The sequence below is a fragment of the Lepisma saccharinum genome, chromosome 1, assembly GCF_977018435.1.
Source record: "Lepisma saccharinum chromosome 1, izLepSacc3.1, whole genome shotgun sequence".
Taxonomy (NCBI): domain Eukaryota; kingdom Metazoa; phylum Arthropoda; class Insecta; order Zygentoma; family Lepismatidae; genus Lepisma; species Lepisma saccharinum.
This window is the reverse complement of record NC_139229.1, coordinates 169,367,952-169,512,130: the sequence shown is the minus strand read 5'-3', so window position 1 is coordinate 169,512,130 and position 144,179 is coordinate 169,367,952. Positions and strand designations below refer to the sequence as shown.

The following is a 144,179-nucleotide window of genomic DNA, read 5'->3' as shown; positions in this document are numbered from 1 at the left end:
CCACAAGGCTTTTTGAAAATTTTCAATTGATGGTTTATTTATTTGAGACATATATTTGAGAACAGATAAACACAAATGTCCGCAATTAACATCTTTGAAATTTTGAACACGGGCATTATTGTAATAAAGATTAGCTGATTTTAAATATTTTATTAAATTTTCAGGTGGAACACCTCCAAATGAATCAAACACAAATGCCTCATTGTTTAAATATTTAAGATAACAAATCCAGTGAGTGCCCTGATTTTTGTACTTATCCAAATTAACAATGCCACACTCTTTGTTGAGTGGTTGTTCCGGTAAAGAATCAGACATGTACACACCCCTAAAATGTTTGATGCCCAGTGGCTTGATTAAAGCTTCAATATCTTGGTTTGTAAGCGGCTCTTGTTTTTTTAAACTTATTCATGGCTCTCTTAACACCTTTGCCTTTTTTCTCCATGGCCAGGTTATGGCGCCTCTGCTCATCTAATTCTGCCCTATTTTTCTTGGCATCTATTACTGTTTTTGCTATGGCAGCTGATCCCCCAGCCAAGCTCCCAACAGCCCCAAGTGCTGCTAAGATGGCCGGGATAGTAAATATGAATCCCCCCACATGTGATTTTTTTCTAGATTGTTGTATTTTTTTTAATTGGGGGGTACTAAGCAACAATTTCATACCATGTCCCTTTGCAATACAAGATTTTTTTTTCTTCCGCTGCTTTTTGGTTAAAAGACTGTCAATAGTTTTAAGAGATTTGAGACCTGCATAAGGTATTTGATACATAACACCCTTGGCCTTCATTGTAGGTTTATTATATACATATTCACAACCCCCACCCCAGTTTTTGTTTGGTGCTCATAGCTATGGTGGTTCCCAATGCTGCTATTTTTTCACTTAAAGAAGCATCTTTGCTTACAAATCTACCAAATGCAGCCTCTTCTAATTTTTTGTCTGCAACATGTCTCTTGTCAAGATCAGAATGTGTGTTGTATGCTATGTCATGGTCTCTACAAGCAGCATCTAGAGGATTAACACCAGGATCACCTCTGTTTAATCTATGGTCCAGTTTTGTGCCTGGACCACAATACTGATAGCCTGGAATGTGTAGTTCAAATGGCAGCTTGTTTATAATATCATTAACCAACCCCCGACCCTCAGAAATATTCCAAAATTTGGGGGGTAGAGTATTAATAATTTTTATAAGATATCCAATCCCCTTAGTGTCATTCACTATAAAATTAGACAATTTTGTGCTTATCATGTCCATAATTCCAACCTTTTCATTGTAAAAATTGTGGTTGCCAGCATTTTCCTCCCCAGCTATCACCAATAACCTATCTACAAGTTTCCTGACATCATCAACCCACACAAATTCTTTAGGCAGGGTGTTGTATTGTTTGATTCCACTGCCAGTCTTGATCTGTGACCATATGGGCTTGATTAAATTATTGTATTTTGCTCCACTGCTCGACTTAACCCTTTTTTGTGTGGGATCATTGTTCTGGTATAGAGCATCTGATTTTATTAATATTTCTTTGTAATGTTCATAATCTTGATCTGTATAGCTGCCAGGCCTTTTCCGAGTCATCAGTTCCCACAATCCAGGTGTTCCGGGGTACTTAACAAAAGCACCTTTTTCTCCGAGACGAGATTCTGAATATACAATTATATCATATCCCATAAATGTTACTCTGAAATTGCCAATTCTATGTATGATGCTGCCATCAAGCTCTGTGTCAGCATATAAGCCAAAGACCTCATCTTTGTTGTCTTTAGGTGTGGTTAAATATTTTTGAGCAAGAAGACCCAATTCAATAGGATCCTGAGTAGCTTCAATTCTTCTAGGAGCAATAGGACTAGGTGTATGAATACTGGAAAGTGGGGTGAATGGATAATCTAATATGTTTCTTGCAGCTACAGGCACAAGCTCTGTGATCAAATTTTGATTTTGCTCTGTAACAGTTTTGATATTCTTACCTAATTCACTAATAGCATCAATGATAGGCTGTTCTGTTTGTTTGTGTTGTTCATAAATTCCTCGGTTCTGTGATTTCCATCCCTTAAATCTTTTTACAAGATAATCTCTTAACTTAAGATCATCAATGATTGGCCTTTTCATGTTTATTTATTTATATTTCAATGTCTAGAAAATTGTTGATTTTATTTCTGTATTTGCCACTATTGGGTGTTCTTGTCATATCAATAGTGACAAACCCATAACTGTCCTGGTTCCAGCACCTGCTGCAAAATTTAGAAAAATCATTGTAGCTCAAGTCCCCACCTACATATTCATCATGTATGTGTTTGAGGTTGGTATGATCTTGATGAAACACACATATAAAATTGCTGTTGTCTCGGATCAGTTGCTTCGGTATTTTAGAAAAAGTCTGTGCCAGGTAGAAGCAATCAATGTTTTTGTGTCGGCCCTGTGTAAAGAAATTTCTAACCTTGTTTTGATTATCCAGTATAATGTCATCAAACACAACAACAGAATTATCGAGACATTCATGAAGTGGCTTAACATCTGGTTCAAAAGTGGCAATATCCAATCCATCATATAGCTTCATCAGCTGCTGATATTTTAATTGTTCCAAGCTCTTAGAGAAAACATACAAGTGCCTGTTTTTCCAGTCTAACCAGTTGGGTGCCAATAAAAAATTATCAACCATTAGTGTAGTTTTACCACAAGCAGATGGCCCAACAATAAGACATCTAATATTTTCAGGCAGCAAGTTGCCATTTCTCTTATTCTGTTGTTCAGGTTCTGGCAGCCTCTTTATAACATCCCAGGTGTTCATATTATCACTTTGTCTGCATCGATCCAGCTGTGTTCTGGGAGTCCTAGCCATTTGACAAGTAACTTGTTGCCTTTTCTGCGGATAATTTTTTCTATGAGATATGTGTCAGGCTGTTTAGTTTTGCTGAGCTCTTGTTCATAGAATCTGCCTTTGAGAATTTCTCCTCGATGATCTTTTATTATATATGTCTTAAGGGTCCCGGGTTTAACTTGAACCACTGTAAATAATTCAGTGCTCCAGTTTCTTGTAAAGCCTCTTTTGAATAAGTGCTTATATTTGCTGATTCTTACTTGATCACCCACCCTGTATTTGGCCTTTCTTGTTGTTGGCTGGTATCTAGGATAATAAACAGTCCTGATCAATTTTTGCTCATCAGATGAAGTTACTTCAGAGGGTTTCATGTTGATTGTGGAATGGACCGAGTTGTTATATTTATGTAGAAGTTCTGGAAGAATATTAATCCATTTATAATTACCTTGGAGGGTAAATTGTTTATACATAAGATTTTTTAGGGTTTTGTTGAATCTCTCTACAATTGAGGCTTTGAGATCACTGTAACTCGAGTAATGTTTTATTGACTGGCTTTTAATAAATTGTTGAAACACTGAATTATAAAATTCTTTGCCATTATCTGTTTGCAAATAGCGCGGGGATCTTCCACTCTGATTGATGATTGTCCTGATGGCTTCTGTAACACATGCCCCAGTCTTGGATTTGAGTGGCACAGCCCAGGCAAATTTTGAAAATGTGTCTATTACAGTGAGTAGATACTTGTAGCCCTTGTTGATTTTGTCTAAGTTTTTCAACTGTCCACTTGACATTTCAATCAAGTCGCTCTGCCATAAATCATCTATGCCCTTTGTGACTACTGGCAGTCTCTTAAAATTATGCCTGGCTTGTCTGTGTAATTCATCAACAATAATTTCTCTAGACATAATATGAAAACAAGAATATTGCAACTATGGGGTGTTCAGCAGCTGATACTGCAGGATTTTCTAAATATAATTTGTCCCCTATTTGTATTTTAAATTCCAGAGAGCCATCATCTTCAACATATGCTGTTTCTAATGTATTGGGATCTGTAAAATCCTCTAACTCTACACTGGTGATTTTTGGTTTGTTGTCAGCATTTGTTATTGATAAGGTAGGGTAGTGGTGTGCCTGTGGTTGAAGCCAATATTTGATCTTGATTGGTCTCAGTGTGCCCCCAACAAAAAACTGGTAATAAAATTGTGCAGGGGACAGCATATATATCTTGCCACCTGGTGTAAATGGTGAATCATATTCTTTGTTGGGGACACTGTACAATTCAAGAATTACTGTATGTTTAGGATTTTCAATTATGCCTGTTATTTCTTTTTCTGCTGTAAGCAATCTGCTTGTTACAGATTCAAGGTGCTCATTGATGGTTCTAACAACATCATCATGGCCTGGCTTGATTTTTATGTCCACAATAAGTTTCTTGTATTGTTGCACAATCTCTTGAAGCTGGGTGGCAAAAACAGACAGAGCATTTGCTTGATTGGATTCCATGGTCCCTAGCTGTTGCTTGATATTAGCTACAATTTGTTGCAAATTTTCAACAACTGCCAATTTTGAATTTTGAGCAGTAAGATCATGGACCTGTCTTCTGATATCCTCAAACAGGGCATGCAGTTCATTAATATGTTGATTGGTTGGTAGAGTGGCCACTGTCTGAGTGAGATGTTTGATCTCTGCCTGGATATTCTTGATATCTTCTGATTTCAATATGCGATTCACTGCCCTCTTAATATTTTTAAGTTCCTGTGATGTGGGAAGATTTGATACTGTATTTTGCAAAGATTCAAGTGCCAATTTTACATTGTTTAATTCAGAAGCATCAGCCACATTTTGCATAGCATTTTGGAGCAGGGCTATATCTGCCTGAGAGGGTGTGGATTGTTGTAAAATTTCAAGTTTTGTTTGGATATCATCGATCAAGTGATGAAAATGAGATAGCTCAGATTCAGTGTTGAGGTTTTCAAGCTTTGTGATTTGGTGCTGGACACTGACAAGTGTATCTACAATCCCAGGCAATCGGGATTCTAGTACATTTGCCAAATCATTTTGCACTGCTGCTATTGTACCTTCAAGATGGGTTATGGTACTTTGAATTTTTCCAAAATCTTCATATGTTTCAAGTTGCAGCTTAATATTTGCTACACTCCGAGTTATTGCATTCAAAGCATCAGAAGATGGCAAGTTGTTCATAAAATTTTCAAGTGTCTCAATTTTTTCTTTAACCTCGGCTATGGCATTGTGCAAGGGGTCCAGATTAGGTATCTGGAGTGACTGAATCTGTTCATTTAGAGTGGAAATCACTAGATCAAAATCTTCTTGTGATTTTATGCTTTTGACAATTGTTTGGAGCTGTGTCTGGACATTATTTATCTGCTCTTCCAATTGTTGTTTCAATTGCTCGGAGTTGGTAGCCTGGGTCTTAAATTTGGCTTGAAGAGCTGCAACAGCTTCTTCCAAACTTTGAAAATTATCTAATGTTGCCAGATCAGTATATTTCTGAAGCAATAATTTGAGTTCAGAATCAATTTTAAGAAGAGGGTCCATGCATTGTGATTGTAAATTTGTAATTTCTAATTGAAGACTGGCATTCAGTGTGGTTTGTAAAGCTTGTAAATCACTTCTTAATTTCTTGACTCTGACATCAAGCATCAGAATCTCATCACTGTGATCTTCATGTCTTGTACGGCCAAATATATCATTAGGCATTTTTGTTTTAGTGGTTATTTATTATTGAATATCTGATTCTTAATTCTATAAAAAAAGGTATAAGCTTGTCATAAGATCCAGGGACCTCAATATATAAGCAGTCACCAGCAGAAACAGTATATACAGTGCCAGAAATCATGTTTGAGTGCTTAATTCTATAAATATTTCTCCCTATTGAAATTTTAACATCACCCTCAGGGGTTGTAATAAATTGCAATTGCCCACCTACAGGTAATTGGTAATGATTTAAATTATTGTTAAATATGTACAATATTTTGCCTGTTTCATCATCAACATCTGTAAGTATGCTGTTCAGATGAATAATTAACAAGCCACTCAGTTTAGACAGCATATCAGAAGAGGGTTGTGGTGTTGGCAGCTCCATAATAGCCTGTTTTTTGAACCCAAATAAGTTCATAGGCATGTTTATTTATTTCAAATCATGCTCTGTAATTGGGCATTGATTACCACTTTTCAAATCACAATGCCCCCATGGTAGAGTATGTATGCCACATGATAAAATACATCTCTTATCATCATGTGGGTCCAGGGCCACTTTTCTTACAATATTTGAAGTCAATAAGTGATCCACACTCTGAATTCTGGATTCTGATGTTTTAATTAAATTCTGGGATTTGAGGCAATTTTTATAATCTTCAAATACAAACTCTTTTTCCACAGTCACTCTGCCAATACCCTTGGCCTTTTTGGCAACAGCGCCACTACATGTTTTAAAACTATACACCTTGGCACTTAACCCAGCAAATTCCACAATAACATTACCAAGTGTCTCATCTTTTAACTTGCCAGGCACCTTTTTGTTGTGGTGTTTAATTATTGTATGTTCACTGGTATCAAAGTATTGAAACAATTCAGGCTGTGACATATCTTGATAAACATCTTCTGTTTTAATATCAAGAATAAAACTATCCGTGTCCATGTACATCAATTTTATATTATCACCATAAAAAGGTTTCAACACATCATAATACAATGTTAACATATGTAATTTGGCCAATTCCAATATCACAGCCCCTACATAAATAGGTTTATCAAATTTGATCTTTGTTTTCTTCATGTTGAAAAGTGCCATGTGCTCATCATAAATTCTTCTATAATTGAAATTAGGCTTTGCAACCAATTTTTTGCTCAGGCTGGGGTCAGTAATTATTTTAACATCGGTATGTTTTCTGACATTTTCAATAGTTTTGCCATACACTGAATTCACCATCAATTTAAACAAGCCCTTATCAAATTGGCTCTTTGCAGATGTTCGAAGCTCTGTATTTGTATCAATGTATGGTTTCAACCATTCTGAGTGCCTGAACCTCAAAACTTTTCCAATTTTGGTCACTTGAACACCATGTTTCATCAGGAACTGGAGGTTTTTGTAATATATGACATAGCCTTGTTTCGGCTCCAGAGTCATCATGAGCTTCTTCTGTTTAGAGCCAGATGAGCACTGAACCTCGGGAATTGGGGGCAGATCAGAAAATTTATTGTGCAAGTCATCAGGAATTGTCAGATCAGCCTCTAAGAATAGGCCATAGTCACTGTCATCAAAATCTTTAAGATCTTCAATATTGAAATTTTCAACCCACTCAAGCCCTGCATATGGCAGTTTATCCATCATGGCATAACCATAGAGGCTGTTTGCATCTACATACAGTATATAATTTGATGGCAATGCTGGATCATAATCAGGCATATATTTGTTATTTGCTCTGGCATATCTCTGGGAACATTGCACCATCCCCCTCTTATACATTTCTCCATAAACAGATAATTATCTTGATCGTGGATCAGATCCAAATGCATGTTAGTGTTCAAAAACGTTGCAGACCATGCTAGGCTCGGGGCACTGAAAAAATATATTGGATCCAGTCTATAATTTTGCATGGAAGATTTTCTGAATGCCTGCAATATATTAGCTAAGAGGATGACATCAAGTTTCAAATATGCCATGTGATAATCACGAAATGTCTTGCATTTTAAATTGTTCCACATCAATTGGGCATGGTGATAATCTTCATCAGTGATTCCAGATCCTCTGATTTTGCTGTAAAACTCTTCTTGTGGTGGCAGGGAACACTCATCAAATTTAGAAAAATCTGTAACATAGTCATATGGATATACACCCTTCCGCCTAATTAATTTCAGGTCCTGATTTGGAAACAAGGCACTTGTGATTTTGAATTGATCATCAGATAATTGATTTGCCAGTGTAGCCAGGCTAGCAGATAAAATTCTGTAAGAATCAAGAAATCTTATGTGAATAGGAACACCATTAACTTTAATTATTTTGCTAATAGATATATATTTCTCATCATTTTCAGCTAAAATATTTAAATTCTGCTTGTCAAACCCCTCGTACCTGATCAGATGATGAAAATCATAATTGGATGCTCCATGGCAAAATATGGGGACAAATTTTGGTCTCTTGATCTTAATATTGCAGCTATTACACAGGGCCATTAAGAATTTACCATCTGTATGAGAATGGTGTTTCACCTTGATATTTGCATCTGAAAATTCAGAATCACATACCGGGCATTTTTCTGCATTGTTGAAATCTTCAATCTGTTTCTCTGTTAAAGGCAACATGGGTTTTGATTTTAATAAGATATTAGATGCTATGTCACGGCACTCATTTTCTATTCTATGTGCAAATATTTTGATGGCATCTGGTCCCATGTATAAGTGTGGCTCACTAGCTACACCATCCCGTATAACTATATAACAAAAACTGGAAGGTTCATGTAGCTGGTATGGTGTAATTGAAGATTCTTCAGGATCTGGATTGCAGAATGCAAGAGGTTTGAGATTTGATTCAAAATCACAGACAATATATGCTGGGTGTTCCAACAAGGCTTCAAACTTTTTGAATTTGCAATTTTCACTTGGATTGGGCATCACCATATGAACAGGTTTATGGTTGCCACAGTATTTCAGATGCTCAATTAACTTGTTTTTGGCAATTTCTGCATTCACTTTACAAACCCCTTTTATTATTTTTTTACCATCAAATACACATAAACATCTTCTGCACAACTTGAATATTGTATTGAATTTGTCTAGTTGTGTTCTCACTAAAGCTTCAAGACTGTGTATCAGAGTGTAATGATATGTGCCATCCCCTTCAATTAAGAGCAAATCAATCGGAACAGCAGATTCATCATCAATTGTACTGATTCTGAGAGGTGCTATCAAGCAATTGCCAGTGGAACAAATAAATACATTAATAGATAATTGTCTGCCATTGATGTGCCTGGCCTTTTTTTCAAATTTATCAATATTCTGAACAGACATTGGATATTCTAAACCCTCCATTGCTTCATCAAAATCATTTTCATGTTGTTTGTAATAATTTATTCTCTGAGGATTTCTTGAAACTGGAAACAAAGCAGCTAATATACACCACAAAAAGCATTTCTGGTCGGTATTTTCAATATTGACCACGGCTCTTTTGTTTTTAATATTGGCAGGTAATGGCAAATATGTAGATCCTTGTAATGGGCTGAATTCAGAAATATTAACATATAACTTGTGTGATGAACCGCATAGGCTCCATCCTGACTCTTTTGCTGCAAATTCAGAGTGTTTAATATTCAATTGATCCATCAACCTGCTTATTATTTTGTCTGAATTTGAATTTGAATATACAGGTACAGTTTCTGTTATGTGGGGCTGTGTAAATTTTGTGCCATTTGGTTTCTTATATTGTGCAAACAATTTGAGGGACAGCTTATAAGAGCCATTTTGTGCATTTAGAATTGCCTGCAGATCAGGATTTACACTGTTCAAAAAAGTCTTAATTCCACATCTTGGCTCTGATACAAACCGATAATCTCTTAATTGGGCATTAAAACTGCTATGGATGGGTGCATAGCGTGGCTGCTTTGCAGGTCCAGCATTAACAGGTGCTTCATGCTTTCTTTTCAGACCAGATGTAGATGGTAATGTTGATGACTGTGCAGAGCAAGTATCTTTATGTGTATATGTGAAGTATTGCATGCTATATTTTTTATGGCATTTGGGGCATATTTTTGTGGGAGTTCTGCATTTGTCCGGGTTACAAATCTTTTGATGCTTGGCCCAATTAGGGCTGGATATATTCTTATTGCATTGATTACAATATTTTTGACTTGGCATTTTTGTTGTTGTTTATTATATACAATTTCTTGGGGTTCAAATCAAAACTCTATGCTGGATAAAAAATATCAGTTGGGTTCAGCACTGTGCTTTGTGTGTGTGTGTATGTGTGTATGTGTGTATACACTTAATATTTTTGGCTTTGGTATTTATATACAATTTCTTGGGGTTCAAATCAAAACTCTATGCTGGATAAAAAATATCAGTTGGGTTCAGTACAGACAAAAAAAACTGCATAGCTCTATGTCAATTAGTTCTTGAGATTTTGTATTTAGGAACCACTTTGGCGGGAATAAAACTGCCCGGGCGGGGAATATTAATCCCACAGCTCCGCGGGGCGAGAATCTGAGAAACTGCCCCGAATATTGATCCCACAACTCCGCGGCACGGCCAGTTCCTCTGCCCGGGCGGGGAATATTGATCCCACAACTCCACGGCGCGGGAATCTGAGAAACTGCCCCGAGTATTGATCCGTGCAGAGGAATTGGCCGTGCCGCAGCTCCTCGGTGCGAGAATCTGAGAAACTGCCCGAGTATTGATCCGTGCAGAGGAACTGGCCGTGCTGCAGGCTTTTTTTCAGCGGCCTTCAGAGGCACTGACCTAGCACAAATACCTGCACAGACATGCATGTCCCAGAAGGCACTGACCTAATGCCATGTATATTGATTTTATATAACAACTTAGACAGATATAGGCCTGACTCTAAATATGAATAGATTACAACAAACAAGCTGGATGTAACAAATATCAGATTTTGTATAAAAAAATGCAAAATATCCCAGTTTCAATTCAATCCATTTATCTGAATCGAAGAAATCAACAATTCACATATCCCCATATCATTGTATGCTTGCCCTATTAGTACCTCTTTTGCTGTTGTGCTCAATTAATTTTCACTAATTGGCAATTTTCTTGAAGAGGTCTAATAGAACAAGATACGGCGGTATGAGAAATATGTGAATTGAAGATATTTTAGCAATATACGACGTCTTAAGAAAGGCATATTCGGCTCCAAAGTACTTTGTCTAATGCTTACTACCATTCCCTATTACTGGCAAAAAGAGTTAAAAATATTGACATATTGAAAAAAATTGACTTGTTCCCAAGTGTTCACCGAGTTCAGACATTTGCACATAGATGGCCCTGTTGTTGTTGCTTATCAAATATATATATTTTTTTGGAATATCTCTAAAACAGGCAAATTTTGTTTACTGTTTTCTACAATTGGCAATACTGACGTGTATTACACACCAGATGAATTCAAAGCACAGAGACCCATGTTTGTCATCAACACTTCAATAAGGAAACAAGTTGTGGTGAATGACAGGACAAACATTAAAATTATCTGTGAATTCCATGAGGCATTACCTGATGACACCATATGTAGTGTTATTCTCATAGGTGAAAAATCATATGTTTATGATGTAAGAAATGAGAGAGTCACAGAGCAATTCTAGAGGGTCTCTGCATATTGCATTTTTTTTAATAAACAAATTGAAGCTGGTATCCAATTGAACTTAAACCAGAAGTAAATATGTATGGGTGTGTGTGTAGGTGGCTCTTATAAGCAGCTTGGCCTAGTTTTAAGTATGGCTAAAAAAATATCAAGAGGGGCATATTTTTGACAAGTTTATGGACAACAATCTCACAGAAGTGCCTTTTGTAAGTATAGACAAATCAATCTGAGGAGGTTCATACTTTCCGAGAAATTCCTGAGGGCATTTTTACAAAAATCTTTGATTAGACGGGGTTCCACACTTGAGCAAAAAGCTCATATGGGCATGTTGAGCTTGTTTTAAGTGTAGCCAAATCTGCTTGAGAGGGGTTCATACTTTCTTGAGTTTATCCTATATACTTTCCCACTACTAATATAACTGTTCCAAATTCCATGTAGATAAACTTTAAAGCATTACTTTGAGTTTCAAGATTTGTAAAACGTGTCAATAATGTCGACGTTCAGGGATTAAGACAAACATGGTGTTCCGGCACTGGGGAGCGCTGGAATCTGCAGAACAGCTGGCCGTTGTCCGCTTCACACTTCTCTTGTCTCAAATTACAACGCACGCCAGTGTTGACAACTACCAAATAATTTACACTATATTTATCGTAAGTTTTCATACAAACAATAAACTGATGTTTTTTCGATAAAACGTATGTAAAACAAAAAAAAGCAATGAAACTCTATCCCGAGACCTGCAAATAACAAAAACGTTAAGTCATAAATGCTATCCAACTCGAAATATTATTTTTATTAATATAATACATTATTAAAAAGAAGAACCAGCGCATGTTCTTCCTATTGTAATGACCTATTATTCGAAAGCTTAATTAATTTTAAGCTTCAAGTCAGTTCTTTTACTCCCCCGTGAACATTAATTTTTACAACGAGGTTGGCATCACTTTTCTGTTAGCTCCTGAGCTTTTCGGAATATTTTCCATTTGTGTGGGAAGAACGAGTGGTTGAAGTGAGTGTTCTCTTTTGTTTGGTGTGTTGTGAAGTTACGAAAACAAACATGGATATTTCAAATTTCGTACGGGAAGCTGTAAGTAATAGCAAGTATTTTATTATCAATAACGTGACAAGAATTTTGAACTTAGCAGTATGGCCGTTGAGAGAGGAGTTCATGGATATATTATTATTATTTAAAATGTCCTTTCTTTCCTAGAAAAACTGGGGCAATGGGCTGTATAATTTATATACCCCCCCCCAATTTTTCGGAGTACTGCATTGCTTTCCTTCCTCTTAAGACCACGCTTCGCTACTGCTTATTAGTATTACCATAACAGGTCAAAGCTCAGGATAAAATAAGTTTTCCGACACACTGTGTGAGGTTACTTTTATAATCACAACGGTTTCATTCCCGTTAACAAGTATAATACGTACAGAGCATTCCGTGCTATTCGCTACGAGACTCGGCGACAAGCGGCTCGGCGCTGACCGTCGGGCCGCTTGCCGCCGAGTCTCGTAGTGAATGGCACGGATTGTTCTGTAGTATGATGCATATTATTTACCTAGGTTAAAATAAATGGAATCTTGTCCACTAATATTTCCTGCTACGTTTCTACACACCACAGGGTAACGAGGTTGCAGCAACTTGTGTTGTTCCGGCCAAAAGTTCCGGCTACCATCAACCACTTAGAAATTTAAGTCAACTTATCGCATTCTAATCTCGCCCAGGCCCTCGCGATATGTTGCTACGCCACTGCTATTATTTTACTCTTGATATGCAAAATCACAGATGGCAGTTCTTATTATAAACAGTTCAGAGGCAGTTCTTTCTGTCAGCTTCTTGTTAATGTGGGTAAAAATGCGTACAAAATTACAATGAAACTTGAGCGATTGGCAAAGTGCCTTGGAAATAAATACACAGGATTATCTTTTTAAAGTGTTGTTCCAATGTAGTAGATTTAGATAGAACATGATATATCAACAGATGTAAAAGTGGAATGGATATTAGTATTTCCTTGTCTCTGATTTTGAATTTTCTCCTTTTTGTTTCGGAGTTTGACCTAGTAGGTGCTTATAAATTTGCACGAAACGATGGTTATGAGGTTATTTTTAATGCGAGTGTGAATTTAAATCCATAAAACAATAATCTGAACGCTTCTACCTGAATTGCCTCATCTTTATTTCTTACTTAACTCTACGGTTGTATACAGCCAAATGCAAAGATAAGATTTGACAATGTCCCCTACTTGTCCCGTTATTGACGTTCTTATTTCAATTCATGAGCTTCTCAATCGATGAAAATGGAGATGAACAATTCGCCTACTATTACTTTTACTGCTGGGTGTACGTACAACACATATATACCATAATGAATTTTACGGTCGTTAACACATTATTATCTCAATTTTATGAACTGCTTAGCTCAAAAGGTACAAAGTTCATATGCTGAGTAAAGTTGTCAATGTGCGTCGTCGTTGTCATACCAGAATGCAAGATTTCTCCAACACTTTTTCATATATGTCAGAAAGACAGCGCTTGCTTGTTCATAATGATAACATCAATATTGATGGCACAATTGCCGCTTGCCACCCAGGCCAGAACCTCTTTTTGTGGGCCTCATTTTCAATTTCGGCTCCTGCATTGCATGACAATGTATGCACAGCACCACCTATCGACAAGCTTTTAAACTTGATTTACAGCCGATTGCTTTTTTACTTGTTTTTCCGTCTTGTTATGCAGCGGTTAGGATGGGAATCGAGGGAGGGGGAGGCTTGCTGTTATCAATTTGAAGGTACGCAGTGTCCCAGTGGAAAGGGGGCGGAGGGGAGGTGGTAGTGTGAGGCATAAACGCAAGGCGAGAGCAAAACCATCACTCACGGCATAACGAAGACCACACACGGAGACTATTGCGGACATGTGACGTCACGCTTGTATGCTGATGACACGGTACTTTGCTTTCAGCGTTAACCGTGCATGTTCGTTCTTTTTGTTTCCTCTCTTTCTTTTTTTATTATTATTTTAAATATTTGCAAGCATTAATTTCAGCGCTGCTGAATACTTTTGTCCCTTGATATGAAAACATATTTAATTATAGCCTGAGACAGAATTGTCGGCGTGTCAGTAGTTTAACAGAGGCTCGGTGCACCTGTTCAGAAGGTTCTGAGCAGAGGTGGTCACCCTCCGAAGGCCGACCCTCATGAGGGCAAACTTCACCCTCACCCTCACCCTCCGAAGATTAAAATCTTCTGACTTTCGATAAAAACTGAGGCTGTAAAGGAGCACCCAGCACAAATAAGGACAAAGCACAGGACAACACAAACAAAATTATACTGGCCATGGGGCCAGTCGCCAGAGCCTCGTTAGTCTGCAGTCCAGGGTGTACTACGTGGAAGTGAGGTTGACTATTGGGTGCACTACGTGAAAGGAGCACCCCTTACACCCCAGGATGAGCATCTGTTGGGGTATTTGATCACAGGCCCGCAGGATGCGGTAGCGAAGGTCAAAGGTGGTGTGCGTTGGCAAACTTTCTCGGAGATACCTCGATCCAATATGGCAGCCATGTTCCAGAAGCACCCTCACACATAGCCCCCTTACCCCGATGCACCCAGGTGAGGTTGGATCTGCCATTACCGCATCCGTTTCAGAGAAAGAAGGGTCCTGGGACTTTTGAATCACCCTGTATAATTTCATTTCAGTCATAGTCTGTTACAAAAATAATTATTGTAAGCGGTTGCGGGAATAGGTATAACCTCAAATTCAAGGATATATATATATATATATATATATATATATATATATATATATATATATATATATGTATATATATATATATATATATGTATGTATGTATAACCCTGAGAACGGTCTCTCGTTCCGGGTGTGTGATTCTAAAGTTATTATTTATAAATGATTGTCTTGTCAACTCCCACCCTGTGTCTAGCTGAGTTTCTAACCTTCCTCTTTTACCCCAAGATTATGTTTTCAGTGTTAATAAGATATTCGAGTCGCTAGGGAGGTTTTATTGAAACCCCTGGCTGTCTGAGTCCATGCGCGGCTATAGGCGTACTTAGTTTTTACTGAAAATCCGATATGCCGCTCGATGCCCAATTAACGAAGAGAATCTTTTTATAATTTTATAGAATTTTAATTTTATTTTTTGTAGTTTTATAGAATCTCAATGTTGAAAGAAAATATCTAATCGTAAAAATTGAAGATTTGGCGTTTTAGACCATAAATTTGGCATATTTTAAAAACACGGTCTCTGAGCCCGTGCGTGGCCATCGACGTAACTTTTCTCGCGCAACGCACGAAGGGTTGATAGCAAAACTATTAGGGTTGTACGCCTAGTTCCCAAGCTTCCCTTGAAAAAAATACCCCCCCCCCCCGTCCTACTGGGAAAAAAATCGGCCATTCTCATTGGAACATCTCTTGAGTCCTGACGATTCGATAGGTGGCTCTGATCAACGTCTCCCACGCACTATATTAGATAGGAAGTTGGGTATCCCAGTTATTCTTGTCGTGTCGTGCAAATATGATATTATGTATTGTGTTCTATTTTAAAATGTTCGCTGAGAATATGCTTAACCCTGGAATGACTACTGCAGATTGAACTATGTCCTACTCCCGCGACAATTCTATAGATCTGCAAAAGCTTATACCGTATTGTTTGATTAGCTTTTGAAAACACACGGACCATCCTGTGGTTGATCAAGCTAAGATTCTCGATATCAGAGTTATTTGTGACAGATCTTTCAAATAATAATGACAAGTATTTGGTTAAAAACCCATAGGAAATAATATGTGACCATGTGGCACGAATGGGAGAGGAAAGAATAATTTACAGGATTCATGTTGGGAAACCTGATGGTAAGAGACCAGTCGGCCAAGACGAAGATGAAGGAACAACGTTGAGATGGTAAAAAAAAAAAGAAAAGTGTTCCCCTGTGCTTAGCACCACGCCATGAAGGCGTATAGGGGTGTGGGGGTAACGCCCCACACTTTCTTGATCCGGTCGTGAGTGGGGGTGATGTGATCAGCACCACGCCCCTGACCGCCTTTACCCCCCAGGTTTCCCCAGGTACCCATGTTATTCGACGCTGGGTGGGCGCCGTTAGAAAAGTTCCCGGATTTGAACCGGCCGGGGATCGAACCCGGGACCTTTAGCGTGGTAGTCAGACGCGTTACCGACTGAGCCACCGCGCGGCCAACGTTGAGATGGACCTAAAGGAAATCGGTAAGGATGGAAAAGATTGGATTGATCTTACCCAGGATAGGGACAGATGGAAGGCTTGTGTTGCTGCAGCCATAAATCTTCGGGTTTAAGAAAGCTAGAGAGTTAGTTAAATAATATGTACTTATTTGTCTAACAAGTGTTCGAAATACGAATTCGAACACTGAGTACTTCAGTGTATAGGATCTGACAGATTCCATCAGCCGTCTGTACGAGAAAAAAATGTTGAAACAAGAAGTTTGAAGAATAACAACACGCGGAAAACTATATTGCGGTGAAATTGCTAATTCCGATATGCTGTATTTGAACTCCGCTCAGAACGTTACGTTTTTTTGATCGCATGTTCTCCTTTTATCTGCGAGCCACAAAATGCAGATAGGCAAGGGACAAATACTTGGCAGCGGGAACAGCGAAAGGAAAACAATGATAAGGGCAATAGTGACACATCTTCCGTAATTGATGGTCGTAAATTATTCATGGCAAACACAGGGATCGTGACGCGGAGAGCGGCCAACTTCATAAATGGTTTTCGGTAATCAGCCCGAAGATAGAATTAGCGGTCGGGCATTATAAATGGTTCGCTGTCACAAGGCCGCTACTTCGGGGTGGACGCTCTCATGCAAATGCTAGGACCCGAGTCCCCTGGTCGATTTCGGAGTAAGCGAAGGACAGGGGGAGCAACCCCTTCTCTCCTCTCCATTCCGCTGGTTGCGCCTTTACATTGCCCGTTCTCTGTACGTTTCATTTAGGTGACGTAATTGAGCAAATACTAACTTATTGTTCTCGGGTCTTCCAGCAAGAATCAACCAATGGAGGGAGCTTTTCCTTTTCACGAAAGCTAGTACTTTTCATGATTTTGACACCTGAAGCTCACGATATTATCATTCATTGCTATATTTAGAGGGGAGATCATAGGGTTCAAACCTCTCCAGAAACTTCTGGTATGTTGCACGTTCAGAAACCAAAATCGGCAACTCATTTTTAAATACTATTCAAAGATTTACAAAAATACAAGAGGGAGACAATGCTAACTGAATCCTTCTTTGAGTCAGTCGAGTTAGAATGACAAATGTGTGAAATTCCTTAAGCGAAATATATTTTATTCTTGGTATCACAACCAACTTGCAACCGCTCCAATCTTTCTGGCCATCAGCTTTCCGGTGTTGTTTAAAATAGAATAGAATAGAATTTATTTTCAAGTATGAGCCTTTACAGCTGTGCATACCATACAAGGATGAAAAATAGTAATGCATTTTCACTATCCTCTGAGTCTGCTTTCTCTTCGCACTGTTGGGAGTTCACAAACACAGTCTTTCATTTCCCTTACTTTTACTACACTGCGCTATTTAACTACAGTATTTCACTATTACCTAAGTGATTCCTGAATTTTTCTTAGATTTATTTATATATTTAGTAACCCCCTTTCACTCTCTTTCACTCTCTTTCACTCTCCCCACTGAGCTTGTTTGCTCTCTTTGCCCAGACATAGTGTAGGAAAGTTCCTCATTTGCGCCTCTCCCTGTCTTGGTCTCTCCCTCCTAATAACGGTTGTCATTATCTTCTCAATGTTAGATCTATTTATTTCCCTGATATATTTTTGGCTTGCCTCAACTGTTTCTTTACATTGGAGGAGAATGTGAAATTTGGTCTCGTCTTCACCGCATTCTGCGATCCCGTCCTTCCGTTTGAGTTTAAATTGTGTCCATCACCCCAGTCTGAACCAGGCCAATCCTGACCTTTCTTTTGCCCTACACAAATCCAAGTAGTTCCTCCTTCCCCATTCTCGATCCGTATCCACTATTTTTTGCTGAATTCCCTTTCCAACCTTTAAATTCTTTGTGTTGTTGGATAAGGTGTTTTAACCTTTAACCCGCTCTTGACAAAAGTTCAAACCTTGGATCTCTGGCTTCATTACTCACCCCCTCCCTTTACACACGCGCACACACACACGCAGCAGTCAGTGTATACTTCGGCCATGCTATCTCCCGACCCCATTCACAGCGCAGAACGGTCATTTCCACAAAATCTTGCTTTCCTGCTGATCGCTTCGGGGGTGGAGGGATTCTAAGGTTGCTGCTTGTTGATCAAATAGATGGGCAGCGGTAGGCCAAATTGGCTATTTGACCGCAAGTTTGTTTGTAGGTAAGCGCGGCAACAGATACGTAGAGTTGACTTGTATCCGATCTCATGAATCACATTCTTGCATAGTGCATAAGGATTAATTGTAGGTAAACCTTCACCGAAAGTTTTTTTTTTCTCTCTACAGCCATGCACTGAAATAATATAGACACACACAACTTTTAGCGTATCAATTGATAAATACGTATAAAGATAAGTTTGCATAACGAGCAAGAGTTCAAAGAAACAGCGAGGATGTGTTTTGGGTTGCGGTACACATCCTCTGCTGTTTTTTTTTTTTTTGTATTCTAGCTCGTGATGCAAACTTATCTTTTATTATGCGGCATCTTTATTTTTGCCCTTTAATGTGTTGCTGGAGAAAAAAAATACATTATCAATGAAAATCTACTTTGAGGGTTTTGTGTATAATATATATGTTCTCTTGATAAACTTTACCGCAGAAGTAACAAAGCGACGTTTAGTCAAAATACAGACATAGGCTCATTCATATTCCATCATTGGTTGACGAAATGACCTCACTTTGTAGTTAGGTGGGATAAAAACAATAAGTATAAACTTACTTGTACTTGTTCATTAAACTGAAATCACATACTGTAATACAACCAAATAACAATATAGGCCTAACCTGTATTAATATAATTTTTGCCATCATTTTCCGAGTTGTTGTGCACCATTATTACTCAACTGATGTTCAAACCATTCACTTGGAGCGTTACTAGCTTTGGTAATAACTTTTGGAACTAAAGTTGCATATCCTAATCTTGTGAAGAGAATCTACGTAAAACATGTAACAAGAATGTGCTATTTATTTGTGCTTGAATAGAAACTGCAGTGTCATTCCATAGGCGTTGTAAAACTCGCGCGAAACAAAATCGTAAATCCATCTTCGTTGATCTCACGTTTCACAACTCTCCACTAGGTGGCAACACTAAACGCCCAATATACCCCGACGTCGAAAGTATCCAGTCTTGTTAAGGGCTGCCATGCTCATTTCAAACATTCGGAATTAGTCACGGGGAATTTAACGAGGAAACCACAGATCGGCGCAAAGTCCGTGGGAAAACGGCAGGTAACTCGAAAAGGTAAGAAACTTTAGACCTTTCGAGAAAGCGTTCACTTTTTGTTGCGCTAGAAAGCAAACAATGGGCCTTGTGTGGTTACTTTTGGCTTTCTCTGTTTGAGTTTGTAAATCCTGTCCACGTCAAAACACACTGATCCCGATTTAACTCGTTTCACGGCACAGTTGTTGTCAAATTGAACCGAAAAGTTGGGAAGCTTTTAAATGTGTCGCAGGCCACGAATAATTTATGGAGCTTCTTAGAGTTTGCCTCCAGCAGACTATGTTAACGAGGTTAGTCAGGATTTATGACGCAAACCAAGGGGGTAGATTAGCAGGGAGGGACGTTCCGCAAGGTGCAACAAACGCCCCGTGTGACATCTACAGGAACTCTCGTCAATATTGACAAGACAACCGTATCGTATCCATTTACTGCTACGAAGCAAACCTTGCAATTAGACTCAGCTGTTCGATATAAATCTGGCTCGTGTGTTTGTCTGTCTGTCTGTCAATGGTATTAGATGGGAATGTTGTTGTCTATATGTAGATAGAATGAACATTTGGAGGATTCTTCGCCGCTGGAAGGGAAGACATTAAAATAAACCACTTCGTTTGATATGTAAAAAAAAAATAATAATAACATTGGTGGACACAAGCCAATCAACTGAAGTAAATATAATTTTGGTATCCAGCACTCCCAAATCTGTAAAATAAAGTATATATATTTTTAAGAAACATTTCATTCTTAGGCAGTGTAATTTGTTAAAATTTTAGGAGTGTACAATCTCGGCGAACCCATGCCTGCTATGCAAATGTCATATATTTCACGAAAATGTCTTTTTGATCTGTATGTCCTTGCTGGAGAAGAGAAGGAATAGATTACATATTACTTTTGAGTAATAAAATCTCTGGCTGTTACTAATAAAACCACAGAAGAATGCCATGATGATTCTTGTGATTGCTTATATTTCAGCTATCAGAGGCGAATATTCAAGGCTATCTAGTCTACATGCGAAGCCCAGGCTCAGAAGAGAATAAAAAAAATCGGTCGGAGAATGTGCATAAAATTGTTCATTTCAATAAGAAGATGGTGGCATTTTAGGAGTTGGCACACTTATTTCTTGCAAGTTGTTACACTAATTTGTTAGGAGTTGGTAATGTTGCCTGCTTTCTACGAAATCCGCAGGGGGCTGTGCAAGGTGAGCTTGGCAGTCTTCCTTCTATGATGCCGTTAGTGTTGCGAACTCACTCTTACCAGCGTGACATCTTCCCAACAAGGGGGAATTTTTGGAGCAAAACTATTAAAGGGAAGGGAAAAAGCGTTGCTGATATGACAGAGAAATTTCCCTCTGGGCCAAGAACATCACTTTCCAGTTAACAATTGCAGACGGTACGACAAGAAGTCGTTGACCTCTGAAACAACCAGAGCACATGACGAGAAGTTCTGGAGATTTGTTAGTTGACTGGAAATGGTTTGTGACTGCATCTAAAAATAACCAAGTAGGGTAGTTCGAGTGGAAATCGCACCGAGAATGTTGAAGAAAGTTCGTTTCCTTAGTGCGCGGGTTTTTTAAAGGCGGATCGTGTGTGTATTGTGGTGAGTTAATACGTGAATTATGGATATTTTTGTGAATGGCATATGTGCAGTGTTGTGAACTAAAACGAGTGACATAATTAACGATCTATTGAGGTAGGCCTCAGCCATTATTTTTTGTAAATAAGCATGAAATACTTTCCTTGATTTTTCTCTTAATGATACAATGTGCATTTTCATAATTATTTGTGAGGTGTTTATTTATAATCACAATGCCACATCACTTCAAAATACCAAAAAGGAACAAAAAGAGCCCCCCGCAAATATTTTTCCATTCGAGCCTAGGTTTTGAACCCAGTATACGCTACTGTCAGCTATATATATATTGATGTAAGTTATTCCCAGATAATATTATGTACTTGACTATCATAAGTACTGTGGCATGATTGGAAAGAATGTACTAATGTATCATAATGATATGTAATCTATGGTACGTTATATAAAGATGTAACTTTTATAGTGTAGATAAATATAACATTTCCATGTGTTCGAACTAGATAATTACTATTGATTAACATTTACAAGCTAAACAAATAATATTTTACTGCTGTAAGCACAAATGATATTCAACAACAATGAAAAATACGATCATAATTGCAGAACTTGTGATACTTGTCATTTCGCATTCTTTTCACATCTTTTATGACTTGACACTTGTGCATACATTACGGAAAAAATTCCAACCTGGGATTACCAATTCCTATGGAATATGAACCTGGTTCTCCCGTAAGGCAGTCAGAGACTCTACCGAATGGACTAACACAGTAAATATGAATGACTATAAAAATGAGTATTCGATTAAAAAAGAAATAAGTTTCTGAAGAGGACATCCCAGACATAAACACACAAACACACACACCAACACAAGCGAAGTTACAATAATGTCATGGAACAAGTGAGAAAACACATACAAGAAAGTAAACCATGCTTTCCTTGAGACTGGGACACAGTACACACGGTTTCATATCGCATTGCTCTAACCTCTGCACCACTAACACCATGCTATGGGGGTTATTCCTGAGTAAACAAAAAAATGATCGATCAGACAATTCGATTATTGATGGCGGTGAAAGAACTTCCGGTTTGGCGAATTTTCCAATGTAAACAAGTGGAATACAGATCGTCACCGTGCTTATTTTCTTATAAAAGATCGGAAACAAAATGGATCACTTGAAAGTTTTGAGTGATGTAGAGAAACAAAGGTACCTAGAAAAGATTGGCAATTTTCCGGATCCTTTGGATGAAGATATAAGGGACAATATTAATATTTTCCAAGGCAATGTTGATCTTCTACCAACAGTTTCGTTTTTGTAAAGACTTCTCCAGGTTGAAATTATGCTTACATTAATCATAAACATTGAAATACTTCGATCACAACGGTAAAATAAATAATAATAATAATTACTACGGTTAAAATTATTGTTTTACAGTAATAATATATACCTAATTAAATAAATTTTAATCGAATTTTTATTATTAGTGTTGTTGTTTATTATTATTATGCTATTCGAACCAGAAGGCGAGTGAATATCCAGCACAGGTATTTTCCATTAATACTTTTACATTTCATAGTTACTATACTGAAATGCGCAGTTATTGTATTTTGTTATTAACTTTTGCAAGTGTCGTTTAAGAAAGGACTTTAGAAGTTAGAAAAAAATACTCACAAAGTTTATATTGTGTGACCTCATCTAAAGTTATAATTTCTCGAATTCTGAAAACTGTGGAACCATTCATTCTTTGAATTAAATGGTAGAATTTGACATGTCCTATACTACAGATGTACCTACTTGTACAACATTGTAGTCCTTGGATGCAAATAAATCATATCATATATGAAAAAAATATCATGGTTCCTGTATTTTTCACTCATTTTTTCGATCTAATGCATATTTTACATTGATTACTCTGTTCGAATACTAACCAAGTGAACTTTATTTCTGTTATTAGCAATAAAAATAACAAACTTCCTGCTTTTTTGCAACTTGAAATGAAGGATGCCAATTTCCAGAAGGGGGAGGTGGGGTTATTGATTGACCTACCGATGCCCATGGAGAGAGAGCTTATCAACAACCAAAAGGCAAATGCGTTATAATATGATTATAAATAGTTCCAACTTTTAAATTTAATCAACAAATGTGCGTTAGACAATTATAATTTTCGAGACACGTAAAATCTTTTCATTTGATCTGATGAAGTGCCGACTGCAGAGCCTACTCCCTCGTACTTGTCCAATCTTTTCACTTTACTGCCTAATCCACTGATTTTTTCGTCTCGGGTCTGTCTGAAAACGATGCACAGATACCTGAGAACAATTGTTTATTCCCTATCTCATGTTGAAACCAAAAGCCACACAAATATTATCGCCTTTTCCGAAGACACTGCCTTTACACCTTTGAATTCAATGTTATTCTTTTCAAAACCGGAAGTGCAGTCCGCGCCAGTGCTAAGGAAGCACAGAAATGTAAACATCCGGCGAATAGCGCCCATAAGACTGAAAAATGATTTATAGTAATCTCTGATTTAGCCTTCGATTCAGTCCTTACCATATTGTTATTAGACAACAAAATCAAACTAATGAAACTACTTAAAAGTTCCTCGTAAGTATTTCAGCTATGTGAATGGATAACGTATGTCAGATAACAGCTTCAGTCGAAGTTCTGTCTCGCCATGACGTGATGAACCTTCTCCATCCCCCCGTTCCTTAGTGCATTGTTAATCTCGGAGTCATCGACACCACCCAAGTGGACGGGGAAAGGCATTCAGAAAATTCTGCCTTTTGTGTCCCCCCGCCCCTCTCCACCGCTTTGCCATGGTAGAAATAAGCCCTATCTCATCATTTACACTAATGCCCGGGTCTTCTCCATCTCCCACCAGACGTACACCGTCCCCCCTCCCCCTGGCACCTTCATTCTAACGACAAAACTCGACGCCAAACATCATCCATTTTCCTATCTTCATCTCCGTACGCTAGAGACACCTGGCTGCCGATTTGGGAAAATGATTTAAGGACTGCCAATTGTGGCCTGTTATCTGTTTAAGAGCTTCCACGGACACCATCTTTGTTCCGCCTGGGTCCGCATCGTTTTATAGGGTCTTCCTTGCTTGTATCCCCCCCTCCATCTCCCCCCGGAAACATTTTACTCCCCAGCGACCAGCTGTCAAGCTGTTATGCACATTATTTCCTGCGACCTCCCTTGTAGGTCTCGGTGCTAGTTGTCGCCGTAAATGAAGAGGAAACGCCACCATTCGCCCTTATTTGTTTGATGACGTAACAATAGTGCGGTCGTTATTTATATGCCAGGATCTCCTATACAGGACAGTGCTTTGTTGATGGTCATTCAATCCTTAGCGCTATGACGAAAAGATCCTCGGAACATTGTGTGCGTGTGTGTGTGTGTGTGTGTGTGTGTATTCTGCTTATCATTAAAATAAAACCCTTAGCGTGAACTTCTGTAATACGAATACTCCCCTAGATGTCTCTACTGGTGTGGCATCTGAATTCAGATGTTTGGAAAATATATTACATTTTGCTCTGCACGATTGTGAGTGACTGCTTTCATTACCACGATCAGGTCAAACTGTAATCCGATTTATTTGCTTGTATACAGCAGGATTGAAAAACTTTTGTTTTTTCGACGTGAAGCTATGTATATATATAATTATTGCAGTGATTCGTACCTATAATTTTTAAAGGAGTTACATCTTTGAGTAAGAGGCAGAAAATATAGATTAATAATTTAATATATACTACGATTAGTGCTCGGAAGTTGATTAAAATTGACCTGTACAACTGACCTTAAAATCATAAGTTAATTTGTATATTGAAATGTAAGCTTGCCTTTTTCATAAATACAGGAGTTCTTGTCCAAGTACTTCAATAATTCAACCCTACCAGATGGTTTTTGTATTGTTCTTATTTAGCGTCGCTTTTCTGTCGCTTTTTCTTAATCGCGACGATGAATATGAGTGATGATTACATGAAATTGATGAATGGGCAATCACAAATAACACTCATGGCAGAACTCGAACCCGGAAACGTCCGTGGAGAAGATTGGTGGTTTAGACTATTGAAGCAAAGCAGAAAAGAAGAACTCAAATGTTATTGTACTTTTAAGTTGCAGCTTCTTGTAACATTCACTTTTCGATTCCTTCGATATATGCTAGCCGTACACTTTTTCTGGTTTCGAAAATATTACTTCAGGCACTGATGCTGCTTTTGTGGGGTGGGGGGGGGGGGAGACCATACCCTAATTTATAACATATGTGTAAATCACGACAGACATGTTTGTTTCCGAGTCATGATTTCCGGCTGAAAAGACCAGAAGCACCAACAAGACATCAAATCCTCGATTTCGCCAGCTCTAGCGCGAACAAAATCGGGAGTCACTAAGCCTTGCACACCGAGACACCTCAATGTGTCAGAAGTCACTGTGTCAACTCCTGTCATGGATTCCAATAGGAAACCGTGTTTTGTCGCCGGGGGACCCAGCGAATGGTCCTCGGATGAAGAAAACCTTTCGGTTTCTCAATGATGATTCAACCCCAACACAGGAGACCAAAAAAAAAAAAAAGAGAGATAAAGGAAGTTTTCATTCGAGAGCACAAGGGCTCCGACCTGGTCCCTTTGAAGCTCCTGAGGGCCGTGTGAATAGGATGATGCGGTCAAGAAAGGGAATGGTCCACCTGGCCCAAGCTATCTCCCAGCGATCATCTCCGTTGCTTTTCACTGTTGGAAGAAAGGGCGAGCAGTGTGTGGAAAGACCTCACACATGGATGGTTGGGTAGAGGACTCGGGATTCTTCTGAATCTGCTCGTGTGGTGAAGGTAACGATTAAATTGTCAACGGTGCTACTCGAAGACAGTAGGTACTGATCATGTGTCACGCAGATTAAGCCTTTGAAGTTGATGAAAAGTCGTCTTTTCTTTTTTTGTGTGTGATCTTGTCAACCTCCGTGGCGGAGTGGTTAGCACAATGAGCTACGACGCTAGAGGTTCTGGGTTCGAATCCAGGAGGTTTTTTTCTCAATTTCATCATGTCATCACTCATCTTCATCTTCGCGTTTAGCCGAAAGTGGCCGAAAAGCGAAGAAAACAAACAAAATCAATCAATCACTCATTGTAGACAATGCTAAACGATTACTACTTTACATTTTTTTTTCAGGATTAGTAATTTTGAGTTCTTTATTTCATTTCTATCATTTGTTAAGATATATTAACTGCATTTTCTTCCTTTGGGGCTGTATTTTCTGGGTGTCGCGAAAGTTCCGCTCGGTGAAATATCCGCTCACACTTCCAAGAACCATTAATGACCCTCCCCCACCCTAAAAAAATCACATATTTATGTATTATTATTATTTAATATTTGATTCCCATCACACTTTTTCGAGGCGGTGGACTGGCTAAATAATTTTAAAATATTTCAACTATTTATCTGTTTATAAAAACTTCGTCATTATTTTCTTGCTAGAAAGCTTTGTCATATCATCGATTTATCGAGTTTACTGCAGCTTTTGTATCGCTCTGAGACACGATCTAATGTTGCCTGTTTCTTAGCATTTCTTTACTGTGTTCTCGATTCTTGCATTCAGCTTTTGGTATGCAGTTTTCCTTCTCTTTCCCTCAAAATTTAACTGTGATCTCATGTACACGAAGCCTGAATTTTCCGCTGCTTTCTTCAAGCAAAGAACCACGTCTCTGATCCTCGGATTTGGTCGTCCATGTAGGCTGTTTAGGCGATTATGACATCCTTCAACAGCATTCGTAGTTCGGTGCCGTCTCTTGTAGCACGTTCAAACTTCGACAGGAATTTCTTCATTTTCCAGTCACATGAATGTTCAGTGACACTTAACACTTCACTGTCCCTACTTTTCATTATCCTGTGACACTTCTACGATTGCTCCCGGAGACATCGCCAAGTGGTAAGGACGTTTGCTGTACTGCCGGTACGTGCAGCCTTCATAGTGCGCGCGAGACTTGCCCATAGTAGTTGTAAGAATCTCCGCAGTGCACCACACAAAAGTCACACCTGAAATGAAATTAAATAAATAGTTGTTGGCGAAGGTGTGCATTGCTCTCAGCGGTGAGTCATACGCAGGTGCGCTTCTTTCCTCTAGAAAGCTGAACGCAAATTTCGTAACATTCCATTTAATCGCATTTTTCATACAATCTGTATTATCATCTTATTTGCTCCTCCCAAAAATTCTACAATGGAAAATCCATGTAAGCTTTGGCTCAAGTGCAGAGAGACAAGAAGAGAAACGAATAGATTTAATATTGCAGGCAGTTGCAAATCAAAATAGACAATTACACTTCATTGTTTTGCCTTCTTAGTTCCACTAAATTAATCCACCTAATATCTGGTTACGTGAAATTATTCGAGTACGGTCAGAAGTACGTATACAATGATTCCTTTCCAATTTAGGAAAAAAATCGAAGTTACGTTTTAATATGTAAAATACATTTACAGTTTTGTTTTAAAAAAGGGCTCATTTTCTTATAATTTAAAGATCATTTTTGAGAACTTTTAGGTCATAGACTCTTGTCCTCTATTAAAAGAAAACACTTCTTGTTGGGTTAGATCAATACCCAGCTTCTGTGTAAATTGTCAGAGTATTCAAACTGGGGGTATTGAGAGACAATGTCCAGCTTTTCGTTGTAGATATTTAGAAGTAAATTATCGCAGTTATTTCAAGCGGGAGTGGACTGGATATTCGAACTACGTAGTACACAATATCCAGCTTTTTCATATGGATATTGAGTTGTTAATTGTAGGGGGTTTCGAAGGGGCGGGGGTTGAGCATTAAAGTTAGTGTGGGGGCAGCTTTAGGATATCGATATTTTTCCGTCAGTGTTTTCGTGCTAACCCAGTGAAAGTAAGTTCTGGTAATTTTTAAAATTAGTCTTACTGAAATGAAAATATGAGGAAATGCGGCAATCTACTAATAATTCACCAAAATCAATGTAAATTATCGGGGTTAACTGTGTAGGGAATCACTCTTGTCCTCGGCGGGTAAATTTAGGAACGAATCATCCCCCTCCCCTCCCCTTCTTCTTGTTGCTCCACCAGATTCTTTTTCCATTTTATCTTTGTGTTCTTATTGAATTTTTACTTTGAAAATTGCGTTAACCCTTGAAAAATTCGTAATACTTTGATAACTGACGTTCCGTGAATTTGTGTTTTGGTTCGGAATATCTCCTTATCTCCATCAATAAGAAATCTCAACCAGGAAACAGTAAATGTTATGACTATTTGGAAGAGGGAAGGGAAATAGCTATATTGACACTTGTAAAATTTGCTTGAACTATTAGGTTGAACGATTTTAGGGAAAATTGCTTCCACCATGTTTAGTCCTAAGTTCTGTACGAGTGTGTAAGTATTTACACAATCAACAGTGACTTTCAACTAGATTTTGTTGTGGCCATTACCATTCCCGAATAACTCCGAGTTTTCCTCACCCACGAGGGCTAAATTTGTGTTAATAAGTTAGTGTACCGTGCAAATTGTCCATCACCATGTTCATGTACTTTATTTGACCCAATAAGAGCTTCAAGAATTAAAAGAAAACTGAAAACAAGCTGTTTACAACTTATGCATCAGTATACATAAAAATCAATCGCTTAAAAACACATAGGATGTAAGAGAAAAATTAATGAAAATAGTCATGGACAATTTGAACGGTAATGCTCATGGATCCCACTGTACAGGACATACATGTTTCAGGGCCTGGCCTACTGCCCCTTCACAGAATCCGTTTATTGATTGATTGATTGAGTTGGTGTTTTAAGTCCACTTTATGTACAGTAAGGCTAATCGGGACGACCTACAGTTTAAAGTGAGATCCAAACTACTTTGTACCTCCACCTGGTATCAAACCCGGGACTCCTTCATTACAATGCGACGACGCTACTACTGCGCCATCGGGGAGGCCCAGAATCCGTATATTAACTGATGACTTTTTACTGAAGTGTTGCATACTGTTGGTACGCTTGTGAGCCTGATACATTGAAGTGTTGATTTATTAATTGAGTTTTTTTTTTTCCAATGCGAGTTTTAAGGCTAGAACACAGTGCTGTATAATACGTAATAAAAATCAACCATTCTGGTGACAACGAACCTCCTCTTAACGAAGAGAAGCAGTTTCGTTTCTGAATATTTGTGATTTTATTGTAGTGATCATGTATGCGAGATATGTGGATAAGCCTAAGAAGGAATCGAAGTGTACCGAAACTGATTATACAAATAGTTCTCAGTGGGTAGAGCGAGTGACAAAGAAAGTGAACTAAGTTCATCTCTTGATGAACAACATAAACCATCTTCTTTACCAGGTATACCGTAGTTTCCCTGACGAACAGTTAAAATGGTGTTGCTTTCGTTTCATGAGTTCCTGAAAGAAGATTGATTGATTGATTGATTTAGTTTATTTTACTTAGCGTTTTGTGCCCCTTGGCTAATTGCGAAGATGGGGATGAGTGATGAAACTATGAAATTGATGAATGAACATTCACAAACAACCACCAAACCCGAGCGGGATTCGAACCCGGGACCCTTGCCGTCGCAGCGCGATGTGCTAACCACTCGGCCACAGGGTTCGGCTCCTGAACGAAGATTATAAATTGTTGCACGTAGTTGGTATCAATGGGATTACATATTTTTTCTATTATCTGCTGAATGTAATTTTTTGTGTCCGGAGAACGTTTAGCCACAAATATTCACTTGGTATTTGTAGATAGAGGGTTCAAGAAAGTAGGCCGCAGGGGAACTTAAAGCTCATGAAAAATAAAAATATTTAGCTCATCTTTACTCAGATGAAGTCACTAGTAGACGCGCAATTGACAACCAACTAAGCAGTTCAGCAGAATGTTCTATCGTCATTATTAGTTCAATCAAGTATCATGCGAAGCAAGACCTGACTTGCAGGGGACATTTGAATACTGAGGAAAGTTTCATAGAACTGTTAAAGAGATGGAAGTCAAAACGTGCCCCGTTAAAAAAAATGGCTTTATCAGTATATGGGTGCCCAACTAATTGAATGTAACCACTCGGTTTCTTCTTCCTATTTTCAATCTCATCATCTTTGCAATTATTTCATAACAGTTCATCATTTTGTCCAAATTAATATTTCTTATTTGATTTATTATAGAATACTAGTTAATTTTACAGATCATCATGTAACAAGTTTCATAATATTAATGAATATATATCTTGCACAATCTTACGAAACTCAGTTGTATATGTTTATTTACAAAATAATATTTCACTTTGAACTTCTCTATCGTGCTTCATGTATTAGTTCTTGAACTTACTTCATCTGCATCCGTAATCGTAATTCATACACTTCTCACGATTAATATATAAAATTGGAAGAGCGACGTTAAACTTTAAAATATTTAAAAATTCAGTAATAGTAATAGCTTCTTATTATTAATCATATAATAATATACATATTATTACATGGTTATTACACTGATAAAGTAATAACAATAATAATTTAGGTTATTTTGTTTTCCATATTGCTTACGTGAGTAGGCTTTATCCCTTTTCCAGAAATCCATAGAAATCTTTGCCTATGATTGTCCCCCCCAATCATAATTTGAAGCTAGCGACGCCTGTAATGGGCATTGGCTAAGGAGAAATGGTCACTGGCAACAAACTGACATCTTTGTAAACATGTGTATATTTGTCGAGGAAAGATCTAGACATGTAATGTTACATGTAAGCCTCGAAAATAAATTTTAAAAATTGACTAGTTGAAATTGATTTCCGTATATATTCTACTTATAATTTGACTTTTCCTGAAACTATTTTAAACTTGTCGCTGGAATATGATTTGTGTAGGAACATAATAATTGGTTCATGTTCACACGGGATTCGCGCTAGTGTTGATGTTGACCTCGGGTGATACCTCCCAGAATATGGCGTTTCCCTGGGAAATAGAGCCGTCGTCTGCTGAAGGGATCTTCGCTGTGTGTCAACCAAGATATCTTTGACAGCGCCAATTGTGCGCATGATGGATGACTTCCACCCTGTCCTTCCTTCTATCCCCCACCCCCTTTTTAACCTCACAACAAAAACACACATTTACCGAGTCTCTCATAACGCATGGACCGAGCATCCAGTGGCAGCACATGCCGTCAATCCGTTTGACGTGTCTATTATGTTCGTGTGTGGCCTCCCGTTCCAGCACGGGAGGAATAGGTCTTCAACTATGCGCCGCTGGACTCCAAAACTCTCCGGAACTGCTGCTGGAATTCCACGTCGGTGTTGTTGGCTTTCCCAGACGGTTTCATCTTGGGGGAACCTCGTGTCATATCCGAGAGCTTGTTCTGGTTAAATCTGTTCCTCTGGTATTGCACAACAAGTCTGCATTGCACCTGAAACGTGCAATAAACAGTGATAATTATATAGGTATATTTGAATATGTGCATAACTCATAACTGTCGCATACATTATATACCTCGTATTTGTAACATTATCAGTAACAATACACGTGGTTGATTTATTAAGCGTGCTAGGTTCAGCCTACGGCTACAATACCACCTAACCCTTGCTAATAATATACTGCATACAGTGTAACGTAGTACTGAATTTTAATTTATAATGAGAAAAGCAAAGTAGCAAAATATATTCTGTAAATCCCCGTTGAACCAAATATGCAAAAGGAAAACAGATGTTATACACATGTAAAATATCTATTGTATGACAAGGTAACAGTATCACATTACTTTTTTTGAAAGAACAGCCATGCCCAAGACGGGATTCGAACCCGGGACCACTGGCCTCGTAGCACCATTGCATATAATACATATACCTATACCACAGTATTCTGTATCAGGAAAACAAAGTATAGGTACTAGACATACAAATTCTAGTTTGATATTTCAACATTTACTCCACGCGTTGAATGATCTGTTTGGACACTTCGGAAAACATCTAAGTTCGGTGTCCTTTTGGACATAATATTGCAGTACACACTGTAGATTTCGTATATCGTGCTGAGGTGGTTTCTTCATAATGTTCGTTTATGTTTTTTTGTAATACCTAATTTATACAATATACTTTTTTGGTCGTGTCTTGAAGACAGGAACACACATTTGTATATCCTTGGTTTGTTTTATACCTGGATACTATCGTTCCTTGTTTTGTGTAGAAAGCAGAGCTGTTTCCTCTCTCTTCTCTTATTGGGAATACGCAAGTTCCTGGGGTCATCAGACGTCGTATTTTTTCCGGACATGTCCTACATTTTAGTGTTACGTCTTGTGTCCCAGAGGAATTTGAAAAACAAAGTCGTAAATGTCCTTCATTTTGAGCATCACATAAATTGCATTACAAAAATGCGACCTTCAGTTGAAGAGACACTTAGAAAAAATTACGCATCATAGTTGTATACTTGGAAACACATATAGTAGTATTATTTATTATAAGTTTGGAAATTTTGTACTCGGAGAACATTAAAAAATATATTATGTTTGTTGTGAAAATGTGTCCATTTCACAATTAGTTGGTAACATTTCTTAGTTGCATACATTATTTTCTTTGAATTATTGTATTCTATTTTTTTCCGGGGCGGGTGATCAAAGGTGAACCTTGTCCCTACATAAAGCAGCTCTGGGGCTCACCCAGCCTAAAAATCAATGGGTACCTGGGGGCAACCCTTGGAGGTCTGAGCGTGGTGCTGATCACATCAACTCCAAAATGACCGAGATGGAGAATGTGTGTGGCCTACCCCCCACTTTCCTTAATGTGGGGGTAGGGGAACTTTCAATTTACGTTACTTTTGACTGAAAGTTGTACGTTATGGAACAGTATACGTATACTATTTCTTTATTCCGATCTGGTAACCCCATGTGTACAGGCCCGTAGCCAGGCAGGGCCGCCAGCCTCCCTGGCACTGCCGCTAGCCCCCTTGACATTAGAAAAAACTATATTATATTCTAATTTCTTTGAGGTGAAGAGTGAAAATGTAGACAGCATATATTATTTTGTTCGCAAGTTCGCGAGGGATAAATTCACAGAAAATGAACAGCGGCTATTATATTTTTTCATCTTGTTTGTGAGTAGAAGTCTAAGTACCGGCAAGTGTTTAGAAGATTCCCTAGACTTTAGAAAGTTCTTTCATAGGGGAGCTTCTTAATCTGTAACTTCCCTGCCCCTCCTGACAAATATCTGGGACTTTAACGTCATCATCCACATTCCTTCCACAGCTGCGTCAAATGCCAACAGATCCATAGTTTTGGGAGCGAAGAGGAGTTTTATTGCTTCGGCCGTGTACGGTAGGCACTATGATTGAAGTGAATATTGTACATTTTACTTGTATGATATAAATACCTGTATCATCATCATCAAAAATAGTATAGAGTGTGTATTAAGGCATGGTGTCAGTAGTAGTCAATTAACACTTCAATAGATGTTTTAGAAGATATAGAAAAACTGTAGTATTTGCATGATATTTCTAAATTTTATAACAACATAATTCCCCCCTCCAAATTACCTTAATTTAATACTGTTAAACTTTTGAAAACTGGACTTGGTTTTACAAAGCCCCCCCTGATAACCCGTGAGCCCCCCCCCTGGAGATATTGCGGATATAATCTAGTTTCTTTCTTCCCTCAAAAGTTTACAGGAAGTTGTTCACTTGAAGAGGGGCGGGTTTGGCCCGGTATTCATTAAAAAAGAAAAAAAGAAACGTTGGAAACACGAAAAGACGGCAAAATAAAATACAGGAATATCTACAAAAACAAGACTTAGTCCCTTCCCGCCACGGCTCAACTTCATGTACTAGGTCTGGGAACTGGCCACGCGAACCGCCAGGAAAAAATCGTAAACGTGATTCATCATTTAGAGTCCTTCTCAAGAATTGTGGAAGACAGCCGTCGACCGCTTGGCGTAATGCACTGTTCCCTCGTTATTTACGACCACATTAACAAAACCAGATCCTCAACAATAGGGAGACACTGAAAACGAAGAAACCGAACAAACGAAACACTAAAGAAAAAAAAGACGAAACGAAAAGAGAATCCGTTACAGTTCTTCGTCCCATGTAATGGTATGTTTGCATACGCCGCTTAAGCATTTCGTCAGATTTGCAACCCGAGCCTCGCAATTAAATCCGACTACCGTGCAATTAATGCCTGGGTGGCCCCGACAAGTTCAGGACCTCAGCTGCTGCCCTCTAGCGCTCGGACCGTTTGGCTAAATATGCAGGAAGAATAGCGTTAAGAATGCAGTCGGCCTCGTTGCTACGCGTAAGTTATGTGCATTTGTGTATCACAGGCATCCATAGAGCCAGACCAGATATGGGGAGGTGGGGGTGGTTGTTGCTGCACGCAGCTAAGGATAAATTTGATGTAAATGCGTAATCTCTGAATGAATAGGAAGCCTTGATTGCAACCACATATTTACCAGAAGCATCGGTCTAGGGCTTGAAAGTTGATCTAAAAACATTTTTAAAAATTACCAATAAAATGACCTTAAAATTATTAAAGAATGACCTAGAATGGTAAAAAATGAACTAAAAATAACTTACAGCAGAGTAGTTGAATAATTACACAAGACCAGTTGTTTGGTGTTTTAAACTACTAAAGCAAAGGGAGAGAAACAATTAAGTGCTAGTGCATGATTTTCCTTATTTTCACTTCAAGATTTTTCTGTGTAAGTCACTTTGAAAATGAAAATAGAAATGAAAATAAAAATAATGTTTGAAATTAGCATTGTTTTAAAGGCTCAGAAAATAAGATGAAAAGTCATCAACTTCCGTGGCCTATGACTTCCTGACTTGAACGATGAACGATTTTATTTTCCGTTCCTTGACTGAATGTCTGTGATTTCTAAATGTGTGCAACGATCAGCGAGATATATCAAAACAGTGTCATTCTCAGTCCAATACGATCACTATGTGAATAAAACTGGTTATTCTTTTATTGTTCCTCAACAGTAACTGTGTGTCTGCGTTTTCGGATCTATCGTAAATTCTTGGATGTGTACCAACTTAAGCAGGAATTTGACATGTTTATCTGCACTTCATTTATTAAAATATTAAACATATTGTTCGCTAATGTCCTTCTTTTCTTAAACCTTTCAGCTTTGTTAACGTATCTCACTCCAGTGTAGAGGATAATATAATTTTGAAATTGATTTACTTATTATGCAGATATGAAAATCTATTTATTTTCATGCGAGATTTAATGTTCAGGAATAAAACACATTGATTGAATAATTTGTAGGGTTTTCAACACTTTTCTAATTTTACGTCACTCTTTGTTTGAATTGTTTTTTGAGTCAATTTTATGCTAAGTAACAAAAATACAATACCAATGCATTCTTCTAATACGGGGATATGAGCGTTAAACACAGAAAAAATACTTTGACTGAAACATGCGAGGGTTAATCAAAAAGTATCCGCACTCTTGCTCTATTTTCTGTAGGTTGGCCGTACTGCTTTCTGCGCAACAACAACAAAAGAAACTGAGTGAGTAAGGTCAAACATGTGCTAAAGCAGCGACAAATGTACAGTCTATTGACATGCATGCGCAGAAAGCAGTACGGTCAACTTAAAGAAAAATTACAGCAACAGTGCGGGTAATTATTGACTGGCCCTCGTATATTATGCAGATAAACTCCTTATCAAGAACAAGTTTCAACGCACCTAAGAACTAAAACCACTAAACGATAAAAACTAGATACGTAAGCACAAGGACAAGAAAACAAACAAGCCCACTTAGAATTATACTATATTCCTTTTCCGGAATGTCTGGAGTAAGAGAACGTGAACGCATTCTGGGCGCACGTTACGGGTGTGTGCTTCGTCCAATGAACGCGCAGAGGGGAGGGGTCGCGCGAGAAGGGGCGACTCGGCTGGTCCAGTAGTGCTGTAGTAAACATTACAGCTCGCAAGCCTACTAGGGGAATTCTGCATTTTGCATCCTTCCCTACACTGTAAAAAAAAATACACTTTCTGCACACTTTTGGAACACTTCCTAGAAACTACTTTTGATCACTTCTTGTACACATTAAATGTGCACAAGAAGTGTACAGGAAGTGCTTCAAAAGTGTATAGGAAGTGTACAAAAAGTGCAGCAAAAGAAGTGTACAGGAAGTGTGCAAGAAGTGCTTCCAATATATAGGTGTCCCAAAAGTGTGTAAGAAGTGTGCTGCAGAAACTACTTTTGATCACTTCTGGTACACTTTACACATTTGGAACACTTGTGAAAATACTTGAGCGACACTTTCAGAACGCATTGAAAACACTTCTTGCACACATGAGATATATCGCAATTCAGTACTCATACTTAGTTTCTAGAATAAAAATACAGTTGACTCACTTTGAACTTGACAATTGAAGGAGGAAAAAGCAACAATTTTCAACTGTGAACCTTAAATTTTGTGTGAGGCGTGTTTTTTTGTTTTTTTTGCGACTTTTTTTTTTTTTTTTTTTTTTTGCTAGTGTTAACCCGTTGAGAGCTTTTCACGACACACGTACCTTCTACTTATATAGTCCAGAATCAAAAAGGTTGCTCATGGGAGATTCAGTTTTATTCACTGCAGTACAATTTCTTCTTTAATTTGTATCTTAGATGTTCACATATTTTTCGAAGAGTGTTAAAGCACAATTTTTCACTATGATTACAATCAAACGTATCATTATTTGTTGTACAAAAACTTATGTTTCTTGTACACATTTTGACAGATCCATCTAGCGGCCGGTGTAGGAAACTCAGTATAAAGTAAGAATATTCTGAGCTTTTTTCAGAATATTAGGTTACACAACAACATAAAGACTCGCTTCGAGTAATTATCTATATACATGAGTTTCAATTTTCGATAAAGTATTTTCATACTACACTCGACGAAACTGGACAATCGTTATTTCAAATTCAGAAGCACGCTCACGCACATATAGTAAATTTAACCAAACGTTTTGTTTCTCTTTACTTACATATGTATAATTTTGTTTACGAGTACCAAATTTCGTCTGACCAAATTTTTTGGTATTCTTAAACAAAATTATTTAGTAATTACAAGCAACATTTGGTTATCGGAAACAAAAAGCATAACCAAACAGCTCAACCAAACTTCTTTGGTAATTCCAAACAAACCAGTTTTTTCTGTGTAAGGCGAAGTAAATGGAGTTACATAATAATGATGATGACAAGTTTCCAGCAACAAGCAGCCCCCCGAAGTTAACGATCTGTTTTGGTGTGCTTTAAAGATGAATAGTTCGATTTAAGAAAATCTATTAATTTCCTCGGAACATTCAACTTGCTCCTTCTTCAATTTTAATGAGATTTATCCAATTATCAAATTGGTACATTAAACAAAAAGTATTGATAGTTTCATGATGCAATGCAATTTCCATGTGTTCCAGGAAAAAAATAGTTATGTTTTGTTATTGTTTAATGTTGCTTGCTTTCAAGTGTGTTACTGCTTTATATAATGAAATTGATTTACGTTCATAAGATATTCATTTGTCAAAAAAGTATAAAATAACAATCGATATGACCAACAACACAAAATGAAATCATGTGCTACAAAAGTGTACAAGAAGTGTACAGACTTACTTTAAACAAAAGTGTTCAGAAAGCGTTGAAGAAGTGCACACAACTTTGAATGTGGCCCCAAAGTGTGCAACAAGTGTACAAAATTTCGTCATTTCGGGTCGCACACATCTAGAACACTTTAAGTACACTTTTGCAACACCTTCAGTACACATCTTGTGCATATTATATGCAAGAAAGTGTACCAAAAGTGTACAAGAAGTGTATTTTTTTTACAGTGCTAGTCTGGCCCCTCCCACAAGCTTTTGCTTCTGCGCGTCGCTACTCCAGACATTCCGGAAAAGGAATATAGCCGTGGTTCTGGCGCCGGAGCCTCGTTTCCCTGCAAAAATTCAGATTGGTTGACATTTTGCGTGCGTGCCAAAAAGGCCTACTACACTTGTCAACCCTTCACTAAGATATGAGAAACAGAAAATAGCGCAACTCCTTTCCTACTCCGAAGGCCATTGCAAGCTCTCACACATGATCAATCCCAGACCCCTGATGCAAGCGTCCGTTGCCATGTCCCGACTCCCTGGAGACGCAGGGAAAGTTCACACTGATCTCCGTGCAGCAATAAAGCGAGAAATAATTAACTGGGGAGAGCAATTAAGGCGGTCGTTAGCAAATTGGAGCTTGCGGTAGCTGGTTGGTCGGATGAGGGGAGAGGGGGGAATAAAAGACGATGCGTAATCTCCTTCTTAGTGGACCAGGCGCCATGAAAAGTGCTTGATTAGTCTCGGGGGTGCCATGGGAAGCTTCTGGAAAGCCTGGAATGACTGAACCCACAGTCTTAAAGCAGGCGTGCTATGTTCGATTTCGCGGTATTTCGATTTTCATGATTACCATAACGTTTAATAAGGTCTAAGTTACCCAATGATATTAATTTATGCACTAATTTGCTTCAATTAATGACAATTTCTGGAGGCAATTTCAATTCAAATAAAAAAATCACGTGACTTTTATCCGAGACGAAGCATCATAATTGGCCTCATATTTCTCTGAATGTTAGTGGGAATGCTTCAACATTAGCAGGCCATGTTAATTGGACATTACCCATTGTCTGGTGCTTTAAACTGTGCTTATTCTAACACTACGTTTTGAGAGAGAACCTCTTCTCTGGTTTTCAGGTGAAATTTCTTTTACCGGTGGTGGGAATCGAACCTACGACAGACCTGTGATTAGAATAAGTAGTTTAAAGGCGCTACACAGTGGATAATCTCCAATTAACATTGTATGTCAATACATTGCAACTATAAATTTGAGTGGATGCAGCCATTTTTTAAAAAAAGTCATCAATCCATCTCTGTTTCTATAGATTTGTGTGTGTGTGTGCAGATGTGTTCAGATATTTTATTTTGTTTACATATGAACGTGTCTTGTTTCTTTTTTTGTATGTAATAATGCTTGGTTTTAAAGTATACCGTAATGTAGGACCTATAGGCCCTATATAAAGGAGCTTTCAGATCGAATCGACACGAGACACATGTCGCTTGGGAACGAGCCAATCAACTTCAACTCCCATTTGTGCGGCCTATCCCGCTCCTGATGGAAAAGTTGCTGTTGATGGCTCGTTCCCAAGCGACATGTGTCTCGTGTCACTTCGGTCTGAAATCTGCCTAAAGCACACCATTCACAACAGACCGAGACGACATGATGCACGGTATTGAGCAAAATGTCCTCCCCAGTCCGAGCGATACGTGCAGCTTGTCGTATCGCTTTGGTTCAGAAAGTTGCATTTACTTCTGAAGATTGGTTTCCAAGAAACAAGTGTCGCTTGGCTCTTCGGTATGAAACTTTTCGTATAGTTATTGAAAATATATTGTAGTTCTTCAGGAAAATTAAAAGCTAAGCATATGCTGTTCGTCAAGGTGGGATAAAAAAAAGTGTAACCGTTGAACTTTTTTGTTTGGAAATGTGTCTCTTATTTTCGTTATTGATGTAGCTTCGAGATTTTCACGAGTTTACACGGAATAACAGTTCTGGTGTGTGTGTGTGTATGTTTTTCAATGAAATGATAATTCATAACAAAAGTAATGCATATGTACATAATTATCTTGCACAACAAACTTTGGCACCGATCCGCTAGAGGCGCGCTTAAGCGGCTCTCGCAGATTGCATCACTGCTGCAATCGTTCCCAAGCTTATCTTTTACAAGGCACGAGAGGTCGCGTATAGCAGGAAGTGAAGCGATGAGACTTGAGAATGTCAAAGCAGTCCAAGAAGAAGATGTAGCCCCTTGCACAGCAAAATCCACACGTGAAATGACCCCCGCGTGCGAAGGATGTCGAGGTGCGGCCTTGAAAGAATAAGTTGGCGTTGCAGGAAGTCTTCTCGCAGTGCTTTCTGAAGGTGAAGAGTCGCTGTAAGAACACGTTGTCTCGGGCTTTAGCTTGCTCAATTAATTGGTTGAAGACAAAGTGGGTCTTTCCGGAAGCTCAAGTTACACCACTTGGGCGGCAGCGCTTCCGCAGTTATCGCAACAAGGAGGAAGAGGTTGCTTGTGATGTTATGAAAGTTGACGGGACTCTCGTACACAGGAAGGTCCATTTGTTGAACACAGAATATCACCTTATTAGTAAGTTCCTACAACACAAATATTGCACATGGAGTTTACTTTAAGTAACGGTGCTTATTTAACAACTATTTCGGCTGTGCTTTAGACGTTCTACGGGATAAAATTGCACAGGATGAAGAGGGAAAGAGTTGTAAAACCTTTAGGAGAAAAAGCTCCAAAGAAGTTACACACGTTTCTTCTTTTAAGTCCACTTCAGCAGACATAGGCAGAGTTGGACTCGACATGCAGTTTTAAAGTTATGTTGGAACCGAATTCAAAACATCATAATTACAAAATCAGTACGACATCGGAGAAATTCTTTTAAAAAGCTTTTAAGATATTTCCTGCTGTTATAGCCTCGTTAACCAAAGGTTTTCGATTCCACTTGTAAATTGGACAAACAAAGAAACCGAAGTGAGTTCATAATGCAAAATATACACAGTTGTACTCACAGGTTTTACGTAATTTTAAAATGTATTTTTTTTTTAAATTTGGCGGGTTTTTTTTCTTAAAAGAAAACAGGAAAAGCTTCAAACCAAGTTACAAAGCGTGGAAAGGAGTATCGGAATTATGCACCTTCACTTATATTTTCGTCTTGCTGAACCCGTACCACTACTTTCTTTACAGAATCCAAAACACAGAAAATAGTAATTTGTCTGAATAGTGAATTAACAAATTTGGTAATTTTGACATAATTATTTGTTAACTCTCAAATTGGCCAAATTTTGTCAGAATTACTAAAAACATTGATGCAGGCGATCGAACATTTGTTGAAGTAAGTCTTGGAGCTTTCCTGGCGACGAATGATGAATAAATTCTTTCGGGCTATCGATCAGGTGAATTCTGAAGAAGTTTTCAAGATTTCGAGAGCTATCAAAACTCTCATCTTCAGAATTTCAGGGCTAAACGTCGCTTTGTTCCTTATTTAAACAACGGTTGGCCACTTGAACGTATTTTTTGGTTAGCCTATTGCAAACGGTTCTTTCTTCGTAATTTCTCCTTCCGATGCCCGTAAGAAATTTGCGTAAAACGTCTCAACCACAATTCTTTTGCGTTTTGCTGCGAGATCAGAATAAGCCACTGACCGTGTGGCCTCCATCTTCTCGGAGGATTTTGTCCTTTGCGGTTAACCAAGTGGTGGAAAAAAGAGCAAAGAAGAACATCTCGTGTCGACCTTATTCAGCACGGCGTGTGTGTGCAGCGAGAGGGTGCAAAGCCTGAGGTAGGTCAGTTGAGAAGAGAGACGTCAATAACAAAGAATCATGTAACATACAAGTGTGTGGTTAGGTGGTGAGATCTATCCACTCACAGGTAAACTACTTCTCCAGTCGAGACTTTCAGTGGGTGGATAATGTGAAAGCAAATATGTCCATCAGATACATTATGTGTATACTTTAAAATGCATTTCTTGGTCGAAACTTCTGATACGATGGATTTCAATGCATGCTTATTTGATAGAAAATGCCCAGTTTTGAGTGTTTGTAGCGTCGAAATGAGGCCTCGGAGAGCAAAACTTACTGATACTAAGATATGGTATCAACGGGTACCGGGTTCGATACCAGCTGGAAGCACATAGTAGTTCGGATGTCGCTTTAAACTGTAGGTCCAATCCCGATTAGCCTATTTGTGTACAAAGTGGAACAAACTTACCAAGAAAAGTTGCTCCTCTTTATATCCTCTGTGTGTGCGTGTTACTATGTTTGTTTTCTGGGAGTGACAGCGTGTTTAGTCACGGACACTACTGGTTGTAACATTCCCACTGACTCGCAATGGGATCCATACAACCCAGAAGTGTCCATGACTGTACAGTCACTGGCAATAAAAATGGGACATGTAGATCCTGCCCTGCAAGGCGTTATGTGTGTTGCCTAACTTTACAGCGCTAAGCAGATTTTAATAGTAGATTCCCAATGGCAATGTCCACCACCGCCTTAGAGTTACGCAACACACATACCGCATTGCAGAGAAGCGTGAATTTCAGGATCTATGTGTTCCATCTTTATTGCCGGAGACTGTACCTTGTCTCTCCCTAAATTTGTTCTTGCAAGCCAGGGGCATGTTCATGGTTTTTTCTTGTGGGTGGTGAATTTTTGAATTTGAATTAAAAATTTTGGGTGCGTCAGCGCGTAGGCTATTTTATACCCGTCACTTTATACGGGGTCCAGCCCCTTACCAGAACTAAAGTAACATAACTGTAATGTCGTGTCGTAACTAAAATATTAAAATATTCTGACCGGTTAAAAGCTGAGGCTGTTGAGAGGCATTTTTGCGGAGTCAGTGAAATATCCAAATGCCGGGAAAATATAGGCCGGTATCGGTAAATAAATTACAACCGATTCTTTCCGATAACGATACCACTGATATCGGCTGATACCGATACATCGGTAACGACTTCCACACTCAGAGAACTAAATGCTTCATATCGATTGATGCACCAGAATGCATCGATTGATGCACTGAAGTGTGTTTTATGGCTTCTTCAAAGAATCAGCTTCACATTTGATGCATTTGGGTGCATTTTTGTATGTCGTGAAAGAAACACCAAAGTGCATCATTTGATTCAAGTGACGATTTAGTTCAGTCGAGATGCACTTCAACGCATCAAAGATGCATTTAGTTTTCTGTATGCACCTGACCCCCCCCCCCTTGGGCACGCCACTGTTCGAGGCCGTAGAGAATCGCAGACAGGAACCGAACAAGTGTAGTCCTTGGGCATCGGCAACATCCACACGCGCTTCTCTCCTCACGCACATTCATGCGTCGCAACCAAACGTCGTCCTCTACCCGCAAGCAGCAATGGGATCCTTCCACGCTTCCGCGCGTGCTTTTGTCCCGAGCAGCAAGCGACAGACAACGAACGCTCTCGAGGAATCTCCAATTACCAGGAAAAGGTTTCTTTTGGGCGTAGCCGCGAGACTCATCCGTCGCGAGCGCCTCCACCCTCGGAGAGAGGATTTACGCGGCGGGGGGACGGCACCCCTGCCCCACGAATGTCAATCACGCGTCGCACTTTGGGGCGTCCGTCCACCGGACACCTCCGTCATTGAGCAAAATTGACACTCAGAATGGGTCGCGATTGGATTTTCTGGCGTTATGTTCCACGTTCTCACGTTCCCAAAAAGTCAACCGTGGCCTGCTGGGCGAGCGGTATTCCTGGAATCCGCTCCAATGGCCTTTGTTATCCCATTACCCTTTGCGCTGGCACCAGGAATGCTGCAGGATTCACCTGCGATCCTCTGTGTCAGTGTTTGGGTTTAACAGCTTAAAACAATTACAAGTTAATTACCACTGTATTCTTACACAGTAGCCAACAGGGACAAACCAAGAAAGTACTGGCGACAAAACATTTGTTTAATTAGATTACAACAGAACCATTGTTTTAATAGTCGTAACCATTTGTTTGGAAATTTCAAATAATTCATTGAAAATTAGCAGATGTAGTAAATGCTACTATGTACTTTTGCTTGTGGTCAACAAACAAATGTTTTTGGTTCACTCAGAATCTCGGTTTTTGGTTAATTCAGAAGCTCGACCAAGCGTTTTTGGTTCATTCTAAAGCTCAACCAATGTTTTTGTTTAAATCAAAGAAACATTTTTTTCCGTGTAAGTTTTGAATTTTATTTCCAAACGTTATGGTTAGTTGGTTGATTTAGTGTTTTAAGTCCACATTATGCACAGTAAGACTGGACCTACAGTTTTAAAGTGGGATCCGAACCACTATGTGCCTCCATCGGGTATCGAACCTTGGACCCCTTGATTACAAGGTGACGAAACTACCAATGCGCCAGCGGGGAGACCTACAACCGTTATGATCAAAAGGTAAAAACGGATGAGAGCATCAGCGGCCAAAGGGAAGATTTGGCCACATGACGACCCCTCGAAATAAGGCAAGCTTCCTTTTTTTAATCTTTCCCTTTTCTGTTTTTCTTTTCCTGTATCTTCGTTCCAGCTTTCTGCATTTCGCCTCAGACTTAGGCTTATAAAGAAGTGGTGACTCGAGAGGGCCAATGCACTCGTGAGAGGGAAAGTGATTGCAGGTATCAGCTGTTTGCAGCAGCGCGCACTGCTTTGCTTCCCCTTCTCTTCCGTTATGCGCGGCCTTGCTCCACAGATTCCAAGGACAGAGTATAGTATCTATTTTTGCATCTTGCTCCCTCTTTTCTTCATCATATTCTCTGTTTTTGCTATTCTTATCTGTTTTAGTTATCTCCCTCTCACTCACATACTACACACACACACACACACACACACGGTCCTTTCTATCTCTTTCTCTCTGTTTATCTTGTTTCTTTATTTCTCTTCCTTTCTCTCTTTCTTCTCCCCCCTCTCTGTGTTGTGTTTATTTTCTTCTCCTCTGTTTTCTATTACTCTTTCTCTCTCTCGGTATAACTCCCTTATTTGTCTTCCATTGCCTTTTCACTCTTTCGCTTCACCGAACCCAAGACGTGTCAATTGACACATATATGTGGACTCCAATAAGACATTAACGTGCATAAACTGCAAATGATGTACTTTTTGGTGTGTCTAAATACACACAGAAATGCATAAAAGGGCACTTTCATCAGCTGGTGTTCCGTGTGATGCACTAAAAATGCATCAATTGGGAAGATCAGACAAGATTATTTCAAAGATAACAAAATTTTACTTACAATGCATCATTTGAAACAGTTAAATGTTTAATTTTGCTATCTTTGAAATAATCTTGTCTGATCTTCCCAAATGATGCATTTTTAGTGCATCACACGGAACCCCAGCTGATCATTTGCAGTTTATGAACGTTAATGTGTTATTGGAGTCAACATATATGTGTCAATTGACACGTCCCTGCTACGTCGTAGAAACGCTATCGAAGTATTCAAAAGGTCTTGGGTTTGGTCGCTGCTGGAGGCACCATGCATAGTGATTCGGGCCACATTTTAAACTATAGGTTCAGTCCAAGTCCAGATTAGCCTACGTGAGGATAAAATGGACTAAAACTCTCACATTGCTTTATTTCACATAAGACACAATTCATCCCGATTAGAAATTTTTGTTCTGGCGCCCTTGGAAAGCATCCAACTATTGACACGCACCGATCTGCATAAAGGGTTCTGTGAATGTTAATACTTTACATCATTCCCCTTAATCGGAATTCTCTGCGTTTATGGTCGAGTAGCTGCAAATTCCTTTATCTTACCTTTTATGCGTGCAGGAAAGCTGTATGATTGATTTTAATATTTATCTGCTGGTATTGAGTTCTGAAGTATACATAGTTACTTCTCACACATACCCTAATACAGCAGTATCTAATATACTCGTATCACAATTAATATTTTAATTTTCCACTTTTTAAAGAAATTTCAACACATTTATACTCAATAATGGAACGAATGGTAATAGCCTTAAGCACAGTAAATAATATTACAGTCCTAATATTGTTAATTTCACAATAACTAATTACTGGATTAACATCAACTTACATTTTTTTGTTTGTGCCAGCTAACTGATCAAAACAGAAGACTCAACTTAACATAATTTTATTGGACTTACAGCCTTACATGTGCCTGTTTACGTCCAGTATACATTTTAATACATAAGATACATTTTAACATAAATTTTATGCACAAAGTTCAAATACGATCTTAAATACCTTTTTATATAGCCTACACATTCAATCATTCATTAACAAAAATAAATTACAATTTTATATCAGCTTGTCTAAAAACAGCAAGTATAATATATGCAATTCTAATATCTGGTGCATATAACATTGATGTCAAATTAATGGGAAAAGGAACATTAATTTTTGATAATGTTTTGTATAAAGTCTTTCGTTTCTCTGAGTGGTTATGTTGAGCATCACCCCTTCAATTACCACAGTCACAATTTGGAGATTTTAAAATTTGTATTTTAAATAAATGATATGTTCTCGTATGACCACTTCTGAGTCTATTATACAATTGCATTTCTTGATCCTTTCAATTATAAAATCCAAGGTTTTTTCCTAGTGTGATCAACGTAAGGTCGATAGCTTTCACCAACACTTTCTAGTGAATTATTACACCATCATTTCCATTCTTCAAAAATTTTCTTCTAACCCTTGGCAAAAAATCTGTGCAATATCAAAATTTTTTTTTTAGATTACAATATACAGGTTAGTCGTTAACCAGCTGTTCGACGTCATAATATTGAAGTCTCTGGCAGTGTGCAAACATCATTCTCTGATCTTGTCTTTCCGAAAAAAACACCAAGTATCCAGCAATACTACTCCGGACAGGGTATACGGATACAAAAGCTCCTCTTCGGCCGCAAGTGTTTCGTTTGAGTGTCATGTCAAGGATCCCCCCTCCCCCTTCGTGTGGTCAGCGCACGCACGAACAGCCCCTTCACACATCCTCGCACGTGCTGTGGTGTACTTACACGGATCCTTCCTTCCTCCTCTTTACCCACTCTCTTATTAACGACATCCTTATTAAGGTACGTAGCTCTTAATTGCGGGCGTCTCAGAAGGTTGGCTCTTCATTCGTTTCTAGTCAACGTCATTGCTGCCTTTTATCGTATGTGACTGCCTACTTGTTTCCTCACTATACTAACCGACATGATTTCTAAACACCAGTCTCGTTTTTGTCTCAAGCATAGAAACATATTGGCGACACTTTGGTAGCTACGATATGTCCGCAGACGCGAACTTAGTAGGCAGGGAATTGGTTCTCCGCTCCAGTGATAAAACCTTGTAAGCAGCTAAAACCCTACAAAGCTCTCGTATCTAATTTATCACGTGACAATGGCGAAAAGACAACGCCATAGTAATGAAGGGTTTGTTAGAAGAATGTTCTCACGGTTGAAATTTTTTGAATATAACTAATGAATTACTTCTTGCGACAAATAGAAAAGGCTCAGAAAAATCTTAATGAATTGAAAATAAAGGGCGAAAATTTTAAAATTGGCTTCGTAACCATAGACCCTTATACTTGTTTAGAAGAGTCACATAGACAATAAAATTTGTTTCCAATAACTGAAAAAAAAAAGTTTCAGTAATCATTGCGTAAAAAGGCGACAAACAAATTATTGGTAACTTTTGTTTCGAGTTGCCAAATAATTGAGTCAAAATTACCAAATTTTGCTTAGGCTACCAAATTTTTATTTTACGCTTACCAAGAAACTCAACCATATTTTGTTAATTCAAATGGATCAGTTTTATCTTAGATCAGGACTGGCGCTCATTCATTGTCTATTTCAGTTTGAAATTACGGTAAGCAACACACATAACATGTTTATAAATAATCGAGAACTTCTCCCCCTCCCTCTTGCATGCCTAAAAAAGTTGCCAGTCTCGAACGAGACGGGACTCCAGAAAAGTATGCTTCAGTCTCATCTCGATTTTGAAATGGAAGTTTCGACCTTGTCTCAAATTTTGAGACAACAAAGTTTAGTAAAGTTTTAAATGTATGCTCAAATTAGGCTAATCGTGATTGGACCTACAGTATTAAGTGGGTTGGGTTTTAAGCCTACTTTTATGATCAGATCGGGAGTGGACATACAGTTTAAAGTGGGAACCAAACTCAATGGTTTGATTAGTATACCCATGCAGTACATAGCAGAAATCTGCATAGTTCCAAGTTGTTTTTACCAAACTGGCTCATCAATAGACCTCGGATTTTATGTTTTTAACCTATTTTTTCCTTTACAGGTATGTAAGAAATAATAAGTTATGTCAGCATTTTAAAAAACGCAACAACTGATGAAGTTTTATAGTGCCTAAAAAAACTATTTTGCTTGTTAGAACCTATTTTAGGTTTATGCGCCTAAATCAAGCCTTTTTTTAGGTTTTTATATATTTTTTTAAGGTTTTAAAGGATTTTTATGTCACACACAGGCATTGGCTTTATTTGATTACGAAAAAATTCAATGACGAACGTGTTTGAAACGTACTCTCTGTTGATTTCCCTTCCTCCAAGTCCATGGCGATTTTTCAAAGCTCTAAACAAAGCAAAACGTCTGGTGTTACCTGTACGATCCAAAGTCGTCTGATCTTTGTGGTCTTGCTCACTTTCGCGTCACTTCGGTGCTTTGTGGCATTCACGCCTTGCAAACTAACATTTCAGAATTGAAGTTGACACCCATGACTAGGTTTTTCTTGAAATATTATTTTCAGCATATAAAATGATCCTTACAGACAAAATTGCTGAGTTTGACTGTGGATAACATGGAAAAAAAATTGCCTAACCATACGGCGAAGAGTGGATTTTAATAGCAAATTTCCGATTGTAAGTTCTGTCATCGCCGTAGGGTTAGGCAACACCCATAACGTTATGCAAGATAGTGCATATTTCAGGGTATAGGTGTCCCATTTTCCTTGCCGGTGACTACATAATCAGAATTTTTCAGGAATTTTGAACTATTTTAAGTTTTTTGAAGATTTTTCGAGCCTAACTAAAGATTTTTAGGACCTATTTTAGGATTTTTAGAACCTATTTTAAGGTTTTTACAACCTATTTTAGGATTTTTAGAGCCTATTTTAGGAAACTAAAAGCACACTTTTTAGAACCTAAAAATTCGAGGTCTACTCATCAAACACAACTGTATACTTCCCACTGCCACTTTCTCTCTCTTTCTCTCCACTCTTTCTATTTCTCTCTCTCTCTCTCTCTTTACTTCATTCTCTCACTTCCTCTCTCCCATATTCTCCTTCCTTTTCTCTTTCAAGAGGAGTAACTTGCCGTTTTCGTAGACGAACGCTGGAACAGTGATCATGAGGTCATCCAGTTAAGATGTTACGAAATGAAGTGTTGCCACTAGACACAAAAAAAGGCACGTATATACACTCCCATTTGACCTCCCGCACAGCTTATCGACAGTGACGTAGACCTTCAAGTCGAGCGATGAGTAATTGATGTTCTTTTTTCTTCTTTCGGGACCAGAATCTCCTACCAGAACCTTTCGTTGCATCTCGCCGATTCTTCACCTCCAGGGGCCGCGAACTGTTTAACGGATCTTCCGTATATATTACCTATTTTTTCTCATTTTAAAGCACTTGCTTTCCTTCCATCGCGACGATGATGATTGGATGAAGTTGATGAAGGGTCACCCAATGCCGTGGCTTGAATGGGGAACATTCGCTATCGAGCACCGAGACTGCGTGAAACGGTTCCCCCTTGTTTCAGGTACCTTAGCACAAATCTGACATTTTTGTGTGACGTCACACTCACAAAACGAGGCAAGTGCAAAAATATTAATACAGTAGATTAAACACGACCCATTCAAAACATAGCTACAGTAGAGAAACACCACGAAACGTATACTTTTTGTCGGACGCTGACTCAAAAATACTATCAGATTACATGTGCCTCCGCGATGGCAAAGTGGTAGCGTCGTCGCCTTGTACTCAAGGGGTCCCGGGTTCGGATCTTACTTTAAACTGTAGGTCCAGTCCAGATTAGTCTTTCTGTGCGTAAAGTGGACTTAAACACTTAAAACACCAACTCAATCAATCAATCCTTGCCGTGTGAATTATAAACAAACTTTAACACATGTGATTTGTATTAAAAGCCTTATTTACGTCCGTTGTTATCACACTACACTGTCGCCGGCATACTCCAGCCACTAGTTCGAGATATAAACAACTGGTCAATCTCTCCTGGAATTATCCATCCTATATGTTGCGTGCGTGTGTGTGTGTGTGTGTGTACAAATATCGTATATATTGCTTTGCTATTTAATTATTACTAATTTATCAGAGCTTGCGTAGCTCAGTGGTTACCGCTGCCTTTGGTCCCAACGTTTCCAGGTTGTGAGCTCTAAATTATTGGTGTCCACTGACAATTGGAAAGTCACTTGAAAAAGAAGTAGTGGATTCCGATCCTCAAACTTAGAAAACTAGAAATTTATCATACTTTATTATTAGTATTATTATTTTTGGGAGCTTATCCTTCAAACCCCCTCGACTGCCCTTTTGTTTGCGTGTCTTGACATCTTTAAGAAATTCCAGTGGGGAAAATTCATGTATTATAGGGATGATATTATTCCGCACATTGAAATGCATACATTCGATGAAATATATTGAAACTGGACTTGATAGAGATAAGATCCGATCAACGTTCAATACTATAAGAGTGTAGAGCAACCTATTGGTGAAGGTTTCAAAAATAATGCGACCATATATAACACCGAGGTTCGAACGATTTATGGTTCGTATCGCACTGATCGATTGAATATTTATTAGAAATGGTGAGGGAATTAGGGGGGATGAAGATTTTCAATTTTTTTTCTGCATTCTACATGCATCTCTCGACCTCGAATAGAAATGGTGTTGAGACGAGACGCGTGATAGATCTGTCTCATTGTACACTCAGAGAACTAAATGCATCATATCGATTGATGTACCAGAATGCATCTATTGATCACTAAAGTGTGTTTTATGGCTTCTTCAAAGAATCAGATTTACATTTGATGCATTTGGGTGCACTTTTGTATGTCGTGAAAGAAACACCAAAGTGCATCAGTTGATGCGTTTTGATGCACCAGAATGCATCGTTTTTGATGATGCACTTAAACGTTTCGTCTGTAGCTCAGATCATTTAAGTGCATCCTCCAGAAAGATGCAGGAAGGTGCATCAAGGAACATCAACTGATGCATTGAAATGCATCTCGACTGAAAAAAATCCTCACTTGAATCAAATGATGCACTTTGGTGTTTCTTTCATGACATACAAAAATGCACCCAAATGCATCAAATGTGAATCTGATTCTTTGAAGAAGCCATAAAACACACTTTAGTGCATCAATCGATGCATTCTGGTACATCAATCGATATGATGTATTTAGTTTTCTGTGTGATGGTCAAAATATAATAGCTATGATTTAACCTATCTATAAATAATAAGGTAGATATCTCGTTGGTAGGCGTATGTCTAAATAAATCGCATCGTATAGTAATTTTCGTTTAGGTAACTTTTAAAAACAAAAATCACACATTATACAAAGTTTACAAAGGTCTCGAACAAGATCAAGAATCCCTGAAAACTTATTGATTAATGATTGATTTTGTTTATTTTATTATGCTTCGATTTTTCTGCCACTTTGGGCTAACCACGAAGGTGAGGATGGGTGATGATGTAATGAAATTCATGAAGGGACACAAAGAACACCCATGTCCAGGCCAGGATGCGAACCCGGGTCCTTGGCGTCGTAGCGCTCTGTGTTAATAACATCTCTACGGAGGTTGGTAGTCCCGGAAAGTACCGTAGTTTATGTGTCTTATCTTGTACTGTTTTTTTTTTCATTTCTTGACCCTAACTTACTTGTAGCTACCGTCTACAAGAAACTATCTTACCTAAGGGAAAGGGGAGGGGACTCAGAGGCCCACACATTTATTACCACTAAAATTGAGCCATTCTGTTATTGAATCAATGCTTTCTGTGTTGTTTATATACGTGAAGTTATATAATAATTACATAAAATACCATCATTACCAACCAATTGTACATTCTTACAGGCATGAGTCTGAGTGTCATGTCGGATCACACATCTCAAGAGGAAGGTGGATCTGACAGGCCCACCACGTGAATTTTTACCTGCTATTTTGTACGTTTACCTTATTGATTTTATGAACATCCTAAGTACGTTTTGTGATTTTATGAACAAAAGTAATACAAAAACATTGGGAACACCCTTGATAACAATGTAATGTATTTTCAATTTTTTATAAAAATATTCACACTCGAAAAATCGAGAAGCAAGAGGTGGTTAGCCCCCCAACCCCCTTCGGGTAAGGTGGACTTGAAAGGCCGCCTCGATTTTCGAGACGAGACCGAGACTTACCTCGTCTCGGTTCCACCCATAATATCGAATGTCGTTTCAAAATCGATACGATCTCATTTATTTAATATCTGCCTTTCAGGAATCGAATCCTGACTACAAGACGAAAATTTAACAAGAGCTTCTGTCGTTCGTTGTGCACAGGCCATTTTTACATACACATTTACCCTTCTTTTATGTGTGTGTGGATACGTTGCATACCTTGCCTCTGCACTGCATTCCCCAGCGGCTAAAAGCCTATTTCATTTTACAAGCCACTTCTACGTTGATGAAGTTCAAGAATTATCAACAGCTTAATCTGCGGTCCCGCCCCACGCATTCGTCAAACGTCCCCGCTGAACCAATAGAACGTCAGCAGACACCGCCCAGAGACGGGTACCCTTTCCAGTAAACTCGAAGCCGATTGGCCGGAGCGCGCTGAGCCTCCCGTGGGCGTGGCGCGTGCTAAGTAAGCTGTGACGTTTGAGAAGACAGGCAACAGTGTCTGGTGGGGGAAGAAACCGGCCTGCAACGTGCTCCAAGTTTTCTTCGGACGGGACGACGTTGTTGCACAGGAAAAGCGAAAAACCGCTCGGGCCGGAAAGCGAGGCAAGGGTGGGTTGTTCTTTCTCTCTCTCACCCCTTGTCGTGAGTTTTGGAAGTTGAGAAGTGGTTGATCCGAGAGTCGAAAAGTCGCATTGAGACGTAAGGGGGAGAAAACGTCAACCGGAACGAGCCAGAACGAACTTTTGAATCTTTTCATTAGACGGGTGACAGCTCTAGCCACGATAAACATCGACACGCGCGGTGGCTTGGTTTGTACACAGTTCAACAAGCCGATCGTCATATGTTTTGACGGACGTTACGTAGCTTCCCCCGACGAGCAAGTTTTCATTATCGGCTGTTGCAGAAGCTATGTCTGCGATCTAGGCACGTTTTAGATCGCGGTGGGCTATGAGATAGAGTTGCGAAGTTTTCGCGGCACGAAAACGGAAGCAGCGAAGCAAGGGTGGACCAGGAAGAGGTTTTCAGCAGGTTTTGACCTCTGCTTCGGATGACCTTGAGCGTTTTGGTGATCGACATGAGGAAGACGTAAGCGAACACCCTTGCCGGTAGGAGACAGGAAGGGTGGTGCACCGTGCAAAGACTTGTAAAAGTAAAAAGGACTTTTCTATGTGTATTGAGGACATGGCGCTCGAGACAGACAGGTCGAGCCCAGACAACGCGTCGAGCCCCGGACCGAGCCCAAGCCCGGCGACATCGTCGTCGTCGTTCTCGCCGTCGCCATGCTCGTCGTCGTCGGGCAGCCACTGCACCTCTCCGTTCCCGAGGCCTCTCCCGTCTCCCCACCAGGGGGCGCTGCTGTCCTACAACTTCCCGCCGCGACCCGACCAGCCCGGCCCCGCGCTCCCGTTCAGCGTGGACAACATCCTGAGGCCGGAGTTCGGGCGGCGAGCCATCGAGGAGAAGCAGAGGTTCGAACCGAGGACCAGGCACCATGACGGGCACCACCACCACCATAGGCGGCGGGAAGCGGAGGCCGACGGGGAGCCCGCTGCCACGAGGACGGCGGAAGAGCACCACCACCACCACAAGGCACCCGCGGAGACGACGAAACCGGCCGTGCCGCGCGAGAAGGTTGAACCGGCGATTCCCAAGGGTCCTTTGCTGTGGCCGGCGTGGGTCTACTGCACGAGGTACTCCGATCGACCGTCTTCAGGTAAGAGACGCGACTTTCATTTTACTTGCATGCTTATATTATTTTTTCTTAAAAAAATACCTAACGTTTCGTAGCTGGATGCCAGCAATTAATTTAGTTTGGTATGATACTAAAATTAAGCTACCGATTTGCCTCAGCAATTATTTACGTGAGCAAACATGTAAAGATGAAGAAAACATTATCATATTCGACTCGCGGGATTCTGAGTTCGATCCCTGGGCTTGGTATGGGTCTGTGATTTATCCACACCCCACAACACTTCCCTAAATTCCCCAACGGAACTCCCTCTGAATTTTTTCACAGACTAACAATTTATGCTCATTTTGGCTCTAAACTTTACCTTACAACACCCTAAATACAAACTTACAACCCCCCTCCCGGTTGAAAATTCTGGATAAACCCGTGGTTTTCGTGTTGGGTTGGTGATCGCTTTTTATACCAACAAAAAATATAGATTCCAGACAAACAATTCCCTTCCTTGTTTCTGCTTTTGTCCACACCTAGAACTATAAAATTATAACATCCTCTATTGCACTATGTAATCAGAAAATTTAGTAATAGTATACAATTTGTTGGTAAGAGCAATTACTACGCTCCCTGACCCCCCCTTTTTTTTGTCACTACACAGGCTGTTCTGTATCTTCTTGCAGAATGCTTACCCATTTGTTATCTTACGCCCGTAAGTTCCTTTGTGAGTCCTTTCATCAGTTGTCATCTAATTGTCATTTATCCTCATCGTCGCGGTTAGCCTAAAGGGACAGAAAAAGCGACGCAAAGTAAGAAAAAACACAAAGACATCAACAAAGCATTTGACATGTCGGGCGGAATTAAACCATTACTTAAAGAGGTTAACTCCTTACAATGAACTGAATCCAGGCGTAAATAAATCGTGAGGCCTGGATAGAAGCTGAGGTTGTGAAGGAACGTTCGCCGTAAGAAACAATAGAAACCACAGGACGCCAAAGACGATTATCGTGGCGCCAGAGACTTCTTAGCCTGCAACTATGAAGTATCCAGAAGGAATCATGGGTGGCTATTTTATTGCAGGAGACAAACATAGTTTACATTTTCCACACGACGACTGCTCTTTAAAAGAAAATATTGCATTACTAGTTCTTTTACATTCGAGACGATGCGGATGAATGATGTATTAATTGAGGAAATAATGATGAAAGAACAAACATAATGATCAGTGGCGTATGCTGAGTCTAAGACCTGGACTCACTGTAACACCTGGTCCTAGGCTATGGAGGAGGGGACAAGACTAGGCTAATTCTTGACGTCTTCAAGGAAGCCACGTTGCCATCCCAACGGTAGTCAGGTTGCCAACTCCTAAGAATTCATGTTGCCAACTTCAGAACCGCCATTATCTTCTTATTGAAATCAGGTTTATTCACAGTTTCTAATTATTTTTCTTGAGCATTTTACTTTCTAGGCTTGAGGCTTTGCTCCTGACTCTGATTTACCATTGATTTATCACTAAAGGTAAAATAGGTGTGGTAAATTATTTATCTTCTAACATTTCATAGCTGGATTCCAGCGTGTGGGAAATATTGCCACCAGTTCACCACATCCATGTTTATAACGGAGAGATTCGAACCCAGTACACCAGATTACGAAGCTTTCTGAGCTCAGGTTTGATTCACTGTATTTTTTATATCGTTAAGACCATTTTGCACGCAGATAAACTAATGGAGATTGAACACTGTGGGATCTTAAACACTGGAGTGTTTATCTACCATGAACTGAACCGGGACTCCTTGTATCTGAAATGACTGCCAGTGTCATAAGCACTGTTTACAATCTTACGAATTAAAAGTACATGTTTATACAATAAACTTGAATTTGGTGTAGGTCAACCGTTATTAGGCTACTCGCTTGGATTTTAGAAAAATCGTTTTCGATACATCTAATGTTTGATTCCTCTTCCGGAATATGATAAACCTCTCTAATCAAATTTTGAAAACATGCTGAATATATCGTTTGTTATTTTGTAAAATTTCGTCATAGGTTGGACATCTGACAACCCCACCCCCTCTTCCCATGCTCTTTAATTCACACCTTTCCCATTAAAGAACCAGCAACGATGTGTATGTATCATTAGTGGTTACTTCATATGGTGGTATTTGCTCGGAGAATGAGGGTGAATTCCCCTATACTGGGTACTTGCATCCCCTTTTCTGGTTGCAAATATTATCCAGGGAGAATATCTTTTCGGGGTAAGTTTGGGTAGGTTAGGTTAGATTACAAGCATTCCTCGCACGTGAATATGTTAGAGGGGAATCGTGAGTTGGTCATGCTTCTATTTGATATGTTGTCACCTCGAGTGAGAAATGCAAACAAGGTAAAATAATACTAAAAAAATATTAATCATAAGACCTAGTTTTGTTGTTGTATTTTGTCATACGTAATACAAAGTCCATTAAAAATGCATTAGGGTTCTCAGATTTGTACAAGTGCGGAATATGGGAGAGTTGTCGATATCTGAAAGAAAACTCATTCCTAAAAAGAAAAAATGCCACTACGTAGAGCCTTGCCTCTCTCTCACACAAGTGTGTGTATAAAGTTTATTTTACTGTGATTTACCCACACACACCAACACCCCCCAAATTTTCCCATTTTTTCCCTCACGAATGTCCAATTTATGATCATCTTGTCTCTGAATTTACTCTTACAGGGCCCTAAATTAAAACTTACACTCTCCCCTCAGGTACAGGTGTAGTATGTTTCCACATTTAATCATGGCACCATGTCTCCACATTTTTTCTCGATACATCATTGTGAACCACGTTGGGTTAGGTTAGGTTACGTTAGGTAAAGAAAACATACACACCTTTTTTGTCTGCTTTCTTTACCTAACCCAACCTAACCTAACCTAACATGGTTAACAAGAAAGCAAAGTGAAGAAAAGATACACAAATAAAGAACTTGAAACATACATACATATCACACCTATATTCTTCCAATATGGAGACATACTACACCTATACTCTCCCCTCAATATGGAGAATTCTGACTAGACTAGCAGAGAACACTCTAATTATTGCAATTCTCTTTTCACTTTCTCTATACGTCGTCTTGATTTTTACCGATTCCTAGAACAGTAGAAATTCCTTGTTGACTTGTTATGAAATGATTTTCATTTTAGGCTGTATTTAGTTATCGTGGTCTTGCCCATCACAAATCATTTTAATTAGCACCATTTGCAGTCATGAATGATGAAATTCACATTTTTTCAACAATCGAAACATTTTTGTGATGCTGTTGGTAACTATCGATTTCGTTTACTTTCGGCAAATGCTTAGTTTCTCGGTATTTTTCTCCAAATACGCTTAAGAAAAGTCCGATAATTAAAATACGGTGAATGGAATATGCCTAAGAGGGCAGATATATGAATATATAGACCGCCTATGCCTCCATAACTTTTAATTTTAGTGATGATATTTTTTCCCATTTTCAAACACCGTTCGCTGTTTTGCTTTAACAGACGGATATGTCAGCTTTCCCCCCACTGAGATTATTCTTAAAATATATTTTTTGCATTATTGCTTTTAAATTCTGGTTCTGTAAAATATCTAGTAAGTCTTTCTAGGACAAAAGAATAGCTAATGCAGAAACAATTCGTGGAAAATAATAAAAAGTTGAAAGACTGCGAACGACCAGGTACAACAGAAAGGAAACGAACTATTCCTGAGTTTTTCTTCATCATTTTAATGTTTAGTTGTAGTTATTGTTAATACTGGTAATTAAACAATAATAATGTACCTGACTGACACGCGGGAGAACCGTGTTCGATTCCAGGCGGGAATTTTTTCCAGTGATGTTTCTTCGTGGAGAGGCTCTGTGGTTCACCCAGTCTCTAAGAAATGGATTCGGGTGGGGATGGGGGAGGGTAAAGGCGGGCAGAGCGTGGTGCTGATCACATAACCTCCACTCGCGTACGTCTTGGGACTTTACCTCCGCATCCCACCCACTCATATTCTTTCACGGCATGTTGTAATGTTCAGGGGCAGCTTTGTCTTTCACCTCCTTCAGAAAAGAGCGAATTTATTCGCAATTTTCTGTTTCACTGTTCGCGCCTGTATCCAGCAACGGACGCATCTGATTTGCAAACTGCGTCTCAATATCTACAGAACTAAAAACAATTATTATTAAAACCTAATGGAACGTGTTCCCACACTAAACAACACGTCGTAGCCATAAATAATAGCCATACAACATTTTTTTTTGGTATGTCTGAATCAGTTTTTACTTCTGCGAAATTTTCATTTCTAATAAATACTCAAATTCAGAACGAGATAAGCTTCCAGAAGAGTTAAGTGCATTTGTAAAAGACTGCGCACTGGCGTCGCCACCCGGGCCAGGACGGCTCTGGCCCACCGTGCCTACCAACCCACCAAATATGGTTTTCTGAACGGTGTTTACATCTCCGAATTGAATTTGAAAGGTCGTCATTAATTTGAGTACGATATTATAACTGCGCTCTAGAACGGAAGAAGTCGAATTCTTCTGGAATAATACAAAAAGAATTGCGCGAAGATTAACTAAATGCACGAAGGAAGGATGCAGTGTATACAGGAGATATTTTCGCATTTTTAGAATCACACGCAGAGGGATAGAGATAGAAAGAACGAGAAGGAAATAAAGAGAAAGTGGTAGAAAGAGAGAGAGAGAAAGAGAGGTAGCAGAAGAGAAAAAGGAGAAACAGAGACAACAGACAGAATGAAAGAAAGATGCAAAGAAAAAGAGGAACACATAGTAAGAATGGAACAGAGTTCGAAGCAAAGAGAGAACCAGAAGAAGAAAGAAAGAGGAAGATAGACAAAATAAGGAAGAGTGAGAGACGATGAAGAGAAGATGCAAAAAAAAGAAAGAGAGAAGATAGCTTTATTTTACTTCGCTTTTTGTGCCACTTTTGGCTAATTTGCGAATATATGGGATGAAATTGATGAATAGACACTCAAATCCGGGAACTTTTCTAACGTTGGAAGCGGCCCCGGCGCCCACCCAGTGTCGAATAACATGGGTACCTGGGGGAAACCCTGGGGGGTAAAGGCGGTCAGGGGCGTGATGCTGATCACATCATCCCCACTCACGACCGGATCAAGAAAGTGTGGGGCGTTACCCCCACACCCCTTCATGGCGTTGTGCTAAGCACAGTGGAGCACTTTACCTTTTTTATGCGAGAGTTCAATTTTACCCCCCCCAATACAATTTTACGTGATTTATATGACACTAACTTTCTAAGGCGAAACGGAACATCCCATTTCGCCTTACACACAAACCCAACCTAACCTAACCTAACCTAAAATTTGTTCTTACAAATGTCAGTATAAATAGTACCAAAATTATTAATACAGTTAATATAAATCCGTTTACATAATAATAAAAGTATATATTTCAATGTAGCATGGTGTTTTATTACATTAATAATAATGACCCTTCACGTCCATAATATTCTCTGGTGAGAAACTTTTTGTGTGTAAGGCGAAAGAGGATAAGGCAAAATGGGATGTCCCGTTTCGCCTTAGAAAGTTCGTGTCACATAAATCATTTGAAATTGTATTGGGGTAGGTGAAAACGTAATAAGGCGAAACGGGAGGACACGGAGAGTTCCAACAACAAAAACTTTATGACTAAAATTTTCCCCTAACTTTTAAAGATTTTTCTTCAACCATGTTTGTAAAAGTTAATAACAAAATACAATAACAATGCCTTTCAGTACACTAACGGCATGAGACAGTGCTCGAAGTGGAGATTCTTAACTGAGGGGGGCGGGGTGCTTCGTCTAGTTTGGGGGTACTTGAGAGCATTCTTGGCGTTCCCAAACCACTTCGAGCATTGACATGAAATGTAAAAATATAATGAAAAACAGATGTGCTTGATATTTATTTACACATCTGGTAGATCGAATAGAAGAGCCTTCTCAGGGATATAATAATAAATTTGGAATAAAATTTGTTTATTTTTATTAGTTTATAATACTTATTACAGTGTAATAATAACATTCATCACCATGATAATAATTATCATTTAAAAATGGCCTGACCTCCCTCTTACAAAAATTTCTGGCGACGTCGATGCTCAGTAACGCTCTCTAGCGGGCATTCTTCGAAACGACCGAGACAGTCCGCAATTCTGTGGATATTGCTGCACCAACTGAAACATTAAGCCCTGCTCTTCCGTGCAGGCCATTGTTGGTATACTGCATGGTCGATTGTTATGACAGTTCCACAATGTCAATTCTAATGACAGGATTCTCGACCCGTTGCCCCAAAAGATAGTCCAAAGAGAAACAGTTCTTGCCTCGTAAACGACCTCGTTAGGAATCTTAAATTGACAGCTGCCCGTCAACGACGTCTTCGAGTGGAAATAGACGGTTTCACAATCGCTTTCGCACGCACCGAGCAAACGCATCGCCGTACGCAGTAATGAAGATTGCGTCCTCCTATGCGCTCTTACGGAAAACCACGGTCATTTTGAACGTGGGATACTGCTCTGTGCTTTCCTTGATGTGCGATTTCTCCATAAAGTTGCCAATGCCACGGTTATGATGACGCATATTGACGAGTTTAGGAATTCTGCTCCTGTCAGATAGCGGCAGTGGCGGCGATTGGGTTCCAAAACTGAGGGGGGGGGGGCAAGGACTGTTTACGTGCCCTTGGTAGATAAGTTTTAGTATAGTGCGGGGGTCAAAAGTGGCAAAAAGTGTAGGGGGAACTGACTCCCTCATGCCTAGCCCCTAATAGCCGCCACTGGATAGCGGTCATAGAGAGTGAGAATACAATTGAGGTGGTGGATTGATGACTTTCTTTCGCGGAACAGAAGATCAAGTGATAGGTGTCCCCGATGGCGTAGTTGTATCGTTATCGCCTTGTAATCAAGGGGTCCCGGGTTCGATACCCGGTGGTGGCACATAGTTTTTCGGATCCCACTTTAAACTGTAGGTCCAGTTCCGATTAGCCTTACTGTGCATAAAGTGGACTTGAAACACCAAATTAATCAACCAATCAATCAAGGTCAAGTGATAAATCCTAGGGCAAGTTCCGTCAGTCTAACTGGCATGTTGAAGCTATAGTTACACTGAAAAAAATAAAGGTTTGGAAATTCATCTTCTGGGGGTGAATTTGTCTTGTCACAAATAGACCCTCATAGGGTGCGTTTTCCTCCCTTTGAAGATAGAGGGGTGAGTTTTACCTCACTTTGGGGGATACAAGAGCGAGTATCCTCACCCTACCTTGGAGTGTGTTTTTACTCCCTTTGGGGATTTTCCAGATGGCATTCAGCAGGAGACCATACCTTCTGCCAGAAATAAACTATTGCAGACGTTCTTGCTAATTATAAGAACAGTTATGGCACAGCCATCGTGTGCACTTTGCTACAAGTCGCTCTCTGTTCAAATTATATTGTATTTTCCGAGCTAGTGCAGTTAGAAACCATCATGTACACGCATTGCTTGCAAATAATAGGTGATTTTCACAGACAAACGTAGTTCACTTATTGCACCATGATCGAATTTAGGAACGCCTTAAGGCTTAAGGAACTTCACAAGCATCGCGCTAGGACTTAAGGGATGGGCCTATTGCCATAACTTATTTAACACGTTAAACTCGTGCGACTTAAACTCGCCATAACCATATTGAAAAGCAACTCGAGCAGTCTACAAGCTATGAGCAGCTGAGAAAATAGAATCCGAAATCTCAAATCGTGTGCGGAAAGCAAATAATGCGTACAATTGAACCAGATAATATTTCGGAAACAAGAAATAAGAACCAGGGCCAAACTCCAAGCATATAAAACAGTGATTGAAATATTACTAAGAAAGTAAAGAGAATTAGCAAATAACAGCAGTAGAAATGAAGTGCTATGAAAGATAGTAGGTTAAACAAGAAGAGACAGAGTAAGAAATGAAATAATTGTGAAAATCTGGTGTAATCATCCACTGAGAGACAAATGAAGTACGAGTAGTTTCATCATGTATCCAGAAGTTAAAAGGGAGGGAAACGTAAGCATGCAGTTTCTGGAGGCAATACCAGAAGGAAAAATGTTCCAGAGGTAGACTAAGGAAGGGATTTGAGGACAGAGTGTAAGGGAGGAAGTTGATGAGGTCCGGTGAGAATGGAAACATTGGTTCGAGGCACCTTCTACGCAACAACTACGTAAAGGATGGACAAGGAAGAAGAATGCGATCCACCATCCCCTCAAAATGGAAATGCATCAAATATATTCACTCCAAATGCATAATGATACAAGCGATTGTGTAATTATTGGTATCTTAGTTCTTCGTTGACCGAAACTGTCTATCCGATGTGCCACTCCTTAAATTTAAGTTGAAACAATTGTACTGAGACAATGGATTAAATATTGTCATGCACATTTAAACTTACAATCAATTCGTCATGTGAGTTTCGAAGCGATGAGGTTCAATTTTGAATAAGGCGAACATTCCTTTCAATACTGTCAAAATGCGTGCAAGTATTAGAAGAATAAAATACCAGTGAGTTCTTAATTGCAACATCTCCAAGCGGATCTCTATAAGTCGATTATTAAGGTAGAGACACCCTGTAGCTACTGAAAATATATTTAATAAATGTGCTTCTACTTACATGTGTTTCTTATGAAGAATGGAAATATTTGCATCTGAAATTAAAGTTTTCATTATTCAGAGCAATGTTTTGGCATTTTTCGTGGAGTTTTTCAACATTTCTACGTTACTTTCATAGTAACATGCTTCTGGAGAGCACTTCCAAAGGCGACAACGTATAAAGCTGTCTTCTGTCCGACGCCAGGTTGAGTCTACTTCTTCTTCGGCAGCTTGTACTTAGTGAAGGAAACCGTACACCTTCATCCTTAAACCTTTCAAGTCCTCCACTTGCATGTACTCGCAGGGGCTGTGAAGGTTCCGGTAATCCGTGTCTTGCGAGCGAGATGTCATTTCAGCGACCCAAAGAACACGCAACGAGCCTTGGGCTTTTATTGCACCCTGCAATCTGAATATTAAATTAACGAATTATTAGAGGATTTTTAATTACTCCCGCTGCAATTACGGAGAATTGTCTTATTATCCTGAAGCTCTTGTGGACGAGGCGAAAATGCATCCTTTGTTAGCAACCTTAAAAATTAACTCCCGACATAATAAACACATCCTGTTCTTCAGAAACGGTGAGCTGTCGTGATGTGTGGCTAAGGCACGGAGCTGGTGTGGAGGTGGGGGATTTCAGAGAAGTAAATGAATCAATTATGCACTTTAAATGCATCAGTGAATGTGAACTGTGACGGTCAAGGAAAGATACATTCAGAGAACTAAATGCATCATATCGATTGATGCACCAGAATGCATCGATTGATGCACTAAAGTGTGTTTTATGGCTTCTTCAAAGAATCAGATTCACATTTGATGCATTTGGGTGCATTTTTGTATGTAGTGAATGAAACACCAAAGTTCATAATTTGATTCAAGTGAGGATTTATTTCAGTCGAGATGCACTTCTATGTATCAGTTGATGCGTTTTGATTCACCAGAATGAATCTTTTTTGATGATGCACATAAACGTTTCGTCTGAGCTACATCAACTCTGTAGGTCAAACCAAACGTTCAAGTGCATCATCCAAAAAGATGCAGGAAGGTGCATCAAGGAACATCAACTGATGCATTGAAGTGCATCTCGACTGAAATAAATCCTCACTTGAATCAAATTATGCACTTTGGTGTTTCATTCACTACATACTAAAATGCACGCAAATGCATCAAATGTGAATCTGATTCTTTGAAGAAGCCATAAAACACACTTTAGTGCATCAATCGATGCATTCTGGTGCATCAATCGATATGATGCATTTAGTTCTCTGAATGTATCTTGGAAAGAGCTAATTTTGTCCGGGAACATAACCTGACCCAGTCTAGTGGATATTGATTGATTGCACATATTTTACGTCGCTTCTCTGCCAAATTTGGTTAATCGTGAAGATGAAGATGAATGGTGATGGGATGAGACGAACGATGGAACAATCACATACATATAGGGACGACACAACACGAGCCGCACGGCGGATTATACTGTCTGTGAGCCCAGACGCCAGAGACTCGCTAGTCTGCAAAATGCAGTCCAGGGTGTACTGCGTGGAAGTGAGGTCGACATTTGGGTGTCTTCGGAAAGACTCCCTTACACCCATTGGTTATTTTATCGTCGGCTTCCGCAACATAACGCGCCAGAGGTTCCAGGTTCGAATCCTGCTCAGGCATGGACATATATGTATCATAATAATGCTTATAACACATTCAGAGGACTCGAAATGCATCAAGGTGGTTGATGCACTTTTTGGTGGATCACGTGACACAGTTAAACATGTATTTTTTCGATTCCCAGAAATGAGCGTGCCTGATATTCTCAATTGATGTATTTTCAGTCAATCAAACAGAACAACAGATGATGAGAAAAGTACCTTTTGATAAATTTTTCTGTGAATTTGGTCCACAACAAGTGTATCATTAACATTTTAATGTGTCACTGGAGTCAACATGAGGGCGTCAAATGCATTTTGCATTCTGAGCGTTTTAGTGCATATCCAATACCTGATGCATTCAGAAGTATTAATGCACTCTCTTGCGTCAATTAATGAATCTCATTTTCTGCCAGTACCATATCGTTAATTAATTTTTGCCCTGTTGATGAATCGAGACAAATCGTTTCCCACTTTTGTTAGATGTGAAACAATCCGACATCTTGGTTATGGGCTGAAACTGTCTCATAGGTATATGCGGGCATTCAACGATTTCTCATGAATAAATTCCATAACTTAGAAACAGGAACACGAAGTTTTTTTTATCCTCCCGTCTGAAGCATGGAGCTTGGGAGGCAATATTTCAAAATCGGAATTTCTGCTCGGAACTGGAGGCATAACAAATCAATCAAAATTCAGCAAACAGCGGGAGAGATCACGTCAGGTCTCTGTTCTGGAATGAAGACTGAAGGCTTGTCGTTTTATTTCGCACAATCACGAACCACCGAAAGGAGAAGAAAGACGAGAGAAGGCGGGGGTCGTCAAGTGAAGGAATTTTGATCGAAATATTGTTCGCAAGTTCGGACGCCATTTTGTGTCCATGACGTGAGGTAATCGCAGGTCGAATTGTGTTCAGACATCACTAAAATTGTGTTTATTTATTTTTGCAAAGATTTGTAAAAAGAGGGTTTAACTTCACGATGCCACCTATTCATATTTTCCAAATTGTCCGGAGAATTTACTTAAGAACACCTCATAAGCTAATTAATTTTCTTAATTTTAATTACATTAGCAACAAGCATATTTGTGTACTCCGTATTTTATATATACACGTATTTTAAATACCGTAGTCACTTTTCATTGAGTATACCTATTTTTTCGTTTCTTTTGTGTGTGTGTGTTTACTGCATAAGCATTTCAGAAGTTGATTTTATTTGTACACAAATCCATGTGTGATTTGGATAAAATTTATACCTCCAATCTTTCACGAATACTGAAGGAGAAAAACAACGGAATCTGACATTTCGAATTTGAAGAAGAATGTTCTGCATATTTTAAATTTCAACATTATTCTTATGTTTTAACTATCCGTGTAATATACAAGATAAAACACTGATAATTATATTGTAGATATAATGAAATTATAATTACATTTCTATGCTGTATGTGAAGATTTAGTAAAAATCGTTACATTTACAAAGGAATATATTTGATAACATATCAGACAAAGTAATAATTGGCTTTGGAAACCATATTCTGACTGCAAATACAGTAATCATAGAAAAATAAAAAAATGATTTACCGTCAGGTAAAGGTTCCAGCGGAAATGAGTAACTGTCAATTACTTTACACAGATATAGTAAAATTAATAATAAATATTGAATTCAGAAATCAGGAAATTAACAATCTTAAGTACCAAATTGAATTGAGGGAACATATAATTTACATTTCTTTTTTCGGTAAAGGAATTCTCGATATTATGAATCAAACCTAATGTTAGTTTCGAAAAACTAGAGGTCCCCAATAAATTATTGTCACTAATAACGATAATTCTAGTAAATGACATTCTAAGAAGTACGAAACACGCTCATAAATTTAAGAAAAAATCTTTATGCTGTCATATATTTATTTTAGAACCGCATGCCTGATTTGCTTGTAACGGATGAAATATTTATAATTTTTCAGGTTGAGAAAGCTTGACAGAAAAACTCTGCCTTTTTTTATGAGCGACGTAGACGTTTGTGAACTTGTATATCCGATTCGTAAGAGAAAAATGGCTATAAAAACAAGGAATATTGTCGTCCATGACATTGCGAAATATTATTCTCTATTTGATTTCTCTGCGTGGCTATATATAAATTCCTACATGAACTGAATCATGGCACTGACTTTAGTAGTCTTCTGATAGCTCTTGTAATCTGCAAATCTCAAAGCGACTCCTAAATAACATTCGTGTTGACACAGATGTATCAAACAACAGACCATTACAATGAATTGATAAATGGAGTAATTATTCTACCAGTAAGTGGCTACAAATATCTTACATTTCACTGAGTCATTTCGCCTACAGCTTTGCGCTTTGTGTTGTCAAGGCATTTTATGTACATACTTTATTTTTCAGAAAACACTGTAAAGCTGAATACTGAGGAAACGTTTCTTTGAGCCATTCCAAATAACATTAAAAAGCCCACGTACGACTGCATCTCCCATTAATGTTAACTGACAACCTCAAATTGTGTTCTATAATATCAAAAGTTCACGGAGTAAACTTTTTTATTACTTCAAAAATCTACCACAACTGCTTATTGTACACAAATATACATTAATTACAAATTATAGAACCGTGTGGAATCAGTTGTATTTGGTTCATTTTCCATACTTACAGACTTAAATGTTTAAATGTTGAAAGGGGGTCGTAATTTTCTCTATACATCAAATTTTTAATTGAAAGGAACTTGAAAATAGCTATGACTGTGTGAAACAAAATAATATATATGTATATTTTATGAAACAAAAATATAAAAGAAAGCTGAAAAATCGAAACAGGTCTCTGCATCAGTCGCAAAAAGTTTCTTAAAAATTCCTTCACCATGTGCGGGGAGAAAATTAGGTTGATTGATTGATTGGTTTGCTTTATTTTACTTCGTTTTTTGTGCCACTTTTGCCTAATTTGCGAAGATGGGGATGAGTGATGACATGATTAAATTAATGAATAGACACTCACAAACATCCATGCCCATGCCGGGATTCGAACCCGGGACCCCTGGCGTCGTAGCGCGATGTGCTAACCACTCCGCCACGAGGGCCGGCGAGGAAATTAGGCATGGCCTATCAATTCACCCAAAAATAACTACTAAATTTAAACTATAAATCACCTATTTGTCTCTTTGTAATGAACATTAAAAGCAACATTGGAGACAAAAATTACACATTAATTTTCATATTAGGCGAGCACTTAAATTTCATTACATTTTAAATTAATATTTCACACAGAACGCATCCTTTGTATAAATTTTAATACGTTCACATACTTTGAATTTTAACAAGTAGTTTATGAATAACAATCAATCCATTGTGTTATGTTCTCTCATAACGAGAATCATGTACCATTAATTTCAAATATTATATAAATACACAACAACCAAGGAGAAGTGTACGTATTTATTTCCACACCAAATATGTTCCGGCCATTGTAAACACGATGGCCGGAACATTCGTACGTTTTTTGAAATGAGATAGAATAGTTGTTGCTATTTTACAAATAGCTACTAGCAGATTGATCAGAAAGAAATCACATACAAACGTGGTAAGGAAAATATTTTGAAATCCAGCTAGCAGTACCCTAATCGAAAAAAGGGGGGCATTTTAAAAATTAAGGCTGTAAAGACATAGCACAAGCTCTTTGTTAATATCCAGTTATCTCATATTATTAAGTTACATTTAGGGTGACATCTATTGGAACTATCGGACACTACCAATCAATTATGAAACATAATGAACTTGCATAAAAATGCTGTATTTTTAGATGGTGCTACAATAAAGTCTTCGTTATTCAGACCTATTCGTTTGTAATTAAAATCACTCTTTGCACTTTCACTATTTTCATTAATATTACCAATAATATTTCATTAATATTTATAATAAACCGTGTTAATTTTCACAAAAATTGAAATTATCAAAAATAATTTAGGTCCATATTCAGAAATTACAGGATTTTTTTAAAAAATATATAGTTTTATCCATGGGAGTGAATATAACTTGTGAGTTTCGTGTTTTCGTAACTGGTGAGTTTTGTGCAATTACACGTGTGCAAGTAAAAGAGATAAGACGTATTCGTAAAATAAATCCCGTGGCAGTAACAGTTGTTTTTCGCTGCAGTTTTGTAGCGATAGTAAGGCGTTACAACTGATTATAACCTTGTTAGTGCTGGTCTTTATCCTTCAGTCCATGTTAGTTTATAGGCATACAGAACCACTCGTTCACTCAATTCTAAACTTAAATTTATCATTTCGTTCTGTTTTCTTATGATTCGATGTACCTGATGCACCGTTAGGGAAATTTTACAAAGTCAGGTCCTCAGTTTTTCCTGCAAAACGTTCTTAATGTTAAAGTTGGAAACAGTGTTTCGTAGTCAAAAGGTTATTTTATTATTTGCCTAAGAATATCATTCCAGAATCGATGTTAAGAAATAATTTAAGAGCATAGCATTCAAATTGAGCAAAATTGTCAGACATGGTGATGTTTAAAAAAGTTCCTTTTCAACCCAAATTCTGCCCTTGGATGCGCGTATAATTTATTATGAAGAGAAGATTAGGACTAACTTAGGTTTTGGAATAGAATGCTCATAGTGAGGAGGATGGTATCCCCCCAACTAGGAAATTTGCGTAAAACATTCCTCCAGCTGTCTCATTGCCACCATGTTAAACCATATAGGAACAAGTCTCAAGGACCAAGAAACATCCCGACTTAACAATTTCCACTTCAAGCGTTCGAATACAATAACTTATTTGAACACAATTATGTTTGAAAACTTTGAAATATTAGGAAAAGTGTTTTTTTAACGTTTTTAATTAGAAGAAATAAGATACAAAGTGTCTAATTTTCATCGGTTTAATTTTAGTTGTAAGAAACGCAAATAGATTCATCTTTCTCTGGTCCTGAATATTCACTTAAAAAGAAACGAAGAAAGCAGTCTGTCAAAATATTTGAGGAAAGTGGGTGGATCCCAATTTGGAACGCGGGAGAGAGTTCTGACTTGGGAAAATCATGTCATCGTTTATTATTAACTTTCGGAAACACTTTGTCAAGCACATACAATGTTGCTCGTAATCTGTTTCCGCATAGCAGTAGCGAGAAACTAACTCTTTTCAGTTTAGGAGAGAAGAAATAACGACAAGGAGGAAAGTTATAAGATTTTCAATAATCACAGAACTGAAAAACAATGTACTCTCACACGACCTACAAGATAAAAGTGTTTCATAGTCGTTCTTCTAGTTCAAGACGTTCATCTGAAACAGTTTGGCCACTTTAGTTCGTACAGTGCCAAAGAAAGCTGTAGTCTGGCATATAACGTCTAGTTTGGACTTCGGTACGCTTCCTCTATGCTTTTACAAAATCTCTAGCTTGTCTATTTATGTACCTACAAGTTCAAAATAATTTCGACACAATTGAATTATTTAAAAAATATATAGATTTCAATAATCGATTAAAGTTTTTAGTATCACAAGTTAATTTTCGAGAATCTTACAAATATGTAACATCATTTTTCCCAAATGATTTGTCTAATTTAAGTTTTTTTATTTTAGATTTAGATTTATTTTCTTTTTGTGCGAGCCATAGGCTGTACGCACTACATATTTTTGATTTTTCTACACTATTTTGTTACATTTAGTTTTCGTTTAAGCTGTCTCTTACTTTGTCATAAATGTGGATGATTTTGGTTTATTTTATATTATTATACTAATTTATTGACGTGACAAAAGTTTACTGTTTGCTACTGTGTGCTATTTCAGTTTCTTGAAGCCTCAAATTTTATATTTGTAATACAGATCACGTATCACAGTAAAGGAAAAGTTATAGGTACACATACAATTTTGTAAGATGAGTTTAGATTTGTGAGTCGACTAAAAGGAAATGACAGATTATGTCGAAGATACGTACTATGCCTAAGTGTTCATACTGGTGATTTTAACCAAGTTGTTAAAATACTTATTTGCGCTGTACGGAAAATAATCAAAATAGAAATAGAAAAAATTAAATATTATAAAATCTACACTGTTCCTCACAAACTCACACTGCTGTAACGCTGGCTCTCTGTGCACGGATTCGAGTCTCGGTTCTGGCATGGGTGTTCTTTGCGAGTGTTCCTTCATCAATTCCATCTTAGAACTCTTCGTAGTCGCGATTACCAAAAAAGTGGAAGAAATGCGACGATAATTAACAAAAATACAAATAAAATACGGGGTCTATAGGTGATCCTTTCTGAAGACACCCAAGTAACCCTGGACTGCATTTTGCAGACTAACGAGTCACTGGCGTCTAGACTCATAGTCAGTATAATTCTCTGTGGTTCCTGCGTTGAGTCCTATGTGATTGTCCTCTCATCAATTTCATCTTATCACTATTCATCCTCATCCTTGCGATAGAAGGGAAGTTAAACAAAGCAAATCAATCGATCAAATCAACAAGCAAAACACAAAGTAGCTTGGTAATTCGTTTGGCTAAATTTGTTTTTGAAAAAAAAAAAGAAAGTAATCTCTAACATATAGGAGTAACATCTTGTTTTTACCGTAAAATTTTAGCCGTGTATATTTATACAACGATCGCGTGAATATTAAAGAAAGAAAATGACACAAATATTGCCGTGGATCTTTAGGTCTACCACATTATGATGGCGTGAAGTAGACCTCAACACGTCACTGCAGACATGTTATAACTTCGCGTGCTTGTATGGGGTGCCCCGTCGTCCTATTGTTACCGAATCCAACGAACGAAGGCGATGAATATGGAAAATAATGATTTTCACGAGAAGGACAGCATGCATCGTGAGAAAGAAAAGAAACGGGCTTTGGCAGCTCCGAAACGAAAGAGGAAGAAGCAGTTTCGTGCCAACTGTCTCGGTGACACTTAACAAGCACTCGTACCATGTAAATCTTCGGTTTGTGTGAAGTTTGAATGCTCCACTCCCCATTCCCCCTCATTTTTGCCCCCACTCACCTCTCACTTCAATAAAGTCGGGAAAGAAACAAATAACATGTTTTTGAACATCACGCTCTCCACCTATTAATGAGCTCTTTTGAATTCGGTACCCAACAAGAAACTTCCGTTGGTCGAGAGTTGAAAAGAAAACCAAGTGTACGATTCTGTCATCCCCCCTTTCCCTTCCATAATGAAGGCTTTTCTCACAAAATTCGTTCAACACTTCATCGCATCAACACGTTACCTCGGTCCACCGGAAGTGTCTGCTTACGGCAACAAATTACTATATTTTCAGCCTCTGTTGATTTCTTGGATAAGTAGATAAAGACGAGAAAATTTACCTATCGGTTCATTCTAGAACTTTACGTGCATATTTCAAGGTCGGATATTAAGCTTGAACAAATTAGATAGGAAACAAACGGAAAGTCATTTCATTACGTCGTTTCCATTGGTTTTGGAACAGAACACTATCCTACACTTCGCTCTTGCCACCAGTTGGAGCTACCATCGCTTGCGTGAGTCTACGGAGATTGATTGGAAGTTGCTGTAAAACCGTATCAACATAACGTAAGGGAACCCTTATGACATAAGTAATTAATAATTGTAAGACTTTGTCCAGAGGAAGAAAAAACTACTTAACATCTTTTCGGTCAAAAATAAAAGATTCAATTGAATTAACTAGAGGAATGGTATACGAATTGAGGAATCTATTTTAATATTATTGAAATTTTAAACTAAACTACTTATTCAAATTGTTGATGTAATTAAATCAATGGAAATGATCGATTGGTTGAAAATCGTTATGGGATTCGGAAACTTTTGTTTATTGTATTTACATTTCGTAGCACAAACCAGTTAAAAGCAAGATGATATTGTGAAGTTCAACACAAAAATACATCAGTTAAAACAAAAAAAGAGCTCTGAAAGGGAAATAAGTGAAAAGTAGATCGTAGAGCCGTAATATTTTTTTTATTATTTTTATTTATAAAGGTGATTCCAACAACACGGGAGTGTGTTTTGTCAGAATTATAGTGTTATAAACAATAAGTTAGCATAGAAACTTTAAACTTTCAGGATAATTTTGAATATAAATGAAATTGTAAATTTCGGAAGCCGGGGTCGTATCAAGTTACCTCTCTGTTCGATGTGTTACGATGTCATAGGCAATATCCATGTCCTAAGTTTGGCACGATAGAGAATCAACATTCACTGAACACTTAATAGCCACATGTTTTACAAATAGTCATTTTTCTCATTCCCATATTAATAACACCACCTTGACAATGACAAATATAATAGCTGCAATTAGCATATTCGGTATTGCAATGCAACCCAACATTAATAGTATGATATCTTGGTTTTGACGCATACATTGTTGTAATTAGTCAACACGACGTTCGTAATTATATCGTTGGCCAGCTACTGTATTCTCACACTCCCCCCACCTCTCGTATTTCAGTGGCGTACATTGTATACAAGCCGTAATGGATACTCAGAGTAATTTTGTTCGTTGTGAAGCAATTCATTAAACAAGACAATACTGCTACGGATGGGAAACATTAGTCAGTGTTGAGTGACCCTTGAGATGGATGGCCAATATTTGACAGTTGGCCCGTTTCTTGCAATTCTTAGGATTTTAAGCTGCAAAGCAAACTACAGTTTGTACTATTGTCGAGAATTGTGATACCTGCCGGCCTCCGTGGCGGAGTGGTTAGCACTTCGCGCTACGACGACAATGGTCCGGGTTCGAATCTCGACTTGAGTTTGTGTGTTTTTGTGAGTGTCCCTTCATCAATTTCATCATTTCATCACTCATTCTTATCTTCGCGATTTGCCGAAGATGGCAGAAAAGCAATGTAAAATGAGCCAATATCAATCAATCGAACCGATGCCATGTGTACAAAAAGTGACACCTCACAAGACTCATGTAAACAAGAAAAACTAATTGCAAGACGCGAACACAAAACTTGAGAGTATATGAAAGGAAAAAATGACCTGATTATAGTATAGGCTATATGCTACGTGGTTCTTCAAACGATATTAATACTTCGTATACTTTTACAGGTTTCATGTTAATTGGAGTTAACAACAGTTCTACAATATTTGAAAGTGTTTCTCGAATCAGTTATTCTGCACACAGTTAGACAAAATACTGACTTTTTTTAAACGTACTTCATGGGCGACTTTATGTCTTGCGGATAACCAAATGCTAAAATTATGCGATGCAAAACAATGACACGAAATACAGCAAACAGTAAGTCTCTTCATTCACTGGGTTGCTCGTTGCAACGTGAAAAACTGCTGCAACTTCCCTCCTGTTGTGCTCCGAGTGCAACCTACCGTTCGTCCCGCACAAACCCCAGAACCAAATATTTCACAGGAAGTACGTAACCATAGTAACCAAAACCATACTTTTCCCTGTCTCCTTGCGGTGTGCGCCTGCAATACTACGTGTTTATTACAGCCACTTCTTCCCCCCCTCTGCGACATCTCCGAAAACAAGCCGCACTGACTCCCCCCTCTCCACCAATTTTGCGCCATGCGAGGTAACGTTCATTTCCCTTCGAATGTGCACGTATGTACCTTGTTTATGTATGCAAACAGTTTCAGAGACCAGCTCCGGTGAGTTCAAGACGTAGCTGTGCTGGTACACAATCCTTTCATTTTTCTGTTACATACACTTGCAGTTTAGTATTGTAAGGATATGGTGGTATTTGAATTCAACCTCCTGGTTGCTAATTTTTGGTACTTGGAAAAGGGTGGGATCTGCTGCTGTAACTCCTCTCTGGACATTTTTCAAATACTGTATTGTGTAAGTATACTATATTATAATACAGTAAAACCTCGTTAATCCGGACTAATGGGGGGATAAGTTGACCGGTTTAACGAAAGCCCGATTAACTGAAATAACCTAAAAGAACAGTAGAAAGTGCATTAAAACTCCGTTTATAGCAACAAAACATGTTTATTATGGTATGGTATGGTATGGTATGGTATGGTATGGTATGGTATGTATTAGGCCTAAATACACTATACAGTACAGTACAAAGTCTGCGGGAAACATAATTTCATCAGTGGTTGACTGCCTTTTCCTTGGGAAGTTCTCTTCTTGACTTCTAGCCACATTTAAAACCTTGCATTCTCTTTTTTTTTCCTTTTGCCTGTGCGTATTAAGCGAGGTCCGGCTTATCGGGGTCAAGATTTAGGAGGTTTTACTGTAGTTTATGGGATCACGATCTTAACAATATAAGGTAACAGTAGAACATCCATAGAATAAAAGCACATATCGCCATTCTCTAACAGTTGTTTGCAGGTATATGTTATTTAAAACACCACAGCCGTAGCTATGGGGCGATGGAGGGTCGCTGAGAGGGCGTTGAACGAGCCAAAAAGGGTAATAATTTGCAAAGGGTAAACGTCATTGCGCTCCGTGAAAGTATTGGAGTCATAGTGAATTAATAGTATTGTCGGGTTGCAAAGAAACAGCTCGAGAAGGAAAAAAATAACCTTGCTCGCTTCGCACGCAGCACTACCTTTTACAAAAATATCAAGTTCAAACTTATTGCCCCTAAACCGTATATATAGTTTGTTCATTATAATATTCTATGCAAGATGCTGAATAATGACTAATAGTGCATGCATAATAACAAATATATATTTCGAGTTCCTGTTTGCGCGCGATTATTAGAAACAAGAGGATAAACAAGGAGAATAAAAATATTTTTTCCAAAGTTGGGAGTGCTCCGAAATCGTTGCAGAAACAAAGGGACCATTTAATTTAATTGTACTCCGTACCTTGTGCCACAACTGCAGATTCGAATTGACATACGTATTATACCAATGTCATTGAACATAGAAAGTTCCAGTAGGTGAAACATGAAACATATCGTCGCCATTCTTCTTTATATAAGCAGAGGAAATTTTCTTGCTTCTGGTGACGGATACCGCATTGTATAAGTTGTAAACTATTTAGTGTGGAACTGCTTTAGAAATAATTTTCGACTTCACTATGGAGTTTAATGTGCTACACTTCTTGGAACATTGCAATCAATCCAGATCCCCTCAATGGATTGAATCGGGAAACGATTATTGCGAAGTGTAACACTACATGTCATATTTTTTTAGATGCATTTTTGTCTTGAATTTTTTCAAATATCCTCTGAGGACAACATATGAATGATATCAACATGTATGGACGAGGATTTGGGTAGGCCTAATTATCGTTAATTTTAACCCTCTCTAGACAAGAAAAGTTGCACAGTAATCAATGTAATTTCTTCTATTTTCTTTTCTTGCGAAGCACTCTCTCCCAGTAGTTCCGAAATCTCTCGCCAGATGTCATACCAGGCAGCTGGAATCGCGAATCACAATCACAGAAACCCTTTATCTACAACTTGTAATGAAATTTCTCTGAGAAGAACGACAGCATCAAAATTACTTCAAAGGAGGACATTATTTCCTTCGCTTAATTATTTAAAGGAGGGCATCTCTCCAAACTGATTTACATACAAATATGCCACGTCTTTTTCTTCTTACTTTTAATTATACCCTACATTATGTCTTAATCACTCGGAAAACACGATTCATCCTCCTCTTCAAGACGAACCGTGTGCAAATCGTTTGCAGTTCGTCACTTTTAATTTCAAAATACGCGTTTGCCATTGTCTGTCACGATCAAACCTTGCAGCCACCCTGCTAAGCGGACGCCACCTACATGCGAACTGACAGCTCCCTCGGACGCGCGCGCTGACAGTGAGTGAATATCAGTACTTAACGGGGCCCTGTCCGCTGCAACAATTTTTCGACCTTCATTTGTTTTTCTGTCCTCGGAGGTGCTTAATCTAAATGGCCCATTGTTTGGATGAAGATGGCGTAGTTTGTATTTAAGACCCGGGCCTTTTATTCTGAAATTCCGAAACATAAACAGATACCGTCACGGAACCCAAACGAAAAAAGAGTAAAAGAAGCTTAAATATTTTCTTGTTCCCTTCAGAATCGCCCGTATATTGTACACGTCCCTCTCTCAGGGACCTTTTGTTCATAACAGAAGTGAATGAAAGACATCGTTAAGGAAAAAAATTGGAACAATCTCCTGACAAACTCTACAGTGTTCTCTTTTTTTCTTCCCTGTGCTTCCCCCTTCTTTCATTAAGTTTTACGGTCAATTCTACTTCTTTCTGAAGGAATTTTTTACAAAAAAAGAAGAAAAAGTAACGGGACAAGTGGACACGTTATAGCTCTTCCCCCTTCCCCAAGTCTGTCCTTTTCTTGTAGAAAAAATATACTTTTCTCCTCTCGTGGACAACTTGCAGATCACGCTAATGCGGAACATGCACGCCATCTTGAAACCACAATGTGAAATACTTCCATGAACTTTCTTTAGTTCTGTAAACGTCTGGCAATCTAAAGATAGGATAAACGTACATAGATATATAAATCCTGCACAATGTGTATTCACGAAACTGGACCGCACACAAATTTCAATGGAATAATAGTTTTATCCTAGCAGCAAGTGTATTTTCTATGACAAAAGAAGTTTCAATTTTGAAATTCGAAGTTTAGTATAAGATTCGACTACATTATTTTGTGCATTCATTTAGTTTCGAGTAAAACAAACTAGATAAAGCACATTTCATGACAAATATGTCATATTTGGTCAAATGAGTGAGTCTCCACATAATATCAAGCGGTGTATTTTACATTAGTAAGGAAATGAAAATCATGATGGCCAATTTGCCTGATGCAAATTGTTCATCAATATTTTCCCTCACTTTCACTTTACATCCTTTGAACTTACACAGGAGGATTTTGTACGGGAGGATGTGTTGGTTTTGTTTCAATTTGTGAAACGCACATTGCCAAAAACAAAATGAATGATCATAGTAGTAAACATTTTGGTTAAAAGTATCTGTGAACTTGGCTGTTATCCCCTCCCCCATGAACATGAAGTCAATATGTCTCTCTGTTCAGATGCCCGTACTGCATAGCAGGATGAGTTAAGAACCGCTATTGTTGTTATTATCATTGTTATTTTTATTATGATTAGTAATTTTCTTTTGTTAGATTAAGTGCAACGGGAAGGCTGGATAAAGTATCGTAATTGAACATATTTCACAGGACTTCAAGTATATTATGATTTGCAGAAACTTGCAAATGTGGGGTTTTCTCAGGTGTCGAACTTGTAACATTTATTTTTTAAAGCGTTCTCCACCGAACCCATATTGATCACGAAAACTCTGAAGTTCGTTACTCTTATTCACCCCTCCTAACGTTTGTTTCTTTTTCCTCGATTAGACAGGCAGGTAATTAGCCAATTAGATAAATGAGTCGTAACCGAATACACGAAAGAGTGTGGAATTGGAGGAGGGGGCGAGAAAGCGGGGGGAGGGGATTTATTCATAAAGAAAGTCTGAGTGGATGGAAATTTGGCACGAATCCATAATTATTCCTTGGGACAGAAAATGCTGACATTTGTGTGCGAGTCGTGAACTCGAGCCTCACGCGAGCCAGCTGGGAATCTTGTTCGCTTTTGCACGAATCTTCTCGTCGGTCTGTGAATCAAATATGATTTATTACGATGATTGATACTTGGCAGGCTTTAAATTCGGTGTGATATCCAGGCTTTTTCCTTTCGTCACGAATTAGGCTTTTATTCCCTCCCCCCCAGAGTACAATGTATTCGTATTCCGTACAGGCAGCAAGAAATTTCTCTTCTGCTAGGCCTATGCTTTTCTCCTTGTAATGATGGACGTCGAAGGACAATTATGAGATAATCTCGACTTGTGTGCACTAACAACTATTTTGTATTGTAATTATAGAAAGTAGTGCAAGATTGAAAGTGCCGAACTAAATACACACGGACTTCGAAATGCATTAAATCAAGGCTGATGCACTTTTGGCACATAAATTTACACAGTTAAGCTTGTCGATTTTCTCAATTGGTGCATTTTTAGTACGTCATAATGAAGCTGGTGTGTGTGTCTCCCAATGCGTTTCGTTGTGTATTTTGATAAATCAATTGACACATTTTGGGTTCCGCTGTGTGAACATTCTAATCAGTGACGTATCTACGTATTTTCGTTTTGGGATTGCTAAGCTTTGATTTTCTGTGAAAACTACTAGTATTATGCCTCTATTTTTTGGGTACAGAGATATTTATGTGCGGAGGGGTTCAAGTCCCTAGTTCCATTTAAATATGCCATTGATGCTAATGATATCTTACATCTTGTCTCATTGCCTTTGGATTCCGAAGTGTTATATTGTTTTTGCTATTCTGTACGTATACCGTTTGCTATTCTTATTGTACGCTATTGTTGCAAATTCATATATTTTGATGGTATTGTAATTACATATATCTTACGTGAATTTTGTGTATTTACCTAGTGCATCTGTTTGAAATGCTTTAAGTTACATGATTGATTGATTTGCTTTATTTTACTTCGCTTTTTGTGCAACTTTTGGCTAATTTGCGAAGATGGGGATGAGTGATGATATGATGAAATTCATGAATGGACACTCACAAACATCCATGTCCTGGCCATTATTCGAACCCGGAACCCATTTAAGTTACACTTTGTGTTCATGGCGAAATTCCAAACACTATAAAACAAGTTTGGCAAGATCACTTTAATGTAATGCAAAGTTAAAAACGTTTGTATTCATAAGACATTTGCAACTTAGTGCGATCGAAATGGCTTAACTCGTATTCAAAGTGCTTCTTGGCTCGTACGTTTCTGTCTGATGTTAAATTGAAATATATACTGTAGATGCAACCGATATAAGAAGACGAAAACTAACTTATGCACATACGTGTATGTACTTCAATAAAGTATTTCTAATACGAAACTTAAAAAATAACTATAGCGAATTACATTCACAACTATTTCTATATGGGTTTACACTTCATCACCACCAATAATGAATTGTAGGTACGTACGATGGCATTGCCATCTGGTGGCAAGAGCGAAATGCAGAACCTATGTTCCGTCACTGTCGATTCGTTTTGTGAAACAAGTTGAACATTTTAATACAGCGCGTATCAACAACAGTTGGGTTCTGCGTTTTCTATCTCTGAAATGTATTACATACGGACATACTTATATCTCTGAAGAAACGAAATCAAGATATGTTTAACAAGGTAGGAAATTGTGCAGTGGGCATCGAGATACATTAGAAGTTAAAGCTTGACCCATGCCAGGATCGAAACCACGCGACTTTATCAACAGTATATTGTTTAGCCTTAATTAGAGTTCAAAGCCGAAATTTTTACTCATTAAGAAGAACAAACAACCAGCAATTTAGAGTCTCCCGTTTTTCAGGTTACAGCACGAATGCTTGTTTTTTTTCTCCCTTCCTCCCTTTCTGCCCCGTAATTGAGTTTAATTTGTGCCGCAGTGCCGAGAGGGGGGCAGGGAAATGGCGACCGGGGTTGCGTTTGAGGTGAAATTTCAACAAGAAGGTTTTAGGAGGCTATCTTGGCTTCTCTTTTTCTCTTTTTTTGGCAATAAAGCGACGTCCAGCGGTTGACCACGGTGGGTCAAGAGCGAGTCGTAGGCGGTCAACTAATGGACAGCACTAATATGCGGACTCCCTTGGTTCGCGAACTTTGCCACAATTTCGCGTGTCTCGCATTTTTTCCCCCCTCACTTTGCCGCCCTCTTATCCGCTCTGTCGCTATGCGGATGTTGGAAAGAATGCGGAGGACGCAGCGCCACTGGTAAAGATGCATTAGGACGGGGGCCAAAGCAAAAGAGAGATGGGATTTTGGGGGCAAAAGGGGATGACCCAAAGCGTTTTTCATATAACTTTGGAAACTATAGGAATTTTTTTTGGAAGTCGCTGAGTGACTGAGTGACGGCTACATTGCCCTAAAAGTAGCACAGTTACTGTTACAGTTACCCATTTGACAAAGTAACTTAGGTACAGTCACCAGCAATAAAAGTGGGACACACAGATCCTGAAATAATAGCTTCCCTGCAAGGCGGCGGTAGAAGTTGCCATTAAAATCTGCTATTAAAATCCACTTATCGCCGTAGAGTTAGGCAACACACACAACGTCTTGCAGGGAAGCGAGTACTTCAGGATCTAAGTGTCCCATTTTTATTGCTGGTGATTGTACGATTACTGTTACTTTATAAAGTAGCTAAGATATTTTGACAGTTATTTATTATAGATAAGATATAACTCGTGTAACATGCTTCATTCATGAATTGCAAGCAAACCGTTCTATATTTACCCACTGATGGTGATAAAAAAAAACAGTAGTTTTCATTAACCTGATAAATTTTGGAAATATAAAAAAATATAGATGTAATAAATTCAAGGAAACCCCACCACTTGGAAATGATTCACATTTTGAAAAGTAACCCATCATAAACTTAATAGATTTGAACGTAGAAGCTGTGCAATTTCAAGGATGATTAACTGAGATTACATGCTCTTATGTTCTGGGTTTCTTAAATTTATATACGATTGGGCCGTTTATAGCGATAAAAATATAACATTTTTTCACTCAGAATTTAATTAATCACCAACTCCCCCCGTTCTTTCAGACGATTATTGGGTTCAAGATATGCATTCAATGAATACTTAGAGAAGAGGAAGAAACTGATACTCCTCTAGCTAGAGCATGGTGATGATGTCATCACGGGATCGAAAATGTATGGAGCTTGTTTACACCTCTACAATTGAAACCCCAAGGCGTTCATGTCACGGTACAATGCACAGGGAAGAGCTTTTCCCTTGTGGTGCGAATAAGAAATTTGGGAAAATAATTGAACTTGTCAATAGTATTCAGAATACAATAGAATTTTATGAACGCATAGAACAATGTACTGTTGTAAGTTTTACTTTAAGATTTCTCTCTTTTCACTGTTATTGTTATGAACGCATTTATGTTTTGTATCAACATGGTGTTGCTAAATAGTAGAAGTGCCACACACGTAAATTTGCCGTTGCGTAGAAACGAATTTTCGTTTCGTCTCCCTCTCTCTTAGCATCATGTGTTCTACCCTGCTCGAAAACCTTCGCTATTGTTGCCATATTGTCATTCCATTCCTGGACACACTCGCGCAAACATCATTGAAAACAATTGAATAGCGCTCCAGCTCGCGGTTCCCACCGTTCGGCAGGGACGGTAATGTGGCAATATAGCACGGCGTAGTGCTTGCTTCTTTTATGCAGTGCATGTTCATTGGCTAGCTAGTAACTAGTGTTGCCAACTGTAATAATGAAGCACTATTTCTGTCACGGAAGGGGAAAGACAGGTAAAGTGGCGGTGAGTTTTGTTGGATTGGAAGCACCATATTTTTATTTTATTCTAAGTATTTGACCGGTTTGACGTTGTGTGCGTGTATTGCGTGTGTGTATGTAAAAGTGTGTGTTTGCTAATGAACGTTAAATTCCATAATGCCTCCAGTTCTGTCGAAGTTGAAATCAAAAACCTTGCATAGCCAAGCTCAGGAAATTCTAAGCAACGTGCACGCGTTCATGAAGGAGGAAGCCAGTCATGGTGTTAGCATCCCAATAAAGCATTTTGGCAAGAGAGCAGCGGCTGCGACTGGAGTTCCTGAAAGAACAATCAGGGCTATCATGAACGAAAGACAATCTCTTGAGATCGTATGAAGAAGTCTTCTTTGCAGCATTTTTGGTAATTTTACTTATGTGTTACTTGCATCGCCCAGAGCGGCAAAATTTGAAGAGAAGAAAAAAATAAGCCTATTGAAAACTGTGATCGAGCGAGATATTCTTTTGCGCTGAATAGTATTGAAATAGCATAAGAAGTCTCATTATTTATTTTATATTTTGATGTTTTAGTTAGGAATATATTGATTTTCAATTTTCCGTTGCTGCGTAATGACCGGTGGGGGGGGGGGGGGGTCGAAATAGAGCAGCATCTGCCGCCACCTCCCAGGGAGGCAAAATGACTAGCGCCGGCCCTGGTTCATAACAAAAGAAAAAGCCGCGCAGCTTATCGTCTAGTGGCAGTATATGTACTTGTTATTGTTGTGGAAGCCGGCATCCTTTGTAAATGTACAACAAAGGCAACCGACTGTCGCCGATCTCAGAGAGGAAATAATAATACTGCTTCAGGAGGAGTGTTATGGTACAATTGTAGCGGTTTAACACGTTGGCATGTTATTATCTGCCGTTGCAGTTCCATACCAGTGTATACGGGTTTTGGGAGTGAAAAGTTAGAACGCCACCAGTGCATTAATGCAATGAAAAATAATATATATATTTTTTAATTTTGCTTGAAATCACTCAAATAAGGAATCGTATGAAGAAGTCTTCTTTGCAGCATTTTTGGTAATTTTACTTATGTGTTAGTTCATATTTTGCGAATTTTTAGTCCATATATATGTAGCTACATGCAAAGCCACTTGTTAGTACATATTAATCCTAGTCCTGGTATAATGCATGACGTTTAAAACTCAACGTTAGATAGACCTGAATTCTCTAATTTTATTGTTGTACTAACAGCTGTGCATCGGCGCACTGCAGCGATTTTTCTATCTGCTCCATTAGCAACACTGCTTCTTTAGTTGTTTCGCGCATCGCACGGCAGAAATATCTGCGCTGGACTCTAATAATATTGAAAAGTAGCTTTAACTTTGTATTTTGTCATGTTTGTCGTTGCTTAGATTCCCATTCTTCGATATGCGTTTAACATTTCCAATAATCAAGCATGAAAATGTACAAATGTCAACGAAAAGCACAAATATGGATAATGGAAGAGCGCAGGGCTCTGCATCGAAACTAGATGCTTTCCTAATTGTTAGTGAACTTGATGAAAAGGAATGAAGTCTTCTTTCCTTACATCAAGTTAGCTTTTGGGCTCACATTGTTATAAAACGCTCACATGTCACTGAAGAGTGTTGTTATTCCTTTTCATTGGGCATCAAACTTGTGCAGCCACGAAGACGAACAAAAGATTGAAGCATACAGAAACTGCAGGCCTCCTGGTGCCTCAGGAAATGTGCTTAATCTACGAAAACTGAACACCACTGAAGGAAAAGCAACGTGGTTATAAAACTGTGCGCCCAACCATCAGCCTCTATTGTTTGCTCTATACAAGAATTCCCCCATTGTGGTTAAATTAAGTGAATGATATAGAAATACAAACGAAATTATCAGCCGTCCATTCTTCTGTGTAATGAAAGGAATGGTTGGGCTACTAATAGAAATAACTTTACACGACCCTTTTCGCTTTAATTGCACATGCTATCCATCCAAACTTCTTGTTTATGAACATGGACCCATTGTGTGCACGAACTTGTGTTCTGTGGCAATAAGTTTCTTTCTTCTTTTTTGTACAGCGTTGTATTTCATTATGAACAAATTAAGTCCCAGCCAATTGCGATATCGTTTCAAGAATGTGCCCCGTGTATCGAAGCCTGCGGCATGCCGTTCCCCGTGCATTGTTATAGTTGATGGAATCGCCATTGTAATATTTATGGTTGTCTCGTGCCCGTATATACTCTTATTATTTCTTCTTTCTTGCGCTCACTTCCTTGCTACTACTGCCACGCACCTGGCGGCCGCTTCGGGAAATACGAACGACACAGCTCGCTCTCTATCTCTCTCGTGGACAATATAAAATCCGATTTCATTGTGACGTCAGGTAGTACAATTCGCAACTTATCAGCCTTTTGTTGGTTCCCTGTAGGGCTTGAAGGGTGGTTTCTGAGTTATATCTCTGCGGCATGCAACGAAGCAAGCGAAAACAATGTTGCCACTGTCTTAATAATTATATTGTGGCCAGTTAATGCGTTTCAGTCGGTTCTTTGATTGGAAATAAACGTTTCCTTATCACGTTTGGAGCTACGTTTCGCTAGATTTAGACACATGCACAAGAGTAGAGAGATGCATGTAAAGCATATTCACATCGGATATTCGTAAATGACTTGTTTGTTACGTCTTCGAACTAGAAAGTTTCCCATCATCCCTTGCGTCCAGAAGTTGGGTCCGGCCAGCTTATCAGATTAAATATGCGTGTATATATTCACTGTTGCCAACGTGGAAGTTTTTGACCTTTAGTTAACTTCTAAAATTACCGGCTTTCGTGGCGGAGTGGTTATCACAGCGCGCTACAACATCAGGGGTAAAGGGTTCGAACCCCGGCCTGGGCATCGGAGTTCCCTTCATCAATTTCATCATGTCATCACTCATCCTCATCGTCGCGATTAGCCAAAAGTAGTAGAAAGGCGACGCTAAGTAACAAAAATCTAAATGAAATCAAAATAAAAAAAATACTTGTAAAGATGAAGAATCGCTAAAAAAATATGTGCTTCAAGGGCGTGCCAGTAAGTAATTTCGCGGTGTTTGCTATTTGAATATTGCCAATTTAACACATCCACTGCATTGGCACGGGTCTTACTTCACGGGAAACCCACAGAACTCTTTTCAATGTAAAGAATATGTATTTCTAAGATTTACACATTTCATTGAACTGTATTGTACTTAATCTTCTACAGTTTCTTACGTTTGAACATTTGGGTCTCCCCAATAGTGTAATAGCTTACGTCTCTTTGTAAGTAAGGGGTCCCAGGTTCGAGTACTGATGAAGTCACATTTCATAGTGGTTCCAATCTCACTTTAAACTATAGGTCGTGGCTCTATTACCCGACCTGAGCATAAAGTGGACTTTAAAAAGGTGAGGAATCAGTTTTTAAATGCTTGAAATAGCAAATGGTGATTATAGACGATATATTTGTTTTGTTGCACTTTTGTGTAAAACCAGAAATTTGCATTAAATGCTTTAACGATGATCAGGGTGGGTCTGTGCCCTCTACAACTCCCTTTTAACGCCATTCCTGAAACGAACTTCACTATCCCTACTTTCTCCATAGGGCACAGATATATTTTGGCGCCTCATCGTAAGGTGATTTTTAGATCAACTATTAGGTTCCATTTAGCTCTTTTCTACTGGTCCCATTTGGCAACACTGCTTGGTATTGTGCTTTGTGCGATAGGCCTACACTACAGTACATGTAGTTCGCTCGAAACGTTTCGAGATGTTGTCTGCAGATTAAGTGAATTGTATCCACAGCAGTCAAACTATGACGTCTCTGTTGTAATTACCAACCCACATGAAGAAGGTTTATCAGAGAGGGAAACAATTTGTCTCCGTGACAGGTGAAAAAGAGCATCGGGAAGGGCTCGGAAAGAGTGAGAATCACATGAGCTAAACGTCTTTATACTTCATCTTTACACACACACAACAAAACGTATGCGTTCAGCGAAGATATGGATGTAATTGAGTACCTGTGTACTGGGACAAGTCGGAGTCGCATGCCATTTTGTCAATACCAGCGGCGAAAGTGCTTTTCATTTCCTCTTTATAGTAGGCCACAACCCACAATGTTCTTACTTCTCATTTTCCGTCAATAGCATGGCATTTCCTCACGCCTTCATAGCCGTTAACATGCATTTGTCGTCTACGAGGTATTATCAAAAAGTTCCCGGAATGGCGCTGACGAGAAGGATGGTGCTCCTCCTTCACATGGCCCGCGACAACTTTGCGGAACATGATAGCAAGTGAGGTGATTAAGGTTGTGTCTCAGTCATGAGGGAGTGTTTGCCGATATATCCCCCTGATTCAGTTGGCCTCTATACTCACCTGATCTGACACCTGCAGACTTGTGGTTTTTCTTGGAAATCGCAGAATGATTCAAGGGAATAGAACAATTCATGCGGGAGCTATATATAGGTAATAACATAAATAATGCTACAGAGGCCACCAGTTTCATTATTTATTTCTGAGTCTCTCTATCCCCCTCTCCTACTGCAAAATTACCTTAATTTATTTTTATGTATAGATATAGTAATGATTCACTGTATTCATCAGGGAGTACTCTAAAGTGTCTGACCTGGCAATAACTCTATTTATCCCTAGCCGGAACTGTTATTTGTAAAAATCTCGTCGTCTTTTAATGAATATGAGAAATGAAACAAATTGATGTTAAAGAACCAATGTTCTAGCACCCGTCAAGTATTTTCTACTATTGTGCTGGCAACATTGTTGACGTTCATGGCTTGTCTATTTCTAAACCGTGAGCTTAACTCATTCCGTGATTCCACCACCATGGAAAGGAGGAAAAAAACATCTTTCCTTATTCTGTGGCTTGCTTTGTTAAGTATTCTCAACACGATCTCCAGATACAATTCAATTCATATAGATCATCGTTGGGTGATAAGTTCGGTCACGCCACCAGGAGGCAGCACGGCCGCTAATTTACGCTAGTGCACATTATCCCTTTCCACTGCCAAGCGAGCTGGGACGGTCCCGGTTGGGATCATTGCATTGAGGTTGGAATAATTCTAAAACTTTTGATAGGCCTATGTTTTTCCAAAAACTAATAGTACTGCATAAAATGAACCTAGTATAATTTATTAATACCATATAATAATAATAATAATAATAAAATGATACAGAATGGCTTGATTTGGAGGTAATCTTGAAGCATTTCATATCAGGAGGACCAAGTATGCTTAGATGTATGTGTGATATAATGATGATTAATAAACTTGATAACAAAAAATATCTCTTCATGTGGAACAAATTGCAATTTTTAGATTTAATGAAAATCTCAGTACAGCACAAGCCATTTTAAACCGAAAAGAAACAATACTAAAACAGTATACAAGATAGTGTTCAACAAAATAGAACAGTACTAAAATTAGATTCCATTATTTATGCACAATTTTTGTAGGTTGGTGATAAAAGACGAATAACACCTGAAGATATCTCTGTGGTTTGACATATTTTTGTACGGATTCGGTAGCCTATGGAATAAAGAACGTCGTATGAATGAGAGTCTGGGAGTTGCAGTGAGGAAAGTTTCTTTCGGGTAATATGTGTTACTAACAATTTGAAAGTGGTCATTTTAAAATTTTTACTACTATCGCTTGTCAACAAGCGATTTTTATCAAACGAAGACTTAACCCCATCCATTTTGTCTCAAAGGCATGAGATTCTTGATATAGACGTTTTACACGATTCGTTTCATCCAAAATTTGAAAATTATTGTGGAATTCAACATTGCACTACATTTTATCCGTTCTCCTGATGATACTGTATTTGGCTTCTCTACAGTATTAGTGATTAAAGAGAACCAGACGTCACGTTTTAACCAGGGAAATACAAGACACTATACATGTTAATCTAATGAAAATGATTCATACCAGTCTTTGCAAACTTCGGTGTTGCAGGGCACAGGCGCAGATCAAGTGAATATTTCACATACGTTTAATCGGGGCACAACTACCTAGCTAGGTAATCGTAAAATGCCTATTTGGTTGTGGTGTCTGCCAATCCTGCTTCCGTAATCGAACCTAGCTCTATCACGTTGAAGTCAAGCTCCTTAGGGGAGATTTCAGTCTTGAATGTTGAATTGTGTTTTTTTTACTTCGCAACGCACTCATGTCGATGAGATGAATGATAATTGGCTGAAGATGATGAAGTAACACGCATGTGCCAGGCCGCCTCTCAAACCTGATACCTGAGCATACAACTCAACATCTATAGTGTCATTTCCTTCACAGGCTATGTATCTCTTCCACTTTTTCGTCACGACAAACGTACACATGCATTACCCCGGAAGCTGATATCACCGAATCCGTAGTTCCAACGCTTTCACATTTAAATCGACGGATCACGGGTTCGACACCCGGGGCTTCCCATCCTACTTTAAACTGTAGATCCAGTCCCAATTAGGCTATCCCAACACATAGTGGCCTTCAAACTAATTTTGCCGAACACAACCGAGGCGGCGAATATTGATTGGAATATTATTGGAATTACACGCAACCTGGCAGACCGAAAGCCGCAAGGAAAGATGATCTGCAGTGTTGCCACCGAACGCAGTGTTAATCCCTCCGGTTTGTTGTGCAACAAATCACCGGCAGTTGTTATTCTAATTAGAGGGGTCGATATTACGCCTGTCATCTGACTATCTGAGTGTCGGGCGTTCTGAGCGACCAGCGCCTGCTTTGGTTTTTGTGCGAGGGCTTCGATGGTGGTCCCTGCGTTCCTCGGACGAGCGACTGCGATGCTACATCCATCATTGCCTTGCTAAGGCACCCTCCCCTCCCGTCCGCAGCGAACTGATACCCTTCCCCTACTTTTTTTTTGTCCTGCCACTTCTCCCACTTCGGGTCTGCGCTAAAGCTTTGCTAACAGCTGCTGTCATTTTGGGGTAAACTTGCGGCCGGATCTTCGCCTTCACAGAAGGGGTTTTTCTCTGGGCAAATTTTAGGTTCACTGCGGTTTTTCTTCTCGCTCTGTTTTTCTACGTTGGATGTCCATGATTTGATAGATTTGAATTCGGACACGTAACTTTTCTTGACGTCGTACCCAACTACACCCTGTACCAGCTAACTGTAGACCAGGCGAACGAGAACAAGTCTCTGCGCAAGAAGTGACGCGAGACGGCTCCACCAATGAACAGTGAGATAAACGGGATTGCGTAATGGACGACTGGAGTTACCCGATTTTCCTGTTTCGCTCTGCAGCGTTGCAAACGTTTGAAAATTTATTTTCTTTTTATTTTGATTTGCTTTATTTTACTTCGGCTACTTTTGGCTAATTTGCGAAGATGGAGATGAGTGATGACATGATGAAACTGATGAATGGACATTCACAAACATCCACGCCCAGGCCGGGATTCGAACCCGGGACCTCTAGCGTCGTAGCGCGATGTGCTAAACCACAAACTCTTGAAAGCGATAATACCGTACGCACATGGCAAACGGACCGTATTTTTGTCTCCAGTTCCGTACGCTTGGTTTAAGAATTTCTTAGGGAAATATTAGGGATAAAACAGCAAGTGTAAATTGTGACAAGCCGTACATTTAGCGTACGATCAGGACCGTACGGTTGGCAACGCTGAGCTTTCACCACTCGATTTCCCCTCCTTCTCCTCTGCCACTATGCGCGGTCCTGCTCCACAGTTAACTGAGACAGGGTATAGCTTTGGTTCAGCGGACAATGTAGCGAGCTGCTAAAGCAGGATTACCGGGTTCAAATCATTTAATTTCTTATATTGGTATTTTTGTTATGTAGCGTCTCCTTTCTGCCACTTATGACTAATGTCGACAATGAGGATAAGTGATGGATGATTAGATGAAATTAATAAAGGGACACTCACCAGGAACAGGCATGCCAAGACCGGGACTCGAAGCCAGAAATTTCGGTGACGAAATTGAGACCTCACTGCTGGCAATTATCGACATTACTGTCTGTTAATGTTATTTGTATTACATAGTGATCCATAACAATATGTACATGGATGAGAAACTTACACAATAGGCACCTAGTTTAGTTAGCTTCTGGCACACCACGTTCACTTTCTTCTTTGTTAGAGTCCGTCCAACGAACTAAAGGACTCCAAATTAGCAAATGTGTCAGAGAGAAGGCGAGGTTCAACCTTAATTCTCTGATTATAATTGAATATTATATATTTTTCATGTAATAAAATAATTATAGATAATAATTTCAACTATCATGTGTACCAAAACTGACATCACAATACTAATGGGACTTTACGGTGTTTAGTACGAGTACTTATAGATATTAGAAAAGTGTCAAATACAGTAATTGATATTTTTATTTACTCATTTGCTGTACAGCTACCGGTAATAACAATGGAACACCAAGATCCTGAAATACTGGCTTCTCTGCAATGCGGTATGTGTGTTGCCTAACTCCACGGCGACGAGCAACCTTCAATAGGACGTTCCACTATCGGCAAGAGTTAGGCATCTTTTACACTTTAAGTACTAAGTTGCAGTACACAACGAAAATGATATGCAAATTTTCAAAAGTGAATGATTGTCGGTTGTCAGACAAGAGAGCCTTGTACATGGAAAAACGTCCCTCGACTTCCACCGACACAAGAGAAGCGTCTTGAAATGAACAATATCATGGAGTGCAAATTGTTTCCCTGACAAAATGTCTGATACAAAGCACAAAACCCCTTGTCCCTTGTTTTTTAACAATAATCCGTTCGGCGACAATGTATTTACTGAAGAGGGAGAAATCACATTGTTTGAGCTGAATTGTTATACGACAGCTCATATCAACAATACTGCACAGAATTTCTTTGTTTCTTCAAACACAGTCGTTCAGAACTGCGCTGAAGGCAATGAGACAAGAGTCGGGAACCTCTCTCCTTGAAAGGGCTACATTTGCATGTAAAATGCCCTTTCTTTCACCAGAATGTAGAAAAATGCATAATATGACTTTTAACAGGCCGAAAAATGACTTAAGCTGTTTAAAAATTTAAAAAAAATGACCTTTACTCCAAAAAGGGTCAAGAAATGCAAAAAAATGCCTAAACAAAGGCATCCCAATTTATTCACTTACGTGTAAAACACGTTCCTATCTACTTATGCAACGTTTCTGCCTTACCCAAAAAAAAAAAAAAAAGATGCATTTGTATCAAAATCATAGCCCTAGTTATTAGGTGATTACCTGTGGCTATACGTTCTGATGATTTCCATGCGTAAGGATGTGATATACTGGCAAAACATCTTTGCTGGAAACTTGTTATAATGGATAAATGGTTAGAGGTAGAGAAAATTCTATACATAAAAAATAGTGATTTGCCTTTAGACAGTTTCGGGTGGCCTAAGTAAAATGTGGCTTAGCTCTTGGACCATATTGGGAACCGACCGGGCCATATTAGACACTGTTTACTGCATATTAAATAATGCAAGAGCTTGGTTATTTTCGAAACTGTAATATGTGAAAATAAAATCATGAAATCGGTAATAAGTAGAGCAATACTCAAAAGTATTGTCAGCATGAGGCTATATAGGCTTACTAAGCTGCCTGTCCCTTCAGAAAAAGTGACCTACCCTAAAACCCTATCGAGTGTACAGTCACGAACACTTCTGGGCTGTAACAACCCCCTTTAAAACTAATGCGATCGTTACAATCCAGAAATAATTTCCCTGGTTGTAGAACTTCATCTGAACAGGATGAATAAAAATGGAACAGGTAGATCCTGTAATATTCGCTCTCCTGCAAGGCGTTCTGTGTGTTGCCTATGTCTGCGGCGGTGGTACAAGTTGCCATTGAAAATTAGCTATGTCAATTCACTTATCGCCGTAGAGTTAGGCAACGCGCATAACGCCTTCCAGGAAAGCGAATATTTCAGGATCTACTAGTAGATGACCATTTTTTATTGTGAATGACTGTACATGCAAGTACAGGATTTGTTTTTACAATAATTAAGTGTAGTTCAATTTTGGGCTTGCATACTGTTTGGGGAAGTGGGGGACGGCTGAGAGAAGCATATGCATAACTTGAGGGGCTGTTTTGTTTTTCCATGTCAACGAGGATTCTTCGCCTCTTCTCGTAACTGTTAGCTTTATCGTTGAAGTGCTTCCTTCAACACTTCTCTTGGGCGCGGGGCTTTCCAAACAACACCTCACTTTGTGGGAACTGGAGTCGCCTGACTGGCGCGAGTGGCGGGTGGAAGCGACCAAAAAGAAACCCGCAAGCTCTTCGTCGCTCTGGCGGCTGAGACAAGCCGTATCAAGTGGCTCGGAATAAAACTCAAGTGGGAACGGGAGATGTTGTTTAAACTGTCAATGAAGAACGGAATGAAACACATCAAATAGACATTGCACTCTTGGTCTTGTAGCCTTTACTGTTATTATTAGGCTCACGGAATTTCTGTGTCTGCATTTGTAGTTTGGTTGCGTGCATATGATTGTGTGGCTGTGTGTGTGTGTGCAAGGTCGTTATTATTTTATTCGTAACGTGAAGATAAATTATGATATGATGCAATAGATGAAACACAATGTTAATATACCGAGTTGGAGTTGAGCTCGGAACATTCGGAGAGGAAATCACACTACACAGAATACTTACAGACGTCTATTAAATTAAAAAAAAGAGAAAGTGAATGAACATTGTGATACACAACTTACTTCCACGTTTCATTTTTCACGATAAGTCATCGGGAAAGTATGAGCTCCAAATGGGTTAATGGCTATTGAAAAGTGAATCCAAAACCTGATATTTTGCAGAACGAAAATGTATTTTATTTCTCCCAATAATATCGATCTGTTAAGTTACAAGACGATAGGCTACATGATGAAACTCAAGATATTTAAAAAGTAAATAAAATGTTCATATGATGAACCTAATAAGTGCATTTTGAACATGTTCTGCGAACATTGTTGTATTCCAATGAATAAAAATTGATTGATTGAGTTGTAATATAATTAAGCCTTGTTTCCATATTAAAAACACTAAGTTGCTGACCAAGGCAGTTTATTAAGAACTTTTTAGTTCTTCGTCTGAGGAAGACCCTGATACAGGGTTGAAACGTTATCTGTTAAGTGTTTTTATCTTAATGAACTGCCTTGGTCAGCAACTTAGTGTTTTTGATTTAGTTTGGTGTTTTAATCCCACTTTATGCACAGTAAGGCTAATCGGGACTGAACCTACAGTTTAATGTGGGATCCGAACCACTATGTGCCTCCACCGGGTAACGAACCCGGAATCCCTTGATTATCCAAAAAATAAATTGAAGACATTCCACACAGAAATAAATTTATGCTCAGGAAGAATGTTCAGTATGTAGTGAAGCTCTCCTTCAGACAAGAAGAAACACAGCATTATGAACCTTCGCAGTTTATTTTCTTATTTTTTAGTTTGGTATCAATGCGAGTCAGAAACCTGCCATAAAGTGCTATATACATGAAGGTTAGGGACTTATTGTGTTCGGGATGTAGATTTGAGGCTGCTAACGAAGTTGTACGAAACAATTAGTGAGTGTTTTTTTTTTTTCAAATAAGTATTTCCACGAATGATTAGACGTTAGAATTGACGAATATGTAGGGAATTAATTGAAAACATATTAAAATTAATATTAGTATTGAGAAAATCAAGGTCTTCCATGTAATGTAATCTATCAATTCTTTCTTGAATATTCAGGACGTGTACGGGGTAAGCCATGTCATTTTTGCCAGAGGCGTAAATTTACCCAACGCATTTTTCCCAGTTTAACCAAACGCACATTTTCACATGACCCGGTGTTACCGCAGTGCACGACCCTCTCCCCACGGGACTATGGAGCCCATCACGGGCAATTAGTAAGCTTTTAGAGAACATTTAGCCACCCACCAAGAGGACAGCAACGCACCCACGCCCCCTTAATGCGACGGTAACGACACCAACGGGGAGCAATAAAACTATCCACTGGCGAGAGGAACATTAGACAAATGGCAGGAACCCCTTTCGCTCGTGGGTGTCGCACCATTCAGCCGTTGCGTCTCATGATTGAACTACCAGTCCCGTCGGGGATATTAGCGGAAGCTGTTGGGGGGGGGGGGGGGTTAAACCCAGCCCTTTCTTTGGCGTTCATAACGGTGCCTTAAGTGACTCATCGGTTGTTAATTGTTGCCGGAACTTCGTGCGTTAATCATGTCGGATTTCGTCGGATGGAAGATGTTGAGCGTGCGGAAGGGTATGTCGCGTGCTAGGCCGATCGTAGCTTGTGGGTTAGTGCTTTCATGTTGGTGGGAACTTTTGAAATAGGATATTTTGATTTGTTGCTGCGACCGATAAAGTATCCTACAGGGACTGGTCGTGTCGCCACACAATTTCGTTCCTGGTGGTTCAAGGATGGACGGAACATTTTTGGGTGGGCCCTGCTTTGGCGGTCATAGTTACCAAGATACACTTCTCTTTCTGTCCTTCTGTTTTTCTCTAACTTTCAGTGCCTGTCTGTCTCTATATTTATTCCTTGCTTCTTTCCACCTCTATTTCCATCTTTCTTACCCTGTCAAACTCTTTCCGTCTTTCTCAATTTCTTTCATTCAGTCTGTCTTTGGTTTCTTTATAGCTTTCTATTTTATGCTAATCAATTTCTCTCTATTTATTCCTCTGGATATGTGAGTGATTCTTGCTCTGCTCTAAATGGTTCTGGAAATTTCTCACGTAGCGACGCCCGGAAGACCCAAAGCCATCATGAATCCCCCCGGCACCGAGCACATATTAGCTGCTCTTCCGTATAAGGTATACACTTGAGAATGAATACAAATGTGTTCAAGATGCAGCAATCTTGTTTCAGAAATATCAACTTCGAACAAAGACAATACAGTTTTTGAAGACTTTCTTTCAAAACATTTCGATAGTTCTTCTTGAGTTAAAGTCCGCGCGTTCATTATATCCCCAGCGGTTAACAAAGGGAGCGGTACTCTTTGTTAAAAGAAACACCCAAGCTGGCGGTTTTCTTTTGAAGTAGAAGCAACAAACTGGAGTAGGAAAGCGATGTTGCCAAATTGAAGAGATAAAGAGGAAAAGCAGTAGGAAATTGTAAGGAAAAAAGAAAGAGAAACAAAATTAAAGAATATGGAAAGAGAAAATAAATACAGATAAAGATTAAAAAGGAAGTGTTTAAGGGTAATATCGAAAAGGGGGGGGGAGAAATATCCAACTCTTACATATTAGGCCTTAATTCACACCGGGGTTCTGGGGGGGATTCTGAATTATACGTGTGGGGGGGCAGTATCCAACTCTAGGTCTTACATTATGGCTGGTATTTTAGTTAGAGGGGGATTGAACATTAAATTGAGGGGGTATCCAATTCTTGTGTATTACTATTGTCTTAGACTGTTGCGGAAATTCTGGTGTGGAGACTGAGAATTAATTTTTTTGGAGGAAGCAATGCTGTCTAAAACTAGCATGGAAATTTTGGTGTATTGTATTAAATTTAAAGGAGGAAATAGGAAGCTCTTGATAAAGTGTTAAACCTTAGATTGTCGAGAGATTTCTGTAGTGGAGAGAGAATTCGAACATTAAATTTTGGAGACTGTATTTAGCGATATTGGATTTAGTACACGTTTTCGACCCCAAACGTGCCAAAAGAGAAGCTGGAAAAGACAGAATATCTCGGGATCTTAAGGAAGTATTGACACCCCATTAAATTAATATTCTTGAAAGCCTGCAAAGAAATGGGTGTAAACATTTTCTTGCTTGCTTCACTCTCAACCATGTGTTGCGAGAATGTGTGTTTGGCGCTTTACTGAGGTGAATGTGAAGTTTCATACTATAGCTGCATTACAACACACGAGCGATATTCTCGATATTCATTAATAACATCACTTCTTAAAATATAATGCTTAGTGTTGGTATACTGCTTAATGTAAAGCAGGTGCATCATTTGGGACAAAAATATATCGAATCCGTATTTCTAACTTGTCACAGGAAAATTTTAAATTTGCACTGAAGATAAAATCCAAGTAATTATTGTTATGGATTATGGTTTGTTACTAAAATAATTATATTTACCCGAGGAAAACGGGGGGTGAGGGTGAGTTCTTTGAAAGAGGAACCCTGTTATATTATCGCCCCGAGGTTAAGAATTTCTAGCTAGGGTTCTGTAATGTCTCTTGAAACAAATTGAATCTGCCATACGGCTGGAGCATATTACGTATTTGGTTTGCCAAGGTTGAATTATTCTATCTTTATATTAAGTTGTGTAACAATTTGTGTTAAATACTCAAATTGAGTTTTATAAACACACTCAAAAATACTATTTATATGCATATTTACATATTTTAATTTACTACATTTAACCAATCAATGTGCCAGCTTTAAGTTTTTTCGAAAATCGAACAATCAAAAAATATGGACAATGTAACATGGTATTTCATTCAAATAGACATCAACTATTACACATTCATCCAAACTATTTTCGGGGGTTTATGAACGATTTTAGGGGTGGTCTTGAGTGATGGGCACCCCTGTATAGGGAATAATGGCAGATCAAGTATAGTGTTCTGTAAAGCTAAGAAAAAAGTTACTTTCGGTAGACACACTGTCGTAATTAAATACTTTGTGGGGATTACGATATGGTTTGAGGGCGCGAATGATGTTTTTTGGGGGGGGGCACATGATATAATCTGGGGGAACTCATGACATGATTTTGGGGGGGAATGCGCCATTGGCTTTGAGGGGTGGTGGGCACCTCTGCTCTCCATGAAGGAAATAATATCCAGCAGTTTTGTCTTCATACTTAGGATTTTCACTAGCAGCCGTGAGTGATAACTTGCATTATGCAAAGTCTAAGGAAAAAACTAAAACACAACACTATAACAAAGCAACAAAACAGCACCATAACACAACACAACTATTATAATTTAAAAGAATCAACCCCGCACGTGGTTATGGAGCAAAAATAACGAGAGGCGCCTTGCAACTACAAGAAATGTAAGTAAAGAAAATGTGGCAACAACGTCTGAGTGCACGCGCTTATCGGGAGCGGCTTGGCTATTGTTTGCTATTGTTGTCAGTGTTAAGTTTTATAAAAGGGTTGCCGATGGGGACATAATAAATGCGCGGACTTTAGAAGACTTAACATACGTATTTGTTTATCATCATCGCGACAACAATGCCACCAAACCCGTGTAGTTTGTTTCCTCATTCAATATTAAACCTTTAAGATGTACAAAGAATTTATGACTCGTATATTTTCTGGAATTCCTCGCCGAACAGGACCATGAACAGGTTAATCACGGCGATGGGGGTGAACGATGTAAAATAGACGATGGAACGTCCATGACTTGAAACACTCTAAACCAGAACCTCAACGTCCTCGGCCACTAGGTCGATCGTAATTGAATTAATGAACGTATCAGCAACACTGCACGGCGTGCATGTAGCTACTGTACTATAGTTATAGCGAACATAGCCATTGTTAGGTTTTAAAACATCTTCACGTTCTATTTCAAGATCTATATTCCATATCGTCATTGTATACGTTAGGTATGTGTAGTTTCGACTTTTAATGGCATGTGCGTTCGGAGAAAACACATATCAGGGTGCATTCTCGCAGGTTATGTTATCGCTTCGCAAGAAGCAGTGACGTCAGTGCACTAGAATGGCGCCCTGCAGCCATTCGTAAGTTACGGCCGAAAGGAGAAGCTCGGTCAGCTTTCGGGGACTTCGTGGGTGGCAGAGAAGTATGCGGTGTCTCAAATGCCCAGATATGTGCGATGGCTTTGACACCGATCGGCCGACTTGCTTAAACTACTTCCGAAAGATTTATGGAAATCTTAAAAAGGCTCAATGGTTTGGCGACAACTACACCATTGTGTATGACGTCATGTCCTAACGACACCAAATTACTTTGCCTGGGCAGAGTTGGAGCTTAGTGATGAATAGAGTACTTTCTTTATTTCAGTTCCAACTTTCCCTCAAGTATCTCTTAATTCTTTATTTCACATTATGGTCTGTTTTATTTCGTGTACAAAGTCCTTGTGATTACAGCATCAGATAATACGTATAAAATAAATTCGAACCGATTTAGTGTTGTTCATTTTATGATTATCTTCTTTTCAGTCTTCTTTTCAAAATTTAAGTCCATATTAAAAAGTACGTTAAAATCTCAGTACCGATTTCCCGTTTATTATTCTAATGACACTTGATAAAAGCGAAAATAAATTATTAATTCTTTTCAAAAATTTTTACTAGCTTAGCTCGCGAATAATTAATATATTTTTGGTAAATAAGTATGTATATACAACATTTTCATAACATTCAATTAGAAATCATTATTAAAAATTATGTGTAAATAATATAATTGTGAAATATACGGTAATTATGAATTATATTTTAAAATATACTATACGAAGTTTGACAAATGGATCACAGAACATGGATTTATTAATTTTATTTCTTTGTAATTCCTACAAGATACTGCACTGTTCAACTTTATTTTGTAAATCAATGAGAAAAGCATGCACTGGAAATTCAAATCAACCCCCTTCTCTCCCTCTCTCTCTCTCTCTCCATCCTACAGACTTCCCACCCAATATAATGACTTCCAATCAAGTGATGATACTAACCCACCCCCCCACCCCGAGTTCTTTACTACTTTCATTAGAAAATTTTGATTTTATTGAAATTTCGGGAGGGGCTGTAACCCCGTAAGCTCCCCTTACGTTCGCCATTGCCTCGTAGTATACCCTTCAGTCATCCATCAGAGTAAAAAAGGGTCTCATTTTTTTACGATTTCGGTGCAAAACGACCACGATGTGTTGTATCTGAAATTTCCTAAAAAAAATACATACAAATAAGCATATTTAATCGATTCTCTTTCCTGTCATTTCTAGGTCCACGGTCGAGGCGAATGAAGAAGAAGGAGAAGAAACCAGACGAGAAGAGGCCGCGGACGGCGTTCACTCAGGAGCAGCTGGCCAGACTGAAGAAGGAGTTCGAGGAGAACAGGTACCTGACCGAGAAGCGAAGGCAGGACCTCGCTCGAGATCTCAACCTCCACGAGAACCAGATCAAGATCTGGTTCCAGAACAAGCGAGCCAAGATCAAGAAGGCGACCGGCCAGAAGGGAGGGCTCGCCCTGCAGCTCATGGCGCAAGGGCTGTACAACCACAGCACCGTGCCGGTCGACGAAGAAGACATGGAGCAAAATTGAAGATAGATCCCGACCGCCGATCAAGACTTCACGTTAGGAGGTAAGTTGAGGTTACAAGCATTCGTCCACGCACCGAAGTGACAAACGTCAGCAAAAATTGAAATTTGCATTCTCTGGCACTGACGTCACGAGAAACTGCAGTGTATTTATGCGAGGGTAGAGCGGGGCCACTCCGCCCATTTCAAATTTAAGGCATTATAAGGAAAAAAATTGAGTTATTGTAAAGATCAAAGAGCAAAACACACCTTATTATTCCCTTCAAGCATACAAATACTGATTTTAAAAATATCTTACAATGTACGGCTTTCTTTAAACAAAACATAAGGTGATGCAAAATGAGCGGGGCTATTTCGCTCAAAATGTTTCATGATTTGTATTACAAACATTTACCACAAATGAAGTTGTTCCTGCCAACAGCACCAACACACACCTCGTGAAACCATGTTCCACATTTTTCACACTTTATCCAGCCACCCTTTGATGTTGATTTCGTAGAATAATACATCACTCCACAGAATCCGCATGGTGCATCTTCCTCGTCAACGTCTTCGAGTTGGATTGGCAGTACCTCGTCACTTGACTCACTGTTCCCTCGACGCTGTTTAGTAGGCCTAATAGACGAGATGTCACTATTTCTCTTCATAAAACCTGTAAACCAATCCTTGCCAGCAGATTTTGATTCACTACTCCAAGGATGGTTTATATCCTTCATAGTGGCATATACATATGCTTCCCTTCGCATATGGTCCGGTGTGCACCCAAAACCTCTTGCAGCCAAGTTCTTTAACATGGAAACAAAATCCTTCTCTTCCTCCAAACTGAAAACTGTGGGGTGGCCAACTGATGTAGACACTACTTTTTCTCCTAATGCTTCCTGACGTTTATGTAAATAAACACGATCCTCCAGTGTTGAATAAGGCACTCTGAAAAGACCTGCTGCTCCTCTCATACTTACATTATCATTTAGTACACTGGAAATGGCTCGATTCATACCTTCCTCCGTCCATTTTTTGCCCGGACCTTTACTTTTGTACGTCCGTACCATCTGAAATGCAAGAACGAAACACTATGTTTAGTTATATGAAGTAATATAATTATTAATATCAAAAAATTTTGACTTTTCATATGGGCGGAAATAGCCCCTCTTTTCGCGGGCGGAATATCCCCAAATACAGTAATTTGTAATCGCGCGCCGTGTGAGGACTGTGGATAAAGAAACGCGCCATCTCTTGTGCATGGATATACACTAACGTACATTTTACCAAGAGAATGATTTTCACGGGAATATATCAATATTTGCAGATGCTAGCTTCTAAGTTATAAGAAGCATGTTTTTATGAAGGGTAGCAACACGTACCTAACCAATATATTCTCCTGGTTTTCTTGAAACAGGAATCGGATAGCCGGAACCAAACAATGGATGTTGTCGCACATGCACCAAGCTTCCGACTGAAAGCGGGGCTGCGCATAGCGTTTGCGCAGTAACACTGTCCTCTTATTTCGGGAGGAAATGCCCCGTGGGCGGAATAGCCCCGCTCTACCCTAAGAGAACTAAAATAAGTTAAACCTTAGGCAAACGACAGATGGGAGATTTGGCAAAGCTTCTTTCATTTTGTCAGGTCAAACTTTCGCACACAAATCTAATATCGATGGCTGTTTAGTTCCTGTTATCCAAGTTTGTTTAATCAGAGGTAGTGAACCATTACTGATTGAACATATATCGTCGCAATGGAGAGGCACTGGATTTTGAAACATATCAGTAAGAGAACAACATGCTAGATACTCGTGAAGTTCAAAGGTTCTTAGGTGTAGTAGCAATATAGAAAGCCAATATACGCAATCATTACAACATATTTGGAAGAGTTATTGTTTTTTGCCAACGTATTCATACTTTCTGTTGGTGGTGCTAGTGATCTTGCACTTTAGCATTCTGGAAGTAAGCGACATCCTATAAAATTTTAGAGCCTCGTCAATTTCTAGTGGTTGTTATATTCTGACAATGTGACGCAATGTGGAATATATAGTACTGTAGTTTGACTCTTCAGGAATAGTCAAAATCTCGGTTTCATGACGACGGAGGTTCTTGATTTTCCGATGAATAATGATATACTTTTCAGTGCAGTTCAAAAATGTATTGTAAAATTTGAATGAGGAACTGAATATCTCGAAATGTAATAATTGTATAGATGCATACTATATAACTATTATATAGGCAAGATCAACACCTAGGAAATAAAGTGGACAACTTCTTTACAATACGGATGATGGATTTAGTATAAACAGGCCAATAATCGTAGCAGACACCTGGCATTTGTCAGTCTGTTCTGCGGCTTAACTTAGCAGGGAATCTTTGAGAAAATAGTGGTACAGCGAAATGTACATAAAATATATTTAAAAGCCATTTAATAAGTGTGAATTCCAGAATTTATTTCCCTTCGTCACATGTGCAGAGCTTTCTTACTTGTGACCACTATATCTCTCGTCTAAATCAACATGAACAATCAGACAAATGAATTTTTCAAGTATATCGTAAGAAATAATGTATTAATTAGATCTGCTTCAGAGTGGACATGTTTAAATCTCTTTGTATTTTAGTACCCGCATATTAGAATGTTTCTAATAAATATTCAGGTAGTTTCACGTGAATAGCAATAAGGTTGTTATTCGTAGCTAAATAATAGACAATTGTATTGTACTAACATGATATGACTGACATTTCTTATTAAGCTTTCATAAATATGCTGTTTAAAACGTATGTAACCCAGCCAATGGCCGTTGCATGTTTACTAGGGCATTACGCTGATATTGCAAAGGAAAGGGTATATTTAACTTCTTCATGCTACTTCACATCACGCAAGATATGGACTATATATTACTAATTCTGTCCGGTAACACGACATTTTCCATCCTTTGAAAATAAAATGTTTATAATTGAACACGTGTAAAGAGTTTTCGAGTAAAATCTCGTAGGCGGTCTTCAAGCCTTCCTTCAGTCATGAGTTCTTGTATCAACTTCTTACATACTGAGTTCTCTGGCATTCGATAATTGGGTCCCAGCCATTTCAGTCTTGCCATTTTGATTTCTTTCCCTATTTCTGCATGTTAAAAAAGCTCGTGCAATACTCACATACTGGGCTATGACTTGAACTTAACCGTCTATTTTTATTCTCACATACTTGTGTACTGGACTGGGAACCTCTTCTCATAAAGAAGTCATTTCTTTACACTGGTTTCCATTGGAACAAGTTTCATAATAAGAAAGGAGTCAAAACAACTGACGGCTAATTTTAGAACAGTTAACGAAAGAATAAATGCATTATGAATACAAGGGAACATTTCCAATTATAGTTTGATAACCTCCCATGAACCAGCAGAGGAAAGATCCGAGGAAGAAAATAATATATTTTATGATGAAAGAAACATACGGTATGTGCCCTAAATTTGACTTTCGACCGTTTCCTCTGTTTGCAACATACTCATTTAATTAATAATTTTATCAGAGCCGTCGTCGCGTTTGTTATCTCATGATAGTGATTATTTTTTACAAAATTCCCTGCCAACAATAAATGGTAACAATGATGGTGGACTCTAATAAATAATTTAAATAAGATTTGTAATGAACTAATTGTAGAAATATTGGACGTGTTGCTGTATCTGACCATTGCTATGCTCAGCACTAAGTAACAATAATAAACTATTATTATATTAGTTTTTAACACACGCATGTCTTACCGACTTCACGTAGTTCAGTTTCTTAGAAGTATTCATTATAATTAGTTTCAGGTTTTAAAAAAACGTTTATTGGAACCTGTTCTCAATCATTTCCACATATCCCTTTCTTCAAATTAAATTCGTAGACACGGTACTCGAGTAAACTGTGTCACAATTCTGATTAAATATTATCGTGCTGTTTTCCTGCATAAGTGTACAGATACCTGTAAGTTAAGAACGAATATGTTCATGTGAACTGAAAAATGGAATAGCCGAAATAGCCTACACAGTCACTCTGCAAGAAATAGGTTCGTACTGTAGTTGGATTTTTGTTTTAACGTTCTTCCTTCAGATGATGAACGAAGCGATTAAGACGCAGACTTTGAAAAAGCGCGTTCAGAAATCTCTGAAAGAAAGTGGACAATTTTCCGATGACTAACCGAACAGTGCTCACCTCATAGCGTCCTGTATGTTTTTCGTCACTGGGGGCATGAATATTTATAAGACCCGTCGAGTGCTTCGTGGCTCGATTCCTGTAATTACAATCGGACTGATTATAAGGTTCCCTCGGCCAATGCTGTACTTGAGCAGCCGTTCGTGCAATTGCAGTAACCTATGTTTAGCACTTTATTATCTGTCAAATGTTCCGTGTTTTCGATTTTCTTCTTTTTTCCCCCCCTCCACCGGGTTCCTCAATTACCCCTCAGTCATTTAATGTACGGGCAAAGAGAGAGAACTGCTTTGCAGCGTGTATTTTCTTGTTTGATTTTCCATTACTTCTTTTCTTGCTTGAGCAGGAGGCGTGCTCGACGTTCAGTGGTGCCCTCTATATCCAGAAGTGATGGCGTTTCTCACATTTATTTTCTGTGTCCTGTAATTGTAGGTCGCGGCAAGGCTTTGCACACATGCACGTCCCTGCCAATTTGGGGAATGCAGCAAATCATTTAGTAGTCTACAAACTCTACCTGGCAACAGTGACGACTGATGGATATGCATTATATTTTCCCCCATTTTGTGCGCAACGTTGGACTTCCTGTTTTGATATAAGCATAGAGAGAGCTTGTTCGAAATGGTGTAACGAATGAAGATATATATATACTCCATAAAAAATCAAATAGCTACTGTTACATTGGTACAAAATTCGAAATGAGCAATATATCTATAGACGTGAACATAATGATGCACAAAATGTAAATGTCAGTAAATCTATTTGGAACACCCAATCTGTATGATCCTTGAATGTTCCACAGCACGCTTATAGAGATATAAAACATGATAATTTACATATGCTTGTAACAAAGCATAACTCTTGTATACGTTTATATTTAGTTTTGTAAATCTGGGGTATAGACAAGGGCTCCAATGTAAATATTTTTAAACGCAAAAAATGTAGGCTGCGGTTTTTGTTGTAGGTTAGCCTACTTGAAGTACAATATTTAAAATTTTAATTTTTTGTACAGATTTATTTCTGCAAGATACACTTACTAATGAATTTGCGCGAGTACTGTAGTAAAATACGTTGTTTATATAGTACGTACATGTTTTTAGTATATGAAACTCTCTGTGCTAACTTTTTTACCCTTTTTGCACTTAGATTACACAGATGTAGAGTAAATTCTTTTATGCCATTACAGTACAAATATGCAACCAATCATGGTGTTTCATTTTTACTTTTGGAATGAGAGAATCACCTTTAATGATAAGAACAGATAGTAGAAATGGCCGTAAAGCACAAGACTTCCAAATGAAAGTAGAAGAAATAAAGGAACTGTAAACAAATACTTGTTAGTGCAGTGTTATCATGTTTCCCGTTTTCAGATGTCACATTGACAGTGTGTGTAGATTCAGTTCTCTCACTTTCCAATTTTTTAAAAATTTGTTTCATTCAATTGGTTGTTTCTAAATGCTAGAACCTTTAGTTTAAGAAAAACTTATCCAATTACTTTGGCATGCACTGATACGTATTTTCCTCTGTAGTCATTTACGAATTTTGGACACAGTTCGTCCAGTTAGTTTCCTCTTAATCTAGTTATTTGGTCTGTCAACATCTGTACATGAAAATTCATCTATACGAAAAAAAAAGAAAATGCTATTTGGATTCTTGTTATTTCAGGTTTAAATTGCTATGTTGACGAATAAGTACGTATTATTGCAGACGAAGTATCGAAGTTTCTTCTTGTATCACAATCATTATGTTTTTTCTTGCCTTTTGCAGGTCCGTTCCTTGTATTTCACCGTAGAGTCACTTCCAACAGTGTCGTAGGCTGTTCATACCGTCTGTATGTGAGTGTGTACCGCCCTCGTGACGTAAGCACAGAATATTGGACCCGCTGTATCGTCGTTCTCTTTTCATTTTCTTTCCACATTGGATTTCTGTGATAGTACAACTCAACGACCACCTGTGTTTCGACGAGCTCACCAGACGAAAGGGCGCAGAAAGAGAGGTGAGCGATTTGCAAAGCATTTTAGTAAAATTAGCTATCTTTATTATATATGTGGATGGGACATCGAAGAACTAAGTTTTCTATCCTGCGACTACACGATGCAGATTGACGGTTGCCCCCTGTAGAATAACAATAGCGATAATATGCTTTTGAAACAACATAAAGTTTATTTTTATTTTTAATATTTTCTTTTAAAGTTTTCAAAGAAGTCTTTAAATTCTAGAGTTGTGTCCTTTTCTCGAATGCTTATACAATTTGCCAAAAGCATACTATGCTTTCCAACAGAAAAAGTAACAACGGTGTACCTTTGCCGTATGGTTGAATACTTACAGGATAGAAAACTTAGTTTCGCTATGGCCTACAGAGTCAACCTTAACAAGTAAAACGTTGCTAAGAAAAGTTGTTCGCCTTATGTCCTCTGATCCTTCTTCTCTGTCGCCTTGTAATCAAAGGGTCCTGGTTTCAATTGTTCGGTGGAGGCACATTGCACAATGGTTCAGATCCAATTTTAAAACTATTGGTCAAGTCCCAATAGGGCTACGTGAGCATAAAATTGAGTTAAAAACAAACTTTTGGTATCCTACTGAAAGTTTGTGAGTGTTGTTCGGTAACATCTTTTGTGTGTAACAATATCTTGCATCATAGCCCTGTTTATAAGAAGCTGAAAATATGCTGTGCTTTTGCACAGAATAAAATAAGTTTTCTCAATCATCATTACCAGGTTTGCCGATATTCAGAGAATATTTTGAAGGTGTGAATCTTTATGCAAATTAAATCTATGTTACAAAGCATTTTTGTTTCATGAGAAGGAGAAGTTAGTAATACACTGAGAGCACAGCAATAACTACTTTGAAGCTCTTTACCCAAGGCTAATTTTTTAATGGTGTGTAATTTATACAGCCTGATATCCGTTCACTTATTTTCACGATTATATAAACTCGCACGAAGAAATTAAAGAACGATTTCACGAAAGGAAATAGAAAGTAAGCGAATAATAACGTTACAACTTGTGCAAGTAAAATAACCAACTAAAATATTTTTAAATCGCATGGCTGTGCTGTAGAATGTGACGAGTAGTAATGTGTTCATGATTTTCCCAAACTTCTATTAGATCAAAACCTGATTATAAGTTGATGGTGAGTGAAATATATCCTTTGTAGTTGCTAGTGTATATACGGTACCGTCTCACTGGCGACCACACTTCCAAAGCTATCCTTTATTCTCATCGTTACAATATGACAAAAGTAACAGGAAAGATATGTAAGAATAAGAACAATACAAAATTGTAATGTTCAATCCGAATCAATCTTTGGAATTAGGTAAAATATTTATGAAAATATTATAATGTGGATTGCGTAAATAAGTCTAGCCAAAAGCAACGTAGAATCGGTTTCGACACTACTTGACTAAAATTAAATCCGTTGAGGCGTTGTGTTTACAATTAAGTTTTTTTTTTTTGTAAATTAAACTTATTTCTCAAATAGTATATGTAGACAGTATATTCTGAAGCTGCAGCTTCTAAAGTGATTACACAGGCATTCGTTACCATACCAAATAGTTACAAAAATATTGAGAGAGCCAGTGAAGAAACTACTATTGAAATATACACGTACGTTTACTTGACATTCCATTGTAGAATTTCAGGAATTATATAATTTTATAAAATGAACTTAGAGTGTATGCATTATATATTTAATATTGTATTTTCATATTACTGCACTACAGAATAATAACAAAGATAAATTATTTTGTATGCTTTTACATTAGTTAACATTAGGCCAAGCTATATCATTGTTATAGTAATGTAAAAAGAAAAATACTATGCCCAATTTACATATACATATTTTGTGCGCTGGCAACATATGATTTGTAATGTGTATGCACTCATGCCCCTCAGTGGTATTTTCAGTGTCAAAAGTTCTCGAATCAAGTCAAATTGCCACAGAAATTCTAGGCCTACATGTACATATGGGTAAAAATATTTTTTCGTGCAAACTACAGAGCATGTCATTGCGTAGCTAGTTATTATATTAGCAGTTTACGTAACCTGAGGGAATCAACTTATATCATAATTTTATGTCAACGGAACAGTAACGGGAAAAGATTCTGCTTCAGAAGTCCTCTACAAGAGGGCTCTAGTTTTAGAACAACTCCATTAGATTTTTACGATGTTAAAAAAATCTACGTTCAACAGAAGAAAAAAGTTGTTTTTCTGTAATTATTAGAACTGGACAGGTTTGAAATCTTGTCTCGACACCTGGTACAGATAAGATAATGACGTTTTGCACATTATACAAGCACGTGGTGGAGTTTAGACATCTGATTGCTACTGTAAAAGCAATAATGGCTAGTGTCTGTAACCACTGGATGGTTGAAATGAAGAATAAGACTACAATGCAGTCGACAATTTTTCTCCAGCTAGACATGCGTGTGATTTTAATTACACGCGTGCCATGCGCGGATATCCACATACACACGGTCGTTTGGGCTGACGTTTACGATGCTCTTTTTTTATTACTAAGCTCAGCCACCAATTGATATAACCAGTTTGTCGCCTAATTTTTTTTTATCTGTTTCTTTTTAATATTCGCGGTGCTGTTACGACGGAAGAACAGCCCGTAATGGGGATTCCGTGTGTTTCTTTTCGATAATGATCGCAGAAAAAATTAAAATCTGCAATAAAGGCTTCCTCAATGACTTTTAACTTCCGTTTGATTGTTGTAGCTCTCGAACCTTGCTTTCGGGTTTGCTAGAAGACTCTAACTTTGGAAATAATTTTAAAGAACACTATGATAACGAGTGGTGTGTTAGGTTTTCTTTTCTGAATATATATTTTTTAAAACCTGCATCAATTATCATTTAATGCTTCTCAAACTTGGAAAAAATATCCTATATTGTCCTTTGGATCTTTTGGGGGACTCAAGCCGGACGCCATAGACCAGAGCATCCAGCCTGCAGATTCTTGCGATTAATATTTTGATGCTTCATTTAGCTTGTGAAATGTACATGAAGTTTAGAAAACAACATGGTTTATATACTCGCGCGTGTGTCAGTGATTTATCAATAAAACCACAAATATTCACCAACACACTTTTCCCCCCACAAATGGCCAATTTATGGTCATTTTGGTACCAAATTTACCCATTGAGAGCCAAGACCTGCAGAGTTTCTGCATCGTTGCTGGCACTTCTAGCTATTGTTATCTGACTTCTTTGCAAGCAGCTCCTCAATCGTCCTTACGATGTTGGGTCAATTCCCATCGGCGGTTAGTACGCATCAAAGGTGAGAACGCTAACAATTTGGATCTGTGTTTACACTTATGGTCACTAAAATCCTTTTAACCCCTCAACTTTCCGCATAAAAATTCAAGATAAATTCTTATCCCCTAGTTTATATGAATGTGGATATGCATTATTATGTTTGTTGCAGTTGTGGATATTTATTTCTTGGCGTTGCTTTAAATACGTCTCTGTGGCATGACCACTTTATCTTGGTCATACACGTTGCTTGAATCTGTCAAATGTTTCAATGTCTCTGTGAATTATTAATAATAAATAATATTATGATGCTCTTGAGCCACTTGGGGTTAATCGCGACGACGAAGATGCATGATGATTGGATGAAATTACTAAAGGAACACTCACAAAGAATAACCCAGGCCAGGACTCGAACGCGGATCGTTCGGTGGCAAGACCGTAAGTCGACTACAAGCCGCTCGGTCAGCGAGGCATCTCGTGTATCGTTCCTGTGTCATTTTATAAATCAATGCTGTTAGAAAAAAATCGTTTACTGGGTAATTATCAGTTTTAATTTTTGCATTTCTTTATTGCGACATGCTAAATTACAGGCTTTTCAGCCTTGAATGTGGCAGCCGATATGCACACCAAATTTTCCTCAAGAGGTTTGTTGATTTTTGAATCCAAATAGGTCTGCTAAGCAAAGCATCTACACATGCATTAAACACAGTCCGACTCAGAATTATGTTCCATTGCAGGCTGTTTGTCAGTTTGTCATTGTTTACAAAGCACTTCAAACGCCAGATCGGTCTTTTCTTGAGTTGCTTGACTTGTGTGCAAATAAGAACATTTGTCGCGTTGCACTGCTTCCTGGTCCTGTTTTAATAATACCTTTCCGAGCACAAGTAAGCAGCGGCTGTGGGGAAATCTATCCTTCACGTTCCACTCCTGCGTGTTGTTTCTGTGAACATTTATTTTGATCGAGAATCTCTACACTTTGGGAGTCGTGATCTGCGTTAATGAGGGCTAATTGCTCTTATCCTGTGAACGCTACTGACGGCACATCACAGCATAATAACTCATGTTGTACAAAATTCAGGGCTTAATTGCTGGCCGAGTAGAGTTGTTCTTGCGAGCAGTGGGAAAATTATAGGGATTTGATCAGGCAGTTTCATGCGAATTGTGCAGAGGTTTTCTTGATTTTTGCCATCGATAAGCACGCCTGTCGAGATATTTGTGAACTTAACGCTCAAACGTTGTGAACAAATGTCTTCATTTTTCATTAACCGGGTGCCTTCATTTCCTGTCATGGGAAAGCGACTGTTTACTTCCATATACGCGTTGTTACAAACTCTCAATGAACGCTTTGTTTGTCGAAAACGGATTCGTTGTTTTGCAAGTAATGTAGTACACCCAAGAGCAAAAGAAATGGAAAGCAAATAGTCCATCACCATTTTCCTCAAGCCTGTTTTCCAAACTGTGATGATTATGAAATCAAATAAAAATGTCAATAAGCCGAGAACGTCTGCCTCGCATCAACAGAATTCCATCATTTAAAACTACACAGTATCTACGTAGAATAGAAAGGAACGAAAATAGCCATGTACAATTTGCCTACTATTAATTATCTCTGCCGTTGGCTGTACAGCCCCGATCCGCCACTGGGGCACAAAGTGTAATTTTACTTTGTTGCACGCGAAGCGTTGGCGCACAAGTGAACTTGTCAATGAAATGTGAAACACCAATGTTGCAACATGCAGATGTTAAACACCTGAATACATAGTTGAAAATATTGTAGCAACAATTTACTAGACTTTGAGTTTCCGCCAAGGCTGTAGCGACCTAAAAAAAAAATGCAATCGGTTGAATCGCTACATGAGGCGTGAGAACAGAGCTGCCAACCATAGTTGGTTTTGGAATTTGTGACGGTATGCTGATAGCGTGTATGTACTGTTCGACCAGTACATGCACACCGTAACATTCAGATCAGTAATTCACTTGTGTATTCAGTTCTTATTATCGCTCTATTTTTTTGTGTTTGTGATTTGTGACAATAAACCCTCTCGAAGTGAAACAAAGAAAATTTTCGATTTGTACCTGCAGCCGTCACTCCTATTTTACCACTGAACTCTTCCAGTTAGCGCTTGCGTCGATCGTCGCGACGAACATAAACGAATTGTAGAGGAATTTAGAATTTCTGGAACGATTCCCTACGTCTTATGTAACACATTGTAATATATTTTCAGTTTAGAACTTCTAATAAAACCTTCGAGGCCCAACTATGCATTGTTTGTACAGATTACTATAGTTTCTGCCAGTTTACAGGTTATTAATTGTCTTTAAATGTATTACCAATTCGCTAGTCGGTTTTTACTCTCCGATGTTCAAATGTTCGTTCATTAAGCATGCGCAAAGGATTAAGAACAACTAGCGCCATCTCGATGTAGCGTTCATAAGATATTTGGTTTCTGTCATAGGCTTACTTGGACTTTTTAGGAAGATAGGGGTGCGAAGGCAAAACTTTTTTTTTCAGTGAGGGAAACATTTTTCCACAGAGGGCAAGGACTATATACTTCGAAATTGTGGCAATGCTTTATTTTGAACAATTTGGAAAGGGAATAACATATTATTATACTTTCCAGCGTTAAAAAGCGCAATGAACCAATAAAAAGCACAACCCGTATTCCGTGAGAGTTTGAGTTTCTTGTTTTGAGTCCACTTTATGCACATATTGGCTAACCGGACTGGACCTATAGTTCAAAGTGGGATCCGGAGTCCGGACGACGTTACCACTACGCCAACGGGGAGGCCCGTGTCCCGGGGGGGGGGGGGGGTGCAGGGCAAGTGCTTCCGCACTTATACATACAAACTATTGTTTCTACATTTAAACCAATCGTGATGTATATATAAAAAAAATGTCAAGAAATGTGGAATTACTTTCAATTTTCTTCGAAGTTTATAAAGCCACTCGGTGATCGAGAGGGTGAAATAGTCGACTTTCGATTTCGACACCGAAGTTCCCGGGTTCGCGTCTCAGCATGGGCATGTGTGTGTGTGTTCTTTGTGAGTACCCATTCATCTTTATCATAGCTCATCCTCAGCGTCGCGATTAGCCAAAAGTGGGAGAAATGCGACGCTGAGTAACAAAATTACAAATACAAGCGAAGTTTATAAGTTCAGATTATGTACAGTTACAAGTAGTTAACAGTTTGCCTACGAATGCAAGGGGAGAAAGATGTTACGAGCAGTCTTGAACTAGAAACAACAAGGATTATTTGTTTTTGAAGCGAGGCGATTTCTTTCGGAGGAGAGAGAGAGAGAGAGAAAGAGAGAGCTGTATCTGGTCTCAGGGATCCACGTTTTCCCCCATTGGTTTATTTGAAAGTCAAGTTGCGGTCGGAATTAAACGCAGCGTTATCGTTGTCGCCAGGTTTGAATCTACGGTCCAATCAAGTGGAAGTGGACGTTGACAGATGAAGATCTACAGCCGCAGCGGACGGGCTCGGTGCTCCTGTTTGCCTAATCAGAGCAACAAATCAGCATTGCATAGGAGGCGCAGACGATCTGACAGAGCGCCGAACTTTATCAATGTCTGCTGCGAGCTGTATTGCGGAAGAGAAGGGGAAGGGCGGAATCACAATGGAGGAATGGGTGTTTTTTTTCTTTTCAATACACGTTACCTGCATTACGTCATTCACGAGCCATTACGCCAATGTAAATATTCGGCAATATCATCCGACGATTTTCAGTACTTTATCTTACGATTTTCATTATATGTTTTTCTGTGTATCAGCTTTCACTTTCAATTCATGTTTTTTCCCTGTTGTACGACACTGACGTACAGTCACCGGCAATAAAAATGGAGCACCTGGGTCCTGAAATATTCGCTATCCCTAAGGCGATAAGTGGATTTTAATAGAACATTTTCAATTGCACCACCGCCGTAGAGTTAGGCAACACACATAACGCCTTGCAGGGAAGCGAGTATTTCAGGATCTAGGTCTCCCATTTTTATTGCCGCTGACTGTACTTTCACAGCGCGTAGAGGACATCAAGATGAACAACTTTTCTTTGTAACATTCTTCTTATCAAGGCATCTTTTTAATGAGCACTCGAAAAAAACAGCGCTAGCAATGGTTGCCAGTGGCACTTATTTTTGTGTTGGGCAATGTACTAAAACATTTCGTGCGCTACTAACCGACGGTGTAAAGAAAAATAAATAAAAGTATTGTCACCGTCTGGAGGATGAAGACTGACAGCCAAAAATTACGCAATTTTCTCTGTTCTAAAATAATTAAAGAGCGTTACTTGAAGGGGTGTTGGATAACTACTGTAACGCTAGCTTTGCCAGCATAATTCTCTTTCCAGACCATACTATCACTTTTTGCATGCTATCAATACCAGCGACACCATGTGTGCTCGCTGAAGACACATTGCACATTGGTACGGAACCCACTTTAAACTGTAGGTCCAGTCCCGATTAGTTTACATGTGTATAAAGTGGACTTTTAAAAAATTAAAACTCGACTGCCATTTTCACAGGACTCGTAGCGTTGTATTGAAGATTGAAAAACAACTTCGAAAAGTTGGTCGCCTGGATGCCTTCTATACACTGTAAAATAAGTTCCACTATGGGCATTTACGGCTGTAGACCTTCATACACCTCACCTCACATTCTACACAGTTCTCGTTTTTGTCCTGCATTCTATCTTTGGAAAATCATCTCCCCTTTCCCTGTTATTCTGCCGTGATTCACTTCTCGTATGCTTATTCATATTTATCGTCATCTGCCTGCCTACGTTTACTCATGAGAATTAGATGGGATTGATAATAGAAACACTCATGCCCGAGTCAGGAGTAGAATCTGAAGTCTGCAGTGTACAGATCGGTAATCATATCTACAGAACACTTAACCAGCTTGTCCAACCAGGCAACTTAGAAGCTTTCAATTTTAGCAATTTATTTCTACTTGAATGTTCACACTCCACAGTGTGTTAAGCATGTTGCAGTTTTAGTATAAACACTTATGCAGGTGAACCAGAGGATAGGCCCAGACTTATATCATGCTGAGATGTAGGGTACAGTCAGTGGCGTACGCAAGGGAGGTGGGTTACAAGGTTTAACCCCTCCCCCTTGAGCTTTTGAAATATGGAAAATGCTGTAGAAAAAAAATTAAAATGGCTACAATCTAAGCGGCCGCAAAGTTCAATTTTGCAATTTTTTTTGCAAAAAGTCGCGCAGTGACTCTCGCGAGAATTATGAAAATTCCTTGCTTCGTCGCAGTGTGCCGACCTTATTGCAAACGTTCTTCCCGGTACTGATTTCACATCCCCTTGTGAACTCTCAAGTGATGCTGAGTCTACATCCACATCATTAAATAATGTTGAAGAAGTGCTTTGTGAATCACCAGAAGTGATAAATGTGTTGGAATGTCTATAAACTTACTTTTCAACGAAAACATAGACTCAGTGGAATTTAGCAACATGTATTCTCGCGCTTCATCATTATCCTGGGCGAGTTCCATAGGTAAAGGTAATGTAAATTCCCCCGTGCATATAGCACCGTGCCATGAAGGCACACGTAGTGGTGTGGTGGGCCCCAAAGGATCTCGAACTATTTTGCAGGTGATGTGATCAGCACCATGCTCCTGCAGCCTTCATCCCCCAGGGTTGCTCTCAGGTACCCATTGCTATGAGGCTGGGTGCGGAGACAAGGCTGGATAAATTCCAACCAATTCCGGGAATCGAACCCGGATATCCCACGAAGTTGTCAGACTAGACCAGCGCGGCTCCTTGAATAAGTTTCATATTTCGATTATTTCAATAAATTTAATATATTTGCTTGTTTTTATGGATTTTCTTCACACTTAAAATGTCTCACTTATCATATACAAATAACCGTTGACTAGACAATTATTTCGTAACAAAGAAACAAAAGAAATGTAATTTTCTTCTATTTCTTCCATAAATAGCAGCTGCATTAGTAGTAATTATTAGTAGTAATTAAACTAATTAATTAATTATTATTAATAATAATTAAAGTATAATAAAACAATGGAAATGTGAATTTGTAGAAAGTTTTCGAAATAACACCCCCCTTGATGAAATCCTGCGTACGCTACTGGACAGTGCCCATCTTCACCCCTCCCCATGCATCGTCTCTTTCCCACCCAGACGCAGCGCAAGAAAATACCCAGATTGCTTATTTGAGTATAGTCTGCCATCTCCTCCTAGAAATTGCAGATATTGACGAATTACAGGCCCATTTTAGATCAACGTAGTAATATGCATTACTGTAATATTATTGCCATGTTGATGTGTGATTGCTCATCGCTGTCGTCATATGTCTGGAGGAAAGGAGATAAACGAACGACGTCAATTAATCGCCTTGAAATGCAACAAGGAGCGGTGCGTGTTGTGGAACTAGTTCCGTCAAAACGATGTTAGCTGTTCTTCGTACCGAATCGAACATAACTCCAGCAGCCCATTGTATGCGTCTGGAATTCCAGAGTTTTCTCTCGAGAAAACGTGACGCGTATTGAATTTTTCAAGTGTTTGCCTGTCTGCATACGTAACGTTGGCTCGTAACAGGACCCTGATCAATTTTAAGATGCGAAGAAAAGGGGATGTCATCATTGAAGCATAGTTTGTGCTTGAATCTATCATTTCTCAACTCCTGCGTTTCTGTTAAATTTTTATTCTATGACGCGTCAACGAGCAAGTAGCAAGGGTATATTTGCCATCGACACAAACTGTTATTGATCACTATTTCAGCTATTGACAGCCTTCACTATCAAGACTATTTTGTAACTAATTTTAATCACTAAAGCGGATATGCAAAACATGTTCGAATCAAGGATTAAGGGACTATTTAGTTACAATTGGAAGTCCACAGAATACTTTTATTGACATATTCATAAAATTACAATGTGCATGTTATGAGAACGGAATCATATCGACTAAATTAAACTGTCTTATCCGTGAGATGTGAAAACATACTGCAATTGAGGTTATTAAATTCTATCTAATTTTGCTTCCACTATACAATATACTGGATTGTGAATAGCACACGTTAAAGTTAAACTATCCAGGAATTAAAGATATTACAATAATACTTGAAACAGAAGAATATAAAAAGTAAAACTGTCACTGCATTGGAGATATTATATTGTACAGGACTATATTGTACTGCATATATTTTGGATATTTACAATTTTGAAATATTGTGTATTATTTTTATGTAGCTTTGTACGTTATAGCCAATTAAAAAACAGAACTTCAAAGAGAGCAAGCGAAAATTATATTTGGTTTCATTTGGGAGGGTGAGAAATAAGTGTTAAATGAAACAAGTTTTATCGCAAATCTTTTCGGGAAAGTTTGTTTTTTTTTATTTTATAAAATAATAGTGATGTAAATTATTTATTTTTAATGAGCATATCTTTACATTTTCAGCCCATATTTAATCCATTTTAGATCATAAATGTAGGCCTACTTAGATACTATTTCAAATTTTACAGTCAACCTAGTATAATGAAGTACATGTTGGTATATTTACAGATTTTTTAAACCAGAAATAAAATATTATTATTATTATTATTACTTGGGTTATTTGAAGAACTTAATTTGTGTTGGTAAGGACACTCCCGTTCAGACAGAGTGCCACATTCGAAATAGTTAAAGTTCTCTTTTGGTCATGATTTAAAGCGTTTCTGCAGCCAAAATACATGCTAACATGCGTCCGTCCACCTGTAATCCTAACATGATGTGTCAACAAAGTCAGTCGTCAGAATTGGACTTCAACACTTTTATAAGCGGCAAAATGCATTTTCAGAAGAGTGTACAAAGTTAATTCCTGTATCTCAAATATTCTCCTTCGAATTTATGTAGTTGGTCTAATTTATTTCTCGCCTTTCGTTACAGGGAACTGAAAGTGCATCAGGCATGGACGAGCTTACTGCCAGATTAGCATGAAGACGATCAAGGCTCGCAAAGTGGAGAGAAGTTCAGTGTGTTACGTCATAGATCTTCATTGTTCCTGGACTTTCAAGTAGGCGCCGCCATAATTGCAGATCTGAATGAGTTTGTTTTCCTGCGTTTGGAAAAACAAAAGTTCGCACTGCATGACACGATAAGTGGAAAAGAACAAGATTTGTCTTGTTGAAAAACCAGAAGAATATCAATTATCTCCTTTTCACTTGCCAGCGTATCCATTTTTTAAATGTTGCTCGTCAGTATCACTTAATGTTTCAAGTTTAAGGCACCAGAGGACTCGACTATCGTCGACTGCGTGGAAAATGGAATATAACGTGCATGATAAGGAGAAAGAAAGTTGTGTAGTTGCATCACACATGATTTTTATTTCTCTTCGGAGACTTTTTAAGTAGAGTTATTGTACAGTTTGTACATAAAGTCGTGTGAATGAGTAAATTATTCGTATAATGTACATCCGAAAAATTAATGAAAGATCTTTAAAAATATATTTACGATAGTAATAAATCAATGTGCACATTTACGATTGTGTTTTGTTTCCTTTATTCCTTGACTTTTGTGGAGCGACAATATTACAAAATCAAGTTGCGTGAATAAATGACTCATAAATGTAATTGTGGCCGTGAAAAAATGTAAGGCTAATTCCACATTATGCACATAATCATTATCAGAGAAAACGTTAGAATGGGTACACACCAGGATAGTTTGTAATGAAAATAAATTCTCTGGAGTTAAATTAAATAAAAACACATAAAAAAGCATGTAGTTGTATTGTAATGCAATTTTCATGTTGATAAAGCAGACAAAGAGATTTCAGGTACACAAGAATTATTTTGAATGTGTGATAGTGGAAACCAGACCTAAAATTCCTCGATTCTCCAGAATTAATACGTTGGGGCGAGATTATGGATGAATTTTATTTGTGAACATAAAGAAATATTGTATGTAAATTCCGAACACCTGCAACGGAACATTCATGTTCACTGTATATTTGCATAAACACTGCAAACGTCTCGTTTGCATCTTCATTCATATCTGTTACAAAACAATCAATAATGATAATAATGTTACACAGTTCCGTGTATCAAATTATAATACATGTTTATTATCGTTCTTTCGAATACTACAAGTAAGTGCAAAATTGAACATTTGAAACAGTATTTTCCTCATACCGAAGGAATTGCTCCTAACCAGGAGTCCAAAGTCCGAATTCATATTTGTTGTGTCCATGGGGAGTGGGAAAGGGGTTCGCAGAAAAAAAATGGTTCAAAATCGAAACGTTGTGTCCTTGAACGTGATGTAATGACGTCATGTTTACGTCATAAGAACAAAGAAACGTTTTAGAGAAGAAATATGAAACGGCAGAGATTGAGGGAGAGGAAGATTTGCAATTTTCTTGTACTTTTTAAATTTAGTTCCCTGCTACTTTTGGCTAATCGCGACCATGAGGATGGGTATTGATTAGAGGGAATTGATGATGATCCACTTACAAACACCCTAACCCACGTCAGGACCCGAATCTATGATAATAATAATAATAATAATAATAATAATAATAATAATAATAATATCGTCTTTATTGAGAGGGCGTGTTTCGGCCTCGCGGGCCGTTCTTACAACAAACCCTTAAAAAAAACATATTGCAATTGACACTTTACACTTTTTGAAAATCATTGTTGCAGTAGAAAGAATAAAAGCAAAAAAATAAAAATAAAACATTCATACTTATAATGTAAACAATTAATGTACTGAAGGTACAGAGTTAAATGTAAAACCACAATTAGAATACAATTATTACAGCAAAAACTAAAACGAATACCTCATTCCCATTCATTACAGAAAAGACAAATCCAGACACTATTGTTTGGACAGTAGATGTTTCTTTAGGTTTATTTTGTGTGTTGCAGGGTGGAGCTCCCACGAGGTCAGTAGTGTTGCCCACGAGACGAGACTTTGGCCTGTCTCGTCTCGTGGAGTATCGTGCAAATGCTGTCTCGTCTCGAAAATATTCGTTTGTCTTATGACACATGGACAATCTTGTCTCGTCTCGAATTTTTAAAAGCCTGTCCCGTCTCGTCCCGTGGACAACACTAGAGGTCAGTGGTGCGGGGAGGTCTATGGGACCGAGATCATGAGTACAGAACTCAAGTACTTTTTTTTTTTTAGGAAAACTTCTAAGCGGCATTTTTCCCCACTTCAACATCATATTAATTTAACTAAATTCTTAACTCTTTCAATCAGGATAAACGCAAACATCTATTCGAACCCGGGACCCCTGGAGTCGTAGCGCGCTGTGCTAACCACTCCGACACGGAGGTCGAATACTCTCCCTTCAAGGCCCAAGGCTACGAGGAAGGAAGGAATAGAGTTCAAGAAATCCATAGACTCAGAAAGAGAAGACATAAGCAAGCGAGAGAGAATGAAATATGGGAGGGAGATAGGAAAATAGGCAGGGAAGGAAGAGAAATAAACTATCGACAGAGAGAGAAGGAGAGAATAAGAAAATGAGACAAAACATGAGCGAAAACACAGAAAAAGACATGATTAAGCATTGGAACTACTTCCGAACAAGGCATTCTTTCTTTTTTTCCAGGGAAAATCAAGTGACGTCAAGTGGACGTAGAATATCCGGAATAGTTACAAAGTAAGCTTTCCACATTGTTTTACGCAAAGGATCCTTCACGAAGATCCTAAGCAAGCGTTGAACATAGCCTTGTGGTAGGTCATTCCCGATAAAGAAGCTCACCTGTGCATCGAGTAGGGCTACGTCATCTCACCTTGGTCTGTGTTCAGCTGCAGGACGAGCTGATAACGCGTTGTGCTCAGCTGCAGGACGAGCTGATAACGCGTTGTGCTCGTCCTTCACCCGGTAGGTGGAGCGTCCGTTGGTGTTGAATTGGGGGCGTGGACAGTGTTTTGCGTGTTCTATTAGAAGTGCAAATTATTTGGTTATGTGGTCTGGAATATCTTGTCTTGACATTGCATGTTTTTTTGTTTTTTTATGCGAAGTGATTAGGTGTGGAAGGATAAACGCAAGAAATCATCATCCCTTAACGAGCCGTGCTGCTGCATACGTGAGTACCGGTATACCCCAATTTCCCTGGCATTTTGTTTTGTTTTCTTACTTAGTCAGTTTATTGTAGGTCCTGATACTGACGAAAAAACAGGCTTACCTTGCCTACGATTCGAACGCACGACTAATAACTAGTGTTGGGCGATATATCGTCCAGACGATATATCACGATATTGAGAGAATATCGTCCAGGCGATATCAGCTAGACGATATATCGTCGTGATATTTGGCGATATATATCGTCACGATATTTGGCGATATATATCGTGCCGGCGATACATCATCACGATATCTGGCGATATATCGTCACGATATTTGGCGATATATCGTCACGATATTTGGCGATATATATCGTGCCGGCGATACATCATCACGATATCTGGCGATATATCGTCACGATTTTTGGCGATATATATCGTGTAGGCGATATATTGTCACGATATTTGGCGATATATATCGTGTCGGCGATACATCGTCACGATATTCGGCTATAGGTCTATATATCGTGTCAGCGATATATCATCACTATATTTGGCGATATATATCGTGTCGGGTATATATCGTCACGATATTTGGCGATGTATATCGTGTCGGCGATACATCGTCACGATATTTGGCGATATATCGTCACGATATTTGGCGATATATCGTCACGATATTTGGCGATATATATCGTGTCGGGTATATATCGTCACGATATTTTGCGATATATATCGTGTCGGCGATATATCGCCGATATGACGATAAGGAAAAAATATCGTATCATCTGTGACGATATTTTCTTGACGATACATCGCGATACTAAATTTCCGATATCGTCCATCCCTAGCCATAACTTGCATCAAGAATACCGTGATCCTCCCCGATGGTTAATTTTCAAAGGGTTAACTTCATTGGTGGTAGACTCTTGACGTTTTGACATAAAAGAGGCATATTACAATAGAGAATGCATTTTTCGACATTAAAAAAATATGAAACGCTTAAATTTATGATTGCATCTAAACGTAAATACTGCAGTGGTCGTTTATGGGCTACAGCATAGTGGATAGTGGATAGTGGATACCACAGCGCGCTACGACGTTAGGGGTCCCTGGTTCGAATCTCGGCTTTGGCATGGGTGTTATTTGTCCCCCTTCATCAATTTCACCTTATTATTTATTACATACTTATTTTTTTAAAATGTCATGTTTACACTGCATTGACAACGACAGAGAAAGAAACGAGCAATGGAAAAACAAAAATATGCGCACAAAATACGTACAGTGAGTGTAAAAAGTGTTGGAACACCATTGATGGTACGTAAACAAAGGATCCGCTCAGTGTTGAAGGTGCAGGTAGACGAGTGGAATGAAAACCACATTATTCTACCTCATTTACTTGTTTATCTGATAGAACAGGAAAATACAAAATATAAAAAATAAACCATCTATAAACAATAATAACGAAAATATCACATATTTTGAACACGAAAAGTCTTTGGACACTTGCCATTCTTGTACATATTTTCTGCAAAAACAAAAGCATTTATTATTTTGTTGGATTTTCTTTGGCAAGAATCACTGCCCAAAGCCTGTCTGGTACAAATTGAACCAGATCTGCAGTAATCTGAGATGAAATGGCGTTCCGTTCTTCCTGCACTACTAATTTTAGGTGGTATTTGCTGGATATGTTTCTTTTTCTTATCTGTTCCTCTAATACACTCCATAAATTTTCTATGGGGTTCAGATCTGCGGATTGAAGGTGGGGGTGAAGTTGTTTTGGGGTGTTATATAACAGCCACAATTTTGTATTAAGGGCGGTATGCTTAGGATCGGTGTCCTGTTGAAACAAGTAATCATTATCAAAGTTCATTTGAGCCGCACTAGCGCTCAAATTATTCTTCAATATATCAATGTACATGTACTGATACATCGTTCCCTCTATGAAGTGCAACTCGCCGACCCCAGCAGCAACAACCCCATATTAAGAGTGAACCGCTATCGTGTTAGACAGTTGGGACTAAGTTTCGCGGCTCCAACTCTGTATTTCTTTGCCGCCATACCATATGCCTACCATCCGACCCAAATAAGTTGAATTTGCTTTCATCGAAAAAAATGACCTTGTTCCAGAAATCTGCATCGTAATTGCGGTGATATAGGGCAAATTCGAGGCGCTTCTTTCTGTTTATTGCACTAACCCAAAATTTCTTCCTTGCCACGCGTCCATGGCAGCGATTTCGTCGGCATACATTACGAACTGTACTGGAGGAAACTTGCTTACCTCGGTCTTGAAGGCTTGCAGCCAACGTCGGAGCACTAGTTTTGGGGTCTCTTTGATAGTTCACAAAATAAACCGTTCGTCTTGCACAGCAAGCTCTCTTGGTCGTCCACTCCTCGGCTTATTTTCTACTGTTTTTCTTTCGCCAAAGCGATTTATGATCACGTGAACTGTTGATTTAGGAATTCCGGACAAAAGAGATATTTCCCTTAATGATTTGCACTAATTGTGAAGCCGGATGACTTGCCGACGTTCAGAAACGGTGAACTCTCTCCTTCCGGGACCCATGTTGCACTATCGTGTTCAATGAGGCAGAGCTCTGTTGGTACTGAGACTTGCGAACTGACAGCTGAGAGCCCAGAGGTTGAAAGGGTCAGTGGTACGTGTATGGCAGTCCAGATTTATTGATCGTGTTTCACAGAGGTCCTTTTTAATGTTATTTACTAAGTGTCCAAAGACTTTCTGTGCCCATAATTTGTGGCATTTTTGTTATAATTGTTCATGGATTGTTTATGTTTTGATGTTTTTATTACGTTCTTGTGCCAAGAAAGAAAGAATTTGAGGTAGAATCATTACACTTTCATCCCGCTCACCTACCATTATCCAGAACGCCAAGAGAATCCATTATTAACGTAACTACTGCAGTGTCCAAACACTTTTTACACTCACTGTACATCTATTATTATTGTACGAATGTTATCCTATGCAAATATAAATATAAATCAGCCCATTCATTCTCGAGATATCACAGGCACCGCATCAGACGAAAAGAGATATGCTTCGACGTCTTGATTCTAGATGGCACGGGAGTCAGATGACCTACTGCTGACATGAATCAGCTGTTTGTTTCTTCCCTCCTCGCCAGTAGACCACACACTCCGTTTTGGGAGAAGGCAAACCAATGCCTTTTTTCCTTCACGCTATGTGCAGCTGTTTTCCAGGCGTCGGAAGTATAAAACTGCATGTATCATGTGCTTGCGTAGCTCTGTGACGTAATGAAGAGGTCGGTTTGTATCTCGCACAGAGGTGATAAGTTGTTTTGGGTCCGGGGAAGTCAACACAGACCCTTTTCAGATCCCGGAACAAGGAGGCTTCATTCAGGAGTGCTCCGGCGGGCCGCCCAAACACAGAGATCACTCAACGCTCAACTTACTCCATCTGCTTGCCTTTGTCGGCTCATTTTCGGCATCAATGAACCTCGTTTCTTCCCGATCTGGTCCTTGCATTACGTTCAGCAACGCGAAAGCCAGGCGCAAAGATTTCAGCAGGTTTCAGGACGTGATAATATTGTAATTGATGGCGATGTGGTCGCATCTGCTTTTCTGCGCAATCACAACGATGAAATAGAATTAGACGAAGTTGATTACCTACCTGGTTCTCCATAGCAGCGATAATGGCTTTGGAACTCTTATGCAGAACGGAACAATAAATTGATTTTTATAATTTTTTCTGTAGTTTACAATGCATAAGGATTTTACATGTACACTCAACGGCAAAAATGAATAGTGGCGAATTGTGATAATCATGAATTGAAATAATAAAAACGTCAATAAAGCTGAGATCAACACAATTCCATTGCTTAAAGCAAAGGATGTAGAATAAAGAAGAAAATAGCTAAAGAAAATTTGCCTACTATTATCTTTTCTATTGGCTGTTCAAAAATTTAACGATAATTCAGCATTCATTAATGTGCAAGAAATATCGAATAAATTGTTTATAAATAGTCATAATAATGCTGTTAATACGTACCCAAGAATTTTAGTCGTAAATACTTTAATTAACATATCACCTTGAATTAAAATATTAACAAATAAAATTTAGAGAGTAATTACATGTAGGCTTGTTGGAAAATTTAAAATTAGGTTTAAAAAGCTGACAACCACAGTGTCATTTTCATTACTATGTTGCAATGAACACCGAAAATTCTAATTTACTAATTGTGAAATCCATGAGTGTATTATCATACTGTGAAATCTGAACAATATTATTGATTTTATTTTAATAATGTTTATTGGAGAACAACTGTAGTGAGAAAATATTTATGTATTATAATTCAATAGTTTTGTCAGGGGAAGCGGCCTAAAAGTCACACAAATTATTCAAAATAAAATATGCTCTTATGACCTAAAATTGTACAAAATAAGCACTATAATTTGATAAATATGCCCTCATAACTGGACTGTTTCAAACATCAATATCTAAATGCTGAGATATTTTCACATACGCACTAATTTTTAGTTCACTTTGTGGGTCCTGAGTTACAATGCAACTGAAAATATGACTGAAAATCCATCAAAATATGCTCTATCATGCAGAAAAGGCCAAATATGCCCTTAAAAAGCACCTTAATTTAATTAGTTTCTTCATAATATGAATTTCTATATGTTTACGAAACACATCATCCTTCTAACTAACTAACTAACTAACTAACTAACTCTCTAGCCTTCTTAAACCCGAAGGTTCATGGCTGCAGCAACACAGGCCTTCCATCTTTCCCTATCTTGAGCAAGTTCTATGTACTCTTTTCCATCCCTACCGATTTCCCTTAGGTCCATCTCAACGTTGTCCCTCCATCTTCGTCTTGGCCTTCCTACAGGTCTCTTACCATCAGGTTTCCCAACAAGAATCCTGTAAACTCCTCGTTCCTCTCCCATTCGTGCCACATGGCCTGCCCACCTAAGTCTTCTTGATTTAATTATTCTAATAATATCTGGACATGAATACAAATTATGTAGTTCTAAATTATGTAACCTTCTCCACTCACCTGTCTCCTCATCCCTTTTAGGTCCAAATATTTTCCTAAGGATCTTATTTTCAAATACTCTCAATTTATGTTCCTCTTTCAATGTAAGGGACCAAGTTTCACATGCATATAATACTACAGGCAAAATTACTGTTTTGTATATTTTAACTTTCAGTTTCTTAGATATTAAACGAGAAGACAAAAGTTTATGAAGAGAGAAGTAACATGCATTTCCTGAATTAAGCCTACTTTTTATTTCCTCTTTAATATAATTTTCATTTGTTAATATTACTCCTAAGTATTTGAATTTGGAAACTGGTTCAAACGAGTTGTTATCGATAATTAGATTTTGATTATTACCTAACACTTGGTTTCGGCCTGTAAGCATATATTTAGTTTTCTCTTTGTTAACTTCCAAACCTATCTCTTTAGCAGTTTTGAAAAATATTTTAGCATTATTCTTAATTGTATTCACATCATCCCCCAGTAAGTCTACATCATCTGCATATGCTAACAACTGAGTCACACCATTTAATTTTAGTCCTTCTTTAGTTTCTTTTACCTTCCTAACAGCATATTCTAAGGCAAAATTAAAGAGCAATGGAGATAATGCATCTCCTTGTTTTAACCCATCATGAATTGTAAATTTGTCAGACATATTAATACCCACACGAATTTTACTTTCTGTTTCACTGGTGCATACTTTTATCATACTAACAAGCTTCTTAGGTATTCCAAACTCAACTAATATATTATATAGTTTATCTCTTTTGACTGAATCATATGCTTTTTTGAAATCAATGAATAGCTGATGGACATTTTGATTATATTCCCACTTTTTTTCAAGTGTCTGTCTGATGTGAAAAATTTGATCTGTAGTTGATCTGTTACGTTTAAATCCACATTGATAATCACCTATAATTTCATTAGCATATGGGGTTAGTCTTGTTAAAAGAATGTTAGATAATATTTTATATGTTGTTGAGAGTAGAGAAATTCCACGGTAATTATTGCAGTTCATTTTATCACCTTTTTTAAACACAGGAACAATTATGGATTCTTTCCACTGTTGAGGGATTTCTTCTTTATTCCATATTAAACAGATTAATTTATGAATTTGATACATTAATGAATTTCCACCATATTTAATTAACTCAGCTGGTATTAAATCAATGCCAGGTGCTTTGTTATTCTTTAGCCTTTTAATAGCATCTTTAACTTCAGTCAAGTTGGGTTCTGGAACTAAAGTTTCTGCTGTGTGTACTTCTACCAAAAGAAATATGCTAGGTCATGAATATACTAGCCCTAATTATCACATTCACACGGCAAATATTTGTAAATGCAAAGTATGTATTTTTGTATTTGTTAATGAAAATTGCTGCACGAACTAAAATGACAAATTTCAGAAGCTCTCGCATCCCGGCGTAAGTGATGCCAGCTCCCGGTAACGGGCCGCGTGCGACGATTGAAAAACACTGACTTAGATCATTTTAAAGAAAGTATGCATTTTTAGAATCGAGTTAATTTTATCAAGAAAAAAATGTCCCTCGACAGACAGGCATTGATTAATGAACGATGATGTTCCATTTTCAATTTTCATATTAAGTTTCATACAGTGAATTTTGTGTTCTGAATATGAAAACGTTGTTTTTTACATTGTGTTAACTTCCGTTACATTTTTCAAATTAATTAATAGTGTTAATAACTCAAATTTGTCATGTGATTAAAAACAAGGTTCTATAATGATCGTGAGGCCTTTTACTTCTGAAACGAACCTTCAGAAATAAGTGCAACCTTTCTCACCGGAGCGACACAATGAACTGCACATGTCGCTTGCCGTTGCCGCTTGCGCGTTACTCGAAATCGGAAGGTTGCTCTATAGCGTGCAATATGGAATAGAATAGAATAAAATTTATTTCAAGTATGAGCCTTTACAGCTGGACATACCATACAAGGACGAAAATGTTTTGTACAATTTTCCTAACCCTTCCTCCTCTCAGTCTACTTCCACATTCACACTGCTTGGGAGTTCACAAACACTATTTCATTTCAACTCTTTCACTTCACTTGCACTGTTACCTGAGTGATTCCGAAAGTTTTTCACATATATTTATTTATTTAGTAGCGCCCCCCATCCCGTTTCACACATGTTCGCTATCCCCACTGAGCTTCTTTGCTCTCTTTACCCAGGCGTAGTGTAGGACAGTTCCCAGATTGCTTATTTGCGCCTCCCCCCTCTCGGTCTCTCTCTCCTAATAACGCTTGTCATTATATTCTCAATGTTATCTTCATTTATTTCCCTGATATATTTTTGTCTTGCCTCCCCTGTTTCTTTGCACTGGAGGAGAATGTGAAATTTCGTCTCGTCTTCGCCGCATACCGGACATTCTACGCTCCCGTCCTCCAGTTTTAGTTTAACTTGTGCCCATCCCCCCAGTCTGATCCAGGCCAATCCTGACCTTTCTTTTGCCCCACACAAATCCACGTAGTTCCTCCTTCCCCATTCTCGATCCGAATCCACTATTTTCGCTGATGTTAACGATATTTTTGCGTCGCATTCTGCCAAAAGTTTCTGTTTGTTAATGTCTTCCAGTCTGGCACGTATGGCCCCTAGCCTCTGAATATCAATTCTCCCCTCTATTCCCTCTTCCCACACCCATCCCAGCCCTATACTGTATAATTCCGTCTATATTTTTGTTACCCATTGCCTCCCCTTACCCCCCTTTATCTGTGATTATACACAGAGTTTCTTCAAATTTCCCCCCTCAATGGTGATCAGTTTCACCCAGTATTTAATGCTCCTCATTTTGGCATCCACTTCCTCTCTTAATTTTCCCATTTCCCTAAGTGCCCCACATGTTGCCGTCCCCCTCCCTACTCTTAGCCCTTATTTTAGGAATCTAGACTGTACAACGTTTACGGCTTCTCCTCCCTCACAGACCCATAGTTCGATGCCATAGAACAGTGTTGCCTTAACTGTGGCCTCGTAGACCCCCTCCAGAAATGTGATTTATATATTTGGTACTTTGTATTTTATTTTTCTTGTTTTTTCCAACGCAAACATTGCCTTACATTTATTCCTTCGTACGTGCCTTGCCCACCTGCCCGTCATTGTCGTCACCATGCCTAAATAATCGTATTGTTTCACCCTATCGACACCTGTCCCTCCGTATTTCCATTGTTCATCCTTACCAAATACATACCCATTCTTAAATACCATTATTTTGGTCTTCTTGATATTTACTCGCATGGCCCACTTCCCGCAATACCCATGCAATGTGTCTATACCGTTCTGTAGACCTGCTGTTGTGTTCGAAATCAGTACTAGGTCGTTTGCGTACAACGGAAGCGGTACCTTTATGTCGGACATCGTTGGTGGATCCGTGTCCCTCTGTGCTATTTCCTCCACGATATCGTTGATGAAGAGGATAGACAGCAGAGGGGAAAGAACGCACCCCTGCTTCACCCCCAGTATTGATTCATTCGCACCTGTAACGCCCTCATTCCCGCACTTTACGCAAAACTTAACTTTTTCATATGCAGCTTGGAGAGATCTTATCATTCTGGCGGATACCCCAACGGTTCACAATTTTGCCCACAACATTTGCCTGTTAACCGTGTCAAACGCCTTTTCGAAATCCACGTAGCCACAATATGTCGCTTTGGTCTTTTGGTTGTACATTTGCAGGTAATTCTTTTTTACGGAATGGAGGTGGAAAGCTTCAATTCTGGTGTGTGAAGTGTGTGTGGTAGTGCCATTTGTTCCGTGTAAATTCGATGTGAGACTTCCCGTAAGCAAAATGCATCCAAGTTTACACAAGTTTGGAAAGAGACGAGACTTTCAGACAGTAAATTCGGACTCGTCTAGAAAATAGAGACTATAATCCTACTTTAAATTTGCAACGTTCAACGCAGCTAAGAACGTCGCCACGACCTCGTTATCCTTATCACCAACGATTGCCCTTAATGAATAGCGGGGCAGTCGGTAGCGCTGGAACTACAGAAAAATCTCAAGGCTTGGTGGATATATACTTTATTAGCTTCATAAAAATGTATTTTCTGTTCCTCAAAGGTACACTATACACCATGAAAATAAGTTTGCACATTCTGGTATTATAGAAAGTCACATATTGTGTTTACTGGAGGTAATGCCTAAATAACGTGTTCCAGAAAAGATTTCTGTAGGCAACAGAAATTTAAAGAGTTAAATCAGTACAAGTGCAAAGTACAAACCCGTACGAGAACATCTGGAGATATTATGTTACAAGCAGGACTCGAAATGGAAAGTTTTCACGAAACTGAACGCTTTTCTTTCGTTAACATGTTTTTTAATCTTTTCTTCTTTTTCTTACTGATTACTACAGCAACGAAATTAACGACTATTGAAATGAGGCGCTGCATTACAAGCAGTAATAGTTAAAATGAAATATTTACATAAACGTAAGATAATACTTACCGTGGACACGAGTCTTCTGGAATATTCTCCATTTTTAAAAATTTAAACAGAAGGAAATCGTGAATTGTTGTCAGGTCGCTCAACCGGGGAATTAAAAAAGAAAAAAAAATTAAATTAACTATCCTCAATACTTTGTCTTAATACTTAAGAAATTAACTTATGCAAGTGATTATTATTTTCATATTGTTATTTTCCGTTGTTCTTTAGAATGTTAACAATACGTCTGCTCAGCTTAGTATGAGAAATATAAAACGCATACCGCAAGAACTATTTCATTAGGTTAATCAGGTATGATAAAAAAAGACGAAAGTGTGAAAGGAAAAAAGAATGACCAGGAGGATACCTCAGTCAGAACAATCGAATCCACAACACAAGACATTTAATAATAATTAACAAATAAAAAAGTAAGACGAGAACCAGAGGCACAAAGAGATGGAGGCAACTCAGACACCATCGCAATCTGCTGAGCCCCCTCACACTAATAACACATATCCACGTAGAGGGGAAGCTTATATGAATGCTATAATATATACTACACAGAAAAAACTGGTTTGTTTGGAATTACCAAAAACGTTTGGTTGAGCTGTTTGGTTATGCTTTTTGTTTCCGATAACCAAATGTTACTTGTAATTACTAAATAATTTTGTTTAAGAATACCAAAAAATTTGGTCAGACAAATATAGTACTCGTAAACAAAATGATACATATGTAAGTAAAGAGAAACAAAACATTTGGTTAAATTTACTATATGTGCGTGAGCATGCTTTCGAATTTGAAATAATGATTGTCCAGTTTCGTCGAGTGTAGTATGAAAATCTTTTGTCGAAAATTGAAACTCATGTATATAGATAATTACTCGAAGGGAGTCTTTATGTTGCTGTGTAACCTAATATTCTGAAAAAAAAAGCTCAGAATATACTTACTTTATACTGAGTTTCCTACACTGGCCGCTAGATGGTTCTGTCAAAATGTTTACAAGAAACATAAGTTTTTGTACAACAAATAATGGTACGTTTGATTATAATCATAGTGAAAAATTGTCTTTAACATTCTTCGAAAGATATGTGAACATCAAAGCTACAAATTAAAGAAGAAAATGTACTGCAGTGAATAAAAGTGAATCTCCCATGAGCAACCTTTTGATTCTGGACTATATAAATAGAAGGTAAGTGTAACCCCCCTGCAAAAACATCAAGGTATAGGTAATCGTAAGTCGGTCTCTCTTGTGTCACGCATCGTGGGCCAATTATTCCAGGTGGAAGCCGTAAGTCTGGAACGGACAAACGGTACCAATTGTGCCTATACGGTGGTTAGGTGATTGCGAGGAACCTTTTTGGTTGAACACGTTGAGTGGAGCAGACATACGACTTGCACTATTTTTTGAAACTGTTTTCCCTTACTACCTTCGTCCTTCCTCTTCTTTTGTCTTGGGCTCTACAATTAGTTTGGAATTTGGATTCGCTTCTTTGGATTGAGTTGTCAGTTGGTTTGAGTTTGTGCCTCTTTTCCCATAGGATTTGCGTTTGTTCTATTGGATCATATAAACAACTCACGGTTGTGGTCTTCTGATATGCATCATGGTCTTCCTGCAACGCTGCTACGACAGCGAGAAGGGGTGAAAACCTTCACCGGAGGTACTAAACGGACGGACGGTCCAAACTCCGAGACGATGCTCGATTCACGAAGTACCAATGATCCAATGCAAACGTCCAGCTATTCCACAAAACACCGACGTCGCAATTCCTACGAAGGATTACCTCTACCTCAACGTCAACGATCTAGATCACCAATTAAACGAGATACAGGAAATACAGCTCATGCAACCCAACTAAAATCCAAACAACAGGATAACAGCTTATATAACTTCCTGCTCACCAATTACGACACCAAATTCAACACAGCAAAACATGTGTTCCAACAAACATCTAAGTATGTACCAAGGGCACAAATTGCACAAATACTGTTCACCCGTAATGGCATCATATTGAAATCACCAGATCCAGACTTTGCAAAACTAATTAGAAACAAAGCTTCTTTTGAAATCTATGGAGCCAAAGCAAACATCCAAACACTAAATGCTTCCATTCAAAAACAACCACCACCACCACATAAATCCCCACTACTATCAGTTGTCATCAGGGGTGTAGAACCTAGTCTAACAGACGAAGAGATTTTTGAGGAACTGGAATGCGAAGGTGTACAAATCCGCAAATGTATCCGTATTCGCAATAACAACGGACCCACATACATGGTGCGGGTCCTAACAGACTCACAAAATGCTGTAGACACCCTACTACACAGTGGAGCATACATATACAGACGCAGGTACAAAGTTGAACCATCCCGTTCTCAACAACCTCTTCCATTGCGGTGCGAAAAATGCCAACAGTATAACAAGCACACTACTGCTGCATGTCCAAACCGAGATAAATGCGGATACTGTTCAGGACCCCATTCAACCAGAGAATGTCAAAACCCAGCTGCTGCACCAAAATGTGTCACATGTACGGAAAACCATCCTACATACAGTTACAAATGCAAAGCCAAGCCAGATGCAATACCTGAACACCCTGATCTAACAGTTCCCCTGCGCACCAATGACACTGCTACAGAACCTGACAATTCACTACGACATCCAGTAACAGTGGAAGATCTAATACGTTTCTTCACCCTGACTCTCCAAAATGTGCACCCATTTTTAAGAACGCACATATTAACCCAAGTAACAGCATCTGCAAAAACAATTTTCAACTTGCAACTCCATGCAACATACTCTGGTCCTCATGTGCATTTCCACATATCCCACTTGGAAACTGCGGTTTAAGGTTTTGAATATGGCAGTACGGAATATGTATAATTTTCTATTTTTAAATATCCGATCCGTTTCTAAACGAAAAGCTTTATTGCAACACCTGCTTTTGGAAGAATCTGTTCACTGCTTTGCGCTAAACGAAACCTATCTTGCTCCAAAAATGATCTGTCATATTCCACCATACAACATGTTACGCCACGATGGTCCGCCGGGCTTAAGAGTAAACGGTGGCACAGCAATTGGAGTAGATAGAAAATTACCATATCGAACAGTTACCTTCCCACCAAACTTCCACTTGCCAGAACATACTGCTAGTACCATCTATTTTCCATCCCGGGTCGTTACTTTTGCTACCATCTATGTAAGACCAGGGGAGACTATTCCATACCAATTCTTTCAACATATCCAAACCCTTAGCAAACATTATATCATAGCAGCGGACATCAATTATCATAGTCGTAGCATGCAAGACAAAACAAACTTTTTACAATTTCTGGACCAAAACACTACAGCAGAATTCCATGTACTGCCCAGAGCCACACGTCCCATAAGTAACACTACCCCTGACGTTGTTATAACATCAACATCTCTAAGTGCCTGCTTGAACATATCTGTGCTGGATTCCATCGGCAGTGACCATGACCCAGTGAAAATTACCTTAAATCTTGGAAACCGCAATACGAGCAGTACAATACAACCTCGAAAAATCTGGTGTTACAACAAAGCGAACTGGGAGGCATATAGTGAAAAGCTACAGAATGCTTTCTCTCACCCGCATCCACCACCAAACAATTCAGAGGAACTCGATACGGCGGTGGAACATCTTACTGCTCAGATTACCAGTGCGGCAACCACTAACATACCTACGACCACTCTGAATAGTTACAAACCAAAGCTACCTCCGCAATATCTTCACCTAATCACAGCATCACGACGAGCATACAGGGACTACCTCCAGACCAGAAATCCTGAATCCCTTAACTTACACCGTCAATGGCTGCGTACAGTACAAAACTATATAAAAGCTTATAAACAACGTCGATGGATTGAAACGTGCAACCAATTGAGTGATGAAAGCCATCCCACCAAATACTGGAAACGTTTCAAGGTGCTCACTGGACAATCCAGTAGTACTCCTTATCCAATAACAATCAAGGACGCAGCCCTAAACACCGACACTGAAAAAGCTTATGCCTTCGCAAATGTCTTGCAAGACACTTTCACTCCAACACCACAATTAGCTCCAAATCTCCGCCTCCAGACCAAAATTGACAGAGTCACCAACCCCAATAACAGGCAACTGCAACCCAGCAATACGCACGATATTGATCCTACAAATGCTCTAACTGTTCCTATCACAACAGATGATATTATCAATACTGTGCGTAGGAAGAGAAACACTGCTCCCGGATTGGACAATATCACATACGTATTGATTAAACAGGCCCCGCTTGCATTGCTGTCCTTTCTGGCTATTATCTACAATTTTATCCTCCGCACAGGACACTACCCGACAGACTGGAAGATTTCAAAGGTTCTAATGTTCCCAAAGCCAAACAAAGATAGTACCAACCCAACAAACTATCGACCTATTCAGCTCACATCAACATTTAGCAAAATATTCGAACGCATCATTGTTCGACGCATACACATGCACTTACAAGCACACAGTTTACTTCCGTCGCACCAAGCAGGCTTTAGACCTCAACACAGTGTCCTTGACAATTTACTAAAACTAACGACTCGCATCACAAATCACTTCAACACATCCAAACCATCCTGTCTAGTACTATTCGACCTGGAGAAAGCATTTGACAAAGTATGGCATACTGGGCTCATCTACACGCTCCATAAATTCCACCTACCGCTTTCCTATGTCAGATTAGTACACAGCTTCCTAACAAATAGGGTCGCTTATGTCACTGTAAATGGAGCAATGTCATACCCCATTTTCCCTTACTCTGGCGTTCCACAGGGTGCTGCTTTATCACCATTACTCTACATACTATACGTTGCCGATATGCCAAAACCCCCACAAGTTTCAATCTACCAATTTGCTGACGACACCGCATTTCTCGCCTGTTGTTCAACCATCCAAGCCATAAACAAAACTCTCCAACCAGCTATAAACTCCTTCCAAAGATGGTGTGACACATGGCGTCTCACAATTAATGCTCTCAAAACACAAGCATTGGTGTTTCTGCAGACAGGCTGTCGCTCGAAGATCCAAAGGAACCCAACATTATTAAACATCAAAATACGGGGAACTCCAATTCTGCCTGCCACCACTGCAAAATATCTGGGAGTCATATTTGACTCCAAGCTAACCTGGAAACCTCAATTGCTCAACATCGTCCAAAAAGCTACAAATCGTCTGAGCTTGCTCAAACGGCTAATTGGAACATCCTGGGGACTCAACTCCCAGGTTGTCCTACATACCTACAAGGCTTTCCTTCGACCAGCAATTATTTACGGCCACACTGCATGGATATCAGCCCCAGACTCATTCTATCACAAAATACAAGTTATGGAAAGACATGCTCTTCGTTTGGCCTTCAGAGTAGTCCTACCAAGTCCTACACGACTACTGTACGAGCGAATAACCTTCCCGGAAATCACAACCCACATCGAAGCCATCCGTCACAAATATATAACTGGTCGAATGAACTCGCACCATCCACAACTTCTCAGCACAATGTACGAAGATGCTCTACACCACTGCCTTCCCACTTACCACTGCACACCATTACAGCATCTCTTAACCATGTATACCTTCCTGATAGATCCACAGCATCCTGATTATCAGCTGTATATAATCCATCATCCTCCGGAACTACGGCACGTGATATATCCAACACATGCCGCACCATAGCAAATTATTACTTTCCTAACAAGTAATTTTCCCACTACTGAATAAATAACATCTAAGTGAACTACCCCCAGAATAAGTAAATTTGTACCACTTCAATACTGAAAACACACTTAGACCATCACCTTGCAAGGGAAAACATTTATGAAAACAATTCACTTACCAAAGAGAAGGTGTAGCCTTCTAAATGGAAAAAAAAAAAAAAAAAAGTACCCCCTGTTGCAGTTGCAGCGGAAAAACTATTCTACCCAACTCATCTAACATCCCTAATTTTCCACTTCTAATTAGCAACTCAACACAAAAGAAAAGCAGAGTCCTACGGGACGGCACTTACACCACCTCTGTCCAATGAAGAATGATGATGATGATGCCGCAGAAAAAAACAAACACGCTCCAAATCGGTTAGTTCACGTGAACTTTCTATTCTGAATGTGTATTTTGAGTTGTTATTTTCTATAAACTATCCACCCTAGCTAAAATTAGCCACATTACAACATAAGTAATTATGAATAAATTATTTAACAAATCGTTTGGTAATTTTGACTAAATTATTTGGTTTTCCTAAACAAATGGGCTACATTTTGTTAGATTTACCAAAATAATGTTTGGTTTTGGTAACTAAAAAATTGTTTACGACAAACAAATAGAACTTGACCAAATCTTTTGGAACTGGTGAACAATTGTTTGGTTGATGCCTATTTAAACAAACGATTTGTTCACCACTACCATTTTTTTGGTTAATCCAAAGAAACATTTTTCTCTGTGTAGTAGAACCTCGTTAATATGGTCCCCGATAAGCCGGACTTCGCTTAATCCGGACAGGCAAAAAGAAAAAAAAAACAGAATGCAAGGTTTTAAATGTGGCTAGAGAAGTCAACAAGAAACCTCGAAGAAAAGGCAGTCAACCACTGATGAAATTCTGTTTCCCGCAGACTTTGTACTGTACTGCATAGTGTATTTAGGCCTATGCCCTTTAAATACACCATAATAAACGTGTTTTGTTGCTATAAACTGAGTTTTAATGCACTTTCTACTGTTCTTTTTGGTTATTTCAGTTAATCCGGACTTTCGTTAAACCGGTCAAATTATCCCCCACCCCCATTAGTCCGGATTAACGAGGTTTTACTGTATTAAAGAGTATTACCTTCTTAGTTCACATTGTAAACGAAAATGTAGTGATATATCTAAAAATGTAACAAAACGGTAAGGGTCCGTTGCAATATCTGACAAGACTGAACGGGAAGGTTCCAGATATTCACGAACGGAAACGTCGTTCCGGTCTGCTCCGGCCCATTTCGAGCCCTGGTTACTGGCCTCCAGAATACGTTGTTGCACATGGTCTTTTTCGCGGGTTTTCACGACATACACACACAAGGACTTTCAGATGACCCCACAGACAGATACAAATCCAGTGGCAGAACTTTCCACGGGACCATGTCGACCAATTCACACATGTAATTCCATATCGAGCCATTGACGAACATTTGCTTCGTGGTGTTACAGATGCAACTGCGCAATGGTTCTGGTAACGTGCAGTTATCAGTGAAGGGGGAAATTATCTAATAAATATCCACGAACAAACTTGAAAGAAGCTCATATAAAACTAAAAAAAAAAAAGGCTTGGGAATCCATTATGCAGCTTTTATCAGACATAAACAGATGCCGCTAGCATCGGGCGACACCACAACAGTCAAATCTTTCAGTCTCTTCTCCCACCTCCGCCGGCTCGTTAACTCGAAGCGACGTTTTGAATGTGTAAATTGGACAAGTGAAAGTGTACGGGCGGGGGAGGGGAGGGAGGGGGACACGGCAGTTCCGTATTTAATTAGTCTACTCGCCGTAAATCGTGTTAAACGGAGGGGGTCGACGCCAAAAACGCAAAACGGATTGCTGCCTGTGCGACAGTAGGGAGTAGTCTGTGTGCCGCGAAGAGACATTACATTTCCCCTCCCCCTCGGAACGCTGCTTGCCTCTTAGCGGCCCGTATTTATAGGAGTGCTTTAACAACCATGTCCCAATTAACAGGCAAAACACGACGTTCCATCAAGATCGTTGCTGCTGTGCGAGTTATTCAACATGTGGGAGATATTTTCAACGCCAAATTCCTCCGTAACAAGTTGGGCCGACTTAGGTTTCGGTACCCTAATTTTTTCCCTTTTGATTTAACCTTTGGCACCGTTCAGAAGAGGAGGGGGGGGAATAGAATTTAGATTTTTCTTTCCCTACTTGCTTTGATATTTTATTTACCGCCGCATAACGTTCTTTCGTTCGGTTCATCGGTTAGTTCCAGTACTCGAAAACAGGGTCGAACTGGTCCACAGGGTAAATTCCTGGTCAAACGTCTCAACACTCTTCCGAAACGCATATTTGGTACCTTTTTATTCCTAATGTTCGCAAAATGACAGAATGTAGACCCGTAGCTATGGATCGAAAGGCACCCTGGGCGATGAGGCAAAGACTTACGAAATGAGCAACAGAAAAAGATTAAGATTGGTAATCGCCGCGAAACCATATGAAATTATTGGCATTCTATTAGATTAATATTGCCGACTCGGAAGAAAATGTATTTAGTAAAATATCCTTCCGAGTGGTTACCTGAGCGCGTTACAACATCAGAGTTCCCTGATTCGAATCCCGGCTTGGACATGGCTATTCTTTGTGTGTATCCCTACAATTTCATCATATCATATCACTCATACTGAGCTTCACGATTAGCCAAAAGTGGCAGAAAAGCGAAGTAAAACGAACAAAATAATCAATCAATCAGGTAAAAATTTTCTTATTCACTTCACTCGTAATGCAACCGTTTCCGTAAGTCATAACAAGTTTATAAGTACGTACTTATTACCTTAAAAACAGATGTTAGGTGTATATACGTATATAGTATAATTTGTTGATGATGTGATACTGCACAGTTTTCCAGGTAATACTTCATCCTGGTGTTCCCATTTAAAACATATCAACCATTATCACAATGTTTTCTAAAATATTCTATTTCTTTTCTGTGTGCTGTAAAAATCAATAATTGTGCTACAGTACATAGTAATGCATTTCAAATTTCCAAATAGAACACAAGTAGATAGTGCCAACTACATATTTCAAACTTTTTTTCAGGGCCTCCCGGATGGTACAGTGGTAGCGTCGTTGCCTTGTAATAAAGTGGTCCCGGGTTTGATACCCGGTGGAGGCATATAGTGGTTCGGATTGCACTTTAAACTGTAGGTCCAGTCCCGATTAGCCTTACTGTGCACAAAGTGGACTTAAAATGCCAACTCAAACTTTTTTCAGGCCATTCAAGTAAGATGCAAAAGAGTTATGTAATTCTCCATATACTTGATAGAAAGAAATTAGATTGTTTTGTTATGAATTTCTATAACTCTTAAGTAAACAGGAAAATCATCAAAATGCTAATTTTATAAATGATACCGGGACAAGAATCGACCTAACCCTCTCTCTCTCTCTCTGTCTCGTCTTGTGTTTCATATGTCTGTTTCGTATTTGTCTCGGCCACACAGCACAAAAATGTCCAAAAGATATCCATTTGATATCTTTTGGATATTTGTGTCTGAAGTTCTGGATATCAATAGATATCCAGGAACATCCATTGGATATCCCCTGGATATCCAATTGTCCGCATACGTGATATCCAGGGGATATCCAGAAATGGATATGTTTTGGATCACTTTTGGACATGTTTTGGACATCAAGTGGACATTATGCTTTGATTTAGACATTTTTTGTACATACTTTGGATATTGTATGGACATATTATAATCTTCAGTAGCCTGTTTTTAGATATTAGAAATACTTATAAAAACATTATTTATAAGTAATCAGACTACCATTCTATTGGTGTAGCAGCCCGAGTGGTCTGTGCACCATCTCGCTTCCGACGGTTCTAGACTCTAGACCTGAATTGTACCTTCATCAATTTCATGTACTCACCACTTCATCTTCATCCTCGCGATTAGGATGAAACTTCTTATTGAAGTCGATTTTTTCCCTGATCATAATGTCAAAGTAATGTGAGAAATCCGTTGATACTTTACGTACAATATAGTATAGGTAAAAGATGAAATCACAAGAAGGAGCAGAAGTTTGAAAATCATCTCAATAATCGAAATGACAGCCTAGTTAAAACGTTGTACATTCTTCCATGATGTTTCATTTCTCTAAAAAGGAAGAAGAAGAAAACTCGCGTTTTTCATGATTCTTCTCGACATTTTCTCTTCAAGTGCTTCCCCCTCTTTGTCATTTTATGTTCACCGAACACCAGCAACAGAGAAATCTTTCCTGTTCAACCCTCCCCTCGTGCTTCAGCAAGGAACCCTGTCGCGTCACACAAGCCCCGTGGAAGCTTACAAATGCACTCGCAATTTATCCTACGGAACTGAACAACTGTGCCTGGTAAGGGGGAGAAGAATAAATAACCTAGCAATAATGACGTAATAGAACGGCAGGGGAGCGATGTGATGGGACGGGCAAGCGACCAATGAATGAACTGTATTGTGTTCGCGAGGATATCCCACTCCGGTGTCTTCGTGAAAAATGGAACTGCTTTTTTTTTTATAAACGCTGCAGCAGCGCCATCTTATTTTCGGTTCTATCGGCGGGGCCAAAGAGAAAATAAGAGAGGAAGACGGAGCACTCACTTTTTCCTCGACGTGTCATCATGGTTGAAATACAGGGCGTTGTCAAGGCGAGATTGGAAGGCGTCCATCATCTGTTCTTTTTTCTCCCTCTTTTCCTTTTAAAACGTGGAAGATGAGGAAGAAAATAAAAGATCACAACTTTCTGGGGCGTTGTTTGCTTGCTTTCGTCTCTTCATTTTCTGGGAAGATGAGCTTGTGTTGATGCAGACGAGAGAGACATCTTTGATCCAAAGAGGTGAAGAAAAGGGTGAGAGTGCTAAAAAATGTATATTTCTGCTCTCAGAACAGAATAGAGCAAGAATTGTCGAATGTCATAATTCTGGTTTTTAGCTGATTACTCGGGGGATAAAAAATCTGTATATTCAGTGCAGATCCGTACTAAATCGCTTAATTTGGGCTTTTAAAGCAAGGTCATAATGATTGTATGATAATGAGTTCGTTCAATACACTGCTTATTAATTTGTGATAGCAGATTTGTCATTGACATAATTTTTTTTAAAAATTCTGAAAACCTTAAACGCGAGCGTGTTTACCTAACTATACGCGAGACCTCAAAAATGAATGCAATTCCATTTTTCGTAGACATTATAAATGCATAGCTCCTATGAAAGAAGTAGGAAAAATTGGTCGAGAGCTTTCTATGAATCCAGTTTTGTTATGAGAGGGACGTTTTTCTTAAGGAGGTGAGGCGTCCTAATTTTCCTACCTGAGACACTTGATATGTCTTGCAAAAACGTTTTCTGTTGAGGTTGGTTTACATTTGTCGATTAAACATGCGAGTAAGTACGTTACGTTGCGTAAGGATCAACCCCATGGTGTAACGGTAACGTTGTCACCTTGTAGTCACGTGTCCCGGGATCGATATCCGCTGGAGGCATACAGTGAAGATTTAGTCGCGATTAGTCTATATGGTTGCTCGGGATGCCTGCCTCTTCCTCCCATATAACTTTGTCACTACGGTCGTAGTATGCCAAGTTACGAATTGGAACCTCCTCGGAATCTGTATCATAACGTTTGTAAATATGTAAAGTACATGAAAAATAAGTAAATGAAACAGGGCGCGCCAGAGTTGAAATAATGTAAAGCTTTTGGCAGAGTCGTTAGCACAACGCGCTGCCACGCCAGGGATCCACCAGGGTTCGAATCTCGACATGGGTGTTCTTTGTGAGTGTTCCTTCATCAATTTTATCATATCATCACTCATCCTCATCTTCGCAATTAGCCTACACTCAGAGAACTAAATGCATGATATCGGTTGATGCACCAGAATGCATCGATTGATTCACTAAAGTGTGTTCCATGGCTTCTTCAAAGAATCAGATTCACATTTCATGCATTTGGGTGCATTTTTGTATGTCGTGAAAGAAACAGCAAAGTGCATCATTTGATTCAAGTGAGGATTCCTTTAAGTCGAGATGCACTTTAATGCATCAGTTGATGCGTTTTGATGCACCTCGATGCGTTTTGATGCACCAGAATGCATCTTTTTGTGACGATGCACTTAAACGTTTCGTTTGAGCTACATAAACTCTGTAGCTTAGACCAAATGTTTAAATGCATCATCCAAAAAGATGCAGGAAGGTGCATCAAGGAACATCAACTGATGCATTGAAGTGCATCTCGACTGAAAGAAATCCTCACTTGAATCAAATGATGCACTTTGGTGTTTCTTTCACGACATACAAAAATGCACCCAAATGCAACAAATATGAATCTGATTCTTTGAAGAAACCATAAAACACACTTTAGTGCATCAATCGATGCATTCTGGTGCATCAATCGATATGATGCAGTTAGTTTTCTGTGTGTAAAGTGGAAGAAAAACTATGGAAAATAAACCAAATCAAATTAAAATCACAAAGGAGTGCTGTATTCTACTATCGCACTTTACTGGAACTAAGTAAAAATGTGGGCAAGCAATAACTCGACGAAAAAGTCAAGTTGGGAAGACATTCGAGCAAATGTAAGCAGACGTTAGAGTGAGTGGCTAACTTCCGTAGCTATTAGCTGGAAATTCCGTTATCCTCCAGAGACTTGGCGTTTCGGAAGCCATAACAGGACCTCGCCTTCAATCTACCTCATCTTCTGGAGAGCTCCCGACGTTCCTCTTATGATTGATCGCTCCCCGATGCTCTTTTGGGAAAGTTCACATGGGAGGACAATATGGAGGCAGGAAGAAAGAAACGAGTGGACGATTTGTCGAAAGGTGATTTAGCAGATCAGATACGAGGCAGGGAACCTGTCCCAACAAATTAGCCCAAGCACTTCGTATTGCCAAAGAATGACGGATGGGTCCTGTTTGCCCGAACGGAATGGACATGTCGGCATGTAGATGCAGAGAAATCACCCTGGGAAAGAGTGGTAATTGCAAAAGTCTGACCCAAACTGGCTAGATACTAAACGCGACACGACGCGAAGGGGCGATTATCGCTGCGAGTTGGACACTGAGATCTTGACAGAAACACTACATCAAAAGACAGCGCTGATGGTCCGGATCCATCATATACTACTGGAGAAATCCCTTAGCCCGTTCCCAGCTTCCAGTCATGGGTAGATTACGATCCCACCTCAACGTTTCAACTAGGTTTCATAGATAGATAGATTTGGTTTAATTTACTCCGTTTTCTTGTCAATGTTTGCTAATCGCCAATTTGAGAATTAGTGATGAGAACACTCACAAAAAACTCCAGTCCTGGATTGGAACTCATGTCGCGCTGTGCTAACAGCTCCCACATGGAGGCTGGAGCGTTTCAAATCTAAAAAATATCCATTGCATATGATGTGCATTATTGTTCCTACGCACAGAACCAGAAATATGGTACAAAAATATTGACTCCAAAAACACACTAAATCGTGCGCTAGTGATACATCAATACACACAGAAATCCATCAAAGCTGCTGTCCGTGTGATGGACAAAAAATGCTCCGAGTGAGAAAATCGGGCACGATAATTTCAAAGAAACAAAAAATTACACGTTTACAAAAAAAAAAAAAAAAAAAAAAAAAAAAGCATCAGGTTTGATATGGAATTCTGTGTGTACTTTGGCGAAATATCATGAGGTATTCTAGATTGGAAATGAAGTTGTATTACTGTTCAAACTGTTTCTGGTGCAAGAAGTAGATTCGAAGCATTTAGTTTTCTGTCTGTAGGATAATTTGCTCAAGATCCCCCCCCCCCCATCTATACTGCATCGTCTCTATGTTGAACCATGGACCATACACACAGAAAATTAAATGCAACATGTCGATTTGATGCACCATAACGCATCCATTGATGCAATAAAGTGTGTTTTATGGCCTCTACAAAGACTCAGATTCACATTTCAAGCATTTTGGTGCATTTTGCACAGGCGCGGCTAGTGCATTATTTACCTGGGGGTTCACTGAAGTCACGTGACACACATTCAGTTTCCGCAAATAGACTTCCTTCGACAAAAAAAAGGATGGGGGAGGGCTTAAAAGGTTTGTCCAGATTTTTTTTCATCTGGGAGTATAAGGTTTCATAATAAATTTAGGACAAACTACAATAAATTGTGCCTTTATGAAAAATGTGGGATTTTATTGGAATATCATGGACGTTCTCAGGTAGGGGTAAGGAAGATATTTTTTTCCAGGAGGGGCATAAAACACTCCTTCAGTCTGAAGTTAGTGCAACGCTTTTATAATAATCTCCATAAATTACTGTGACTAATGAAATTATATGTGTATTTTCCAGGGGAGCCGGCCCCTCTATTCCCCTTCCGGACGTCCATGCCGATTAATCAGAACTGGTCCTACATTTATTAAAAGGAAATGACAACTAATGGCATGTGCATACTTGAAATCGAACCTGAGACCCTTTCGTGGATACGCGACATCTTTGTTCAAATTTGGGGCTGGTCAACCAGCAAACGCTTTCTTTCAGCGGACAAGGAAGTTTGTTTACGTTAAATGTGCATTTCTAGCGGTCATTTCTTACCTGCGCGGACAGCAACTCCTACACTGTATCAAATGACATAACCTAGGTAAAGTCCATCCCTCGCTTCACTCGCAGCATCATTTAATAGCTACTTTCCAAGAAGTATCCAAGCACTTCAAAAACTAACAAACTTAAGACATTGACACCGAGCGACAGAGAGTCACTTCTTCGAGCCATTCTTTCTCTTTCGCGAACCCGAAGTGTTTCCACCTTTAAAGAAAAACCTCTGGATGCATGCACAAGCTATTATGGTAATGTATCTCTTCTATATTAATTTATCGCATCTAATTCCAGCTTTTATTCACCAACTGCGCATGCCCATATGCCTGACACGAAGTTTCGGCAGTATCCTCTTGCATGTATTTTGCCCTATTCCCTCCTCGAGCTTCTGCTCCCGCACGAAGCTTTCACAATGGCACGAGCTGTCCTGTGGATGTTCAGCTGAGGGTCTGCACCAGGGCAGCCGACTCGCGGTTTCTTCTTCTCAGCAAAAGAGTTCGCCGTGTTACGGACACAAATACATGACTTATTGTGCAAAAATTTTAGCGAAATAATGTGAAAATGTAAAGACATTGTTTATTGTTCATTCTTGAGGTGATTATCGTATATTGCTGGGGGTTTACTGATCCTGTGCGCTATAGGGGCAACCGCGCCTGATTTTGCAACACCAGAGTGCATCATATGACGCAAGTGGGGTTTCATTCAGTCGAGATGCACTTTAATGCATCATTTTATGCCTTTCGATGCACCTTCCTGCATCCTTTTCGATGATGCACTTAAACATTTCGTATGAGCTACATAAACTCAATAGATACGTTATGGTGCATCAATCGACATGTGATGCATTTAGTTCTCTGAGTGTACACTCACCTCAGTTAGAGTGGACGAGTTGTATCTTTGCGGGTGAACCTTGACCACGACTGGCTGCGCAGTAGCAAAGGGAGGAGCTACCGGCTGCCTTAGCCAATGGGTGTCATTCTCCTCTTTGTAAGAGCTGTCGACCACTCAACGGCGAGTAGGTAGCATCTACGGACATGTATCTGCGCGCGAATTAGTCAAGGTCACCTGCAGAGATACAGCTCGTCAACTCTAGTACTCCAGCGGTTTTGTTTCTTTATACATCATATTTGCAAAATATATAATTCAACCTACACGTGTATCAATATACGCTGCATAAAACACACCATAATACTAACTTCGTTGACCCTGTACATTCATCCCTCTCCTATCCCCAAACTGAACACAGCATCCACTCAGCTAAGAATTTCCACTTCGAGCACCGAAGTCGGTATAGAGAATGTGACGATGCGAGAAAAAGGTGAAAAGTGGGGAAGAAAGAATATTTTGTGAACAGTAACATTTAATTTACATTTACAATTTTTCCTCATGTTTGTGGAAGGAAGAGGAGGGGGTAGATTCTCTTCACTGTTGACGTGTATCGCGATAAGTGCTATGCTACCAATTGGAAACTCGTCTCCTATTTACTTTATCTCTCATCCGAACTAAACGACTTATGATGCATTTTCATTCATCATAGAGTACTTTCCTTGCGATTTTATAAAATGCAAGTGAGATCATTTAAAAAGAAAAC

The 144,179-nt window shown here is 38.8% G+C and overlaps 1 protein-coding gene across 1 annotated transcript; it reads left to right on the top strand.

Moving 5' to 3' along the window:
• The first annotated feature begins 52,533 nt into the window (after nt 1-52,533).
• LOC146003881 (homeobox protein engrailed-2a-like) lies at nt 52,534-116,292 on the top strand. Its single transcript, XM_083142343.1, has 4 exons — nt 52,534-53,736; nt 98,071-98,430; nt 104,317-104,545; nt 115,701-116,292. The coding sequence occupies exons 1-2, from the start codon at nt 53,190-53,192 to the stop codon at nt 98,388-98,390; spliced, it is 867 nt and encodes a 288-aa protein (XP_082998469.1). The 5' UTR covers nt 52,534-53,189; the 3' UTR covers nt 98,391-98,430; nt 104,317-104,545; nt 115,701-116,292.
• The last annotated feature ends 27,887 nt before the right edge of the window (nt 116,293-144,179 follow it).

What these genes read in the sequence shown, in the direction of transcription:
- LOC146003881 (XM_083142343.1), top strand. Translation starts at nt 53,190, where the DNA reads ATGTGTATTGAGGACATGGCGCTCGAGACAGACAGGTCGAGCCCAGAC. An exon ending in CTCCGATCGACCGTCTTCAG is followed by an intron (nt 53,737 to 98,070) that starts GTAAGAGACGCG and finishes TGTCATTTCTAG; the next exon opens with GTCCACGGTCGAGGCGAATG.